The 144,179-nt window shown below is 46.0% G+C and overlaps 1 pseudogene; it reads right to left on the minus strand.

Moving 5' to 3' along the window:
* Window positions 1-20,288: 20,288 nt before the first annotated feature.
* LOC141171983 (phospholipase A2 inhibitor and Ly6/PLAUR domain-containing protein-like) lies at window positions 20,289-69,003 on the minus strand (annotated as a pseudogene).
* Between the last annotated feature and the right edge of the window lie 75,176 nt (window positions 69,004-144,179).

The raw sequence follows: 144,179 nt of genomic DNA on the forward strand, positions 1-144,179 counted from the left end.
AATCTGAATAAAACATGGTGTAGGTATGCCATAGATAACTTCAAAATCAGTCAAATAGCCAGATCAAATAACACACAATGTGTCACAAAATCATGTTACAGTCACTAATATACACACTCCTTTTGTAAATAAAGATCAAGTTTTTCCTATCTATCCCACAATTTATGCTGATAAGTATCATGCAGCTTCATATTGATGAATGTTTCCTTTAAAACTCCTGATTGTCGGATACATAGGAAAAATGTTATCTTTATCTATAGACGGAGTGTGTATATTAGTGACTGTGGCATGAAGTTTTGTCACATTGTGTCTTAACGGATCTGGCTATTTGACTGATTTTGATTTTTAGCACACTAAAAACTACACCATCACCTTGTCTGTCCAGTCTGTGACTGGGGTACAAAAGTTATTGAAGATCAAAGACTTGTTCATCTTGATGAAAGTCAGGCTGTCTACACTACACTCTGCTGGTGCATGGGCTGGTCTACAAAATGTTTGACCTGGTGGCCTCAGGAAAACCTCTCTCAAAATTGTCTTCAAGCTTGTTTTGATAATCCAGCATGAGTGCGTTCCTTTTCAGGGGGAAAAGCATCTGGCAAAATTTACTCTTGTACCGTGGATCGAACAGAGTGGCAACCCAGTAGTCAGCACTATTTCTAATCGTAACAATGCGGCCAACAATCATTTTTCAGATGGAGCAGCAAGAAGTTGTTCATGGGTCGATCTCTTCCTTGAGGTCCAAATCCATAGAGTGTTGGGTGCGAGATAACACTCAAGCTTGCTTCCTCCGTCTCCTCCCACCAACCACGGACAGCAAAGAGGGGATCATTATCCTTTTTATCCCCTAACTGTTGCGCACCCATCACCTCTTACTCCTCATCCTCTTCCATTTGTTCCTTGGCTCCTGCTCCTTCACTAACAGTTTGTCTGGTACCATGAGCCCCCCTTCATCACTGTAATCTACCCTCCCATTTCAACCGGCTGTGCGACGACAGTCCAGAACTTAGAGATATTGTTATCCTTCTGCATCCTCCTCTCCTTTCTCCTCTTCCTACTCTTCCGCTGGGACAATCACCTCCTCCCGCAGACTATTCAAAGTGCCCCAGCATGTATACAACCTGAATAGTGAAGGTGATGACGGCATCGTCAGCACTAACCATCTTAGTAGCCATTTCAAAAATGTGCAGAAGGGTGTAGAGGTCTTTCATCTGTGTCCACTCCGCAAGTGTGATTTGCACCACGTTTGTACTGTGTTGGCCCAGGTTATGCAAAATGACATACTGCACAAGGGCGCATCGCTGCTGCCTCAGTTGCTGCAATATGTGCAGAGTTGAATTATAGGATGTCGGCACATATCAACCAGTTAACTGGTAGTCCAAATCATCTCTATAGCAATGCAAGTTGATGACCCGTGGGTTACAAATGGCGTAAGTGAGCACACAGCGACCATGGTTTCTGCAGCAGCACGTCCAGGTCAGGATAGGGGCGGAGAAAGTGTTTTACCACCAGGTTAAGAATGTGAGCCATGCAAGGCATGTGTGTGAGGTTGCTCTGGTGTAGGGCCACCATCAAGTTCGCAATATTATTGCACACGGCCTTCCTTGGCTCCAGGTTCAGTGGAGATAGCCATTGCTTAAACTCGGCCTGGATTGCTGTCCACAACTCTTGAGCTGTATGACTGCGATCTCCAAAGCATATTAATTTAAACATTTTGAAATTAAAATTAAACATGATTGCGGTGAGCCCTGGCTGTGCAGTATGGAGATGGAGGAGATTCTCTCTAGACTGTTGAAATGTGTGTCTCATTAAGGCAGAGGTTGAGGGTGCAGGTGGAGGCCCTAGAGGGGGTGGAGGAAGTAGTGCTTTTCGTGGTTGCATCACTCAGTGTCTGTGCGGAAAGCCGCAACATAACTTCCTCGTCTTCCTCCTCCTCCACCTCCTCTGCTGAGCTACTCAGCTGCATGCCTCTGGATGCACACCAAGTGGGATCTACAACCTCATTGTCATCCTATCTGTTCTCCCACTCCTCGCCCTGAAAGGCACCCTCCTCTTCTTCATGCCCTGACAGCAGAGTACAGTCCACATGCACCTCTGGTATCTCAGTTTCATCACTATCACCAAAATGATCATCTTTCTACCATCTCATTCAGCCCCCCTGATTCAACGTGACTCTGATCTCTCCTTCAAGCCTAAGATCCAAGCCCTTTTCACTTCCTTCCAACTCCAACTCCAAAATGTCTTCGAGATCCACACATTTCTCAACTATCAATGTGCAAAAATACTAGTGCATGCCCTCATCAACTCCCGCCTCGACTACTGCAACCTTCTGCTCTGTACTCTCCCTTCTAACACTCTCACACCCCTCCAACCTATCCTAAACTCTGCTGGCCTACTAATCCAACTGTCACCCCGCTATTCCCCGGCTTCTTCCCTCTGTCAAACCTTGTACTGGTTCCTTGTTGCCCAGAGACTCCAGTTAAAAACCCTAACTTTGGCATACAAAGCCATCCAAAACCTGTCTCCTCCATACATCTGTGACCTAGTCTCCTGGTACTTACCTGTACGCAACCTCCGATCCTCACAAGAACTCCTTCTCTACTTCTGTCTGGAACTCCCTACCCCAACATATCAGACTCTTGCCTAACGTGGAAACTTTCAAAAGGAACCTGAAGACCCACCTCTCCGACAAGCATTCAACCTGCAGTAACCCTTGCTCCACCATATACCGCTGCATGACCAGCTCTACCTTCACCTATGGTATCCTCACCTATCCTTTGTAGATTGTTTGTGAGATGAAGAATAATGGCCCGACCCGTTCTTACTGGATGTAAGCACTACTGAGAACTTGTGGCTTTTCTGAAATGGAAGATTTGCAGTGAAGGAAAACACACCATCCTCTGATCAGTGTCTCTGACTGTGGTTGGTGCAGCCCAAAAAGTTGATCATCAATAGATTAAGAAACTGACAGACCCCATGGGTGAAAGGATTATGGCTTGTATTGAAAAGAAGGGTGGCCATATTACTATATTGTTGAAATGTTGTACATTTTGAGTTGTTTGGCTAATACTGAAATTTTAACATATGAAAATAAACAATTGAGATTAGAAAATGTTCATTTTTCATTTAGTTGCCTAATAATTCTGCACACATAGATATCATCCTAAGAAAGATAGAACCTCATTTTTACTTTCTTAAATATTCAGGTTTATTAACCTTATAGATTGACCAACAGCTATGGAGTTGATCAGTCATCAAAAATACAAAATGTCAAATATTTCTGCACACCGTGTAATAGCCTAATAGAATATTATCCTAGAATAATGCATCATATTTAGAAAAATGTCCAATCTTGACCAACTTTGTTTTTTCATTTAAATAGGTTGAGAAAGTTGTTAATTTCTTGATTGGGTTTTCTCGTTTTTCTATTATTGATGACTTATCAGTAGGTTATCCAGTCAATAATAGATCTAATAAAAATAATAATCATTTTTATAGCACAAAAATATTCCGCAGCACTTTACAAATTTTAAGGGGGACTTATGCAGACAATACAGAATAAGCATATCTCATATCGAAAGGAGTGAGGGCCCTGCTCGCAAGCTTACAATCTATGAGGAAATAGGGGAGACACAAAAGGTAAAATGTACATATATTGTATAATGCAGCCTTGATATACTATATAGGATAAATAATACATGGACTGGTCGCGAGCCAGTATGTGTACAGTCCTGACCGAGGCTATTGACCTTCTGGCGCTTAACCTTGGCTATTTCTTTGACGTTGTTTTTTCTTTTTGATTTTGTCTACTTTTCTGTCCCTTTTGGCCTTTATTTTATCATGCATTTTTCAGGATTGCTCCTCTGGCCAGCAGCTACTTTGTGAATGCAAACCATATTGTGACCTTACTCACACATACGCAGAATCATCCCAGGCTTCATCAGAGCCAGAAGTCCTCACAAAGTATGAAGAAGCCTGAAATTTCATCACTTGCAGGGAAAGGACCGGTCATCGTGGGAAATGGAGGGGCTTGAGAGGTGAGCAGTAAGTTGAGTATGTTACACACCTATCCTAGCTCCAGGCTCTGCTCACTTCACCTTGGTCCGCTGCCCTCTGTTGAGCTCCAAGTTGGACTTGCAATATCTTCTTTCTAGGCCTTTTAAGGCCCTTTATTACACACTTATGTCTTAGGAATTCTACTCTTCTCCTCTTGTGCACACCATCTTACTTATTTCTATCCCTGCTGCCCTGCTGACTTCGATGCATCCTTCTTTAGATTCCTGAGGGTATCTTGTCCTCACTCCCTATTTGTCATCCTGCCAGTTTCTCTGACGCTTGAGTCCTGTTTACTCACCCAGACCTAGGGCTTTGTGGGTCCATTTCACCAGGTGAACCCTACAGAGTATAGATACATATATTTTTTATTTACAACCTTTTAAAAGCCCTTTACGTTTCTGCAAAATTACGTCCACTCAGCCGCCATTCTTCTAAATCCGCATGAAGGGGAAGTGCAAAAAAATCTGCATTTTGGTGAATAAGGATTTCATAAAATTCAAGTAGAATTCAATTCCACTTGATTCAATTCTCGCATCTCTAATCATCATCATTATTATTGTGATAGACTCATTTGTCCTTTTGTAAACACAATTTTGAGCCTTAGTCTCTATGATAACTAGTGTTGAGCCACCCCCGTAGTGTTCGAGTTCGGTTCGTCGAACACCCGTGTGTTCGCCGAACTGTTCGTCGAACTGTTCGTCGAACACCTTCGAACACCGTTAAAACCAATGGCAGGCAAACAAAAACACATAGAAACACATAGAAAACACCTTCAAAGGTGTCCAAAAGCTGACAAACTGCTCAGAAGACACAACTAACACATGGAAAAGTGACAAGTACATATAGTCATGCGAAAAGAAAAGAGGTGGAGGAGTAAAAGGAGGGGGAGACACAGATATAGGCATGTCATGCCCTTCTAAAATCCAAAAAGTGAGAAGCCGACACGGCCAGTCCATTCCTGCCCGTGCCACCTCCGTGTCGCCGGGTTTGTGCCAGAGCCACGGTGAACCCTGACGGCCAGCCCCCCTCTCCCAATACTGGTGCCTGTCCGCTGGTGGGTCGAGCGAGCCCCCCTGTGGTGGAGGCAGCTCTAAGCTTTTTAATTTAAATTGTCTCTCTAATTTGAATGCATACACTTTAAATCCTTTTACAAGGATCTATTGGAGGGCAAGTCTCATGCCAGCAGCCGCGTAATTCCAGCTCCAGTAGCGTCCACTAAAGCTGCTGCAGTTAAAAAGCTTTTATAAGGATCGAGCTCGGCTGTCCACCGCAAGGCGTCCTACCACCAGTCAAAAACCCTTTTATAGCCAAAATCACGGCCCTGTATCACAATACGTCACCTAGGCTGAAGATAAATGGAACTGTAGCACCGAGGGCTCGGTTGCTACAGACGTATTGCACCTCACCCAGAGGTGTGATATCTCACTCTCAGATAAGGATGGAGTGTGGATCAGGACCCGACACCTGCATGCATTACACCACATTGCCGTGGGGCAGGGCGACCAATATGCCCCTGAGATGGGCACGACAGTCCCTGTCCCTGGCTGGAGTGGGGGGAGGGAACACTGAGGAAGGGGAACCCTGCAGTGCAGGAGCAGGGAGGAAGCAGTTCCTGGGTGCATTGAGAAGGGAGTATAAAAGGTGGGCACCATCTTAGTTCAGTGCAGAGAAGTCTGAGCAGAAGTGGCAGGGAGCAGGGGCTCTGCATGAGCTCTGCTCCGGAGGCGGGCCTAGTAACAGAGGCCCAGGCCTGCAAGAGGGAGAAGGAAGGAAGAGGAGCGGAGAAGGCTCCAGGAACGAGGAATGAAGGGATCCCAGGGGTGCGGACGGGCGAGTCGCCACCGCACGCCCGAATCCACCTGCGTGGAGGGGTCAGGCCAAAGGGGGAGACCGGTCCCCGAACTAGTGGAGGCAGGAAACGACCCTCAGCTAGAAACCGGAGGCTCTGACATTTTATGTGGCGCAGCCCCTTGCTCCACCCGCTAGGAAGGCACCACATAGGGTCAGGGAAACTGGCGCCAAGTTTACCAAGAGGAGGCCCGAGGCAGCCGGACAGAAGTGTTGGTAAGAAAGGCCAGATAAAGGACACACAAAGGGGGTCCTGTGAAGCGCTCCAAAGTTATCTGGGAGTTGTCTGAGCCCCTCACCTGGTGAGCACAGTACGACGTGGGCAGCCGTTACCTGCAGACGTGGTCTGGATAATAAGAACTGTGAGTAAAGGCCCTGAACTGCATCACTGACTCCGTGTCGTTACTGCTGCTGCCCTGCACCATCACCCCCATCCTCCGCATACACTGCCCTGAGGCTATACTCCTCCCGTGGGGAGTTATGCTACGCTCTGCTGCACCCACAACACCAGCCTTAGCGGTCTGCCCTGTAGCGGCGGTTCACTCTGACCGCAATCCACGGGTGGCGTAGTCGGACATTTAAACATCAAAACCACATAAATAGTTCCGCCACTGGTTTGACCGCCCTGAGCCACGGAACCGGATCGCCGCCACGAAGACTACAACCACCAGCATCCACCAAAAAGGGTCCGGCTCCGGGTGTCCCAAGGCCCAGGGGGTGCGTCAGAACATTTTCATCACCTTTCACAATCACCAATGGGACAAGGCAGGGATGTCCTCTGTCCCCTCTCTTATACATCCTAGTGACGGAGCACCTGCTCTCATCAATTCGCCATAACCCCAATATTAGGTGGATTGAGGTGGGAGGCACCGAGTACAAGTGCTCTCTATTTGCTGATGATGTCCTAGTATATATCACTCAATCACATATATCCATCCCTGCTGTTATGGCTGAAATAGATCACTTTGTTACATGGTAAAATTTTAAAATCAATGCAGCGAAGTCTGAGGCCCTCGATGTCTCCCTCCCTAAATCCATATAGGATTCCATCCAGTCCAACTTTCCCTTTGCCTGGCCCTCACAGGGTATCAAATACTTAGGAATTCCTATTCATAGAGACCTCTCCCATCTATGTTATCTTAATTTTGGGCCCTTTATTGAACAATTCCATACAGACCACGGTTGGCAAGTTAGAGCTGTAAGATTCACTACGTGAACCACTGGTGTTTTGTGGAAAAGCACATGTACACCGCGTTCCAAATCATTATGCAAAAAGTGTTTAGGAGTGATAAGGGAAGAATTTGTTTGTTTGTCAGTTAAACTCATTGATGGTGATGTGTGTCAGGGCTCTTTATATCACTGTAAGCAATTGCAGACACCTGTGCTAATTAGTTTGGCAGGTGTGTCCAATGAAAGGCAAGACTACTTAAGAAGGCTCTCTCACATTATTAAGCAGCCTACATTTTCTGCCAAAATGGGAAAGAAAAAGGATGTGTCGGCTGCTGAGAAGCAACAAATTGTGGAGTGTTTAGGTCAAGGCATGACTACAATCAACATTGTGCGATGATCAGGATGAAGTGTCTTGGCAATCAAGAAGTATGTAGCTGATTCACAGTACACACGTGTGCGTGCTGATAAGGGCAAATTGAGGACTCTTTCCTACAGGCAATTACGTCAGGTTGAAAGAGCAGCGGCAAAAAAACCTTGTCATAGCAGCAGACAAGTTTTTGAAGCTGCTTGTGCCTCCAACGTCCCCCGAACAACAAGATGCAGGGTCCTTCAGAGGTTTGCAGCTGTGCATACGCCATCCTGTCGACCTCCTCTATCCACTTCACACAAGCAGAAACGGCTCCAGTGGGCCAAACATTACATGAAGACTGATTTCAAAACTGTTTTGTTCACGGATGAGTGCCGTGCAGCGCTCGATGGTCCAGATGAATGGAGTGGAGGATGGCTGGTTGATGGACACCCCACGCAAACACGGCTACAGCGCCAACAAGGAGGAGGTGGAGTAATGTTTTGGGCTGGAATCATGGGGAGAGAGATTGTCGGCCCCTTTAGGATCCCTGAAGGCGCTAAAGATGAACTCCATAATGTATGTGGATTTTCTCAAACAGCACTTCCTGCCATGGTTCAAGAAGAAGAACCGTGTATTTCACAGCAAGATCATTTTTCTGCATGATAATGCACCATCTCATGCTGCACATAAAACATCTGCATCTCTGGCTGATATGGGCATAAAAGGGGACAAACTTATGGTGTGACCCCCATGCTCCCCTGACCTCTACCCCATTCAGAACCTTTGGAGCATCATTAAAAGGAGTGTCTATGATGGCGGGAGGCAGTTCACATCTAAGCAACAGCTCTGGGAGGGTATTCTGTCCTCATGCAAAACAATTGAAGCAGAAACCATCCAAAACCTGACAAATTCAATGGACGAGAGAGTTCAGAAGCTCCTTTCGAACAAGGGGTCCTATGTGAAAATGTAACATCACCTAGAATAAAGTTTTGAGTTGAAAACTGTTTGATTTCAGTTTCTAACAACCTGCTAATGCTTATAATTTCAAAAATGACCATTTTTTTGGTCTTTATTAAAATGAAAAGGTTGATCGAAAAGTTTGGGGGATCTAAGAGTGTGGCAACCCAGTAGTCATGATTACTTCGAATTCTGACAATATGAGGGTCATGCTGCAGGTAGTGCAGCAAGAAGGCACTTATGTGTCTTGCGCATCTCGGAGCCCCAAAATTATTTTCCGGGCTAGATGCAGCTAAAAATTATTTTTAATTTTAAATCTGGTGAAGCTTATTATAGATGGCCTAATAGGATCAGTGCTGCACACTGCTACAAAGCCCAAATTATTTTCCAGTCAAGATACAGATAAACATGATTAGTAATTTGAAAGTTTAAAACGGTTGGTAGGGTGATTTTAACCAATCATCAAGCTTTTACTCTCCCCAGGATGACACAGGGGTAGAAAAGTCGTTTCGGATCCATGATTTGTTCATCTTTATGAACGTGAGTCTGTCTACATTATCAGTGGAGAGCCGCGTGCGCTTATCTGTCAGCACACCACCAGCAGCGCTGAACACACGTTCAGACAGAACGCTGGCTGCGGGGCATGACAAGATCTCCAAGGCGTAAGTGGCTAGCTCCGGCCATTTATCCAGATTGGAAGCCCAAAAAGAGCAAGGGTCCAGTGACACAGTCGTGGCTTCAATGTTTACTTGGAGATACTCCTGTACCATCGTCTCTAGGCGTTGACTATGTGTCAGACTTCTTGTCTCCTGTGGCCTTGCAAAGGATGGGCTAAAAAAGTGGTGAAATGATTCCGCAAAATTGATGTTACCAGCAGATACTGTGGTTCTGTTACGGTTTGAGTGCTGAACACTTGACGGTCCCACGGTTGGCAAGTTGGAACTGTGAGATTCACTACGTGCACCACTGGTATTTTGTGTAAAAGCACATGTAAGATTCTGCAACAGTCTCTGCTGATACTCCTGCATGCGTGCATCCCTTTCTATGGCAGGAATAATTTCTGCAAATTTACTTTTGTACCGGGGATCTAACAGTGTGGCAACCCAGTAGTCAGGATTATTTCTAATTCTCACAATTCGAGGGTCATGTTGCAGGTAGTGCAGCAAGAAGGCACTCGTGTGTGTTGCGCATCCAGGAGCACCAAGTCCCTGTTGTGTTGGTGGCGAGGTAACAATCATGCTTCCTTCCTCTGTCCTCTCCCCCCAACCTCGCACAACAGAAATGTGATCAAGGTCTCCCTCATCTGATGAGTCTTCCATCAGTTCGTCCTCCACTTCTTCCTGGGCTCCTACCATGCGCCCTGGTTAAACCATCTCCCCCACCCTCACATGCCTGCCGCCTTGGTGCTGCCGACCGTCTGGACCTTGCAGATGTTAGCCCTTCCGCATACAACTCCTCCTCCTCTACTTCCTCCACCTCCTCTTGTGCCACCACCTGACTCCGAATTCTGTTTAACATGTGCTCCAGCATGTAAATCACCGGAATAGTCATGCTGATAATGGCATCGTCAGCACTAAACATCTTCGTCGCCATTTCAAAACTGTGCAGAAGGGTGCATAGGTCCCTGATCTGAGACCACTCCTCCAGCGTGATTTGCCCCACCTCTGAATCTCGTTGGCCCAGGCTATACGTCAGAACGTATTGCACCAGGGCTTGTCGGTGCTGCCACAGTCGCTGCAACATGTGCAGAGTTGAATTCCACCGGGTAGGCACATCGCATTTTAGCCGGTGAAGTGGCAAGCCCAACGACTCCTGTAGAGATGTAAGTCGCTGAGCTGCGGGATGCGAACGGCGGAAGTGAGCACACAGCGACCGTGCCCTCTGCAGAAGGCCATCTAGTCTGGGATAGTGGGCTAAAAATTGCTGGACAACCAGGTTCAACACGTGAGCCATACAAGGCACGTGTGTGACATTGCCCCGGCGAAGGGCCGCACCCAGGTTTGCAGCATTGTCGCACACGGCCTTCCCTGGTTTCAGGTCCAGTGGAGACAACCATTCATGAAATTGGTTCTCCAGAGCTGACCACAACTCCTCAGCTGTGTGACTCACATTTCCCAGACATTTCAATGTAAAAACCGCCTGATGACGTTGAGCCCTACTGCCAGCATAGTTAGGAGGTGTGCAGGATCCCTTCTGCGCAGTTAGAAAGCTTGTGGCATGACCAGACAGGCTTTGGGTGCAGGTGGAAGACCGAGAGGAGGTTGAGGAGGCAGAAGCAGTGGAGGAAAAATGACATAAAGAGGATTGACGCACAACTCGTGGGGACGGCAAGACTTGGACAGCAGCCCCTTGTCCTGCTGTCACCATAGTTACCCAGTGCCCAGTCAGCGACATGTAACGCCCCTGTCCATGCCTACTCGTCCAAGTGTCTGTGGTGAAATGCACCCTGTCACACACAGAGTTTCTCAAAGAAGCGGTGATGTTGTGTGCGACATGCTGGTGGAGCGCAGGCACACCTTTCTTTGAGAAGTAGTGCCGACTGGGCATCTGGTACTGGGGCACTGCGACGGACATAAGGTCTCGAAAATCCTCTGTGTCCACCAGGCGGAAAGGCAGCATTTCTGTAGCCAAGAGCTTGCAGATGGTGAAATTCAACCTCTTAGCTTTCTCATGGCTAGGAGGAAATGGTCTTTTACTTGTCCACATCTGAGGGACCGAGGGCTGGCTATTGTGCTTAGACGGGGTTGATAAGGGTGTCCCCGGCAAACTGCCGGTCTGTGAGGAAGATGCAGGCGGACATGTTAGGTTGCCTTGATCCAAAGGTGGTGCTATCGATGTCGGACAGCGCTCAAGACCAGCTGGTGTTACCACCTCCAAAGAAAATGATGACCTGCCAATCACGCTGGCTGTTGCGGGTAAAGAGGTGGCAGGTCTGCGCCCCAAAACAGGTGTGACTGCTGTCCCCCCAGTCACAGAGGATGAAGAGGCCGCGGATGCACAAGATATGGCAGACGGTGGTTGGCCCAGCCGGCTAGACCGCATTGTAGCACACTGAGATTCCCACTGCAACTTATGCTTCATGTCCATGTGCCGGTTCATGCATGAAGTACTCAAACTATGTATTTTTTGGCCTCTACTTAGCTTTTGCTGACAAATGTTACAGATAACACGAGTTGGGTCATCTTTATCGATCTGAAAAAATGCCCAGGCTATGCAAGGCTTAGCACCCATGCGATCTGAAGAGCCACCACGACTTGTGGTGAGAGGCAGAGTTGTGTTTGAGGATGCAGTTGTTGACGTGCTTCCAGTACTACGTCTCTGTCCAGGAAGGCGCAACCTGACCTCGTCGTCACTAGCATCTTCCTCCACCTCCTCTGCTGACCTCATCTCTTGGCTGACTGTGGGTTGACAGTAAGTGGGATCTCCGACCTCATCATCATCACCCTGTGCGTTATCACACCCGTCGTCCTCAGAGCCAACCTGTTCCTGCCCTGACAAAAAACTAAAGTTGTCGCTCCAATCAGGTATTTGAGTCTTATCATCGTCTTCCTCATTGTCTCCACCAACAGGAGTTACAGTTTGGGAATGAGGGTCTACATTATGGTCAGAACCTTCTGCGTCTGGTCCTGGATCCGACTCATAAAGATTCTGGGCATCAGTGCAGATCATTTCCTCGTCTGGATTCACAGAAGCGCTGGAGTCGACCTCTGATTCCCAGGCTATAGTATGAGTAAACAGCTCTGCAGACTCAACCATCTGTTCTACCTCATACTCAGACGGGCAGCTGGAGATTTGGGAGCTGTGAGGAAGCAAGTGCGATTTGGGTGACACCTTTGAGGACTGGAGTATTTGTGATGTTGAAGTTGATGTGGAGGAGAGCCCACTTAAAGGAGCACTTGATATCCGTTGAAGCACCTGCTGTTTTTGTGCCTCATCTGGAATTTGTAGCGATTGGCGTGGCCGTAAGAAAGGGATCTTATCACATTGTCCGCTAAAAGAAGTAGACATTTTAGTTTGGCTGGAAGATGGTCTTTCTTCTGCACCTACCCCACGGACACAACCTTTTTTCCCCTTCCCAACACGCCTATTCCCCTTTCCACCAGCAGCAGGCCTTTTTCCACTCATTTTGGTGGTTAACTAATTCACAACTCTGGAGTTGTTTGCACAAAAAAACAATGGATGGTAACCGAGCAGAGCTGAGTGGCCAAACTGTGGTATTAGGCCAAAACTATTGGCTGGGTTAGATGCAGAAAAAAATTATTTTTAATTTGCAACCTGATGGAGGTCAGTATAGATGGACTAATAGACCAAGTCCCACACACCGCTAGAAGCCCAAATATTTTTTCAGAGCTAGATGCAGAAAAAAATTATATTCAATTTGCAACCTGCTGGACGTCAGTATAGAAGGACTAATAGACCAAGTCCCACACACTGCTAGAAGCCCAAATATTTTTTCAGAGCTAGATGCAGAAAAAAATTATTTTTAATTTGCAACCTGATGGAGGTCAGTATAGATGGACTAATAGACCAAGTCCCACACACTGCTAGAAGCCCAAATATTTTTTCAGAGCTAGATGCAGAAAAAAATTATTTTTAATTTGCAACCTGATGGAGGTCAGTATAGATGGACTAATAGACCAAGTCCCACACACTGCTAGAAGCCCAAATATTTTTTCAGAGCTAGATGCAGAAAAAAATTATTTTTAATTTGCAACCTGATGGAGGTCAGTATAGATGGACTAATAGACCAAGTCCCACACACCGCTAGAAGCCCAAATATTTTTTCAGAGCTAGATGCAGAAAATTTTTTTATTCAATTTGCAACCTGATGGAGGTCAGTATAGATGGACTAATAGACCAAGTCCCACACACTGCTAGAAGCCCAAATATTTTTTCAGAGCTAGATGCAGAAAAAAATTATTTTTAATTTGCAACCTGATGGAGGTCAGTATAGATGGACTAATAGACCAAGTCCCACACACTGCTAGAAGCCCAAATATTTTTTCAGAGCTAGATGCAGAAAAAAATTATATTCAGTTTGCAACCTGATGGAGGTCAGTATAGATGGACTAATAGACCAAGTCCCACACACTGCTAGAAGCCCAAATATTTTTTCAGAGCTAGATGCAGAAAAAAATTATATTCAGTTTGCAACATGATGGAGGTCAGTATAGATGGACTAATAGAATGATGCTATGCCCAAAAGATTTTACTTCACTAGGTGCAGTAAAAAAATTGGTATTCTATACACAGGTGGTATATCTTGCAACACAGATAGGCTACTCCACTGACTAACACACTCTGCAATAGGCCAAAAAGGATTAGCTTTGCTAGATTCAGCCAAATGCTGTGAAAAAAACTTGCACAGCACTGGCACAGACCTGCCTGGCAAAAACTGATAGGAACTGATGTAACCTAGTCCTGAAAAGGACTCCAATTACAATTAGTCTTTACTCCCACAATCTATCTATTTAAGAGCACAGACCTGCCTGATAAAAGTCGTAGGAAATGCTGTAACCTAGTCCTTAAAAGGACTGCAATCACAACTATTCCCTACTCCCAAGCTATCTGTATATTTGTGCGAAAATTGGCTTGAAATTAACAAGGTATAGCGCACACAGCAACAGCGGTGCCGTCTAACACGCAGCTGCAGCAGTGAGAAAATGGTGGCGACGGGGAAAATGGCTTGGTCTTATAGGGCAAGGACATGTGACATACACTGCCAATCACACATGCCCTTGCTTGTGTGAAAAAAAGCACTTCGCTCCGTGTGTGCGCTGCTGATAGGCTGACAGATTGCACCTCCCCACTGTAAATGCGAGAAAGAGAAAAAAAAAATGGAGATCTTCATTGTTCCTGCAGAGATCCATCCCCTGCCCCTCCCCCCGCCCCGCTGTACACTCAAACTGCGTATTAACATTAATTTTCATCATTACTGAGAAAAAATCCAGTTATGATTTTGGTGCACGAACAGTTATCGAACATAACCTCGAACAGCCGAATTTTTCTCAAATTGTTCGTGTTCGCCGAACGGCTCGAACACCGCCCAAAACAGCTCGAATTTGAGATTGGCGAACAGTTCGAGTAGAACAACGCTCATCTCTAATGATAACAACAAAGAAACACATCATAGTATAACAAAGTGTTACTGGGGCGGAGGAAGGAAGATTGTTTTTCGATTATTTTTTTTACATTCTCACAATAGCTAAATTATTTAACTTTTAACAGTTTTATTGGAAGCTATTGAGCTAAAAAAATCTGTATCAATCATCTTGAAGGTTCCCGTAATGTTGGGGTTGCAGGTTCCAGTAAAGGTAATATTCATTTAAATAAAATCCTGTTTTTCTAGTATAACCAGTTTGCAGTGAGAATGTAAACTGTGCAGATTTTTATGGTTTTCTACTGGACTTTTTTCACTTAACTTGGAATGAGGAAATCCAAATGTTTGCTACAGTAGTTGCTGCAGTAATTGTACTTTGTACTAGTAGCATAGTGTGGTGATGGATGTTTAATGAACCTTAGAATAATTTGCAAATGTTTCTTCCTGGTCAGAGTTGTCCCTATGTCAACTTACATTCACTGTAAGCAAGTACAAGTAATGATACTAGGTAAAAATTCCTGGTATAATAAATATTGGATAAAATTCCAGGGAACTGTACAGGGTTTCATTATATGATTAAAACATAATAATAAGTATATCACAATAATCACAAAGAACATAACTAAATGGCGGACAGATTGGTACAGAACAAGAGGCATTAATGTACCAGTTGGAATAAAAAGTATTTAAAGAGGTTGTCCACTACCTTATCATTGATGAACTATCCATTGGATAGGACATTAATGTCTGATCGGTCAGGGTCCAATACCTGGCATCCCCGCCAATCAGCTGTTCTCGGTATCGGCGGCAGTCAGCTGGAAATGCTCAATTGCGGAACTGCGCCATCTTTTGATAGTGGCCGCGGCTGGGTAATACACATTCACCCCCTACTCAAGTCAATAAAGACATGTCATTAGTGTTGATCGAGTACTGAAATGCTCTAGTGATCGGTACTCGAATCGAGCATGTCAGACACTCGGATGTGCTCGACTCGAGTAGCGAGCATAATGGAAGTGAGTGGCAAACTCAAGTATTTTTCCTGATCTCTCTCTCTGTACCCCTTCCCCGGCTCAGATGATTCAAATGTGCTTCGTACGGGGTCCTGAGCACTCGAGCACCACACGATATTTGGCACTGCTCGATACTTGATCGAGCACCCCAATGCTCGATCGAGTATCAAGCAGTGCTGAGCTTGCTCGGTCATCAATGATAAAGTAGAGGACAACCTCACTAAGTCCCAATGAATTACTTAGATTTCTCCATTGCTAACTAACAAAATGTGGTCAGATTGTTATCTAAGTCATAGTAACAGACCAACACAATGTAGCAAAACTAATACTACTCAGATACACCATTCTTGAATCTTACCAAGCTCATTGACTAATCGTTCAACAGAGTGAGGACAAGTAGGTGAACTTTTAAGAGTTGTAATAAAAAATTCTCCAATAGTTAACAGGCAATTTGGGTTTGAGGATGTGGGTTTTGCAGGTGTATTGCCCATAAAATAAATGCACACAAAGCCTGGTTAAGGACGAAAACAGTTTTTCATGAGAAACATTAGTTAGTTTGAACCATGAAGTTAGAAGTAGTGATGAGCGAGTATGTTGTTAACACTTTTGGTGAGCATGCTCGGGAGCTCACCGAGTATCTTCACCATGCTCGGCCATTATATTTTAGTCACTTCATGCGCATGATTTGCGACTGTTTGACAGTTTTAATACATGTGAGGAATGCCTAAGAAACAGGCATTCCTCACATATACTAAAACTGTCAAACAGACGCAAATCATGCGCACGGTGTGCCTCAAACATGACACCCGAGCATGCTTAAGATACTAGGAAAACACCCGAGCATGCTCGTAAATCTCGAGTAACGAGCATGCTAGTTAGGAGGTCTCAGAAGATGTGCTGTAGTAGAGACGTATGAAGCTGCTAAATCCTACAAAAGTAGAGAAGAGCGAATCAATATGAGCTTAATTGAATTAATCTCGAATTTCACAAAAACTTGGATTTGTGTGAATTTGATTATTTGTGAGTCACAGCGTGAATTGAATTAGAAGGCATCTGACTGGTCACCATTTTGCTGGATTCAAAAGGGCAAGGAATAGGTTAAAAAAATTAAACAATATATACAGTATATATTCACTTATTTTGTCAAATCCTCCAGGTTCTGGTCCAGACTTCAGTCACAGCAGGTTTATGTCTTCTGCACAGGATGTGACTCAAGATGTCATAAGGTCTAGTCAATGCTGGAGGAACCAAAGACCAGATGGGACCTGAAAAGAAAACCAAAGATCTTCTGTGATTGAAATTAGAACTGGAACTATTGAGACTGTGTGATGATTAGGGCCAAGTAAGTATTACTATTATTTTATTTAAATTTTTAATATCCTATATTTATTAGGCTCTTAGGTCTGAAAAGACCCCAGAGTATAGTAATGAACATTCAATTTACATTAAGTAAATTATTTGCTAATCATATTTGTTGGATAAATTCAATGAATCTGTGAATTTGTATTTTTTGCAAATTCACTTCTGCATAAAAATTTCATTGTGCATCAATCCAAAAAGTGAGAAGGTTCAGGATTTTCACTGCTATTTCTAGGAACAGTCGTCCTGTAATGACAAAAGAGTAAAAGAGGAGAGGAAGAAATGAAAGAGTGACATTAAATACAAATGGAAAACTCTATTCATGTGTATGCTGAACAAGAATGGTGATCAATGGAGGACAACACAAAGACAACAACTACTGTCCCCCAAAAATATTTTTCTATTAAAAGTTTACCCACTTTGATCTTCCATGGTGTTACTCGGAGAATCTAGAATATAACCGGTGATGCGTCCCTCTGTCTGAAGCCTCGATAGACTGCGCATGTGCGACGTGCAGTCTGGCTCCAGACAGAAGCAGGCATCCAGCCGTTACAGGTAAGAGGAGGTGTATGGCGCCGGAGATCGCGGTATGCGTAGACACTACCTGACCGGGAGGAGTGTTGCCGTGGCGCCTCTCTTGTGGTCGGAGACCGGGGGCGGAGTGAGGCTTCGGATCGGCGTGTGTGCATAGCGCTATCCGTCGCCATTTTACTGAAGACACATTTACAGTGTGTCTTCAGCAAAATGGCGCCAGACAGCGCGGTGCTCCGGCGCCGCTCTCCTCCCCCGGCCTCCGGCAGAACGGGACGCTGCAGCTCTGGAGTATAGAGAAGAAAGGTGAGTATAACTGTTTATTTTTTTTTGTATGTGTGTACAGTGTGAAAGGGATGAGGGGGCCACACATACCAGGATTGTGGGGAGAGGGGACCATGCATATACCAGGATTGTGGGGTGAGGGGTACCACGCATACCAGGATTGTGGGGTGAGGGGTACCACGCATACCAGGATTGGGGAGTGAGGGGTACCATGCATACCAGGTTTGGGGATGAGGGGAGCCACGCATACCGGGATTGGGGATGAGGGGAGCCACGCATACCGGGATTGGGGATGAGGGGTGCCGCGCATACCGGGATTGGGGATGAGGGGTGCCGCGCATACCGGGATTGGGGATGAGGGGAGCCACGCATACCGAGATTGGGGATGAGGGGAGCCACGCATACCGGGATTGGGGATGAGGGGTGCCACGCACACTGGGATTGGGGATGAGGTGTGCCACGCATACCGGGATTGGAGATGAGGGGAGCCACACATAGCGGGATTGGGGATGAGGGGAGCCATGCATACCGGGATTGGGGTTTAGGGATGCCATGCATACCAGAATAGGGATGAGGGGTGCCATGCATACCAGGATAGGATGGTGGGGACAGGATGGGAGCAGCACAAATACCAGGAGGGGGGCAGCACATACCACACATACCAGCATGGGAGACCATATAACAATTAAAATGCTCGCCATCCGGGCATAGAACGGGTTCAATAGCTAGTGATATATGGTCATATAAGAAAAAAGTGGAACTTCTTAGCCCAAAGACAAAATACCATATTTAGAATTCTGCACACTAATGCTATATGCAAATTGTCTCTTCAGAAAGGAAGAGGACTTGAATTCTAGCACCACCTATTGGAAGCAGCGATCCTTAACGTCAATATCGACTTTTTAATGAGCCTTGTTAAGGAGTCGATATTGACTTTTAGGATTGCTGTTTCCAATAGGTAGTGCTAGATTTCTAGTCCTCTTTCTCTCTAAAGAGACAATTTGCATATTTAATTTCCCACAGGAGCATGCATGGCTTATATGTTTTCTCATTCTGACATGCCAGGCTCTAATGCCAAAATTTCATCTTAATTGTTAAGGATGGTGGAGGATCTTGATAATGGACATCGTGGTGGAAGGAGCATCATGGTAGATGATATTTCGTTGTCTCGGGACCTTGCTACCTAGTGATTATTAAAGGAACAATTGATGGAAAAGTGTATTTTCCAGTAGAATGTAAGGGCTGCAATCCTTGACTTTAAGCTAAATGGCCTTGAGTTACAAGACTAAAGGATGATAGGAAAAGATTTGACTTTTGAAGAGTACTAACCTAGAAGATGTTTAATTACTTTGGCATCATCTGAAGTGAGATATGCAGGCGAGGCACCCCAGAAATATTGATGAATTGACTACATTTGCAGGGATAAATGGTCCAAAATTCCACTTCATTGTTGAACAGATCTCTTTCTTAGATACAAAAAAATATATATGATCTAAGTGACATCAGCTAATAGAAATCTAAAATGAATTAAATGTAAGGGTTCACTTACTTTTTATCCCTGAGCTGTGGATGTGTACTCGTTAAAAGATAGGAACTGTACAACTGCCATTTTGTTATAAGTTTAGTTGGGTTGTTTTCATCTGTATTTGTGACTTGCTACTAGTTAGCAATTCAGGAAACTATGGAATTCCAAAGAGTTCACTCACTTTTCTTAGCATCTATTTATGCCTATTTGTGACCCCCTAGTGGTTGTAATTTAGATTACAACCTCCTTATGGATTCCGGTGGCATTTTATGATCATTGATTGAATTTCCTTCATTAGAATTGATTAATTGGAGTCGATGAAATTTTCTGCAAGCCAACTGAGACCACTTTTATATATTAGATGTGTTATGTTCATGGTCATATATGTTGATTCCAAGAATTATAACACTGAATGCAGTCTCTTTCTAATATTTTTTTCTGCCTGCTGCCTCTGTTGGTTCACCTTAGTGGCAGAGAACCTCCAGCTGTAGAAAACATTACTCCCTGATGGAGCCTTGGCTGTGGCGAAACACATTAATTATTAGATTTTAACCATGTATTTTAAATATAATCAAGAAATTGCAGGTAGGAACTACAGAATTATGTCTGAAGGTCTAAAATAACTAGTAATGTAATGTATAAAAGGAGGAATAAGGTTGGGGTTGCACAGTGATTTTGGTTTACACACAGGACAAAGGTCTCTGTATGCCGCTACTACACAGCAACATAATGCAGGGGAGTGGGGTGACATTGCAAATCCCAATGTACTACGATAAGCAAGGAACAAAAAACTCAAATGGTTCTGACTTTTTGCAACTTGTGTATTGCAATCGAGGTACCCTGAGGCCCATTCACATGCAATACGCTGCAATGGCAACTCGATCTGTGTGCCAGACAAAATCATAGTGTTTTACCTGAAAAACACCATTGACTATTAACACACCACTATAATATAGATGCAGTACTTTCTCCACTAAAAAAAACAAAACCATACACAGTGCCATTTATAAGTATCCATAACAGTGCCATCTATTGGAAATGTTTGTTATAAATGAAGCAGAATTATTAGGAAGTAAAACGTGCAAGACAGAAATCTCTCAGTGTCGTATGACTTTATTATTCTATTTATATAATGATTTATTACGGCCGGTTAAGCCAAAAAGTAGAGTGAATGGTCAATATAATGAATTTCCAATATAAGCAAAAGTAATAATACCAAATATAGTAAGAAGAAAAATATGCAAAACAAACAAATGTTACATTAATATCATACTTGGATATTTTCAGCCTAGGTTTATTAAAAAGAAAAATAAGGAGACAATATAAAAAAAATATATATTCCATCCCGTACACTTTTATCATTTTCTTTGGCCTCATTCATCCAAGGATATTTGTAACAGAACATCTGTTAGAAGAACAATTTCAGCAGTAGAAGACACACAATGGCCGGAGTCAGGACAACTTGGTGGACACTTATGCCTCCACTGGTGCAGATAAAGTTCACTTCTGTTGATAAGTCTCCGATGGTGTGAGACTGGCTGCCAAGATCACAGATTGATTTTGTTGAGCACCCTCGAATAGCTACGGAAGATGAGACTGGTCCTACAAATATACACATAAGAATTTGAATCCAGCATAAAATAAAATAAATGAACATGAAATTCAGCATTTTTAAACAAATAGAACAATTACGCTACTCTTAAAGAAAAGTTTTGTTTTTTTAATTTTAAGAAATGAGGTTTACTTAGCATATTTATAAATAATTATCGTATTTTTCGGACTATAAGACGCACAAGGCCATGAGATGCACCTAGGTTTTAGAGGAGGAAAATAGAGAAAAAATGTAAGCAAAAAATGTGATCACGATGCACTATTATGGGGGAAGGGGTCTGCTGCTGACATTGGTATAGGGGTAATGTCCCCCAATTGCATTAATATCCCCCATCCTGGTATATATGACCCCTCCTTCCTGTTATACGTGGTCCCCATCCCCATCCTGGTATGTTTGGCACCATCATCCTTCATCCTGGTATGCATGGCCCCCTCATCCCGCATCCTGGTATGCATGGCACCCCTCTTCCTGGTATGCATGGCACCCCTCTTCCTGGTATGCATGGCACCCTTCATCCCTCTTCCTGGTATGCATGGCACCCTTCATCCCTCTTCCTGGTATGCATGGCACCCTTCATCCCTCTTCCTGGTATGCATGGCACCCTTCATCCCTCTTCCTGGTATGCATGGGATCCTTCATCCTAGTATGCATGGCCCCCCTCATCCCTCATCCTGTTATGCATGGTACCCATCATTCCTCTCTTTCGTATGTTTGGTACCCCTCATCCTGGTATGCTTGACACCCCCATCCGGTTATGCATGGCACCTCCATCCCTTATCCTGGTATGCATGGCAACACTCCATCCTTCTTCCTGGTATGCATGGCAACACTCCATCCCTCTTCCTGGTACGCTTGGCAGCCCCATCCTCATCACGCTGTACACAAAAAAAATAAACAATTATAATCACCTTCCTTCACTCTGCTCCAGCGCTGAGTCCTGCACTGCTGCCAGCACTGATCTTACAGTGTGAGCCGAGCATGACGTCACTGCCATGCGCCCTAACACTGTAAGATGGTCTGCTGGAATGTCACTGCTCTCCACGCCGGGACGGTGGACGTTGGGAGCAGTGACCATTCATTCTCCTTAATAGTGTGCACACTGTACCCACATCGCGGCTCCTGTAACGGCCTGAGGTCACGTGTGCCCGCTATTAAAGTGCATGAATATTCACTATTCCCCACTTCCATGGGCGTGTGGAGTAGTGAATATTAATTTTCTTTAGTAGCGGGCAGAGTATAGGCTGCAGCAGGCGGCTCCTGCCTCCTGTGCTCTACTCCTCCATCACTGCCGCTCCCCCCCACACCCTCCACCACTCACAGCCACAGTATATATAGATATATTAGGATTATAAGACGCACTCCCCACTGTTCTCCAAAATTTTGGAAGAAAAAAAGTGCGTGTTGTTATAGTAAAAAAAAATACAGTACCCAAATTAAGACCTGACAAATAGCAATAAGCGAATTGATACAGCCAGAACATGTCCTTTGCATATTATATTGCGCTCCATTAGAGATATATATATCTCTGTTACGGAACATTAAAAGGGTTGTCCACTACTATTTAAAATATGCCAAAGCGTTTTTATGATGAAAAGCAACTTCTTTATAATTACCTCCCTCTGCCTTTTCTGCCTGCGAGCGACGATATTGGTGGAGGCTCACAGGCAGCACGTGACCCCCCGCTGATGTCCCGTCTATTGACGTGACTCAGCGCTGGGGTCCCCGCGGTGTCTGCTGAGTTGTGGGTGGGGTTACCCACCGTGTCACACCCAGCATCCACCGCGCGCTTTCCCAATGAATGGGAAGAGGGAGAGCGCGCGGTGCATGCTGGGTGTGATGTGGTGGATAACCCCGCCCGCAACCCAGCAGCCACCGCAGAACGCGGAAGAGAGAGACCCCCGGATGCAGCCTGGACTTGTCGTGATGTCAGCGGATGTCAGAGCCGGCTGCAGCCGGGGGTCACGTAATACCTATGAGATACCAGTGATAGCGCCGCTCACAGGCATAAAAGGCAGAGGGAGGTATTTAGAAAGAAGCTGCTTTTCATCATAAAAACGCTTCGGCATATTTTAAATAGTAGTAGACAACCCGTTTAAGGGACAGTAACTCATTTTCCTGGCACTTTAATGGGCACAAAATAGGACTGTTTAGTTCTACCTAGTTCTGTTTTGATAAGAAATTCTTTAGGATCTTTCAATCTTTTTCAATTGTTCCCTTTAACCCCTTAGTTCATTTTCATTTTTCTTTTTTTCTTTTAATTTTTCCTTTGACATAGCCATTTAAGAACTTGTTTTTATGTGTTGATGTTTCTGAGCTGTGCATTGTTGCTTCTGAACTGAGTATGTATTTCTAAGAAATACAAGAGGTCTAAGCCAATGTTAGGAGGCTTATTTGTCATGTAATGCTCCTCTGGAAATTTAACATGTGACTTAGGATAAAAGCCAAATCAGAACCTCAATTCGTAGACCCTGCAGACATTCTGATTTGGCTTTTATCCTAAGTCATATTGCAAGGCTCGTTAAAGAATCGATAGTAATACAGGAAAACATTTGAATTGTAATTCAATTGTGATTAGCATTAGTATAGTGGTGAGGACTAGGGTTCGAAAAGGGAATTAATTTATGCAATTGTTTTTTATAATATGTCTCCTCCCACTGGGAAGAACAGCATACAATGGGGGTTGGGTGGAGCTGATAACAGTGACTGGATGAAGCGATTGGCAGCGTGAAAATGCCTTCGCTCTTTTTTCTGTCTGTATTCGCCACTCTGTATGTAATTACTTTTAAGCAATAGGGTGAGTTCCACAGTTATTTCTCTGTTCCTATTTGGAATGGAGTGTGTGTTGATGTAAAAGAGCTGCGTGTGTTTTAATGTAGCTGAGCTATATTGGATTGATGTACCTGAGTTTTGTGTGTTGTATCTGAGCTGTGTGTGTTTATGTAGCTCGACTGTATGTGCTGATGTAGCTGAGCTGTATGTCTGTGTAGATGTAGCTTAGTGTGTGTGTTAATGTAGCTGAGCTATATGTTTATTGATGTAGCTGACCTTTTCATATGCTGATATTGCTGTGTTATTTGTGTGCTGTTGCAACTAAGCTGTGTGTGTTGATGTAATTGAGCCATGTACAATTGAAGCAAACCTGTGTGTGTATGTAGCAAAGCTGTGTTTGTGTATGTAGCAAAGCTGTGTTTGTGTATGTAGCAAAGCTGTGTTTGTGTATGTAGCAAAGCTGTGTTTGTGTATGCACAACTGTATGTATGTTGCAGAGATGTGGGTGGGTATGAAGTATAGCTACTAGTGAACATATGCAGCAGAGCTGAGAGTGCATGTACTGTGCATGGGGTATTGTGTAAATGTGTGCACTGCAGAGAGTGTAAATAATGTGTGTGCTGCAAAGCTTTATGTGTATTATACACATCCTACACAGAGCATTATTAATCAATTTATTACCTCCCTATTCTACTCTATGGCATGAAAATTAGGATATCAACCATGCAACTTTTGACACCACCAGGGAAGTTTTAATTAATAGGAATTATGTTTTACCTAGTTTCTATGGTCTAAACCTGGGGTGTAGCTTATAGTAGGATGCATACCATAGTGTAAAAAATAAATATTTATCTTTACATTTATATGTGTGCACTCAATCCGTGTACTGAGTAACATTGCAATGGATGGGAAATGCTTTTTAATTTATTTATTTTTTCATGCGTGCATATCACTAAAGAAACTGACACGTGGATGAAACTTGGATGAAAAACACTGGTGATGCTCAAACCGTTTTTTTGCAAATGAAACCTCATTGACACCTGAATGAGGCATTATAATATGTGATTGGGTATTGTTGCCACTAACATATCATATGTGAACCAGAGCTAAATATTAAACTCACATGTAGAGATGAGCGTTGTTCTACTCAAACTGTTCGCCAATCTCAAATTCGAGCTGTTTTGGGCGGTGTTCGAGCCGTTCGGCGAACACGAACAATTTGAGAAAAATTCGGCTGTTCGAGGTTATGTTCGATAACTGTTCGTGCACCAAAATCATAACTGGATTTTTTCTCAGTAATGATGAAAATTAATGTTAATACGCAGTTTGAGTGTACAGCGGGGTGGGGGGAGGGGCAGGGGATGGATCTCTGCAGGAACAATGAAGATCTCCATTTTTTTTTTCTCTTTCCCGCATTTACAGTGGGGAGGTGCAATCTGTCAGCCTATCAGCAGCGCACACACGGAGCGAAGTGCTTTTTTTCACACAAGCAAGGGCATGTGTCATTGGCAGTGTATGTCACATGTCCTTGCCCTATAAGACCAAGCCATTTTCCCCGTCGCCACCATTTTCTCACTGCTGCAGCTGCGTGTTAGACGGCACCGCTGTTGCTGTGTGCGCTATACCTTGTTAATTTCAAGCCAATTTTCGCACAAATCTACAGATAGCTTGGGAGTAGGGAATAGTTGTGATTGCAGTCCTTTTAAGGACTAGGTTACAGCATTTCCTACAACTTTTATCAGGCAGGTCTGTGCTCTTAAATAGATAGATTGTGGGAGTAAAGTCTAATTGTAATTGGAGTCCTTTTCAGGACTAGGTTACATCAGTTCCTATCAGTTTTTGCCAGGCAGGTCTGTGCCAGTGCTGTGCAAGTTTTTTTCACAGCATTTGGCTGAATCTAGCAAAGCTAATCCTTTTTGGCCTATTGCAGAGTGTGTTAGTCAGTGGAGTAGCCTATCTGTGTTGCAAGATATACCACCTGTGTATAGAATACCAATTTTTTTACTGCACCTAGTGAAGTAAAGTCTTTTGGGCATAGCATCATTCTATTAGTCCATCTATACTGACCTCCATCAGGTTGCAAATTGAATATAATTTTTTTCTGCATCTAGCTCTGAAAAAATATTGGGCTTCTAGCTGTGTGTGGGACTTGTTGTATTAGTCCATCTATACTGACCTCCATCAGGTTGCACACTGCATATATTTTTTTCTTCATCTACCTCTGAAAAAATATTGGGCTTCTAGCTGTGTGTGGGACTTGCTCTATTAATCCATCTATACAAACCTCCATCAGGTTGCAAACTGAATATAATTTTTTCTGCATCTACCTCTGAAAAAATATTGGGCTTCTAGCTGTGTGTGGGACTTGTTGTATTAGTCCATCTATACTGACCTCCATCAGGTTGCAAACTGAATATATTTTTTTCTGCATCTACCTCTGAAAAAATATTGGGCTTCTAGCTGTGTGTGGGACTTGTTCTATTAATCCATCTATACAGACCTCCATCAGGTTGCAAACTGAATATATTTTTTTCTGCATCTACCTCTGAAAAAATATTGGGCTTCTAGCTGTGTGTGGGACTTGTTGTATTAGTCCATCTATACTGACCTCTATCAGGTTGCAAACTGAATATATTTTTTTCTGCATCTACCTCTGAAAAAATATTGGGCTTCTAGCTGTGTGTGGGACTTGTTCTATTAATCCATCTATACAGACCTCCATCAGGTTGCAAACTGAATATATTTTTTTCTGCATCTAGCTCTGAAAAAATATTTGGCCTTCTAGCAGTGTGTGGGACTTTCTCTATTAGTCCATCTATACTGACCTCCATCAGGTTGCAAATTGAATATAATTTTTTTCTGCATCTAACCCAGCCAATAGTTTTGGCCTAATATCACAGTTTGGCCACTCAGCTCTGCTCGGTTCCCATCCATTGTTTTTTTGTGCAAACAACTCCAGAGTTGTTAATTAGTTAACCACCAAAATGAGTGGAAAAAGGCCTGCTGCTGGTGGAAAGGGGAATAGGCGTGTTGGGAAGGGGAAAAAAGGTTGTGTCCGTGGGGTAGGTGTTAAAGCAACAGTAACATCTGCAGAAGAAAGACCATCTTCCAGCCAAACTAAAATGTCTACTTCTTTTAGCGGACAATGTGATAAGATCCCTTTCTTACGGCCACGCCAATCGCTACAAATTCCAGATGAGGCACAAAAACAGCAGGTGCTTCAACAGATATCAAGTGCTCCTTTAAGTGGGCTCTCCTCCACATCACAAATACTCCAGTCCTCAAAGGTGTCACCCCAATCGCACTTGCTTCCTCACAGCTCCCAAATCTCCAGCTGCCCGTCTGAGTATGAGGTAGAACAGATGGTTGAGTCTGCAGAGCTGTTTACTCATACTATAGCCTGGGAATCAGAGGTCGACTCCAGCGCTTCTGTGAATGCAGACGAGGAAATGATCTGCACTGATGCCCAGAATCTTTATGAGTCGGATCCAGGACCAGACGCAGAAGGTCCTGACCATAATGTAGACCCTCATTCCCAAACTGTAACTCCTGTTGGTGGAGACAATGAGGAAGACGATGATAAGACTCAAATACCTGATTGGAGCGACAACTTTAGTTTTTTGTCAGGGCAGGAACAGGTTGGCTCTGAGGACGACGGGTGTGATAACGCACAGGGTGATGATGATGAGGTTGGAGATCCCACTTACTGTCAACCCACAGTCAGCCAAGAGATGAGGTCAGCAGAGGAGGTGGAGGAAGATGCTAGTGACGACGAGGTCAGGTTGCGCCTTCCTGTACAGAGACGTAGTACTGGAAGCACGTCAACAACTGCATCCTCAAACACAACTCTGCCTCTCACCACAAGTCGTGGTGGCTCTTCAGGTCGCATGGGTGCTAAGCCTTGCATAGCCTGGGCATTTTTTCAGATCGATAAAGATGACCCAACTCGTGTTATCTGTAACATTTGTCAGCAAAAGCTAAGTAGAGGCCAAAAAATACATAGTTTGAGTACTTCATGCATGAACCGGCACATGGACATGAAGCATAAGTTGCAGTGGGAAGCTCAGTGTGCCAACCACCGTCTGCCATATCTTGTGCATCCGCGGCCTCTTCATCCTCTGTGACTGGGGGGACAGCAGTCACACCTGTTTTGGGGCGCAGACCTGCCACCTCTTTACCCGCAACAGCCAGCGTGATTGACAGGTCATCATTTTCTTTGGAGGTGGTAACACCAGCTGATGTTGAGCGCTGTCCGACATCGATAGCACCACCTTTGGATCAAGGCAACCTAACATGTCCGCCTGCATCTTCCTCACAGACCGGCAGTTTGCCGGGGACACCCTTATCAACCCCGTCTAAGCACAATAGCCAGCCCTCGGTCCCTCAGATGTGGACAATAAAAGACCATTTCCTCCTAGCCATGAGAAAGCTAAGAGGTTGAATTTCACCATCTGCAAGTTCTTGGCTACAGAAATGCTGCCTTTCCGCCTGGTGGACACAGAGGATTTTTGAGACCTTATGTCCGTCGCAGTGCCCCAGTACCAGATGCCCAGTCGGCACTACTTCTCAAAGAAAGGTGTGCCTGCGCTCCACCAGCATGTCGCACACAACATCACCGCTACTTTGAGAAACTCTGTGTGTGACAGGGTGCATTTCACCACAGACACTTGGACGAGTAGGCATGGACAGGGGAGTTACATGTCGCTGACTGGGCACTGGGTAACTATGGTGACAGCAGGACAAGGGGCTGCTGTCCAAGTCTTGCCGTCCCCACGAGTTGTGCGTCAATCCTCTTTATGTCAAAGTTCCTCCACTGCTTCTGCCTCCTCAACCTCCTCTCGGTCTTCCACCTGCACCCAAAGCCTGTCTGGTCATGCCACAAGCTTTCTAACTGCGCAGAAGGGATCCTGCACACCTCCTTACTATGCTGGCAGTAGGGCTCAACGTCATCAGGCGGTTTTTACATTGAAATGTCTGGGAAATGTGAGTCACACAGCTGAGGAGTTGTGGTCAGCTCTGGAGAACCAATTTCATGAATGGTTGTCTCCACTGGACCTGAAACCAGGGAAGGCCGTGTGCGACAATGCTGCAAACCTGGGTGCGGCCCTTCGCCGGGGCAATGTCACACACGTGCCTTGTATGGCTCACGTGTTGAACCTGGTTGTCCAGCAATTTTTAGCCCACTATCCCAGACTAGATGGCCTTCTGCAGAGGGCACGGTCGCTGTGTGCTCACTTTCGCCGTTCGCATCCCGCAGCTCAGCGACTTACATCTCTACAGAAGTCGTTGGGCCTGCCACTTCACCGGCTAAAATGCGATGTGCCTACCCGGTGGAATTCAACTCTGCACATGTTGCAGCGACTGTGGCAGCACCGACAAGCCCTGGTGCAATACGTTCTGACGTATAGCCTGGGCCAACGAGATCCAGAGGTGGGGCAAATCACGCTGGAGGAGTGGTCTCAGATCAGGGACCTATGCACCCTTCTGCACAGTTTTGAAATGGCGACGAAGATGTTTAGTGCTGACGATGCCATTATCAGCATGACTATTCCGGTGATTTACATGCTGGAGCACATGTTAAACAGAATTCGGAGTCAGGTGGTGGCACAAGTGGAGGTGGAGGAAGTAGAGGAGGAGGAGTTGTATGCGGAAGGGCTAACATCTGCAAGGTCCAGATGGTAGGCAGCACCAAGGCGGCAGGCATGTGAGGGTGGGGGAGATGGTTTTACCAGGGCGCATGGTAGCAGCCAAACTAGTGAGGAAGGTGCAGGAGCCCAGGAAGAAGTGGAGGACGAACTGATGGAAGACTCATCAGATGAGGGAGACCTTGATCACATTTCTGTTGTGCGAGGTTGGGGGGAGAGGACAGAGGAAGGAAGCATGATTGTTACCTCGCCACCAACACAACAGGGACTTGGTGCTCCTGGATGCGCAACACACATGAGTGCCTTCTTACTGCACTACCTGCAACATGACCCTCGAATTGTGAGAATTAGAAATAATCCTGACTACTGGGTTGCCACACTGTTAGATCCCCGGTACAAAAGTAAATTTGCAGAAATTATTCCTGCCATAGAAAGGGATGCACGCATGCAGGAGTATCAGCAGAGACTGTTGCAGAATCTTACATGTGCTTTTCCACAAAATACCAGTGGTGCACGTAGTGAATGTCACAGTTCCAACTTGCCAACCGTGGGACCGTCAAGTGTTCAGCACTCAAACCGTAACAGAACCACAGTATCTGCTGGTAACATCAATTTTGCGGAATCATTTCACCACTTTTTTAGCCCATCCTTTGCAAGGCCACAGGAGACAAGAAGTCTGACACATAGTCAATGCCTAGAGACGATGGTACAGGAGTATCTCCAAGTAAACATTGAAGCCACGACTGTGTCACTGGACCCTTGCTCTTTTTGGGCTTCCAATCTGGATAAATGGCCGGAGCTAGCCACTTACGCCTTGGAGATCTTGTCATGCCCCGCAGCCAGCGTTCTGTCTGAACGTGTGTTCAGCGCTGCTGGTGGTGTGCTGACAGATAAGCGCACGCGGCTCTCCACTGATAATGTAGACAGACTCACGTTCATAAAGATGAACAAATCATGGATCCGAAATGACTTTTCTACCCCTGTGTCATCCTGGGGAGAGTAAAAGCTTGATGATTCGTTAAAATCACCCTACCAACCGTTTTAAGCTTTCAAATTACTAATCATGTTTATCTGTATCTTGGCTGGAAAATAATTTGGGCTTTGTAGCAGTGTGCAGCACTGATCCTATTAGGCCATCTATACTAAAGCTTCACCAGATTTAAAATTAATAATAATTTTTAGCTGCATCTAGCCCGGAAAATAATTTTGGGGCTCCGAGATGCGCAAGACACATAAGTGCCTTCTTGCTGCACTACCTGCAGCATGACCCTCATATTGTCAGAATTCGAAGTAATCATGACTACTGGGTTGCCACACTCTTAGATCCCCCAAACTTTTCGATCAACGTTTTCATTTTAATAAAGACCAAAAAAATGGTCATTTTTTTAATTATAAGCATTAGCAGGTTGTTAGATACTGAAATCAAACAGTTTTCAACTGAAAACTTTATTCTAGGTGATGTTACATTTTCACATAGGACCCCTTGTTCGAAAGGAGCTTCTGAACTCTCTCGTCCATTGAATTTGTTAGGTTTTGGATGGTTTCTGCTTCAATTGTTTTGCATGAGGACAGAATACCCTCCCAGAGCTGTTGCTTAGATGTGAACTGCCTCCCGCCATCATAGACACTCCTTTTAATGATGCTCCAAAGGTTCTGAATGGGGTAGAGGTTAGGGGAGCATGGGGGTCACACCATAAGTTTGTCCCCTTTTATGCCCATATCAGCCAGAGATGCAGATGTTTTATGTGCAGCATGAGATGGTGCATTATCATGCAGAAAAATGATCTTGCTGTGAAATACACGGTTCTTCTTCTTGAACCATGGCAGGAAGTGCTGTTTGAGAAAATCCACATACATTATGGAGTTCATCTTTAGCGCCTTCAGGGATCCTAAAGGGGCTGACAATCTCTCTCCCCATGATTCCAGCCCAAAACATTACTCCACCTCCTCCTTGTTGGCGCTGTAGCCATGTTTGCGTGGGGTGTCCATCAACCAGCCATCCTCCATTCCATCCATCTGGACCATCGAGCGCTGCACGGCACTCATCCGTGAACAAAACAGTTTTGAAATCAGTCTTCATGTAATGTTTGGCCCACTGGAGCCGTTTCTGCTTGTGTGAAGTGGATAGAGGAGGTCGACAGGATGGCGTATGCACAGCTGCAAACCTCTGAAGGACCCTGCATCTTGTTGTTCGGGGGACGTTGGAGGCATAAGCAGCTTCAAAAACTTGTCTGCTGCTATGACAAGGCTTTTTTGCCACTGCTCTTTCAACCTGACGTAATTGCCTGTAGGAAAGAGTCCTCAATTTGCCCTTATCAGCACGCACACGTGTGTACTGTGAATCCGCTACATACTTCTTGATTGCCAAGACACTTCATCCTGATCATCGCACAATGTTGATTGTAGTCATGCCTTGACCTAAACACTCCACAATTTGTTGCTTCTCAGCAGCCGACACATCCTTTTTCTTTCCCATTTTGGCAGAAAATGTAGGCTGCTTAATAATGTGAGACAGCCTTCTTAAGTAGTCTTGCCTTTCATTGGACACACCTGCCAAACTCATTAGCACAGGTGTCTGCAATTGCTTACAGTGATATAAAGAGCCCTGACACACATCACCATCAATGAGTTTAACTGACAAACAAACAAATTCTTCCCTTATCACTCCTAAACACTTTTTGCATAATAATTTGGAACACAGTGTACATGTGCTTTTCCACAAAACACCAGTGGTTCACGTAGTGAATCTTACAGTTCTAACTTGCCAACCGTGGTCTGTATGGAGTTGTTCAATAAAGGGCCCAAAATTAAGATAACATAGATGGGAGAGGTCTCTATGAATAGGAATTCCTAAGTATTTGATACCCTGTGAGGGCCAGGCAAAGGGAAAGTTGGGCTGGATGGAATCCTATATGGATTTGGGGAGGGAGACATCGAGGGCCTCAGACTTCGCTGCATTGATTTTAAAATTTGACCATGTAACAAAGTGATCTATTTCAGCCATAACAGCATGGATGGATATATGTGATTGAGTGATATATACTAGGACATCATCAGCAAATAGAGAGCACTTGTACTCGGTGCCTCCCACCTCAATCCACCTAATATTGGGGTTATGGCGAATTGATGAGAGCAGGTGCTCCGTCACTAGGATGTATAAGAGAGGGGACAGAGAACATCCCTGCCTTGTCCCATTGGTGATTGTGAAAGGTGATGAAAATGTTCTGATGCGCCCCCTGGGCCTTGGGACACCCGGAGCCGGACCCTTTTTGGTGGATGCTGGTGGTTGTAGTCTTCGTGCGGTAACCCGGTTCCGTGGCTCAGGGCGGTCAAACCAGTGGCGGAACTATTTATGTGGTTTTGATGTTTAAATGTCCGACTACGCCACCCGTGGATTGCGGTCAGAGTGAACCGCCGCTCCAGAGCAGACCGCTGAGGCTGGTGTTGTGGGTGCAGCAGAGCGTAGCATAACTCCCCACGGGAGGAGTATAGCCTCAGGGCAGTGTATGCGGAGGATGGGGGTGATGGTGCAGGGCAGCAGCAGTAATGACACGGAGTCAGTGATGCAGTCCAGGGCCTTTACTCACAGTTCTTATTATCCAGACCACGTCTGCAGGTAACGGCTGCCCACGTCGTACTGTGCTCACCAGGTGAGGGGCTCAGACAACTCCCAGATAACTTTGGAGCGCTTCACAGGACCCCCTTTGTGTGTCCTTTGTCTGGCCTTTCTTACCAACCCTTCTGTCCGGCTGCCTCGGGCCTCCTCTTGGTAAACTTGGCGCCAGTTTCCCTGACCCTATGTGGTGCCTTCCTAGCGGGTGTAGCGAGGGGCTGCGCCACATAAAATGTCACAGCCTCCTGTTTCTAGCTGAGGGTCGTTTCCTGCCTCCACTAGTTTCGGGGACCGGTCTCCCCCTTTGGCCTGACCCCTCCACGCAGGTGGATTCGGGCGTGCGGTGGCGACTCGCCCGTCCGCACCCCTGAGATCCCTTCGTTCCTCGTTCCTGGAGCCTTCTCCGCTCCTCTTCCTTCCTTCTCTCTCTTCCAGGCCTGGGCCTCTGTTACTAGGCCCGCCTCCGGAGCAGAGCTCATGCAGAGCCCCTGCTCCCTGCCACTTCTGCTCAGACTTCTCTGCACTGAACTAAGATGGTGCCCACCTTTTATACTCCCTTCTCAATGCACCCAGGAACTGCTTCCTCCCTGCTCCTGCACTGCAGGGTTCCCCTTCCTCAGTGTTCGCTCCCCCCACTCCAGCCAGGGACAGGGACTGTCGTGCCCATCTCAGGGGCATATTGGTCGCCCTGCCCCACGGCAATGTGGTGTAATGCATGCAGGTGTCGGGTCCTGATCCACACTACATCCTTACCTGAGAGTGAGATATCACACCTCTGGGTGAGGTGCAATACCTCTGTAGCAACCGAGCCCTCAGGGTGCTACAGTTCCATTTATCTTCAGCCTAGGTGACGTATTGCGATACAGGGCCGTGATTTTGGCTATAAAAGGGTCCCCTAGACCCCTACCCCAAGCTTTTTAAGAGAATCATATATGGCGTGCCAGGAGACTCTATGGAATGCTTTCTCAGCATCCAACGAGAGTATCTAATTACAAATTTTTAACTGCATCTAGCCCAGGAAATACTTTGTGCCTAGTAGCAGGGTCTGCTAGTCAGCGGATTATCCCGGCTGTTAAGCAAGCTACACCACCTGTAGTTTGGACACTTCATTTTTTCATAGGAAATGCTTCGGGACCACGGGATACTCAGTGAAGAGCATCAGGAGGCACCCCAAGGCATAGGGGCTGGGACTGGCAGTAGGATGCCTTGCGGTGGACAGCCGAGCTCGATCCTTATAAAAGCTTTTTAACTGCAGCAGCTTTAGTGGACGCTACTGGAGCTGGAATTACGCGGCTGCTGGCATGAGACTTGCCCTCCAATAGATCCTTGTAAATGGATTTAAAGTGTATTCATTCAAATTAGAGAGACAATTTAAATTAAAAAGCTTAGAGCTGCCTCCACCACAGGGGGGCTCTCTCGACCCACCAGCGGACAGGCACCAGTATTGGGAGAGGGGGGCTGGCCATCAGGGTTCACCGCGGCTCTGGCACAAACCCGGCGACACGGAGGTGGCACGGGCAGGAGCGGACTGAACGTGTCGGCTTCTCACTTTTTGGATTTTAGAAGGGTATGACATGCCTATATCTGTGTCTCCCCCTCCTTTTACTCCTCCACCTCTTTTCTTTTCGCATGACTATATGTACTTGTCACTTTGGTTTTAACGGTGTTCGAAGGTGTTCGACGAACAGTTCGGCGAACACACGGGTGTTCGACGAACCGAACCGAACTCGAACACTACGGGGGTGGCTCAGCACTACTCACATGTTACTATTATGTCTCAATAATACAGTAATTAAATAGCAACATTTGGAAGTCCACGCTGGCATGATAACCTATCGGCACCCTCTGGATTGAGCAATTGAAATGCTGTTGTCAGAAACTGAGAGAAGCATTTAAAAAGTTAAACAGCAGTGATCGGAGCTAGGAATATTTCCTGTTGTTACGGTCTAGCTCCAGCTGTATAACACAGATGGAGCAGATTCATCTCCCGAGCTGGCTACATACACCCATATTATATATGATTTATGTGTCATAGAGTGGGAAGGGGCTGCAGTGAATTAAAGAATAAAAAAGAAACTATGCTTGAACCTCGAATTTTTGTTGTTTGGAGAAGACACATTCTCATCCGCGGTGCATTGTACAGTATCCGAAGTGTAACACCAAGTAGAGTCAGCAGATATGCAGGATCGACAGACGAGTCCATTGAGATTATGTCTTTGTTCTGTTACTAAAGTCAAACAGAAGAAGTTAAAAGATTTGTTTCAATTAATATTTACACAATAAAAATTTTCATGTATGATCTTGTGAAGAACTGTCATCATCCACCCTTCTTTTTGAAAGGATTTCCCTTCTGGAAAAGCCTATTAAAGTGGATTTCCTTACATTTGCTCTTGTATCAACATATCCTGAGATGTGTGGAACAATCCATAATTTCATTAAACTCTGTCCGGAGAGCGTTTATGCTATATGTGCCTTTATGTGGCCACTACATGGTTGTGATGTGCCCTTCAGTCTGTTGAGGGTTTTGCTAGCATGTTGTAAGAATTAATTCAAATTGTTTTGTGAGAAATTAAAGTTATTTACCAAACTCAAGAAAAAGTAAGGGTGGAAACATGTTTAGTAACAATTCGACAGCTAGATGCCCAAAAGAGTTTGGTGCCTCTACAAAGAAAAATTACCATCTCTTCACTGCTGGCACCCAGCTTTGACTAAGGTCTCGAAGCTGCACTAGTTGACATGTCGCTTACTAACTTGTTTTGCAAATCGTTCTAGAAATAATTATGGCTGCATAAACAGAAACCTTATTTTTCAATCAAAAATAATAGGACCATTGAGGTAGGGGTCTTCTGCATGAAATCAGCACCCAGGGCCGGCCTTTGGGGCGTGCCAGCTGTGCAACTGCACAGGGCGCCTCAAACTTGAGAGTGAAGGGGGGCGCTGCGCTGGCTCCCTCCCCGTCGGTATTTTTCTTATGGAAGAGCAGAGAGGGAGCGCCCAGCGTTTCTTCTGTGCTCAGGCGCCGGCGCCCCCTCTCTGCTCTGAAATGTCCGGCCGGGACCCGGGCGCGCTGCACTCTCTCCTCCTCACACACAGGGGCGGAACTACCGCCCGTGCAGCCGGTTCATTGAACGGGGGCCCCGAGGGAGAGGGGGCCCCTTCAGCCTCCAGCAGGGCCGCCATCAGGGCATGACTGCCCTGACTCCAGTATGGGGCCCGGCCGGTAGGGGCCCCCCTCTTGTGTGTCTCTCTCCTCATGGGGCCCCCGGCCCCATGCTAAGCGCCGGGGCCGGAACATCTCTGTCATGATTTCTCTGACTTCCGGTCATGTGACGGCACCGTCACATGACCGGAAGTCAGGAGAACCTGGTGTCATCGATTTGGACGAGGATTCTGCAGGGATCGCATGGGGGTAAGTATAACAAGTTTTTTTTTTTTTTTAAATACAATTTACTAGGAGTGGGGGGAATGGGAGGTGCACATGTGGGGGAGGGGAATGAGAGAGGTGCACATGTGGGGGAGGGGGATGAGAGAGGTGCACATGTGGGGGAGGGGGATGAGAGGTGTGCACATGTGGGGGAGGGGGATGAGAGAGGTGCACATGTGGGGGAGGGGGATGAGAGAGGTGCACATGTGGGGGAGGGGGATGAGAGATGTGCACATGGGGGGGATGAGAGAGGTGCACATGTGGGGGAGGGGGATGAGAGAGGTGCACATGTGGGGGAGGGGGATGAGAGAGGTGCACATGTGGGGGAGTGGGATGAGAGAGGTGCACATGTGGGGGAGGGGGATGAGAGAGGGGCACATGTGGGGGAGGGGGATGAGAGATGTGCACATGGGGGGGTGAGAGCTGCACATGGGGGAATTGGGAGAAAATGAGCTGCACATGGGGGAATTGGGAGTAGGGGGATAATGAGCTGCACATAATGAATGTGGGGTGGGGGACAGTAAATGATGATGGGGTGGGGAGAGCAGGACATGATATAATGAATTGGGGCAGGGGGTGCATGTAAATAATGAATGCGGGGAGCAGGAAGTATAGAGTAGGGGGCGTTGCGGATGCAGGAGTGTAACTGGTAACAAATTGGCGGAAAGAGTAGAGGTTCTAATTAAATTATATATTAAGTGCCTATTTACAGTTAATGGGGGCACCGTGGTGGATTACAATTTATATTTGGAATGGTAGGTTGTATAATAACTAACCATATATTGATGGTGGATACACGTCTGTATTCAGCTGCGTAATGTAGAAGTTGGGGAATGTGCTCTAGATAACTGTGTTATTTTATGCAGAGACGAGTCCTGGCTGGAAGACGTAATGGCGGTCTGTGCTGGATGAAGGAGAAAAGCGTAGCTGAAGGACTTCACCTAGAGACGTCACCAGTGAGTCAGTGTATTACATGTACACTTACACTATATACTATGTACCGGGCTCCTGTGTATAATGTCACTGGTGATCACTGTATTACCTGTACACTGACACTATATACAGAGCTCCTGTGTATAATGTCACTGATGATCACTGTATTACCTGTACACTGACACTATATACAGAGCTCCTGTGTATAATGTCACTGGTGATCACTAGATTACCTGGACACTTACATTATACATACCATGTATAGAGCTCCCGTGCATAATGACACTTATGGTAATATTAGTAATGTGGTGGTAATATTAGTAATGTGGTGGTAATATGTGGTCTGGTCATGGTGTGGCAGTTTTTCCCCCTTCTGTGTGGTATTATTCGGTCACTATGTTGTGGTAATATGTGGTCTGGTCATGGTGTGGCAGTATTCCCTGTATGTGGTATTATTGGTCATTTTTAAAAAAAAATGTATATGACACATTCCCTTAAAGAAAACTAAATAAAAATATATCTAAAAAGAGTATTGGATATTTTAAGAAAATTTTAATAGGTTAGAGTAGGGCCCTGCCAGAAGAGTCTACCTTATCGTGGTGGCGGCTTTAAAACTTTTCAACTTTTGTTGCTTGTTATTACTTGATCATTTGATTAATAAAAAATGCACTTGTTGTTTTCACCTACATGAGTTTAATTTTTTTTCTTTGGGGGGGGGCGCCAAGAGGGATTTCGCACAGGGCGCCATATACCCTAAGGCCGGCCCTGTCAGCACCTATACTGCTAGGCAACAGTGTAACACATCCTGTAAGGTTGAAAAAAACATGCCCATTCTGGTTAACCAGTTCCTCAAACATATGGATCCAGAGGAAGGGAAAAAAACTTCTAAATGCTCGTCTCACGCTAGAGAATAAAAATCTATCTTTAATACAAATATGGCAATCGGAATAAATATCAAGATAAATGACCCATTCCTAGTGATGGATGACTTACAATGAGGCATCGGAGGAGTACAGTAATCAGTGTTACAACATGCAGTCACCATCTTGATTTTCCCATATTCCGTGCTTATACTGCCCTTTTGGTTACATTCAGTTGAAGGTGTGCATGTCCTGACAAAAGATTTAATTCTTATTCCTTCTACAATAAGAAACATAAACAATTAGTCATAAGCAAATGTCATATTCAACAACTTCTCAGAATATTTCCCAAAAATTTCATCCACAGTAAAGTATTTAAAATGCCCTGAAAATATATAACACTCTAAGGTCACTTAGGATGGTATCCAATTTCAACTCTTTTCAAGCTCTTTAATGCAAACACAACCTTAGGCCCCCTTCACACGTCCGAGTCTCCAGGACATGTGGTCACAGTTTTCCCATGTACTGGAGACACTTACACACGTAGACCCATTCAAATCAATGGGTCTGCACACATATCAGTGTGCTTCCATAGACCATGTGTCCATGTGCAAAACAGGTAGACATGGCCGTTTTTTGCCGGCATCACTGTCTGCAATACATCCTGCACATTGATGACTCATGGATGATCATCCATGTGTCATCAGTATGACACCTACTGGCGTCTAGTAACAGCTTTACAGTTAGTACTGTTCTCAGGCTCCAGGTGCTTAATTCAACTATCATCATTGTCGCCCAAATACCTTGTGATCAGAGAGATCAGGTGATGCTGATGAGAGTCAGCAATCGCCGTCTGTGTATAGCGCATATTAAATAAACAAATAAAGATAAAAAACGCCATGGGGTCCCCCTTAATTTTCCTATTCAGCAGAAGGAAAGCTGACAGCTTGGGGCTGGTGTTAATATTCTGGGAAGGGGCCAATAACCATAAAGGTTCCCAGCCTATTATTAACAGCTCACAGCGGTTTGCTTAGCCATTACCAGTTAGCAAAGTGTGAACCTGAAAAAAAATGACACTGGTTCCCCCGTAATTTTACTAATCAGCTGCAAGCTGATATCAATAGGCTGGGAAGAGGCCATAGATATTGATCCCCTCCCAGACTAAGAACACCAGCCCTCAGATACCCCATTAGGTGCTCCAATTCTGGCACGTAGCCTCGGCTCTTCCCACTTGCCCTGGTGCGTTGGCAAATATCTGATATCGGTGTACACAGTATAGCACATACAGTATACAGGAGAATACATGACTGGTGTATGATATACTGTGACTACAGAACATCAGATATTACACTGGCAGCATATTATCCTGTATATGACACTGAATGTCTTTAATCACAGTAATAATAATAATAGTAATAATAATTTTTATTTATATAGCGCCAACATATTCCGCAGCACTTTACAATTAAGTGGGGACATGTACAAACAATAAATTCAATACAAGTTAAGACAGTTTAAACAGTTACATTAGGAGTGAGGTCCTAATGTATGTTATATAACAGTCATAAATTCTGCTGTATACTGGATATAATATACTGTAAGCACTGAGATCAGACGTTATATAGAGGATAATATGTGACTGTTGTAATATCTAATGTTCTGTAGTCTTGGTATATATTATACTATCACATACTATCATGTATATGACACAAGATGTCTGTGCACATAGTATAGCACATGCAGTATACAGATTAGTATATGATGTACTGTGACTGCACACAGACAGTATATAAAATGTGTATTATAGCATCTGATGCCTATATTACAGTATATCTTATACCAGTCATATACTGATCTATATACTAGATTTGCTATACTATGTGCATATACATGCATGTACAATGTTATATGCATTGGAGTGATCCCACCTGGACTTGTCTACAGGGCGTCACTTATTATAAGTTATTGCAGTCTATACGATATGTAACGTAAGATGACCTGGAGCCTGGACACAAACAAGAACAAAAATCAGGATCAGAAACTGTCAGAGAGCTCCCACCCCTTTCTGTAATAATGTCTCCCATCCTAGGCCCCTTCCTAGTATAATTTCCCCCATCCTGCTCCGTTTCCTATTATGTCCCCCATCCTGGGCCACTTCCTGTGATAATGTCCCTCTTCCTGGCCCTTTTCAGCAATAATGTCCCCCATCCTGGGCCCCATCCTATAACACTGTCCGCTATCCTGGACTCTTTTTTGAAATATTGTCCTCAACTCTGACCCCTTTTATTATGTCCCCATATTCAGACCCCTTCCAGTAATAATATCCTCCATTCTGGGCGCCTTTCTGCAATTATGTCCCCCATTCCTGACCCCTTCCTTTTATTAATTCCCCCATCCTAATCTCTTCCAGTAATAAAGTGCCCCATCCTGGTCCCTTTCCAGTATAATATCCAGCATGCTGAGCCCCTACCTGGTATAATGTTACCCATCCTTGGTGCCTTCATGCATAATATCCCCCATCCTGGGCCCCTTCCTGGTATCATGTCTGCAATCCTGGACCCTGTCCTGTATAAAAATTATTATTTTGTAAACCTGCCTAAAGAAGGAGCCTGTGTGCGCTGAAAGCTTGCAAATACATAGTTATATGAAAAAGTTTGGGCACCCCTATTAATCTTAAGCTTAATGTTTTATAAAAATTGGTGTTTTTGCAACAGCTATTTCAGTTTGATATATGTAATAACTGTTGGACACAGTAATGTTTCTGCCTTGAAATGAGGTTTATTGTACTAACAGAAAATGTGCAATCTGCATTCAAACAAAATTTGACAGGTGCATAAGTATGGGCACCCTTATCATTTTCTTGTTTTAAATACTCCTACCTACTTTTTACTGACTTACTAAAGCCATTTTTTTGGTTTTGTAACCTCATTGAGCTTTGAACTTCATACCCAGGTGTATGCAATCATGAGAAAAGCTACTTAAAGTGGCCACTTGCAAGTTGTTCTCCTGTTTGAATCTCCTCTGAAGAGTGGCATCATGGGCTCCTCAAAACAACTGTCAAATGATCTGAAAACAAAGATTATTCAACATAGTTGTTCAGGGGAAGGATACAAAAAGCTGTCTCAGCGATTTAACCTGTCAGTTTCCACTGTGAGGAACATAGTAAAGAAATGGAAGAACACAGGGACAGTTCTTGTTAAGGCCAGAAGTGGCAGGCCAAGAAAAACATCAGAAAGGCAGAGAAGAAGAATAGTGAGGTCAAGGACAATCCTCAGACCACCTCCAGAGAGCTGCAGCATCAACTTGCTGCAAATGGTGTCACTGTGCATCGGTCAACTATACAACGCACTTTGCACGAGGAGAAGCTGTATGGGAGAGTGATGCGAAAGAAGCCGTTTCTGCAAGCACGCCACAAACAGAGTTGGCTGAGGTATGCAAAAGCACATTTGGAGAAGCCAATTTCTTTTTGGAAGAATGTCCTGTGGACTGATGAAACCAAGATTGAGTTGTTTGGTCATACAAAAAGGCGTTATGCATGGCAACAAAAAAACACAGCATTCCAAGAAAAACACTTGCTACCCAAAGAAAAATTTGGTGGAGGTTCCATCATGCTTTGAGGCTGTGTGGCCAATACTGGCACCGGGAATCTTGTTAAAGTTGAGGGACGCATGGATTCCACTCAGTATCAGCAGATTCTTGACAATAATGTTCAAGAATCAGTGACAAAGTTGAAGTTACGCAGGGGATGGATCTTTCAGCAAGACAATGATCCAAAACACCGCTCCAAATCTACTCAGGCATTCATGCAGAGGAACAATTACAATGTTCTGGAATGGCCATCCCAGTCCCCAGACCTGAATATCATTGAACATCTGTGGGATCATTTGAAGAGGGCTGTCCATGCTCGGCGACCATCAAACTTTACTGAACTGGAATTGTTTTGTAAAGAGGAATGTTCAAAAATACCTTCATCCAGGATCTCATTAAAAGCTACAGGAAGCGACTAGAGGCTGTTATTTTTGCAAAAGGAGGATCTACTAAATATTAATGTCACTTTTCTGGTGAGGTGCCCATACTTATGCACCTGTCAAATTTAGTTTGAAAGCAGATTGCACATTTTCTGTTAGTACAATAAACCTCATTTCAAGTCAGAAACATTACTGTGTCCAACAGTTATTACATATATCAAACTGAAATAGCTGTTGCAAATACACCAATTTTTATAAAACATTAAGCTTAAGATTAATAGGGGTGCCCAAACTTTTTCATATAACTGTATATTTTTTTTCTGGTTAGCCAATGAAGGTATCACTCCGATACTTTTGTCATTTTTGGGTATAAAAACATTTACAAGTATATTATTGCAATTTTACTCCAGGACCTTTTGAGAACAGGGGCTGTTCCTCCTCTGATTTATACCGCTCCACTATTCTTCTATGTGTACAGTAAATACGTGCTCCCCTAATCAGTACATTGGAGCACTGACTGCTTAATGTACCTGTGTTGAATTAATAGTATATTCTAAAGAGCATTTTTCATTAAACCTATAAATGACATCCCCCTTAATGGTGCCCCAGCCAATGTCCTACTTCCTATTCGGCAACTGCAAAATAATAAACTTCGCCTCATCCATCTTCCATCTAAAAAGGAATGTAAAAGTATTGTGAAGAAATGAATAGAGATGAGCGTTGTTTGACTCGAATTGTTCGCCAATCTCAAATTCGAGCTGTTTTGGGCGGTGTTCGAGCCGTTCGGCGAACACGAACGATTTGAGAAAAATTCGGCTGTTCGAGGTTATGTTCGATAACTGTTCGTGCACCAAAGTCATAACTGGATTTTTTCTCCATAATGATGAAAATTAATGTTAATACGCAGTTTGAGTGTACAGCGGGGCGGGGGGAGGGGCAGGGGATGGATCTCTGCAGGAATAATGAAGATCTCCATTTTTTTTTCTCTTTCCCGCATTTACAGTGGGGAGGTGCAATCTGTCAGCCTATCAGCAGCGCACACACGGAGCGAAGTGCTTTTTTTCACACAAGCAAGGGCATGTGTCATTGGCAGTGTATGTCACATGTCCTTGACCTATAAGACCAAGCCATTTTCCCCGTCGCCACCATTTTCTCACTGCTGCAGCTGCGTGTTAGACGGCACCGCTGTTGCTGTGTGCGCTATACCTTGTTAACTTCAAGCCAATTTTCGCACAAATCTACAGATAGCTTGGGAGTAGGGAATAGTTGTGATTGCAGTCCTTTTAAGGACTAGGTTACAGCATTTCCAATGACTTTTATCAGGCAGGTCTGTGCTCTTAAATAGATAGATTGTGGGAGTAAAGACTAATTGTAATTGCAGTCCTTTTCAGGACTAGGTTACATCAGTTCCTATCAGTTTTTGCCAGGCAGGTCTGTGCCAGTGCTGTGCAAGTTTTTTTCACAGCATTTGGCTGAATCTAGCAAAGCTAATCCTTTTTGGCCTATTGCAGAGTGTGTTAGTCAGTGGAGTAGCCTATCTGTGTTGCAAGATATACCACCTGTGTATAGAATACCAATTTTTTTACTGCACCTAGTGAAGTAAAATCTTTTGGGGATAGCATCATTCTATTAGTCCATCTATACTGACCTCCATCAGGTTGCAAATTGAATATAATTTTTTTCTGCATCTAGCTCTGAAAAAATATTTGGATTTCTAGCAGTGTGTGGTACTTGGTCTATTAGTCCATCTATACTGACCTCCATCAGGTTGCAAACTGAATATATTTTTTTTCTGCATCTAGCTCTGAAAAAATATTTGGCCTTCTAGCAGTGTGTGGGACTTTCTCTATTAGTCCATCTATACTGACCTCCATCAGGTTGCAAATTAAAAATAATTTTTATCTGCATTTAGCTCTGAAAAAATATTTGGCCTTCTAGCAGTGTGAGGGACTTTCTCTATTAGTCCATCTATACTGACCTCCATCAGGTTGCAAATTAAAAATAATTTTTATCTGCATCTGACGCGCCCCTGGGCCTGTGTCGCGCTGCAATGCGCACGCGGGAGCTTACCCGGAGCCGGATCTCTTGAGGGTTGTAGTCTCGTGGCGGCGACCCGGTCCGTGCCCAGGGAGTCAAACTGAGCGGCGATGTACTAGCAGTAGATGGTTGGTGACTACGCCACCCGTTGAATGCAGCTATGGAGCTGCCACTGCAGGGCAGACCGCTGAGGCCGGTGGAAGGATGGTGCAGCGTGGATGGTATAACCCCCAACGGGAGGGGTATGGCCTCAGGGCAGCCGACGTGGATGATGGGGGTAGCAGGAACCACTCAGAGACGGTGCGGTGTAGTTCAGGGTCTTTACTGGTGACAAAGAAAGACCCTCCCGGAGTACTTGCTAGTGATAGGGGCCTGGTCAGTCCTTGAGCAGATGGGATTTCCCCTGGCCAGGCGGAGTTGTAGGCCTTCCCAACTAACTGTACTCTTCTGGCTACCTTGCTAGAGGCGGGAATAAGTAGCCCACGTCCCTGAGTGTACCGTGTGGTGCTCACCCGTATGGCCGGTGACTCGGGGCCTTCTAATGGCTTCCGCTCCACGATGGCGGTGCTGGTCCCACGCGTGTGACCGTGCCTTCGGGCTTCTGGGCCAGAGGACCTGAAATCCTCTGCCGGACGGTTTCTGCTGCTGGGTAGGAGTTAGTCCCCACAGCCTCGGACTCCGGGTCCGGTTAGAAATCTTCTCAGTCAGGGCGAGCTCTGCAGCTGCCAGCCCCTGACTCATTGTAACACTGCTCCCCACAGAGCTCCTGATGTTTCTTGCTATGCTGCTTCTCTTCTCTACTCTTGTTCTGTCTTCTTTCTCACTAACCCTGCCTCAGCCCCGGGTTTATATAGGGGAAGTCCTTCCCCTCCCAAGACTGGGCAGGAGGTGTGGCATGCACAGGATCCCTGACCAAAGGACCTCCCACCTGCTCTCAGACGTAATATCTCTATCACTGTGGCAACCAGACCCCTGGGGTGTCACATTCCCCCCTAGTGAAATTTAGTACTCCGGGACTAAACATATTTTTTTAGAAAAACATAACAAGGTATAACAATAGCAATACAATAAGAAAAACACATAAGATGGTTACGGCGTGTCCGCAACCGGGTGCAGTTTTGAAAAGCAAGGTGTCCATTTCACCAAAACAGGGAGACGTAACCAGGTAGGGGCCTGTCCTGCCCCGAGTCCTTAACAGTCTTTAGTCCATCCTGGGTTACGCTCCAACTATGTACAAGGATTCCCGGTAAATCCACCAAGGACTCCTAAAAAGAACTAGAAACACAAAATTATACACAAGCAACTATAAACAAGTAAACATATAAGATAGCTTAAACATTTAGATCCTCCAACGTGCGGGTAGCTGGCCTCTAGTGGCCCTAGTGGACCTACGGAGCTGACTGTCTGGCCCTGAACTACAGGGTGTAGGAGCTGTCAAGGGTAAACTGGGCAGCTGTCTATGGGCCCTCTGGCTCACTAGGGGTATGGCAGGCTCACTATAAGCAGAGGGTTGATTTTCCGGGTCTGCTTGTGTAGAGTCTTCTGCCTCCTGGACCGGCTGTTCTTCCAGCTCTACCGGTTGCTCCGTAGGTTCTTGGGATGATGGTTGGAGGAAGGTGAGTACGGGTACCACAACTGCACCATTGACTTGAGTCCAAGACCGAGGGAAGTCCCCGAGCACGGTACTAACCATATCTTCCCTTTCCTCTACGGGTCGATGGTCTTCTTGTTCCTCTTCAGGGTTCCTCAGTTGTTCGGGACACTTCTTCAGGTGGTCCCGGGATACAATGGCTGTGGTTTCCCCTCCGTCTTTACTGATGGTACAGACCTTCGGGTTTTCGTGGCTTGAGGGCAGTACGGTGTACGGGTCCTTCTCCCACTGGTCGTCCAACTTGTGGAGCCGTCTCTTCCTCTTCAAGACCTGCTCTCCGGGTACCAGGGGAACAGCGGGAGCATACTGGTTGTAAGTTTTCTCTTGTCTTTCCCTAGCCTGACAGAGACTTCGCTCCACGCTCTCCTGTACTCTCCGGTACTGCTGCTGCCTCTCTGTGTCCCAGTCTGTTTCTGGTGAAGTGTCCTCGGGTGCCAGGACTCCCATTTCCAGGTCAACAGGTAACTTACCAGGTCTTGCCCTCATTAGGTAAGCCGGGGTACAGTTGGTGGAACCTACTGGGATGTGGTTGTATAGGTCCACCAGATCGGGCAACTTTTCAGGCCACAGACTGCGTTCTTCCAGGGGCAACGTTTTTAGAAGATCCATTACCACTTGGTTCATTTTTTCACAAAGTCCATTAGTCTGCGGATGGTAGGGTGTCGTCCTTATCTTCCGGCAGCCATACAGATTGCAGAATTCCTGGAAGACCTCCGCTTCAAAGGCAGGTCCCTGGTCCGTCAGCACTTGGTCCGGGTACCCGTGTGGACGGCAAAAGTGCTGCTGGAAGGCTCTAGCTGCTGTTTGAGCCGTTAAGTCCTTGACGGGGACGACAACCAGAAACCGGGAGTAATGATCCACGATGGTTAACGCGTAGACGTAGCCACTTCTGCTTGGGGTCAGTTTTACATGATCCAAGGCTACCAGTTCCAACGGTTGCCGGGTGACGATGGACTGCAGGGGAGTCTTCTGGCTGGCGCGGTCCTTCCTTCTCAGGTTGCACGGGCCACAGTCTCTGCACCACTTCTCAATGGTTCCCCTCATGCCTACCCAGTGGAATCGCTCGCGCAGCAGGAACTCCAGCTTCTTCCACCCGAAGTGTCCAGCCCCGTCGTGGTATGCCTCCATCACCATGGCTGCGTCTCTTCGTGGCACCACTACTTGCCAGAGTAATTCATGCGTCCGGGAGTTAACCATTCTGCGGCACAACTTCCCTTTGTAAAGGAACAGTCGACTCTTCTCTGCCCATAGTTGTTTGGCTTCCTCCGGAGCGTCTGGTTCAAGGCGAGCCTCCGGCCGAGTCAGCATCTCCTTCACCAGTCGGACGGCAGGGTCGCTGTCTTGCGTTTCCGCCCAGTTGTAGTGAGGTAAGGGGTTCAACGTAGCAGCCTGCTTACTCCTTACCCGGTGGGAATACTGGATAGTCCCATGACGGTGGAACGCAGGGAGTTCAATCTCTTCCAGTCCCTCCGGATCTTCTCCTTCGTCCGGCAGGTTGGGCATCCTGGACAGGGCGTCCGCGTTAGTATTGGAGCGCCCTGCCCGGTATTTGATTATGAACTCGTAGTTGGACAGACGGGCCATCCACCTCTGCTCCAGGGCACCGAGTCTTGCCGTGTCCAGGTGTGTCAACGGGTTGTTATCCGTGTACACGGTGAACCGGGAAGAAGCAAGGTAATGCTTAAAGCGCTCAGTGACTGCCCATACCACGGCCAGGAACTCTAGCTTAAATGAGCTATAATTCTCGGGGTTCCTTTCGGTGGGTCGCAGTTTTCGGCTGGCGTAGGCGATTACTCGTTCTTTCCCCTGCTGGATCTGGGACAGTACGGCTCCTAGCCCGATGTTACTGGCGTCGGTGTAGAGGATGAAGGGCTGGCTATAATCCGGGTACGCCAAGATTTCATCCCCCGTGAGGGCCATCTTCAGCTGGCGGAAGGACTCTTCTTCTAGCTCTTCCCATTTGAAGGGCGGCTTCTGGTTCTTGGCCTTCCGGGACTGGCCTATCAGGAGGTCCTGCATAGGCGCTGCCTTTTTGGTGAAACCGGGAATAAACCTTCGGTAGTAGCCTACCAACCCGAGGAACTGCCGCACTTCTTTTACGCTGGAGGGGCTTGGCCATCCCTTAATTGCGGTGATCTTATCGGGGTCGGGAGCCACTCCATCAGCGCTCACCACGTGTCCCAGGTACTGCACCTTTGGTTTCAGGAGGTGACACTTGGAGGGTTTCACCTTTAGGCCGTAACTCGCCAGAGCTTCGAACACCTCCGCCAGGTGTTTCAGGTGGTCCTCATAAGTTTTGGAGTATACGATGACATCGTCCAGGTACAACAGGACCGTCTCGAAGTTTCTGTGGCCCAGACAGCACTCCATTAATCGTTGGAAGGTTCCTGGGGCGTTGCAGAGTCCGAACGGCATGCAGGTGAACTCTCTAAGTCCCATCGGGGTGGTGAATGCGGTCTTCTCCCGGTCCGCCTCTGCTACAGGAACCTGCCAGTACCCGCTAGTGAGATCCAAGGTAGAGAAGAAGTTAGCAGACCTTAAAGCAGCCAATGACTCCTCTATCCTTGATAAGGGGTACGCATCCTTGTGTGTGATACGGTTGATTTTCCGGTAATCTACACACATCCTCATGGTGTTGTCTTTCTTTTTGACTAAAACTAGTGGGGCTGCCCAGGGGCTACAGCTATCCCGGATTACCCCAGCCTCCTTCATGTCTCCAAGCATCCCCTTGGCGTGTTGGTAATGTGCAGGGGGTACGGGTCGATACCTCTCTTTTATGGGAGGATGATCTCCCGTGGGGATGCGGTGTTCTACCCCCTTGACTCGCCCGAAGTCTAACGGGTGTTTACTAAACACTCTCTCATACTCTTGAACCACCCGGTAGACTCCCTGTTTCTGGTGGGAGGGAGTGGAGTCAGTTCCCAAGTGTAGTTGCTGACACCAATCCTCCATTACTTTCTTAGAGCCGTTACCTTCCTCCGGGTGAGATGGAGGCAAGGGTTCCACAGACTGTATAGAGTTTTGGTTGATGGTATATAATTTTGCTAGCGTGGCATACCGGGGCAGGTACACTTCCCTCTCCCCGATATTGATTATGCGAACGGGCACCCTCCCATGGCGTACATTGACCACCCCCCGTGCTGTCAAAATGGTGGGCCTACTGTCTGAGTAAACTGGTTCTACCATTGCCTGGTAATCTCTACCTCTCAGACCAATAGCTGCCCGGCACCAAATCATCATTTCACTTTTTGGGGGCATGGCAATAGGGAAAGGGTCACACATTCTTACGCTACCAATCTCACCGCCGGAGAGTTCCACCTGTTGACGTCGCATCAGTGCCCGGATCTCTTTCTGGAGCACTCGCTGCTCGCCGGAGCTGGCGTTCTTGGCAACCTGCTGTAGAAGGAAAATCACCTCTGCAAGACAATTCTCAATTACATTAGTTCCTAGAGTTATTTTTGGGTGGCTCTCATGTTTGTCAATGTCTACAATGATCAGTCCCTGTGCTGCCAGTTCGACTCTACCGATTTTGATGGTCACCTCTTTAAATCCGATTTGTGGCACGGGCTGGCCATTGCTGGCGATGATACTCAAGTCGTCGTCAGGGTAGCGGGTAATATCCGAGTCATTCCAGTACTGCTTAAAGAGCACGCACGGGATGGTGGTGACCTGTGACCCGGTGTCCAGTAGGGCACTCATGGGAATGCCATCCAGTACCACAGGCAAGACTGGACGTCCTCCCACATATCTGTCGCGCCAGTTAGATGGCCCTGGTGATCTTTTTCCTGGGGGTTGGCCCTCTACCCCAGGTTGTGCCCGTTTAAAGAACAGTACCTTTCCATATGTCCGGGTTGATTGCAGCGGCGGCAGATGGGTCGTCCGTCCTCGCTGTATCGGTCACTAGGTCTTCCTCTGGCCGGTGGGGTCCTCCTTGGTCGACGCCACGGGATGTCCTCCGGTCCGGATGCCAGCTGGATCTTCCCTGGGGTGGAAACCTGTAAAGACTGCACAGTTCGGGTTAGCGCAGCAACGCTCTTAGCTAGCTCTTGGACCTGATGGCGTAGGTCTGGAGCCGGGTCATTGTCCAAAGCCTGCGCATCAGCTCCCACAGGCCCTGCCGACAAGGGCGCCGCCTCCTGGTGGTAAGTTATAGCTGGGCGCCTGTGGGTCACAACGCCACCCGGTGCCGGTTCTCGGAGCACCCGGATGGCTCTGTCCTTGAACTGTGCAAAGTCCAGATGGGGATCCTGTAAGGCCATTGCCCGCAACTGGGTTCGGTGGGCATTGCAATATAAACCCTCTATAAATTGTTCAGTCAACAGCCTGTCCTCGTTTCCCACCCCATCAGGGTCGGTCTGCTTTATGGCCCTCAGGGCCTCTTGTAGGTTTAGTGCATAGTCCCTTATACTCTCATGCGCTCGCTGCTTGCACCCGTAGAATCTAAGCTTAATCTCGGCTGAGGTGCGGGTATCAAAGGTGTCCTTCAGCCGGGTTAGTATCCCTGCGACAGTCTTCCTCCCAGGTGGCCAGGATTTTACTTCCCTTTTGGCTGCCCCGGTTAGTTGGGCCACCAGGATGCTCACTTTTTGCTCTTCTGTGAGGGGGTACACCTGGAAGAGGCTATCCAGCTTTTCTCTAAAGTCATGCAGGGTATGTGACTCCCCTGAGTACTGGGGTAGCCAAGCTGCTCCCGGGATATAGGGCATGGTGAAGGGCATAACTGCAGCAGCGGTGGCGCTGGCGGGGGTTGAGGCAGTGAAGCTCTCCTCCGTATCCGACATCTTCCTCCCCCCTAGTGGACCGTGGCCTACCTTGCGATGATCCTGTTCCGTAGGCCGCAGCTCCGCCGTGGATCGTCAGGGTTGAGGACCTTCCGTCGCGCTCCGGTGACGTCGGCGTCTGCTGGGCTCCTTCCAGGACCTTACGCAACGTCCGGACGTGAGGCGGGGCTTCAGTTCTCGCGCGCTTTCAGAGTCCACGCCCCTCTTCTTCCCGCGCGGCGTCCTCAAGATGGCGTCCAATGGCGGGAAAACTCCACGGATGGCGGGAAGAAGGTCGAAGATGGCGCCGGATGGCGGGAAAACTTCGCGGATGGCGGGAAGAAGGTAGAAGATGGCGCCGGATGGCGGGAAACCTCCACGGATAGCGGGAATCTTCACCACTGGTAAGTTTGAACAGTTTTTGCTTTTCAGGCACGCAGTACCCGGTGGTTGCGGGCACGAGATCCTGCCGACTACGCCAAAGTTGACGCGCCCCTGGGCCTGTGTCGCGCTGCGATGCGCACGCGGGAGCTTACCCGGAGCCGGATCTCTTGAGGGTTGTAGTCTCGTGGCGGCGACCCGGTCCGTGCCCAGGGAGTCAAACTGAGCGGCGATGTACTAGCAGTAGATGGTTGGTGACTACGCCACCCGTTGAATGCAGCTATGGAGCTGCCGCTGCAGGGCAGACCGCTGAGGCCGGTGGAAGGATGGTGCAGCGTGTATGGTATAACCCCCAACGGGAGGGGTATGGCCTCAGGGCAGCCGACGTGGATGATGGGGGTAGCAGGAACCACTCAGAGACGGTGCGGTGTAGTTCAGGGTCTTTACTGGTGACAAAGAAAGACCCTCCCGGAGTACTTGCTAGTGATAGGGGCCTGGTCAGTCCTTGAGCAGATGGGATTTCCCCTGGCCAGGCGGAGTTGTAGGCCTTCCCAACTAACTGTACTCTTCTGGCTACCTTGCTAGAGGCGGGAATAAGTAGCCCACGTCCCTGAGTGTACCGTGTGGTGCTCACCCGTATGGCCGGTGACTCGGGGCCTTCTAATGGCTTCCGCTCCACGATGGCGGTGCTGGTCCCACGCGTGTGACCGTGCCTTCGGGCTTCTGGGCCAGAGGACCTGAAATCCTCTGCCGGACGGTTTCTGCTGCTGGGTAGGAGTTAGTACCCACAGCCTCGGACTCCGGGTCCGGTTAGAAATCTTCTCAGTCAGGGCGAGCTCTGCAGCTGCCAGCCCCTGACTCGTTGTAACACTGCTCCCCACAGAGCTCCTGATGTTTCTTGCTATGCTGCTTCTCTTCTCTACTCTTGTTCTGTCTTCTTTCTCACTAACCCTGCCTCAGCCCCGGGTTTATATAGGGGAAGTCCTTCCCCTCCCAAGACTGGGCAGGAGGTGTGGCATGCACAGGATCCCTGACCAAAGGACCTCCCACCTGCTCTCAGACGTAATATCTCTATCACTGTGGCAACCAGACCCCTGGGGTGTCACACATCTACCTCTGAAAAAATATTTGGGCTTCTAACTGTGTGTGGGACTTGTTCTATTAGTCCATCTATACTGACCTCCATCAGGTTGCAAACTGAATATAATTTTTTTCTGCATCTACCTCTGAAAAAATATTTGGCCTTCTAGCAGTGTGTGGGACTTTCTCTATTAGTCCATCTATACTGACCTCCATCAGGATGCAAATTAAATATAATTTTTATCTGCATCTACCTCTGAAAAAATATTTGGGCTTCTAGCTGTGTGTGGGACTTGTTCTATTAGTCCATCTATACTGACCTCCATGAGATTGCAAATTGAATATATTTTTTTTCAGCATCTAACCCAGCCAATAGTTTTGGCCTAATACCACAGTTTGGCAACTCAGCTCTGCTCGGTTCCCATCCATTGTTTTTTTGTGCAAACAACTCCAGAGTTGTTAATTAGTTAACCACCAAAATGAGTGGAAAAAGGCCTGCTGCTGGTGGAAAGGGGAATAGGCGTGTTGGGAAGGGGAAAAAAGGTTGTGTCCGTGGGGTAGGTGTTAAAGCAACAGTAACATCTGCAGAAGAAAGACCATCTCCCAGCCAAACTAAAATGTCTACTTCTTTTAGCGGACAATGTGATAAGATCCCTTTCTTATGGCCACGCCAATCGCTACAAATTCCAGATGAGGCACAAAAACAGCAGGTGCGTCAACGGATATCAAGTGCTCCTTTAAGTGAGCTCTCCTCCACATCAACTTCAACATCACAAATACTCCAGTCCTCAAAGGTGTCACCCCAATCGCACTTGCTTCCTCACAGCTCCCAAATCTCCAGCTGCCCGTCTGAGTATGAGGTAGAACAGATGGTTGAGTCTGCAGAGCTGTTTACTCATACTATAGCTTGGGAATCAGAGGTCGACTCAAGCGCTTCTGTGAATCCAGACGAGGAAATGATCTGCACTGATGCCCAGAATCTTTGAGTCGGATCCAGGACCAGACGCAGAAGGTTCTGACCATAATGTAGACCCTCATTCCCAAACTGTAACTCCTGTTGGTGGAGACAATGAGGAAGACGATGATGAGACTCAAATACCTGATTTGAGCGACAACTTTAGTTTTTTGTCAGGGCAGGAACAGGTTGGCTCTGAGGACGACAGGTGTGATAACGCACAGGGTGATGATGATGAGGTTGGAGATCCCACTTACTGTCAACCCACAGTCAGCCAAGAGATGAGGTCAGCAGAGGAGGTGGAGGAAGATGCTAGTGACGACGAGGTCAGGTTGCGCCTTCCTGGACAGAGACGTAGTACTGGAAGCACGTCAACAACTGCATCCTCAAACACAACTCTGCCTCTCACCACAAGTCGTGGTGGCTCTTCAGGTCGCATGGGTGCTAAGCCTTGCATAGCCTGGGCATTTTTTCAAATCGATAAAGATAACACGAGTTGGGTCATCTGTAACATTTGTCAGCAAAAGCTAAGTAGAGGCCAAAAAATACATAGTTTGAGTACTTCATGCATGAACCGGCACATGGACATGAAGCACAAGTTGCAGTGGGAAGCTCAGTGTGCTACAATGCGGCCTAGCCGGCCGGGCCAACCACCGTCTGCCATATCTTGTGCATCCGCGGCCTCTTCATCCTCTGTGACTGGGGGGACAGCAGTCACACCTGTTTTGGGGCGCAGACCTGCCACCTCTTTACCCCCAACAGCCAGCGTGATTGGCAGGTCATCATTTTCTTTGGAGGTGGTAACACCAGCTGGTGTTGAGCGCTGTCCGACATCGATAGCACCACCTTTGGATCAAGGCAACCTAAGATGTCCGCCTGCATCTTCCTCACAGACCGGCAGTTTGCCGGGGACACCCTTATCAACCCCGTCTAAGCACAATAGCCAGCCCTCGGTCCCTCAGATGTGGACAAGTAAAAGACCATTTCCTCCTAGCCATGAGAAAGCTAAGAGGTTGAATTTCACCATCTGCAAGCTCTTGGCTACAGAAATGCTGCCTTTCCGCCTGGTGGACACAGAGGATTTTCGAGACCTTATGTCCGTCGCAGTGCCCCAGTACCAGATGCCCAGTCGGCACTACTTCTCAAAGAAAGGTGTGCCTGCGCTCCACCAGCATGTCGCACACAACATCACCGCTTCTTTGAGAAACTCTGTGTGTGACAGGGTGCATTTCACCACAGACACTTGGACGAGTAGGCATGGACAGGGGCGTTACATGTCGCTGACTGGGCACTGGGTAACTATGGTGACAGCAGGACAAGGGGCTGCTGTCCAAGTCTTGCCGTCCCCACGAGTTGTGCGTCAATCCTCTTTATGTCAAAGTTCCTCCACTGCTTCTGCCTCCTCAACCTCCTCTCGGTCTTCCACCTGCACCCAAAGCCTGTCTGGTCATGCCACAAGCTTTCTAACTGTGCAGAAGGGATCCTGCACACCTCCTTACTATGCTGGCAGCAGGGCTCAACGTCATCAGGCGGTTTTTACTTTGAAATGTCTGGGAAATGTGAGTCACACAGCTGAGGAGTTGTGGTCAGCTCTGGAGAACCAATTTCATGAATGGTTGTCTCCACTGGACCTGAAACCAGGGAAGGCCGTGTGCGACAATGCTGCAAACCTGGGTGCGGCCCTTCGCCGGGGCAATGTCACACACGTGCCTTGTATGGCTCACGTGTTGAACCTGGTTGTCCAGCAATTTTCAGCCCACTATCCCAGACTAGATGGCCTTCTGCAGAGGGCACGGTCTCTGTGTGCTCACTTCCGCCGTTCGCATCCCGCAGCTCAGCGACTTACATCTCTACAGAAGTCGTTGGGCCTGCCACTTCACCGGCTAAAATGTGATGTGCCTACCCGGTGGAATTCAACTCTGCACATGTTGCAGCGACTGTGGCAGCACCGACAAGCCCTGGTGCAATACGCTCTGACGTATAGCCTGGGCCAATGAGATCCAGAGGTGGGGCAAATCATGCTGGAGGAGTGGTCTCAGATTAGGGACCTATGCACCCTTCTGCACAGTTTTGAAATGGCGACGAAGATGTTTAGTGCTGACGATGCCATTATCAGCATGACTATTCCGGTGATTTACATGATGGAGCACATGTTAAACAGAATTCGGAGTCAGGTGGTGGCACAAGAGGAGGTGGAGGAAGTAGAGGAGGAGGAGTTGTATGCGGAAGGGCTAACATCTGAAAGGTCTAGACGGTCGGCAGCACCAAGGCGGCAGGCATGTGAGGGTGGGGGAGATGGTTTTACCAGGGCGCATTGTAGCAGCCAAACTAGTGAGGAAGGTGCAGTAGCCCAGGAAGAAGTGGAGGACAAACTGATGGAAGACTCATCAGATGAGGGAGACCTTGATCACATTTCTGTTGTGCGAGGTTGGGGGGAGAGGACAGAGGAAGGAAGCATGATTGTTACCTCGCCACCAACACAACAGGGACTTGGTGCTCCTGGATGCGCAACACACATGAGTGCCTTCTTGCTGCACTACCTGCAACATGACCCTCGAATTGTGAGAATTAGAAATAATCCTGACAACTGGGTTGCCACACTGTTAGATCCCCGGTACAAAAGTAAATTTGCCGAAATTATTCCTGCCATAGAAAGGGATGCACGCATGCAGGAGTATCAGCAGAGACTGTTGCAGAATCTTACATGTGCTTTTACACAAAACACCAGTGGTGCATGTAGTTAATCTCACAGTTCCAACTTGCCAACCGTGGGACCGTCAAGTGTTCAGCACTCAAACCATAACAGAACAACAGTATCTGCTGGTAACATCAATTTTGCGGAATCATTTCACCACTTTTTTAGCCCATCCTTTGCAAGGCCACAGGAGACAAGAAGTCTGACACATAGTCAACGCCTAGAGACGATGGTACAGGAGTATCTCCAAGTAAACATTGAAGCGATGACTGTGTCACTGGACCCTTGCTCTTTTTGGGCTTCCAATCTGGATAAATGGCCGGAGCTAGCCACTTACGCCTTGGAGATCTTGTCATGCCCCGCAGCCAGCGTTCTGTCTGAACGTGTGTTCAGCGCTGCTGGTGGTGTGCTGACAGATAAGCGCACGCGGCTCTCCACTGATAATGTAGACAGACTCACGTTCCTAAAGATGAACAAATCATGGATCCGAAACGACTTTTCTACCCCTGTGTCATCCTGGGAAGAGTAAAAGCTTGATGATTGGTTAAAATCACCCTACCAATCGTTTTAAGCTTTCAAATTACTAATCATGTTTATCTGTATCTTGGCTGGAAAATAATTTGGGCTTTGTAGCAGTGTGCAGCACTGATTCTATTAGGCCATCTATAATAAGCTCCACCAGATTTAAAATTACTAATCATGTTTATCTGTATCTTGGCTGGAAAATAATTTGGGCTTTGTAGCAGTGTGCAGCACTGATTCTATTAGGCCATCTATAATAAGCTCCACCAGATTTAAAATTACTAATCATGTTTATCTGTATCTTGGCTGGAAAATAATTTGGGCTTTGTAGCAGTGTGCAGCACTGATTCTATTAGGCCATGTATACTAAGCTCCACCTGATTTAAAATTAATAATAATTTTTAGCTGCATCTAGCCCGGAAAATAATTTTGGGGCTCCGAGATGCGCAAGACACATAAGTGCCTTCTTGCTGCATTACCTGCAACATGACCCTCATAATGTCAGAATTCGAAGTAATCATGACTACTGGGTTGCCACACTCTTAGATCCCCCAAACTTTTCGATCAACCTTTTCATTTTAATAAAGAACCAAAAAATTGTCATTTTTGAAATTATAAGCATTAGCAGGTTATTAGAAACTGAAATCAAACCGTTTTCAACTCAAAACTTTATTCTAGGTGATGTTACATTTTCACATAGGACCCCTTGTTCGAAAGGAGCTTCTGAACTCTCTCGTCCATTGAATTTGTCAGGTTTTGGATGGTTTCTGCTTCAATTGTTTTGCATGAGGACAGAATACCCTCCCAGAGCTGTTGCTTAGATGTGAATTGCCTCCCGCCATCATAGAAACTCCTTTTGATGATGCTCCAGAGGTTCTGAATGGGGTAGAGTTCAGGGGAGCATGGGGGTCACACCATAAGTTTGTCCCCTTTTATGCCCATATCAGCCAGAGATGCAGATGTTTTATGTGCAGCATGAGATGGTGCATTATCATGCAAAAAAATGATCTTGCTATGAAATACACGGTTCTTCTTCTTGAACCATGGCAGGAAGTGCTGTTTGAGAAAATCCACATACATTATGGAGTTCATCTTTAGCGCCTTCAGGGATCCTAAAGGGGCCGACAATCTCTCTCCCCATGATTCCAGCCCAAAACATTACTCCACCTCCTCCTTGTTGGCGCTGTAGCCGTGTTTGCGTGGGGTGTCCATCAACCAGCCATCCTCTACTCCATCCATCTGGACCATCGAGCGCTGCACGGCACTCATCCGTGAACAAAACAGTTTTGAAATCAGTCTTCATGTAATGTTTAGCCCACTGGAGCCGTTTCTGCTTGTGTGCAGTGGATAGAGGAGGTCGACAGGATGGCGTATGTACAGCTGAAAACCTCTGAAGGACCCTGCATCTTGTTGTTCGGGGGACGTTGGAGGCACCAGCAGCTTCAAAAACTTGTCTGCTGTTATGACGAGGCTTTTTTGCCGCTGCTCTTTTAACCTGACGTAATTGCCTGTAGGAAAGAGTCCTCAATTTGCCCTTATCAGCACGCACACGTGTGTACTGTGAATCAGCTACATACCTCTTGATTGAAAAGACACTTCATCCTGATCATCGCACAATGTTGATTGTAGTCATGCCTTGACCTAAACACTCCACAATTTGTTGCTTCTCAGCAGCCGACACATCCTTTTTCTTTCCCATTTTGGCAGAAAATGTAGGCTGCTTACTAATGTGAGACAGCCTTCTTAAGTAGTCTTGCCTTTCATTGGACACACCTGCCAAACTAATTAGCACAGGTGTCTGCAAATGCTTACAGTGATATAAAGAGCCCTGACACACATCACCATCAATGAGTTTAACTGACAAACAAACAAATTCTTCCCTTATCACTCCTAAACACTTTTTGCATAATAATTTGGAACACAGTGTACATGTGCTTTTCCACAAAACACCAGTGGTTCACTTAGTGAATCTAACAGTTCTAACTTGCCAACCGTTGTCTGTATGGAGTTGTTCAATAAAGGGCCCAAAATTAAGATAACATAGATGGGAGAGGTCTCTATGAATAGGAATTCCTAAGTATTTGATACCCTGTGAGGGCCAGGCAAAGGGAAAGTTGGACTGGATGGAATCCTATATGGATTTGGGGAGGGAGACATCGAGGGCCTCAGACTTCGCTGCATTGATTTTAAAATTTGACCATGTAACAAAGTGATCTATTTCAGCCATAACAGCATGGATGGATATATGTGATTGATTGATATATACTAGGACATCATCAGCAAATAGAGAGCACTTGTACTTGGTGCCTCCCACCTCAATCCACCTAATATTGGGGTTATGGTGAATTGATGAGAGCAGGTGCTCCGTCACTAGGATGTATAAGAGAGGGGACAGAGGACATCCCTGCCTTGTCCCATTGGTGATTGTGAAAGGTGATGAAAATGTTCTGATGCACCCCCTGGGCCTTGGGACACCAGGAACCGAACCCTTTTTGGTGGATGCTGGTGGTTGTAGTCTTCGTGGCGGCGACCCGGTTCCGTGGCTCAGGGTGGTCAAACCAGTGGCGGAACTATTTATGTGGTTTTGATGTTTAAATGTCCGACTACGCCACCCGTGGATTGCGGTCAGAGTGAACCGCCGCTCCAGGGCAGACCGCTGAGGCTGGTGTTGTGGGTGCAGCAGAGCGTAGCATAACTCCCCACGGGAGGAGTATAGCCTCAGGGCAGTGTATGCGGAGGATGGGGGTGATGATGCAGGGCAGCAGCAGTAACGACACGCAGTCAGTGATGCAGTTCATGGCCTTTACTCACAGTTCTTATTATCCAGACCACGTCTGAAGGTAACGGCTGCCCACGTCGTACTGTGCTCACCAGGTGAGGGGCTCAGACAACTCCCAGATAACTTTGGAGCGCTTCACAGGACCCCCTTTGTGTGTCCTTTGTCTGGCCTTTCTTACCAACCCTTCTGTCCGGCTGCCTCGGGCCTCCTCTTGGTAAACTTGGCGCCAGTTTCCCTGACCCTATGTGGTGCCTTCCTAGCGGGTGTAGCGAGGGGCTGCACCACATAAAATGTCACAGCCTCCGGTTTCTTGCTGAGGGTCGTTTTCTGCCTCCACTGGTTTCGGGGACCGGTCTCCCCCTTTGGCCTGACCCCTCCACGCAGGTGGATTCGGGCGTGCAGTGGCGACTCGCCCGTCCGCACCCCTGGGATCCCTTCATTCCTCGTTCCTGGAGCCTTCTCCGCTCCTCTTCCTTCCTTCTCCCTCTTCCAGGCCTAAGCCTCTGTTACTAGGCCCGCCTCCGGAGCAGAGCTCATGCAGAGCCCCTGCTCCCTGCCACTTCTGCTCAGACTTCTCTGCACTGAACTAAGATGGTGCCCACCTTTTATACTCCCTTCTCAATGCACCCAGGAACTGCTTCCTCCCTGCTCCTGCACTACAGGGTTCCCCTTCCTCAGTGTTCCCTCCCCCCACTCCAGCCAGGGACAGGGACTGTCGTGCCCATCTCAGAGGCATATTGGTCGCCCTGCCCCACGGCAATGTGGTGTAATGCATGCAGGTGTCGGGTCCTGATCCACACTCCATCCTTACCTGAGAGTGAGATATCACACCTCTGGGTGAGGTGCAATACCTCTGTAGCAACCGAGCCCTCAGGGTGCTACAGTTCCATTTATCTTCAGCCTAGGTGACGTATTGTGATACAGGGCCGTGATTTTGGCCATAAAAGGGTCCCCTAGACCCCTACCCCAAGCTTTTTAAGAGAATCATATATGGCGTGCCAGGAGACTCTATGGAATGCTTTCTCAACATCCAACGAGAGTATTAAATTACAAATTTTTAACTGCATCTAGCCCAGGAAATACTTTGTGCCTAGTAGCAGTGTCTGCTAGTCAGCGGATTATCCCGGCTGTTAAGCAAGCTACACCACCTGTAGTTTGGACACTTAATTTTTTCAAAGGAAATGCTTCAGGACCACGGGATACTCAGTGAAGAGCATCAGGAGGCACCCCAAGGCATAGGGGCTGGGACTGGCAGTAGGATGCCTTGCGGTGGACAGCCGAGCTCGATCCTTATAAAAGCTTTTTAACTGCAGCAGCTTTAGTGGACGCTACTGGAGCTGGAATTACGCGGCTGCTGGCATGAGACTTGCCCTCCAATAGATCCTTGTAAATGGATTTAAAGTGTATTCATTCAAATTAGAGAGACAATTTAAATTAAAAAGCTTAGAGCTGCCTCCACCACAGGGGGGCTCGCTCGACCCACCAGCGGACAGGCACCAGTATTGGGAGAGGGGGGCTGGCCGTCAGGGTTCACCGCGGCTCTGGCACAAACCCGGCGACACGGAGGTGGCACGGGCAGGAGCGGACTGAACGTGTCGGCTTCTCACTTTTTGGATTTTAGAAGGGCATGACATGCCTATATCTGTGTCTCCCCCTCCTTTTACTCCTCCACCTCTTTTCTTTTCGCATGACTATATGTACTTGTCACTTTTCCATGTGTTAGTTGTGTCTTCTGAGCAGTTTGTCAGCTTTTGGACACCTTTGAAGGTGTTTTCTATGTGTTTCTATGTGTTTTTGTTTGCCTGCCATTGGTTTTAACGGTGTTCGAAGGTGTTCGACGAACAGTTCGACGAACACACGGGTGTTCGACGAACCGAACCGAACTCGAACACTACGGGGGTGGCTCAACACTAGAAATGAATACTGCTGCTTTTCTTCAAAACCAGTGGCAGAAAACAAATCATGAATGTGTATCAGTGTAGATTATCCTTTTATGCTATTGCTCATTTACACATCAGTATTTTGTACCAGTATTTGTATGCCTAAACCAGGAGTGGACCTTGCAAAGAAAAAAATATAATTGAAAGATTGACACCTGTTCTGTATTTAGGAGACACTCCTGGTATTGGCATACAATTACTGATGTGTAAATACTGATGAAGTATTGATCAAAGTACTGATGTGTGAATGAGCCCTTAACCCTTAGCAGAAATATTTCTCCTGTCCTGATACTTTGCCACAATGTATCAGTGTACACACAGTTAGGTCACTGTCACTCTAGTAGGTGTGGACCCACTGCACCAAGAACTGGGCTTAACCTTGAAGGGTGTAACTAAGCGGCTACCCAGTCTTCACTAGAGCCTCTAATGGTGAAGTTAGGCTTGAGCTGCAGGTAGCCACCAGGTACCACTCCAGGGCAGTCCACAGTACTGCAGCAGCTGACCCCAAGGGTCAGGGATGTAGATACAGACTTGGAGAGTCAGGCAGGACAGGGTCTGTATACCAGTAGTATGGACACTAATGTTGTTCAGATGGACCGATTTCTGGTGCAGGTTCTAAAAAGACTGGTTCGATATCAGGTTCGGGTACAAACTGTATGGGTTCAGGGTCTGGTTATCAGGATGAGTTCTGGAGCATGGGATAGACTCAGGTGCAGGATGATCGCTGGACGGGTGCAAGAATACAAGACAGATTCTGGTATGGTGTCACAGGATGAAAACACAGGTACCCAACAACAGATTAGTAGGCTAAGGACACACTAGGCAATGAAGTTGCTCAGGCACCTCCCTACAGGGGAGGGTGCCTTAAATACCTAATGCCTCCCAGCTATAGGCTGGGGGTATTTCTGGAGTGCATGCGCTACCCATGTAAGAATTGGGGAGTGTGCACGGGTGCACCCTAAGCGCGTTGCTGGGGAGCTTTCGTGATGTGCTCGAGCCCTGGACACAGGAAGCCGCAGAGGAAGCCGGAGCAGGAGAAGCCACAGAGCGGCAGTGGCAGTGAGCATGTTTTCATCCCTGCTGGGAGGAGGGAGAGAAACCATGCAGGGATGCCAGCGTTACAGTCACATTCACACATTTAGTATTTGGTCAGTATTTTACATCAGTATTTGTAAGACAAAATCAGGAGTGAAAGAATCAGACGAAAAATATAATAGAAACACTTCACCACTTCTGTATTTTTCACCCACTCCTGGTTTTGGCTTACAAATACTGATGTAAAATACTGACCAAATAGTGAATGTGTGAACATGGCTTATTGCAACATTGACACCTGTTTTGTGTTGTGGAGACACTCCTGGTTGTGGCTTACAAATACTGATGTAATATTGATCAAAAATACTGATGTGTGAATAAAGCATTATAGCAAGTCTTATTTTCATCTGGGCAAAGCTTTCGTTTACAATAGTGATGAGCAAGCATGCTCGTTACTCGAAATTTACAAGCATGCTCGGTTGTTTTCCGTGTATCTTCGGCGTGCTCGGGTGTTATGTTTGAGTCACTCCGTGCACATGATTTGTGACTGTTTGAAAGCTTTAATACATGTGAGGAATGCCTGTTTCTTAGTCATTCTTCACATTTATTAAAGCTGTCAAACAGTCGCAAATCATGCACACGGAGTGACTCGAACAAAACACCCGAGCACGCCGAATATACTCGGCAAGCACCCGAGCATGCTCGCCGAAAGAGTTAGCAGAACATGCTCACTCATCACTAGCTTACAATCTTAGCTCTGTATCCAATTGCACTGGAAAATAAAGTGCCCCCATAGACACTCAGCACCTGAGGCACATGCTATGGTTGCCTACATCCCATAAATATGCCACATAAACACATGTTGCACTCTAAACTGTTAACCCCATGGAAGATGGGGCCGTAAACTTCATACAATTATTGCATTTTAATTGCTAATAAGAGGATCCTTTCAAGGCACAAAAGATTACAGTTTGTCATGTAACTTACGAGTCTCGTTTCCGTATATGCAGATCCACACACAAAGCCTGATGGACAAGTCATACTGCTGCCGGAGCATGAGGAGGATGCAGCAGTGCACTGCGTACATGAGAGAGAGCTACCTAAAGAGAAGTCACACAGACAGCACATTAATCACTCACTACACTCTGTGCCAACACATTCAACTTCTCTGCAATGTCACTGAGATCAGAGGCAAATAAGATAAATGTTTACAGCTGAATATTAACACAACTTGTCTTGGGTACATACTGGGTGAAGCAAAATTATATAATAATATTAATAATAATATAAAATTATTACTATCACTTTTTGTTAGTACTAATATTTTTATTACTAATATTATTACTACTATTATTATTATTACTATTACTACTATAAATTTTACTATTACTACTATTATTACTATTATTTCTACTAATATTACTATCATTATTACTATTCCTAATATTGTTAATATTATTATTATTATTATTATTATTATTATTATTATTATTATTGTTACTACTACTATTATTACTATTATTCTTACTAATATTAACCCCTTTACAACCCAAGGTGGTTTGCACGTTAATGACCAGGCCAATTTTTACAATTCTGACCACTGTCACTTTATGAGGTAATTACTCTGGAACGCTTCCACAGATCCCCCTGTTTCTGAGTATGTTTTTTCGTGACACATTGTACTTCATGATTGTGGTAAAATTTCTTCGATATCTCTTGCATTTATTTGTGAAAAAAATGGAAATTTGGCGAAAATTTTTAAAATTTTGAAATTTTCAAAATTTGAATTTTTATGCCCTTAAATCAGAAAGATATGTCACAAAAAATAGTTAATAAATAACATTTCCCACATGTCTACTTTACATCAGCACAATTTTGGAACCAAATTTTTTTTTTATTGGGGAGCTATAAGGGTTAAAAGTTGACCAGCGATTTCTCATTTTTCCAACAAAATTTACAAAACCATTTCTTTAGAGACCACATCATATTTAAAGTCACTTTTAGGGGTCTTTATGACAGAAAATGCCCAAAAGTGACACCATTCTAAAAACTGCACCCCTCAAGGTGCTCAAAACCACATTCAATAACTTTATTAACCCTTCAAGTGCTTCACAGGAATTTTTGGAATGTGGAAGAAAAAAATTAACATTTAACTTTTTTCACAAAAACGTTACTTTAGACCCAATTTTTTTATTTTTGCAGGGGTAACAGGAAAAAATGGACCACCAAATTTATTGTTCAATTTCTCCTGAGTAAGCAGATACCCCATATGTGGGGAAAACCACTGTTTGAGTGCACGGCAGGGTTCAAAAGGGAAGGAGCGCCATTTGACTTTTTGATTGTAAAATTTGATTGAATAATTAGCTGACGCCATGTTGCAATTGGGGAGCCCCTGATGTGCCTAAACAGTGGAAACTCCCCACAATTGACACCATTTTGGAAACTAAACCCCTCAGGGAACTTACCTAGATGTGTGGTGAGCACCTTGAACCCCCAGGTGCTTCACAGAAGTTTATAACATTAGGCGGTAAAAATAAAATTTTCACATTTTTTCCCACAAAAATGTTTTTCAGCCCCCACTTTTGCATTTTCATAAGGGTAACATGAGAAATTGCACCATGCAGTTTGTTGAACAATTTCTCCTGAGTTAGCAGATACCCCATATGTGGGGGAAAACCACTGTTTGGGCATGCGGCAGGGTTCGGAAGGGAAGGAGCGCCATTTGACTTTTTGATTGTAAAATTTGCTTGAATAATTAGCGGATGTGCCCCTGATGTGCCTAAACAAGTGACACCATTTTGGAAACTAGACCCCTCAGGGAACTTATCCAGATGTGTGGTGAGCACCTTGAACCCCCAAGTCCTTTACAGAAGTTTATAACATGGAGCCGTGAAAATAAAAAAATCACACTTTTTACACAACAATGATGTTTTAGCCCCAATGTCTTTATTTTCACAAGGGTAAGAGGAGAAAATGGACCCCAAAAACTTTTGTGCAATTTTTCCTGAGTACGCCAATACCCCATATGTGGGGAAAATACAGTGTTTGGGTGCACGGCAGAGATCAGAAGGGAAGGAGCACTGTGTGACATTTTGAACGCAAAATTGGCTGGAATCGAGAGTGGACGCCATGTCGCGTTTGAAGAGCGCCTGATGTGCCTAAATAGTGGAAACCCCCCACAAGTGACCCCATTTTGGAAACTACAACCCTCAAGGATTTTATCAAGGGGTATAGTGAACATTTTGAACCCAGAGGTATGACACAGAATTTGATAACATTAGGTCATCATATTGAATAAGTTGTCATTAGTCTTGAGCGCAAGTGCTCGCTACTTGAGTTTGCATCGGGTACTCAGGTATGCACCATGTATCACGGGTGCTCAAGTGAAATGCTCGAGTCCCCGCCCGCGTGTTTCATGGTTATTTGACACCCCAAAAAAAACATGCGGGGATCGCTCGTGCATGGCAGGCAATCCCCACAAGGTTTTTTTGGCCGCGAAGCATACGGGGTGGAGACTCGAGCACCCGCGATACTCAATGCATACCTGAGCACCCGATGCAAACTTAAGTAGTGAGCACTTGCATTCAACACTAGTTGCCATATCGTCATTTTTTTTTTTTTTTTTTTACTTTTGAAAAAAAACAGCCCTAACCCCAACCCTGAACCCAACCCTAACATTAGCACAACCCTAACCCCAACCCCAGCCATAGCATTTATTTTTTACGCCATTCCAAGTGCGGTATAAGTGATTAAGATTACCTTATTCTTCGGTCGGTGCGACTACAGAGATACCAGAATCATATCGGGTTTTTATGATTGACAGCTGTTACACACTAAAGGACACATATATTTTTTAAAATCTAGTTTTTGCATCGCCATATTCTGAGAGCTATAATTTTTCCATATTTTGGCCGACAGAGTCATGCGATGGCTTGTTTTTTTGCGGGAGAAGTTGACGTTTTTATTGGTGCCATTTTCAGGCACGTGACATTTTTGATCGCTTTCTATTCCAGCTTTTGGGAGGCAGAATAAACAAAAAACAACAATTCAGGAATTGTTTTTTTTTTACATTTTTTTATTCTACTCTGCGTGTGGTAAATTGATAAGGTAGCTTTATTCTTTGGGTCAGTATGTTTATAGCGGTACCACATTTATATAATTTTTCTATGTTTTGGCGCTTTTATACAAAAAAAGCTATTTTATAGAAAAAATTATTTTTTTGCATTGCTTTATTCTGAGAGCTATAACTTTTTGATTTTTTGGATGATGGAGCTGTATGGTGGCTTGCTTTTTGCGGGACAAGATGGCGTTTTCAGCGGTACCATTATTATTTATAGTTGTCTTTTTGATCGTGTGTTATTCCATTTTTTGTTTGGCGGTATGATGATAAAGCATTGTTTTTTGCTTAGTTTTTCTTTTTTTTTTTTTTACCGTGTTCACTGAAGGGGTTAACTAGTGGGACAGTTTTATAGGTCAGGTCGTTCCGGACGCGGCGTTACCAAATATATGTACTTTTATTGTTTTTTTTGTTTTTTGTTCATAATAATATTTATTGATGGGTACATTATATTTTTATTTTAGGTGGATTATTATTATTTTTTTTTTTTTCCACTTTCTGACAGTTTTTACACTTTTTTACTCTGTCCCACTCTAGGACTTTCACTTTTTTTATTCTAATCACCTGCATAGCATAGGGATGGAGCACCATCCCTGTGCTATGCAGGCAGTCAGTGCTGCACAGTGAGACGATTGTTTGGTCATGCACTGCGCATGACCAAACAATCTTCCTGCTGTCTGGTGACCCGGATGTTGTCATGACAACATCGGGTCGTCATGGCAACACCCGGGAAGCCGCGGCAGACAGCACTGGAGGCCAGGAACGGAGGTGAGTATTGCGATCACCTCCCCTTAGCCATCGCAATGCTGAGATCGACTTTGATCGCAGCATTGCAGGGGTTAATGTGCTGGGAGCGGTGTGGGAATAGCCTGTGTGCGCGCGCGCGCGATCGGGATGACGTACTAATACGGGTCAGGCTCTTAAGTCCCAGGGCACAGACGCATATTAGTCATGGGCTTTAAAGGGGTTAAAATTACTATTATTACTGCAGTCTTGCAGCAATGGGGTCCTGGGTTCAAATCTCACCAAGGACACCATCTGCAAGGAGTTTTGTATGTTCTCCCCGTGTTTGCATGGGTTTCCTTCTGGTTCTCCGGTTTCCTCCCACACTCCAAAGACACACTAATAGGGAATGTAGATTGTGAGCCCCAATTGGGACAGAGCACATAATGTCTATAAAGCGCTATGGAATTATTGGTGCTATATAAGTGAGTAAAATAAATAAATAAGTAAATTATCATTACTATTAGTGATGAGAGCGCATGCTCGCCACTGCTCATTACTCGCCCGAGCATCTCAGTACTGTGCGATGCTCGGGCGGGAGCTCGGGTCCCCTCCCTGCATGTTTGGCGCTATTTAGAGTGCCACTCAACATGAAGGGATTGCCTGCCATTCATTGTAATGCCGCAGCCATGTTGGTTGTGGCATTACAGTGATAGCCCAAATTGATGGGAACAGTGCTCAGAGAAACATGAAAAGCCGGCAATTCATCAGCAGCATACACCGATACCTGACAATTTAGAACAGAAAGAATAGAGCATCACACATAGATTAGATAGATAGAAACATGTCAGTCACATATATAAGAAGTACAGTGACAGTGTTGCTTAATGTACTTGTCATTTAGTGTTAAAATAAAGGATTTATTAAAAAAAAATTGGTGTGGGATCCCCCGTAATTTTAGTCTCTAGCGGAGGTTAAGCAGATGGCTGGGGCAGATGTTTGAAGCCTGGGAAGGGGGTAATACCCATGGAGCGTCCCAGGCTACTAAAATCAGCCCCCAGCTGAATACTTAGCCTTTACTAGCTATTAAAATGGGGGATCCCAAAAAAAATGACGTGGGGTCCCCCTATTTTAATAGCTAGCAAAGGCTAGGCAGGCAACTGGGGGCTGATATTAATAGCCCAGGAAGGGTGCCATGAATATTGGCCCCCTCCCAGGCTAGAAACACCAGCCCTCAGCCGCCCCAGAAATGGTGCATCCATTGGATGTTATAACTGTATGCGGCTGCTGAATTGCCGGCTTTTTTAAAGAGGCGGGTGCGTGAAAATTGGAGGGCACTAGTGTGTTCCAAGTGCCCTGCTATGTTTTTCATGCACCCTCCTATATACCCTGCCTGCCTGTCTGCCTATATATTCTGCCTGCCCGTCTGACATGGTTCATTGAGCACTGTTCCCATCGATTTGGGCAATTTTTTACCTTCTGGGGGGGACCGCCGGGGGGGACCGCCAGAAAAATGCTCGATTTTTCCATAGACTTATTTGGACTCATTGCTCGGGTCGAGCAGCCAAGTATTCCAATGTGCTCGACCCGAGCTTCGAGCACCCGAGCATTTTAGTGCTTGCTCATCTCTAATTACTATCATTACTACTATTATTACTGCTATTAATCTTACTATTGTTATTAATATTATGAATACTTATTTTTCTATTACTGTTATTAGTACTATTATTACTAATTCTATTATTATTACTATTATTACTATTAATATTATTATTACTAATGTTACAGCTATTATTACTAATTATATTATTACTATTATTATTATTATTACGATTACTACTATGAATACTATTATTATTACTACTATTACTACTATTATTATTATTATTATTACTATAAATACTATTATTACTACTATTAATATTATTATTACTAATATCACTATTATTATTACTATTATTATTACTACTACTATTATTATTATTATTATTATTATTATTATTATTACTACTATGAATACTATTATTACTGTTGTTACAATTCTAAACTGAACAAAAATTAAAACATAAACACTGCATGTGTTTTTCAGAAAACTTACTTGTTGCTGCAAAAGCCAAAAGGAGGCTCAAAATTTCAATCAGGGAACTCATCGTTCTGCTCTTGAAAACACGTCCAATTGTGAAATGGAAACTTTGGCTGAAGAATCTAATATATTTCTTTTTTAGGGGGTGAGGTTTCATAATTTCTCAGAAATTGATCCCCCTTCCTTAAGAAACAAAAGTTACAGCTTACACCCTTCCACTCTCTGTTACTTGGCAATAATAGAATTGGTTATATAAATCTGGCTTATATTATGTAAACAGAATGTTAAAACGGACTAAAGGGTTAACCTCTGGATTGCAATATTTGTTCAGAGTTCTGATAAAAATCCATGGAGTTGCAGGGAATGATGGAGTTCAAGGACTTGCATGATTTCAGAAGAAATAAATGTTTATCAAAAGTAAAAGAAAAATACTTCTTGGCTTCAGATCATAAAGTAAACTGTAGCAGGTTGTGATGTGAAGGAGCTTTTTTCCAATTTTTTTTTTTTCCAGAAACCTCATATACTCTGTTTCCATTTGGTTTCTTCTTTTTACAGATACTAAACTCAAACCATAATAGTGGTGAGGGCAATTCGGACATGTTCATGGTTGCAAATACAAACTCTTGAGTGCCTTTTCGATGTCAGTCCTTATCTCTGGTCAGGGTTTGACATGAATCACTTTCTTTGCAGACATCCATCTCAGATTGTCGATTTTGGGTGGCTCCTTTGAACAATTTAACAAGCACTTACCAAAATGGAATTGAAAGACTTAAGATGCCCATATATGCAAGTGCTTTTCACTAAATTAGAATATCATCAAAAAGTTAATTTATTTCAGTTCTTCGATACAAAAAGTGAAGCTCATATATTATATAGAGTCATTACAAACAGAGTGATCTCTTTCAAGTGTTTATTTCTGTTAATGTTGATGATTACGGCTTACAGCCAATTAAATCAAAAGTCATTATCTCAGTAAATTAGAATAGTTAACAAAAACACCTGCAAAGGCTTCCTAAGAGTTTTTAAAGGTCCCTTAGTCTGTTTCAGTAGGCTCCACAATCATGATGAAGACTGCTGACTTGACAGATGTCCAGAAGGCAGTCATTTATATGATGTAAAACTCGGCACTCAAGGTAAATTTTCAAAGATTTAATAAGCCAGTGAATCAAGAGTGTTTAAACAGCAATGTTTCTGTCATATTGACCTTCATCAGTATACTCTACAATAATAGAATCAAAAGAAAGCAAAATAAAAATATATACGAAAATTACATTTCAGTCATGCATATTTGAGCATTTCAATATGCATGACTGAAATGTAATTTTCGTATATATATATATATATATATATATATATATATACGGTATATATTGTTTTTTTTATTCTATTATTGTAGAGTGTACTGATGAAGGTCTATATGACCAAAACGTTGCTACTGGCGTTGGACCTTGCTTGAGCACCACGTATAGGAAGTGCAGTGATATATTACTTTATTAGAAGGCAGTCATTGACACACTCCACAAGGAGGGTAAGTCACAAAAGGTCATTGCTAAAGAAGCTGGCTGTTCACAGAGTGCTGTATCCAAGCATATTAATGGAAAGTTGAGTGGAAGGAAAAAGTGTAGTAGAAAAAGGTGCACAAGCAACCGGTATAACCGCACCCTTGAAAGGATTGGTAAGAAAAGGCTAATCAAAAATTTGGGGGAGATTCACAAGGAGTGGACTGCTTCTGGAGTCATTGCTTCAAGAGCCACCACACACAGACGTATCCAGGACATGGGCTACAAGTGTCACATTCCTTGTGTCGAGCCACTCATGACCAATAGACAACGCCAGAAGCATCTTACCTGGGCAAGGAGAAAAAGACCTGGACTGATGCTCAGTGGTCCAGGGGGTTATTTTCAGATTAAAGTAAATTTTGCATTTCATTTGGAAATCAAGGTCCCAGAGTCTGGAGGAAGAGTGGAGAGGCCACAATCCAAGCTGCTTGAGGTCTAGTGTGAAGTTTCCACAATCAGTGATGGTTTGGGGAGCCATGTCATCTGCTGGTGTAGGTCCACTGTGTTTTATCAAGACCAAAGTCAGCGTAGACATCTACCAGGAAATTTTAGAGCACTTCATGCTTTTCTCTGCCGACAAGCTTTTTGTAGATGGAAATGTCATTCTCCAGCAGGACTTGGTACCAGTCCACACTGCCAAAAGTAACAATACCTGGTTTACAAACAACAGTATCACTGTGCTTGATTGGCCAGCAAACTTGCCTGACCTTTACCCCACAGAGAATCTATGGGGTATTGTCAAGAGGAAGATGAGAGACATCAGACCCAACAATGCATTTGAGTTGATTTCTGCTATCAAAGCCACCTGGGCTTCCATAACACCTCAGCAGTGCCACAGGCTGATCGCCTCCAAGTCACATTGTGGCATTGATGCAGTATTGAGGGCATTTACTGAACATGCATTTCAGTAGGCCAACATTTCAGATTTTAAAAACATTTTTCAAGCTGTTGGTATAAAGTATTCTAATTTACTGAGATAATGACTTTTGTGTTTTCATTGGCTGTAAGCCATAATCATCAACATTAACAGAAATAAACACTTGAAATAGATCACTCTGTGTGTAATGACTCTATATAATGTGAGTTTCACTTTTTGTAGTGAAGAACTGAAATAAATGAACTTTTTGATGATATTCTAATTTAGAGAGAAGCACTTGTATTTGATAAACATTACAAGCACTAGTCATTTTCAGCGTATTCCATTGACCAACTAATTTTCATAGAGAGTTGCTCAGCTTACTCCTGAGAGAAGATGTTGGGACAAAGAATGCCTAATTCTTGTATCAGAATGTGGTTGTCCTGAGGAAGAAGTTTGTACACTTCACAATGCATTGACTAATAAACCACTTATATTCGGATTGGCATCAATCATCCCTTCTACACGGCAGCGCAGAATTAACCCATGTGTTTCTCCATTACCTTCATTTTCATCCCCTCATGGGTCTGCAGCTGCCTAAGCGTTATCAGTGGATGTGTGCACATAACCAGACCAGGTGAGCAATGTTAAGCTATTCTCTCAACATGGTTACTCAGATAAGACCCTATTTTTGCACTTTGTGTCTTTCCAGTCCTCCCTTTATTAATGTCTTGTATTAGTAATAATAATAATATTTATAATTATTTATTATTATAGCGCCATTTATTCCATTGCTCTTTACATTTGAAAAAGGGGGTATACATAGAAAAAAAAACTTACAATAATCTTAACGAAACGAGTCAGAGACTAGTACAGGAGGAGAGAGGACACTGTCCGCGAGGACTCAATCTACAAGGGATGGGTGAGGATACAGTAGTTGAGGGTAGAGCTCGTCGTGCAGTGATATGGTGGAGCGGTGGTTACTGCAGGTTGTAGGTTTGTCAGAAGAGGTGGGTCTTCAGGTTTCTTTTGAAGGTTTCCCTGGTAGGCGAGAGCCTGATGTGTTGGGGTAGAGAGTTCCAGAGTAGGGCGGATGCATGGGAGAAATCTTGTATGCGATTGTGGGAAGAGGAGATAAGAGGGAAGTAGAGAAGGAGATCTTGTGAGGATCAGAGGTTGTGTGCAGGCAAGTACCGGGAGACTACATCACAGATGTATGGGGGAGACAGGTTGTGGATGGTTTTGTATGCCAGGGTTAGGGTTTTGAACTGGAGTCTCTTGGCAATGGGGAGCCAGTGAAGTGATTGACAGAGAGGAGAGGCCGGGGAATAGCGGGGGGACAGGTGGATTAGTTGGGCAGCAGAGTTTAGGATAGATTGGAGCGGTGTGAGAGTGGTAGAGGGGAGGCCACAGAGCAGGAGGTTGCAGTAGTCGAGGCGGGAGATGATGAGGGCATGCACTAGTGTTTTTGCAGAGTCTTTGCTGAGGAATGTGCGGATGTGGGAGATATTTTTGAGTTGGAGTCGGCAGGAAGTGGAAAGGGTTTAGATATGTGGTTTGAAGGAGAGATCACAGTCCAGGGTTATCCCGCGACAGCGAGCTTGTTGGACTGGGGAGAGCAGCCAAGCCATTAACTTTGATGAATAGGTCAGATGGGGGGCTTGAGTGAGGTGGAGGAAAGATGATGAAATCAGTTTTTCCCATGTTAAGTTACATAGTAACATAGAAACATAGTTTATAAAGCCGAATAAAGACTTGCGTCCATCAAGTTTGACCTGTTAGTTCTGTAATTGTTAAAGTTGATCCAGAGGAGGGCAAAAACCCCAAATGATTTAGCCAATCTTCACCTGAGGAAAAATTCCCTCCCGACTCTGAAAGCAGCAGTCAGAAAAAATCCCTGTATCAACCTACTATTTTATTTTATTTTTAAGTATATGCTGAAATCTGCCTGGTATCTAGAAATGCATCCAGTCACCGCTTGAACTGGTTTAGTGAATCCGACAATACCGTCTCCTCACTCAGTGAATTCCATATTCTCACTGCTCTTACCGTAAAGAACCCCTTCCTATGCTGGTGCTGAAACCTTTTCTCTTCCAGTCTTAGTGAATGCCCTCTTGTTACCGTAATATCCCTCCTTTTGAATAAATCCCGGGCAAGGTCACTATACTGTCCCCTAACATATTTGTACACATTTATTATGTCCCCCCTCAACCTTCTCTTTTCCCAGCTGAATAGTCCTAGTTTTGCCAACCTCTCTGGGTATTGCAGTCCCTCCATTCCCCTTATTAATTTTGTTGCCCTCCTTTGTACCTTTTCAAGCTCATTTATATCCTTTCTATATATTGGGGCCCATAACTGAGCACAGTATTCCAAGTGTGGTCTGACCAGTGCTTTGTACAGTGAAAGAACAATGTTCTCATCCTTTGCAGCTATACCTCTTCTGATACATCCCATTACCCTGTTTGCCCTTACAGCGGCGGCCTGACTTTGGGCACTCCAATTTAGTTTACTATCAATCAAGATGCCCAAGTCCTTCTCCATCTCTGAATTCCCCAATGATTTCCCATTCAGTGAGTACTGGTGGCTTCCATTTTTCCTTCCCATATGTATGACCTTACATTTCTCCTCATTAAACCTCATTTGCCATTTAATGCTCCACCTACCCAGCTTATCCAAGTCCCTCTGTAGGTCTGCACTATCCTCTTTTGTATTAATTGTTTTACATAACTTTGTGTCATCTGCAAATATTGATATTTTACTATTTATCCCGTTGACTATGTCGTTAATAAAGATATTAAATAACATTGGGCCTAGTACAGACCCCTGTGGTACCCCACTAGTGACGCCTACCCAATCTGAGTATATTCCATTTATAACTACCCTCTGCCTTCTATCCCTTAGCCAGTTAGCTACCCACTTGCAAATGTTTTCCCTCAGCCCCATCATTCTCATTTTGTATACCAACCTATTATGTGGCACGCTATCGAACGCTTTTGAGAAGTCGAGATACACGACATCCACTGGTTCCCCCAGATCTAATCAAGAGCTAACCTCCTCATAGAAGTCAATCAGGTTTGTTTGGCAGGAGCGATTCCTCATGAATCCATGTTGGTTCGGGGTTAAAAGATTATTAGCATCAAGATGCTTTGTAATTGCCTCTTTAATGAAGCTTTCAAAAATTTTACCCACAACGGACGTCAGACTCACCGGCCGATAGTTTCCGGCGTCACTTTTTGCTCCCTTTTTGAATATTGGCACTACATTCGCCTGTCGCCAATCTAGTGGTACAGACCCAGTCTCAATAGAGTCCTTAAATATAAGATATAACAGTCTGTCTATCACATTACTAAGTTCCCTTAGTACCCGTGGGTGTATGCCATCAGGTCCTGGTGATTTGTTTATTTTAATGTTACTGAGGCGTTTCTGTACCCCAACTTGGGTTAGATTTGTCATACTTAGTGGAGGATTAAGCTTGTCACTTCTCATTTCGCCTGTTATTTCTATTTCCTTTGTGAAAGTTGTCGAAAAAAAATTATTTAATAGGTTAGCTTTATCCTCATCTTTCTCTATGATTTTGCCTTCATCACTTTTTATCGGTCCAATATTATCCGATTTAATCCTTTTACTATTTATATACGTAAAGAACAGTTAGGGATTTGATCTACTTTCCCTAGCAATACGTCTCTCTGTTTCCTCCTTCACTATTTTTATTTGTTTTTTACAGGTTCTCGTTTTTTCCTTGTAACACATTAGTGCCTCCTTGATGTTTTCCTGTTTTAATCTCTTGAATGCCTCTTTTTTGCTACTTAACGCCCCATTTACGTTCTTGTTTAACCATATTGGTTTCCTCTTATTTCTGGCCCTTTTATTCCCATACGGTATATACCTCTCGCACTGAGTATTCAGAATTCTTTGGAAGGTTTCCCATTTACTATTCGTATTGCTTTGATTAAGAACTTTGTCCCAGTCAATAAGTAGTGTTGAGCCACCCCCGTAGTGTTCGAGTTCGGTTCGGTTCGTCGAACACCCGTGTGTTCGCCAAACAGTTCGTCGAACACCTTCGAACACCGTTAAAACCAATGGCAGGCAAACAAAAACACATAGAAACACATAGAAAACACCTTCAAAGGTGTCCAAAAGCTGACAAACTGCTCTGAAGACACAACTAACACATGGAGAAGTGACAAGTACATATAGTCATGCGAAAAGAAAAGAGGTGGAGGAGTAAAAGGAGGGGGAGACACAGATATAGGCATGTCATGCCCTTCTAAAATCCAAAAAGTGAGAAGCCGACACGTTCAGTCCGCTCCTGCCCGTGCCACCTCCGTGTCGCCGGGTTTGTGCCAGAGCCGCGGTGAACCCTGACGGCCAGCCCCCCTCTCCCAATACTGGTGCCTGTCCGCTGGTGGGTCGAGCGAGCCCCCCTGTGGTGGAGGCAGCTCTAAGCTTTTTAATTTAAATTGTCTCTCTAATTTGAATGAATACACTTTAAATCCATTTACAAGGATCTATTGGAGGGCAAGTCTCATGCCAGCAGCCGCGTAATTCCAGCTCCAGTAGCGTCCACTAAAGCTGCTGCAGTTAAAAAGCTTTTATAAGGATCGAGCTCGGCTGTCCACCGCAAGGCGTCCTACCACCAGTCAAAACCCCTATGCCTTGGGGTGCCTCCTGATGCTCTTCACTGAGTATCCCGTGGTCCCGAAGCATTTCCTTTGAAAAAATTAAGTGTCCAAACTACAGGTGGTGTAGCTTGCTTAACAGCCGGGATAATCCGCTGACTAGCAGACACTGCTACTAGGCACAAAGTATTTCCTGGGCTAGATGCAGTTAAAAATTTGTAATTAGATACTCTCGTTGGATGCTGAGAAAGCATTCCATAGAGTCTCCTGGCACGCCATATATGATTCTCTTAAAAAGCTTTGGGTAGGGGTCTAGGGGACCCTTTTATAGCCAAAATCACGGCCCTGTATCGCAATACGTCACCTAGGCTGAAGATAAATGGAACTGTATTACCCTGAGGGCTCGGTTGCTACAGAGGTATTGCACCTCACCCAGAGGTGTGATATCTCACTCTCAGGTAAGGATGGAGTGTGGATCAGGACCCGACACCTGCATGCATTACACCACATTGCCGTGGGGCAGGGCGACCAATATGCCCCTGAGATGGGCACGACAGTCCCTGTCCCTGGCTGGAGTGGGGGGAGGGAACACTGAGGAAGGTGAACCCTGTAGTGCAGGAGCAGGGAGGAAGCAGTCCCTGGGTGCATTGAGAAGGGAGTATAAAAGGTGGGCACCATCTTAGTTCAGTGCAGAGAAGTCTGAGCAGAAGTGGCAGGGAGCAGGGACTCTGCATGAGCTCTGCTCCGGAGGCGGGCCTAGTAACAGAGGCCCAGGCCTGGAAGAGGGAGAAGGAAGGAAGAGGAGCGGAGAAGGCTCCAGGAATGAGGAACGAAGGGAACTCAGGGGTGCGGACGGGCGAGTCGCCACCGCACGCCCGAATCCACCTGCGTGGAGGGGTCAGGCCAAAGGGGGAGACCGGTCCCCGAAACTAGTGGAGGCAGGAAACGACCCTCAGCTAGAAACAGGAGGCTGTGACATTTTATGTGGCGCAGCCCCTCTCTACACCCGCTAGGAAGGCACCACATAGGGTCAGGGAAACTGGCGCCAAGTTTACCAAGAGGAGGCCCGAGGCAGCCGGACAGAAGGGTTGGTAAGAAAGGCCAGACAAAGGACACACAAAGAGGGTCCTGTGAAGCGCTCCAAAGTTATCTGGGAGTTGTCTGAGCCCCTCACCTGGTGAGCACAGTACGACGTGGGCAGCCGTTATCTGCAGACATGGTCTGGATAATAAGAACTGTGAGTAAAGGCCATGGACTGCATCACTGACTCCGTGTCGTTACTGCTGCTGCCCTGCACCATCACCCCCATCCTCCGCATACACTGCCCTGAGGCTATACTCCTCCCGTGGGGAGTTATGCTACGCTCTGCTGCACCCACAACACCAGCCTCAGCGGTCTGCCCTGGAGCGGCGGTTCACTCTGACCGCAATCCATGGGTGGCGTAGTCGGACATTTAAACATCAAAACCACATAAATAGTTCCGCCACTGGTTTGACCGCCCTGAACCACGGAACCGGGTCGCCGCCACGGAGACTACAACCACCAGCATCCACCAAAAAGGGTCCGGCTCTGGGTGTCCCAAGGCCCAGGGGGCGCGTCAGAACATTTTCATCACCTTTCACAATCACCAATGGGACAAGGCAGGGATGTCCTCTGTCCCCTCTCTTATACATTCTAGTGACGGAGCACCTGCTCTCATCAATTCGCCATAACCCCAATATTAGGTGGATTGAGGTGGGAGGCACCGAGTACAAGTGCTCTCTATTTGCTGATGATGTCCTAGTATATATCACTCAATCACATATATCCATCCATGCTATTATGGCTGAAATAGATCACTTTGTTACATGGTCAAATTTTAAAATCAATGCAGCGAAGTCTGAGGCCCTCGATGTCTCCCTCCCCAAATCCATATAGGATTCCATCCAGTCCAACTTTCCCTTTGCCTGGCCCTCACAGGGTATCAAATACTTAGGAATTCCTATTCATAGAGACCTCTCCCATCTATGTTATCTTAATTGTGGGCCCTTTATTGAACAACTCCATACAGACCACGGTTGGCAAGTTAGAACTGTAAGATTCACTACGTGAACCACTGGTGTTTTGTGGAAAAGCACATGTACACTGTGTTCCAAATTATTATGCAAAAAGTGTTTAGGAGTGATAAGGGAAGAATTTGTTTGTTTGTCAGTTAAACTCATTGATGGTGATGTGTGTCAGGGCTCTTTATATCACTGTAAGCAATTGCAGACACCTGTGCTAATTAGTTTGGCAGGTGTGTCCAATGAAAGGCAAGACTACTTAAGAAGGCTGTCTCACATTATTAAGCAGCCTACATTTTCTGCCAAAATGGGAAAGAAAAAGGATGTGTCGGCTGCTGAGAAGCAACAAATTGTGGAGTGTTTAGGTCAAGGCATGACTACAATCAACATTGTGCGATGATCAGGATGAAGTGTCTTGGCAATCAAGAAGTATGTAGCTGATTCACAGTACACACGTGTGCGTGCTGATAAGGGCAAATTGAGGACTCTTTCCTACAGGCAATTACGTCAGGTTAAAAGAGCAGCGGCAAAAAAGCCTTGTCATAGCAGCAGACAAGTTTTTGAAGCTGCTGGTGCCTCCAACGTCCCCCGAACAACAAGATGCAGGGTCCTTCAGAGGTTTGCAGCTGTGCATACGCCATCCTGTCGACCTCCTCTATCCACTTCACACAAGCAGAAACGGCTCCAGTGGGCCAAACATTACATGAAGACTGATTTCAAAACTGTTTTGTTTACGGATGAGTGCCGTGCAGCGCTCGATGGTCCAGATGGATGGAGTGGAGGATGGCTGGTTGATGGACACCCCACGCAAACACGGCTACAGCGCAATCAAGGAGGAGGTGGAGTAATGTTTTGGGCTGGAATCATGGGGAGAGAGATTGTCGGCCCCTTTAGGATCCCTGAAGGCGCTAAAGATGAACTCCATAATTTATCTAGATTTTCTCAAACAGCACTTCCTGCCATGGTTCAAGAAGAAGAACCATGTATTTCACAGCAAGATAATTTTTTGCATGATAATGCACCATCTCATGCTGCACATAAAACATCTGCATCTCTGGCTGATATGGGCATAAAAGAGGACAAACTTATGGTGTGACCCCCATGCTCCCCTGACCTCTACCCCATTCAGAACCTCTGGAGCATCATCAAAAGGAGTGTCTATGATGGCGGGAGGCAGTTCACATCTAAGCAACAGCTCTGGGAGGGTATTCTGTCCTCATGCAAAACAATTGAAGCAGAAACCATCCAAAACCTGACAAATCCAATGGACGAGAGAGATCAGAAGCTCCTTTCGAACAAGGGGTCCTATGTGAAAATGTAACATCACCTAGAATAAAGTTTTGAGTTGAAAACTGTTTGATTTCAGTTTCTAATAACCTGCTAATGCTTATAATTTCAAAAATGACTATTTTTTTGGTCTTTATTAAAATGAAAAGGTTGATCGAAAAGTTTGGGGGATCTAAGAGTGTGGCAACCCAGTAGTCATGATTACTTCGAATTCTGACAATATGAGGGTCATGTTGCAGGTAGTGCAGCAAGAAGGCACTTATGTGTCTTGCGCATCTCGGAGCCCCAAAATTATTTTCCGGGCTAGATGCAGCTAAAAATTAATATTAATTTTAAATCTGGTGGAGCTTAGTATAGATGGCCTAATAGAATCAGTGCTGCACACTGCTACAAAGCCCAAATTATTTTCCAGCCAAGATACAGATAAACATGATTAGTAATTTTAAATCTGGTGGAGCTTATTATAGATGGCCTAATAGAATCAGTGCTGCACACTGCTACAAAGCCCAAATTATTTTCCAGCCAAGATACAGATAAACATGATTAGTAATTTTAAATCTGGTGGAGCTTATTATAGATGGCCTAATAGAATCAGTGCTGCACACTGCTACAAAGCCCAAATTATTTTCCAGCCAAGATACAGATAAACATGATTAGTAATTTGAAAGCTTAAAACGGTTGGTAGGGTGATTTTAACCAATCATCAAGCTTTTACTCTCCCCAGGATGACACCGGGGTAGAAAAGTCGTTTCGGATCCATGATTTGTTCATCTTTATGAACGTGAGTCTGTCTGCATTATCAGTGGAGAGCCGCGTGCGCTTATCTGTCAGCACACCACCAGCAGAGCTGAACACAAGTTCAGACAGAACGCTGGCTGCGGGGCATGACAAGATCTCCAAGGCGTAAGTGGCTAGCTCCGGCCATTTATCCAGATTGGAAGCCCAAAAAGAGCAAGGGTCCAGTGACACAGTCATGGCTTCAATGTTTACTTGGAGATACTCCTGTACCATCGTCTCTAGGCGTTGACTATGTGTCAGACTTCTTGTCTCCTGTGGCCTTGCAAAGGATGGGCTAAAAAAGTGGTGAAATGATTCCGCAAAATTGATGTTACCAGCAGATACTGTGGTTCTGTTATAGTTTGAGTGCTGAACACTTGATGGTCCCACGGTTGGCAAGTTGGAACTATGAGATTCACTACGTGCACCACTGGTGTTTTGTGGAAAAGCACATGTAAGATTCTGCAACAGTCTCTGCTGATACTCCTGCATGCGTGCATCCCTTTCTATGGAAGGAATAATTTCTGCAAATTTACTTTTGTACCGGGGATCTAACAGTGTGGCAACCCAGTAGTCAGGATTATTTCTAATTCTCACAATTCGAGGGTCATGTTGCAGGTAGTGCAGCAAGAAGGCACTCATGTGTGTTGCGCATCCAGGAGCACCAAGTCCCTGTTGTGTTGGTGGCGAGGTAACAATCATGCTTCCTTCTCTGTCCTCTCCCCCCAACCTCGCACAACAGAAATGTGATCAAGGTCTCCCTCATCTGATGAGTCTTCCATCAGTTCGTCCTCCACTTCTTCCTGGGCTCCTGCACCTTCCTCACTAGTTTGGCTGCTACCATGCGCCCTGGTAAAACCATCTCCCCCACCCTCACATGCCTGCCGCCTTGGTGCTGCCGACCGTCTGGACCTTGCAGATGTTAGCCCTTCCGCATACAACTCCTCCTCCTCTACTTCCTCCACCTCCTCTTGTGCCACCACCTGACTCCGAATTCTGTTTAACATGTGCTCCAGCATGTAAATCACCGGAATAGTCATGCTGATAATGGCATCGTCAGCACTAAACATCTTCGTCGCCATTTCAAAACTGTGCAGAAGGGTGCATAGGTCCCTGATCTGAGACCACTCCTCCAGCGTGATTTGCCCCACGTCTGGATCTCGTTGGCCCAGGCTATACGTCAGAACGTATTGCACCAGGGCTTGTCGGTGCTGCCACAGTCGCTGCAACATGTGCAGAGTTGAATTCCACCGGGTAGGCACATCGCATTTTAGCCGGTGAAGTGGCACCCACACGACTTCTGTAGAGATGTAAGTCGCTGAGCTGCGGGATGCGAACGGCGAAAGTGAGCACACAGCGACCGTGCCCTCTGCAGAAGGCCATCTAGTCTGGGATAGTGGGCTAAAAATTGCTGGACAACCAGGTTCAACACGTGAGCCATACAAGGCACATGTGTGACATTGCCCCGGTGAAGGGCCGCACCCAGGTTTGCAGCATTGTCGCACACGACCTTCCCTGGTTTCAGGTCCAGTGGAGACAACCATTCATGAAATTGGTTCTCCAGAGCTGACCACAACTCCTCAGCTGTGTAACTCACATTTCCCAGACATTTCAAAGCAAAAACCGCCTGATGACGTTGAGCCCTACTGCCAGCATAGTAAGGAGGTGTGCAGGATCCCTTCTGCGCAGTTAGAAAGCTTGTGGCATGACCAGACAGGCTTTGGGTGCAGGTGGAAGACTGAGAGGAGGTTGAGGAGGCAGAAGCAGTGGAGGAACTTTGACATAAAGAGGATTGACGCACAACTCGTGGGGACGGCAAGACTTGGACAGCAGCCCCTTGTCCTGCTGTCACCATAGTTACCCAGTGCCCAGTCAGCGACATGTAACGCCCCTGTCCATGCCTACTCGTCCAAGTGTCTTTGGTGAAATGCACCCTGTCACACACAGAGTTTCTCAAAGAAGCGGTGATGTTGTGTGCGACATGCTGGTGGAGCGCAGGCATACCTTTCTTTGAGAAGTAGTGCCGACTGGGCATCTGGTACTGGGGCACTGCGACGGACATAAGGTCTCGAAAATCCTCTGTGTCCACCAGGCGGAAAGGCAGCATTTCTGTAGCCAAGAGCTTGCAGATGGTGAAATTCAACCTCTTAGCTTTCTCATGGCTAGGAGGAAATGGTCTTTTACTTGTCCACATCTGAGGGACCGAGGGCTGGCTATTGTGCTTAGACGGGGTTGATAAGGGTGTCCCCGGCAAACTGCCGGTCTGTGAGGAAGATGCAGGCGGACATGTTAGGTTGCCTTCATCCAAAGGTGGTGCTATCGATGTCGGACAGCGCTCAACACCAGCTGGTGTTACCACCTCCAAAGAAAATGATGACCTGCCAATCACGCTGGCTGTGGCGGGTAAAGCAGTGGCAGGTCTGCGCCCCAAAACAGGTGTGACTGCTGTCCCCCCAGTCACAGAGGATGAAGAGGCCGCGGATGCACAAGATATGGCAGATGGTGGTTGGCCCGGCCGGCTAGGCCGCATTGTAGCACACTGAGCTTCCCACTGCAACTTATGCTTCATGTCCATGTGCCGGTTCATGCATGAAGTACTCAAACTATGTATTTTTTGGCCTCTACTTAGCTTTTGTTGACAAATGTTACAGATAACACGAGTTGGGTCATCTTTATCGATCTGAAAAAGTGCCCAGGCTATGCAAGGCTTAGCACCCATGCGACCTGAAGAGCCACCACGACTTGTGGTGAGAGGCAGAGTTGTGTTTGAGGATGCAGTTGTTGACGTGCTTCCAGTACTACGTCTCTGTCCAGGAAGGCGCAACCTGACCTCGTCGTCACTAGCATCTTCCTCCACCTCCTCTGCTGACCTCATCTCTTGGCTGACTGTGGGTTGACAGTAAGTGGGATCTCCAACCTCATCATCATCACCCTGTGCGTTATCACACCCGTCGTCCTCAGAGCCAACCTGTTCCTGCCCTGACAAAAAACTAAAGTTGTCGCTCCAATCAGGTATTTGAGTCTCATCATCGTCTTCCTCATTGTCTCCACCAACAGGAGTTACAGTTTGGGAATGAGGGTCTACATTATGGTCAGAACCTTCTGCGTCTGGTCCTGCATCCGACTCATAAAGATTCTGGGCATCAGTGCAGATCATTTCCTCGTCTGGATTCACAGAAGCGCTGGAGTCGACCTCTGATTCCCAGGCTATAGTATGAGTAAACAGCTCTGCAGACTCAACCATCTGTTCTACCTCATACTCAGACGGGCAGCTGGAGATTTGGGAGCTGTGAGGAAGCAAGTGCGATTGGGGTGACACGTTTGAGGACTGGAGTATTTGTGATGTTGAATTTGATGTGGAGGAGAGCTCACTTAAAGGAGCACTTGATATCCGTTGAAGCACCTGCTGTTTCTGTGCCTCATCTGGAATTTGTAGCGATTGGCGTGGCCGTAAGAAAGGGATCTTATCACATTGTCCGCTAAAAGAAGTAGACATTTTAGTTTGGCTGGAAGATGGTCTTTCTTCTGCAGATGTTACTGTTGCTTTAACACCTACCACACGGACACAACCTTTTTTCCCCTTCCCAACACGCCTATTCCCCTTTCCACCAGCAGCAGTCCTTTTTCCACTCATTTTGGTAGTTAACTAATTCACGACTCTGGAGTTGTTTGCACAAAAAAACAATGGATGGGAACCGAGCAGAGCTGAGTGCCAAACTGTGTTATTAGGCCAAAACTATTGGCTGGGTTAGATGCAGAAAAAAATTATATTCAGTTTGCAACCTGATGGAGGTCTGTATAGATGGATTAATAGAACAAGTCCCACACACAGCTACAAGCCCAATATTTTTTCAGAGGTAGATGCAGAAAAAAATTATATTCAGTTTGAAACCTGATGGAGGTCAGTATAGATGGACTAATAGAACAAGTCCCACACACAGCTAGAAGCCCATATATTTTTTTCAGAGGTAGATGCAGATAAAAATTATTTTTAATTTGCAACCTGATGGAGGTCAGTATAGATGGACTAATAGAGAAAGTCCCACACACTGCTAGAAGGCCAAATATTTTTTCAGAGCTCGATGCAGACAAAAAATTATTTTGAATTTGCAGCGTGATGGAGGTCAGTATAGATGGACTAATAGAACAAGTCCCACACACTGCTAGAAGGCCAAATATTTTTTCAGAGCTAGATGAAGAAAAAAATTATATTCAGTTTGCAACCTGATGGAGGTCTGTATAGATGGATTAATAGAACAAGTCCCACACACTGCTAGAAGGCCAAATATTTTTTCAGAGCTAGATGCAGACAAAAAATTATTTTGAATTTGCAGCGTGATGGAGGTCAGTATAGATGGACTAATAGAACAAGTCCCACACACTGCTAGAAGGCCAAATATTTTTTTCAGAGGTAGATGCAGATAAAAATTATTTTTAATTTGCAACCTGATGGAGGTCAGTATAGATGGACTAATAGAGAAAGTCCCACACACTGCTAGAAGGCCAAATATTTTTTCAGAGCTCGATGCAGACAAAAAATTATTTTGAATTTGCAGCGTGATGGAGGTCAGTATAGATGGACTAATAGAACAAGTCCCACACACTGCTAGAAGGCCAAATATTTTTTCAGAGCTAGATGAAGAAAAAAATTATATTCAGTTTGCAACCTGATGGAGGTCTGTATAGATGGATTAATAGAACAAGTCCCACACACTGCTAGAAGGCCAAATATTTTTTCAGAGCTAGATGAAGAAAAAAATTATATTCAGTTTGCAACCTGATGGAGGTCTGTATAGATGGATTAATAGAACAAGTCCCACACACTGCTAGAAGGCCAAATATTTTTTCAGAGCTAGATGCAGACAAAAAATTATTTTGAATTTGCAGCGTGATGGAGGTCAGTATAGATGGACTAATAGAACAAGTCCCACACACTGCTAGAAGGCCAAATATTTTTTCAGAGCTAGATGAAGAAAAAAATTATATTCAGTTTGCAACCTGATGGAGGTCTGTATAGATGGATTAATAGAACAAGTCCCACACACAGCTAGAAGCCCAATATTTTTTCAGAGGTAGATGCAGAAAAAAATATATTCAGTTTGCAACCTGATGGAGGTCAGTATAGATCGACTAATACAACAAGTCCCACACACAGCTAGAAGCCCAATATTTTTTCAGAGCTAGATGCAGAAAAAAATTATATTCAATTTGCAACCTGATGGAGGTCAGTATAGATGCAGTAATAGAACAAGTCCCACACACAGCTTGAAGCCCAAATATTTTTTCAGAGGTAGATCTAGAAAAAAATTATATTCAGTTTGCAACCTGATGGTCTGTATAGATGGATTAATAGAACAAGTCCCACACACAGCTAGAAGCCCAAATATTTTTTCAGAGGTAGATGCAGAAAAAAATTATATTCAGTTTGCAACCTGATGGAGGTCAGTATAGATGGACTAATAGAGAAATTTCCACACACTGCTAGAAGCCCAAATATTTTTTCAGAGCTAGATGCAGAAAAAAATTATATTCAATTTTCAACCTGATGGAGGTCAGTATAGATGGACTAATAGAATGATGCTATGCCCAAAAGATTTTACTTCACTAGGTGCAGTAAAAAAATTGGTATTCTATACACAGGTGGTATATCTTGCAACACAGATAGGCTACTCCACTGACTAACACACTCTGCAATAGGCCAAAAAGGATTAGCTTTGCTAGATTCAGCCAAATGCTGTGAGAAAAACTTGCACAGCACTGGCACAGACCTGCCTGGCAAAAACTGATAGGAACTGATGTAACCTAGTCCTGAAAAGGACTCCAATTACAATTAGTCTTTACTCCCACAACCTATCTATTTAAGAGCACAGACCTGCCTGATAAAAGTCGTAGGAAATGCTGTAACCTAGTCCTTAAAAGGACTGCAATCACAACTATTCCCTACTCCCAAGCTATCTGTAGATTTGTGCGAAAATTGGCTTGAAATTAACAAGGTATAGCGCACACAGCAACAGCGGTGCCGTCTAACACGCAGCTGCAGCAGTGAGAAAATGGTGGCGACGGGGAAAATGGCTTGGTCTTATAGGGCAAGGACATGTGACATACACTGCCAATGACACATGCCCTTGCTTGTGTGAAAAAAAGCACTTCGCTCCGTGTGTGCGCTGCTGATAGGCTGACAGATTGCACCTCCCCACTGTAAATGCGGGAAAGAGAAAAAAAAATGGAGATCTTCATTATTCCTGCAGAGATCCATCCCCTGCCCCTCCCCCCACCCCGCTGTACACTCAAACTGCATATTAACATTAATTTTCATCATTACTGAGAAAAAATCCAGTTATGATTTTGGTGCACGAACAGTTATCGAACATAACCTAGAACAGCCGAATTTTTCTCAAATCGTTCGTGTTCGCCGAACGGCTCGAACACCGCCCAAAATAGCTCGAATTTGAGATTGGCGAACAGTTCGAGTAGAACAACGCTCATCTCTATCAATAAGTTGAAGGTTTTCTTTCAGCTGATTAAACTTCGCCCTCCTAAAGTTTAATGTTTTTGTAGTTCTTTTATTGACAACCCTACTGAAGGGCATTTTGAAATCGATAATATTATGATCGCTATTACCTAGGTGCCCCCCTATCTGTACTTCAGTTATTCTATCAGGCCTATTAGTCAATATTAAGTCCAACACGGCCTTCCCTCTCGTTGGTTCCTGCACTAGTTGGGTGAGATAATTATCCTTAATATTTGTCAAGAACCTTTTTCATTTCTGTGATATACAGGTTTCTGTTTCCCAGTCAATATCTGGGTAGTTGAAATCCCCCATTACAATCACTTCATTATGTTTTGCTACTTTGTCTATTTGTCCTAATAGCAGATTCTCATTCTCCTCTGTTATATTTGGTGGCTTATAGCAGACCCCCAGTAATATTTTATTATTATTTTTTGCCCCCTCTATCTCTACCCACATGGACTCGACCCCCTCTTCTCCCTCCCCTATATCTTCCCTTAGTCTGGGCTTTAGACATGACTTTACATATAAGCAGACTCCTCCGCCTTTCCCCTGTTTCCGGTCCCTTCTAAATAAACTATAATCTAATAAATTTACTGCCCAGTCGTAGCTATCGTCTAGCCAAGTCTCTGTTATACCTACGATGTCATACCTCTCCTCCGATATAAGTGCCCGCAGCTCATCCGCCTTATTGGTCAGGCTTCTAGCGTTGGTCAGCATGCAAGATAAAATTTTGGGGTTATTTAGCATCCTATTCTTCTCTAACGATCTAACTGTACTATCCCCACCCCCCTCTCCACCCTCATTATATTCACTTCTCCCCTTCCCCCTTGCTTGCCTCACATCCCATCTATTTCCTTGGTTCCCCCCCCCCGTCTCTAGTTTAAATACTCCTCCAACCTATTAGCCATCTTTTTCCCCAGCACCGCTGCACCCTCCCCATTGAGGTGCAGCCCGTCCCTACGGTAGAGCCTGTAGCCGACCGCGAAGTCGGCCCAGTTCTCCATGAACCCAAACCCTTCTGCCTTGCACCAACTCTTTAGCCACTTATTCACCTCCCTAACTTCCCGTTGGCGCTCCTGTGTGGCTCGCGGGATTGGTAGTATTTCTGAGTAAACTACCTTGGATGTCCTTGCCCTAAGCTTCCTACCTAGGTCCCTGAAATCATTTTTAAGGACCCTCCATCTACCACTCACTTTGTCATTGGTGCCGATGTGGACCATGACCGCTGGGTCTTCACCAGCCCCACCCAGTAACCTGTCAACCCTATCCGCGATGTGCTGGACTCGAGCGCCAGGGAGGCAGCACACCGTTCGGCGATCCCGGTCTTTGTGACAGATTGCCCAGTCCGTCCCCCTATTAATAGAGTCACCCACTACCAGGACCTGTCTAGCCTGCCCTACACTTCCCCCCTCCCCCTCATTACTGGAGCATACACTCACCCGGCGGTCAGATGACCTGTCGTGCTCCAATAATGCCGGTTCTGAACCAGCCTTCCTATACTTCTTCCCTCTATCCCTCCTAACTGTTATCCAGCTCCCTGCCTGTTCAGCCTGCACTTCCCCACTATGCTCCACCCCCAGTGTTGACCCATTGAGTGTCTGCTCGGTGAGCAGCAAACTCCGTTCCATGTTGTCGATGCTCCTCAGTATTGCTATCTGAGCGCTTAGATCCAGGATTTGGGCTTCCAAGTGCACGATATGCACACATCTCTCGCAGCAGTATGGATCCTTGAGCGGTAGCTCACGGAATGCATACATTGTGCAAGATGTACACTGCACGGCTCCGGCCAACATGGCCGCTATTCTAAATATGGGGATACAATCAGTATATATATACAAGTACAAAACACAATTATTTATATATAGGTGTATGGACGGGGATCAATTAGGGATGTGCAAGTGTATTGATTAGATATCAGTGCGGGATCAGTTAAGTATGGACGGGGGATCAATTAAGTATCAATTAAGTATCAATTAAGTATGGACGGGGGAATCAGCCGAGTGGGTCAGGTGGATTAATTAAGTATGGACGGTGTGTCAATTAACTATGGACTGGGGATCAATAAATATGGACTGGGGAAATAATTAATTGTGGACTGGGGAATCAATAAATTAATTATGGACAGGGGGTTAATTAAATATGGATGGGGGATAAGGCAAATAAATAGGTATGGACGGTGTGTCAATTAAGTATGGACTGGGGATCAATAAATATGGACTGGGGAAATAATTAATTGTGGACTGGGGAATCAATCAATTAATTATGGACAGGGGGTTAATTAAATATGGATGGGGGATAAGGCAAATAAATAGGGACTGGGGGATCAGTAAAAGTGGACAGGGGGAATCTATTAAATAGGACAAGGGGGATCAATTGATTATGGGCTGGGGGGGGTCAATCAGTTAAATGTGGTCAGGGGGATCACTTTAATATGGACGGGGGGAGGTCGGGGATCAATTAAATGAGGACGGGGGGGTCAATTTAAATGTGGTCAGGGGGATCAGTTAAATATGGACGGGGGGTGATCAGGGGGATCAATTTAAATATGGACGGGGGGTGATCAATTAAATATGGACGGGGGGTGATCAATTAAATATGGACTTGGGGGATACAAATACAAATACAATTATAATACAATACAAATACAGTACAGTACACACTCGGGTTCAGTAGGGCCGCGTATCGCGGCCTCCTGCCCCTCACTCACCTCCTCTAGGGACGCTGCACGCTGCATGCTATCACAGTGCGTTCGTCCCTCCGGTCGCCTCTTACCGGTCCTCCTGGTCACCTCCTGGTCACCACCACCTGGCGCCCTCCGCCGGCCGGCGCTGCACGCTATCACAGCGCTCTCTTGCGCTCGTCCCCCCGGTCGCCTCCTTCCGATCCTCCCGGTCCACTCGGTCATCTCCGCCTGGCTCCCTCGCCGGAGGGCCGCGAGCCGAGTGGACCACGCCGCACTCCTCACACCGCTCACCACAGCCACAACACATCCCACTTGCTCACACCCCGCGCGCGATCTCACTTCCGGTCACGCGCTCTCACTTAGAAATCTAGCAGAAAAGGATGAAATAGCAGACAGATATTGTGGGATTATGGTTACTAAAGAGTTGATATCAGGTCCAGAGAGGTAGATCTGTGTGTCGTCAGCATAGAGGTGGTACAGAAAGACGTGAGACTTTATGAGCTGTCCCAAGCCAAAAGTGTAGATGGAAAAGAGCAGGGGTCCTAGGACCGAGCTTTGGGGGATGCCGACAGAAAGAGGCTGAGATGAGGAGGTGGTGTGTGAGTGAGAGATGCTAAATATCCGGTCTGTTAGGTATGAAGAGATCCAAGATAGGGCAATGTCTGTGATGCCAAGAGATGAGAGAGTCTGTAGATTGAGGGATTGGTCGACTGTGTTGTAGGCAGATGGCAGGTCCAGGAGGTGGAGGACGGATTAGTGTCACTTGGATTTGGCAGTTAGTAGGTCATTGGTGACTTAAGTCAGGGCGGTTTCAGTGGAGTGATGTGGTCCGAAGCCAGATTGTAAGCGGTCGAAGAGGGAACATGAGAGGTGGGAGGACATTTCAAGGTGGATGTGTTGTTCCAGTAGTTTTGAGGCATAGGGGAGAAGTGATATGGAGCGATAGCTAGTCGGAGAGGATGGGTCAAGGGAGGGCTTTTTGAGGATGGGTGTGATTGAGGTGTGTTTGAAACATGAGGGGAAGACAACAGTTGTTAGTGACAAGTTGAAGAGGTGGGTTAGGGTTGGGTAGAAGACTGTAGTAAAGTTAGGGATGAGGTGGGATGGGAAGGGGTCAAGTTCGCGGGTGTTTAGGTGTGATTTGGAGAGTAAAGAGGAGACTTGATCTTCTGTTTTAGCGGAGAAGTTCGGTTTGGAGGAGGAAGATTGAGTACATATAAGGAGGGGCTGTGGGTACTTTAAGCAAAAGCTTTGTCAGATGTTGCCAATTTTCTGCTTGAAGAATGAGGCAAACTCTTCAGCTGAGATGAGAGAAGAGGGAGGAGGCACAGGGGGACGGAGTAGAGAATTGAAGGTGTTGAATAGCTGTTTAGGGTTGTGAGACAGGGAGGATATGAGAGATGAGAAGTAGGTGTGTTTTGCTGCTGTAAGTGTGGACTCAAAAATAGTGAGGGATTGTTTGAATGCGATGAAGTGCTCGTTAGAGTGGGACCTTTTCCATCTCCCCTCAACAACCCTGGAGGCCCGTCACAGTTCTTTAGTCAGGTTAGTGTGCCAGGGATGGCTATTGAATGTGCAAGCTTTGGTATGTGTGAGAGGGGCGACCAAGTCTAGAGCTGCAGCTGTTGTGGTGTTATATAAAGCAGCAGCAACATCTGTGTTGTGTAAGGAATTTGTTTGTAAGAGGGAGGAAGAATTCAGAATGTGAGTGTAGGTCAAGATGTTTGAAGTTTCTTTGAGGGTGTGCAAGTTTGTGAAGTGGGGATTGTGGTGCTATCGATGTCGGACAGCGCTCAACACCAGCTGGTGTTACCACCTCCAAAGAAAATGATGACCTGCCAATCACGCTGGCTGTGGCGGGTAAAGCAGTGGCAGGTCTGCGCCCCAAAACAGGTGTGACTGCTGTCCCCCCAGTCACAGAGGATGAAGAGGCCGCGGATGCACAAGATATGGCAGACGGTGGTTGGCCCGGCCGGCTAGGCCGCATTGTAGCACACTGAGCTTCCCACTGCAACTTATGCTTCATGTCCATGTGCCGGTTCATGCATGAAGTACTCAAACTATGTATTTTTTGGCCTCTACTTAGCTTTTGTTGACAAATGTTACAGATAACACGAGTTGGGTCATCTTTATCGATCTGAAAAAGTGCCCAGGCTATGCAAGGCTTAGCACCCATGCGACCTGAAGAGCCACCACGACTTGTGGTGAGAGGCAGAGTTGTGTTTGAGGATGCAGTTGTTGACGTGCTTCCAGTACTACGTCTCTGTCCAGGAAGGCGCAACCTGACCTCGTCGTCACTAGCATCTTCCTCCACCTCCTCTGCTGACCTCATCTCTTGGCTGACTGTGGGTTGACAGTAAGTGGGATCTCCAACCTCATCATCATCACCCTGTGCGTTATCACACCCGTCGTCCTCAGAGCCAACCTGTTCCTGCCCTGACAAAAAACTAAAGTTGTCGCTCCAATCAGGTATTTGAGTCTCATCATCGTCTTCCTCATTGTCTCCACCAACAGGAGTTACAGTTTGGGAATGAGGGTCTACATTATGGTCAGAACCTTCTGCGTCTGGTCCTGCATCCGACTCATAAAGATTCTGGGCATCAGTGCAGATCATTTCCTCGTCTGGATTCACAGAAGCGCTGGAGTCGACCTCTGATTCCCAGGCTATAGTATGAGTAAACAGCTCTGCAGACTCAACCATCTGTTCTACCTCATACTCAGACGGGCAGCTGGAGATTTGGGAGCTGTGAGGAAGCAAGTGCGATTGGGGTGACACGTTTGAGGACTGGAGTATTTGTGATGTTGAATTTGATGTGGAGGAGAGCTCACTTAAAGGAGCACTTGATATCCGTTGAAGCACCTGCTGTTTCTGTGCCTCATCTGGAATTTGTAGCGATTGGCGTGGCCGTAAGAAAGGGATCTTATCACATTGTCCGCTAAAAGAAGTAGACATTTTAGTTTGGCTGGAAGATGGTCTTTCTTCTGCAGATGTTACTGTTGCTTTAACACCTACCACACGGACACAACCTTTTTTCCCCTTCCCAACACGCCTATTCCCCTTTCCACCAGCAGCAGTCCTTTTTCCACTCATTTTGGTGGTTAACTAATTCACGACTCTGGAGTTGTTTGCACAAAAAAACAATGGATGGGAACCGAGCAGAGCTGAGTGCCAAACTGTGTTATTAGGCCAAAACTATTGGCTGGGTTAGATGCAGAAAAAAATTATATTCAGTTTGCAACCTGATGGAGGTCTGTATAGATGGATTAATAGAACAAGTCCCACACACAGCTACAAGCCCAATATTTTTTCAGAGGTAGATGCAGAAAAAAATTATATTCAGTTTGAAACCTGATGGAGGTCAGTATAGATGGACTAATAGAACAAGTCCCACACACAGCTAGAAGCCCATATATTTTTTTCAGAGGTAGATGCAGATAAAAATTATTTTGAATTTGCAGCGTGATGGAGGTCAGTATAGATGGACTAATAGAACAAGTCCCACACACTGCTAGAAGGCCAAATATTTTTTTCAGAGGTAGATGCAGATAAAAATTATTTTTAATTTGCAACCTGATGGAGGTCAGTATAGATGGACTAATAGAGAAAGTCCCACACACTGCTAGAAGGCCAAATATTTTTTCAGAGCTCGATGCAGACAAAAAATTATTTTGAATTTGCAGCGTGATGGAGATCAGTATAGATGGACTAATAGAACAAGTCCCACACACTGCTAGAAGGCCAAATATTTTTTCAGAGCTAGATGAAGAAAAAAATTATATTCAGTTTGCAACCTGATGGAGGTCTGTATAGATGGATTAATAGAACAAGTCCCACACACTGCTAGAAGGCCAAAATTTTTTCAGAGCTAGATGAAGAAAAAAATTATATTCAGTTTGCAACCTGATGGAGGTCTGTATAGATGGATTAATAGAACAAGTCCCACACACAGCTAGAAGCCCAATATTTTTTCAGAGGTAGATGCAGAAAAAAATATATTCAGTTTGCAACCTGATGGAGGTCAGTATAGATCGACTAATACAACAAGTCCCACACACAGCTAGAAGCCCAATATTTTTTCAGAGCTAGATGCAGAAAAAAATTATATTCAATTTGCAACCTGATGGAGGTCAGTATAGATGCAGTAATAGAACAAGTCCCACACACAGCTTGAAGCCCAAATATTTTTTCAGAGGTAGATCTAGAAAAAAATTATATTCAGTTTGCAACCTGATGGTCTGTATAGATGGATTAATAGAACAAGTCCCACACACAGCTAGAAGCCCAAATATTTTTTCAGAGGTAGATGCAGAAAAAAATTATATTCAGTTTGCAACCTGATGGAGGTCAGTATAGATGGACTAATAGAGAAATTTCCACACACTGCTAGAAGCCCAAATATTTTTTCAGAGCTAGATGCAGAAAAAAATTATATTCAATTTTCAACCTGATGGAGGTCAGTATAGATGGACTAATAGAATGATGCTATGCCCAAAAGATTTTACTTCACTAGGTGCAGTAAAAAAATTGGTATTCTATACACAGGTGGTATATCTTGCAACACAGATAGGCTACTCCACTGACTAACACACTCTGCAATAGGCCAAAAAGGATTAGCTTTGCTAGATTCAGCCAAATGCTGTGAGAAAAACTTGCACAGCACTGGCACAGACCTGCCTGGCAAAAACTGATAGGAACTGATGTAACCTAGTCCTGAAAAGGACTCCAATTACAATTAGTCTTTACTCCCACAACCTATCTATTTAAGAGCACAGACCTGCCTGATAAAAGTCGTAGGAAATGCTGTAACCTAGTCCTTAAAAGGACTGCAATCACAACTATTCCCTACTCCCAAGCTATCTGTAGATTTGTGCGAAAATTGGCTTGAAATTAACAAGGTATAGCGCACACAGCAACAGCGGTGCCGTCTAACACGCAGCTGCAGCAGTGAGAAAATGGTGGCGACGGGGAAAATGGCTTGGTCTTATAGGGCAAGGACATGTGACATACACTGCCAATGACACATGCCCTTGCTTGTGTGAAAAAAAGCACTTCGCTCCGTGTGTGCGCTGCTGATAGGCTGACAGATTGCACCTCCCCACTGTAAATGCGGGAAAGAGAAAAAAAAATGGAGATCTTCATTATTCCTGCAGAGATCCATCCCCTGCCCCTCCCCCCACCCCGCTGTACACTCAAACTGCATATTAACATTAATTTTCATCATTACTGAGAAAAAATCCAGTTATGATTTTGGTGCACGAACAGTTATCGAACATAACCTAGAACAGCCGAATTTTTCTCAAATCGTTCGTGTTCGCCGAACGGCTCGAACACCGCCCAAAACAGCTCGAATTTGAGATTGGCGAACAGTTCGAGTAGAACAACGCTCATCTCTATCAATAAGTTGAAGGTTTTCTTTCAGCTGATTAAACTTCGCCCTCCTAAAGTTTAATGTTTTTGTAGTTCTTTTATTGACAACCCTACTGAAGGGCATTTTGAAATCGATAATATTATGATCGCTATTACCTAGGTGCCCCCCTATCTGTACTTCAGTTATTCTATCAGGCCTATTAGTCAATATTAAGTCCAACACGGCCTTCCCTCTCGTTGGTTCCTGCACTAGTTGGGTGAGATAATTATCCTTAATATTTGTCAAGAACCTTTTTCATTTCTGTGATATACAGGTTTCTGTTTCCCAGTCAATATCTGGGTAGTTGAAATCCCCCATTACAATCACTTCATTATGTTTTGCTACTTTGTCTATTTGTCCTAATAGCAGATTCTCATTCTCCTCTGTTATATTTGGTGGCTTATAGCAGACCCCCAGTAATATTTTATTATTATTTTTTGCCCCCTCTATCTCTACCCACATGGACTCGACCCCCTCTTCTCCCTCCCCTATATCTTCCCTTAGTCTGGGCTTTAGACATGACTTTACATATAAGCAGACTCCTCCGCCTTTCCCCTGTTTCCGGTCCCTTCTAAATAAACTATAATCTAATAAATTTACTGCCCAGTCGTAGCTATCGTCTAGCCAAGTCTCTGTTATACCTACGATGTCATACCTCTCCTCCGATATAAGTGCCCGCAGCTCATCCGCCTTATTGGTCAGGCTTCTAGCGTTGGTCAGCATGCAAGATAAAATTTTGGGGTTATTTAGCATCCTATTCTTCTCTAACTATCTAACTGTACTATCCCCACCCCCCTCTCCACCCTCATTATATTCACTTCTCCCCTTCCCCCTTGCTTGCCTCACATCCCATCTATTTCCTTGGTTCCCCCCCCCCGTCTCTAGTTTAAATACTCCTCCAACCTATTAGCCATCTTTTTCCCCAGCACCGCTGCACCCTCCCCATTGAGGTGCAGCCCGTCCCTACGGTAGAGCCTGTAGCCGACCGCGAAGTCGGCCCAGTTCTCCATGAACCCAAACCCTTCTGCCTTGCACCAACTCTTTAGCCACTTATTCACCTCCCTAACTTCCCGTTGGCGCTCCTGTGTGGCTCGCGGGATTGGTAGTATTTCTGAGTAAACTACCTTGGATGTCCTTGCCCTAAGCTTCCTACCTAGGTCCCTGAAATCATTTTTAAGGACCCTCCATCTACCACTCACTTTGTCATTGGTGCCGATGTGGACCATGACCGCTGGGTCTTCACCAGCCCCACCCAGTAACCTGTCAACCCTATCCGCGATGTGCCGGACTCGAGCGCCAGGGAGGCAGCACACCGTTCGGCGATCCCGGTCTTTGTGACAGATTGCCCAGTCCGTCCCCCTATTAATAGAGTCACCCACTACCAGGACCTGTCTAGCCTGCCCTACACTTCCCCCCTCCCCCTCATTACTGGAGCATACACTCACCCGGCGGTCAGATGACCTGTCGTGCTCCAATAATGCCGGTTCTGAACCAGCCTTCCTATACTTCTTCCCTCTATCCCTCCTAACTGTTATCCAGCTCCCTGCCTGTTCAGCCTGCACTTCCCCACTATGCTCCACCCCCAGTGTTGACCCATTGAGTGTCTGCTCGGTGAGCAGCAAACTCCGTTCCATGTTGTCGATGCTCCTCAGTATTGCTATCTGAGCGCTTAGATCCAGGATTTGGGCTTCCAAGTGCACGATATGCACACATCTCTCGCAGCAGTATGGATCCTTGAGCGGTAGCTCACGGAATGCATACATTGTGCAAGATGTACACTGCACGGCTCCGGCCAACATGGCCGCTATTCTAAATATGGGGATACAATCAGTATATATATACAAGTACAAAACACAATTATTTATATATAGGTGTATGGACGGGGATCAATTAGGGATGTGCAAGTGTATTGATTAGATATCAGTGCGGGATCAGTTAAGTATGGACGGGGGATCAATTAAGTATCAATTAAGTATCAATTAAGTATGGACGGGGGAATCAGCCGAGTGGGTCAGGTGGATTAATTAAGTATGGACGGTGTGTCAATTAACTATGGACTGGGGATCAATAAATATGGACTGGGGAAATAATTAATTGTGGACTGGGGAATCAATAAATTAATTATGGACAGGGGGTTAATTAAATATGGATGGGGGATAAGGCAAATAAATAGGTATGGACGGTGTGTCAATTAAGTATGGACTGGGGATCAATAAATATGGACTGGGGAAATAATTAATTGTGGACTGGGGAATCAATCAATTAATTATGGACAGGGGGTTAATTAAATATGGATGGGGGATAAGGCAAATAAATAGGGACTGGGGGATCAGTAAAAGTGGACAGGGGGAATCTATTAAATAGGACAAGGGGGATCAATTGATTATGGGCTGGGGGGGGTCAATCAGTTAAATGTGGTCAGGGGGATCACTTTAATATGGACGGGGGGAGGTCGGGGATCAATTAAATGAGGACGCGGGGGTCAATTTAAATGTGGTCAGGGGGATCAGTTAAATATGGACGGGGGGTGATCAGGGGGATCAATTTAAATATGGACGGGGGGTGATCAATTAAATATGGACGGGGGGTGATCAATTAAATATGGACTTGGGGGATACAAATACAATTATAATACAATACAAATACAGTACAGTACACACTCGGGTTCAGTAGGGCCGCGTATCGCGGCCTCCTGCCCCTCACTCACCTCCTCTAGGGACGCTGCACGCTGCATGCTATCACAGTGCGTTCGTCCCTCCGGTCGCCTCTTACCGGTCCTCCTGGTCACCTCCTGGTCACCACCACCTGGCGCCCTCCGCCGGCCGGCGCTGCACGCTATCACAGCGCTCTCTTGCGCTCGTCCCCCCGGTCGCCTCCTTCCGATCCTCCCGGTCCACTCGGTCATCTCCGCCTGGCTCCCTCGCCGGAGGGCCGCGAGCCGAGTGGACCACGCCGCACTCCTCACACCGCCCACCACAGCCACAACACATCCCACTTGCTCACACCCCGCGCGCGATCTCACTTCCGGTCACGCGCTCTCACTTAGAAATCTAGCAGAAAAGGATGAAATAGCAGACAGATATTGTGGGATTATGGTTACTAAAGAGTTGATATCAGGTCCAGAGAGGTAGATCTGTGTGTCGTCAGCATAGAGGTGGTACAGAAAGCCGTGAGACTTTATGAGCTGTCCCAAGCCAAAAGTGTAGATGGAAAAGAGCAGGGGTCCTAGGACCGAGCTTTGGGGGATGCCGACAGAAAGAGGCTGAGATGAGGAGGTGGTGTGTGAGTGAGAGATGCTAAATATCCGGTCTGTTAGGTATGAAGAGATCCAAGATAGGGCAATGTCTGTGATGCCAAGAGATGAGAGAGTCTGTAGATTGAGGGATTGGTCGACTGTGTTGTAGGCAGATGGCAGGTCCAGGAGGTGGAGGACGGATTAGTGTCACTTGGATTTGGCAGTTAGTAGGTCATTGGTGACTTAAGTCAGGGCGGTTTCAGTGGAGTGATGTGGTCCGAAGCCAGATTGTAAGCGGTCGAAGAGGGAACATGAGAGGTGGGAGGACATTTCAAGGTGGATGTGTTGTTCCAGTAGTTTTGAGGCATAGGGGAGAAGTGATATGGAGCGATAGCTAGTCGGAGAGGATGGGTCAAGGGAGGGCTTTTTGAGGATGGGTGTGATTGAGGTGTGTTTGAAACATGAGGGGAAGACAACAGTTGTTAGTGACAAGTTGAAGAGGTGGGTTAGGGTTGGGTAGAAGACTGTAGTAAAGTTAGGGATGAGGTGGGATGGGAAGGGGTCAAGTTCGCGGGTGTTTAGGTGTGATTTGGAGAGTAAAGAGGAGACTTGATCTTCTGTTTTAGCGGAGAAGTTCGGTTTGGAGGAGGAAGATTGAGTACATATAAGGAGGGGCTGTGGGTACTTTAAGCAAAAGCTTTGTCAGATGTTGCCAATTTTCTGCTTGAAGAATGAGGCAAACTCTTCAGCTGAGATGAGAGAAGAGGGAGGAGGCACAGGGGGACGGAGTAGAGAATTGAAGGTGTTGAATAGCTGTTTAGGGTTGTGAGACAGGGAGGATATGAGAGATGAGAAGTAGGTGTGTTTTGCTGCTGTAAGTGTGGACTCAAAAATAGTGAGGGATTGTTTGAATGCGATGAAGTGCTCGTTAGAGTGGGACCTTTTCCATCTCCCCTCAACAACCCTGGAGGCCCGTCACAGTTCTTTAGTCAGGTTAGTGTGCCAGGGATGGCTATTGAATGTGCAAGCTTTGGTATGTGTGAGAGGGGCGACCAAGTCTAGAGCTGCAGCTGTTGTGGTGTTATATAAAGCAGCAGCAACATCTGTGTTGTGTAAGGAATTTGTTTGTAAGAGGGAGGAAGAATTCAGAATGTGAGTGTAGGTCAAGATGTTTGAAGTTTCTTTGAGGGTGTGCAAGTTTGTGAAGTGGGGATTGTGGACCTGGAGAGGATATGGCAGAGAATGTAAGTTGGTTGTGGTCAGAGAGAGGGAGAGAAGAGTTAGAGAGGTTAGATAGGGACCAGAGGCGGATGAAGATGAGGTCTAGTGTGTGGCCATCTTTATGAGTGGCTGCAGCAGACCATTGAGCAAGGCCGAAGGAGGAAGTGAGGGGAAGGAGCTTAGAGACAGATGAGTGGAATGTGTCAATGGGGATGTTGAAGTCGCCCATGATAATAGTGGGGATGTCAGTGCAAAGGAAGTGAAGCAGCCAGGTGACGAAGTGGTCGAATAAAGTGGTGGCTGGTCCTGGGGGGGTGGTAAATGACAGTCAGTTGGAGGTTGGAGGGGGAGTAGATGCGCACCCAATGCACCTCAAAAGAAGGGAGAGTGAAGGAGGGTGGTACTGGGATTTGGGTGAAGGCGCAGGTATCTGACAGGAGAAAACCTACGCCTCCACCATGTTTCCTGCTGGGACAGGGGATGTGGGAAAGGTGGAATCTGTCATACGAAAGTGCAGCTGGGGAGGCTGTGTCAGTGGCGGTGAGCCAGGTTTTGGTCATGGCGAGGAAGGAAAGTTTGTTTGTAATGAAAAGGTCATGGATGTAGGAAAGTTTGTTGCAGACGGAGCGATCGTTCAATAGAGTTCCTGCTAGTGCAACTGGGGAAGCGGGGATTAGGTGGATAGTGGTTGTATCTTAACATGTACAATTCTTTGCAATTTCCAGTTGTAGCTTACAGCTTCCAGCAGAATCATCCGTATTCAGAAATTCAGACATTGTGGAAGAATGAACTGTTTGACATGGGTCACACAATAACCATTTTCTTCATCATCACAATATGGAAGATTAAATGGAATAACTAAGACAAACATCTCTCCTTTACTTGTATATACACGTTAAAGAATAGAAACCAAGAAGAATTAGAAAAAGGAATCTAAAGTAAGTTGAAGTAAGTACTAGCAGATGGAGCATCTTACCCAAATTAGATTTAAAAGGGACCAAAAAAATAAAACCTGCATGGTCAAACACAATAGTGCAAACAGCATGTTAGGAGGAACAAGTACAGAAGTGGAGAAGCACGTCTAATTCTTCTTGGTACCTACTTTTTAATGTGTTTTCACCCACATAACATCTGTGAGTTCCACTTCTTCCTTGTATTTCACCACTATTTCTTATATTTTGTTTTTGATTTTCATCTTTGGTTGTATTATTTACTGATTATTTTGATGCATGCAGTATTACTGAAGAAAGTCCATGTTAGGACTGAAACATCTCTTTTGGATTGCCTGCACAAATAAATGTCAACTGTTTTCACATCCAAATGCCAAATATACTTTGCATCAGGGCCGGCTCCAGGTTTTTGTGGGCCCTGGGCGAAAGAGTCTCAGTGGGCCCCTTTAACACATACCACGATTCATGATGCACAGATACCGCAGAGAAATATATATATATTATATATATATATATATATATATATATATATATATATATATATATACATACATATATACAGTACAGACCAAAAGTTTGGACACACCTTCTCATTTTAAAGATTTTTCTGTATTTTCATGACTATGAAAATTGTACATTCACACTGAAGGCATCAAAACTATGAATTAACACATGTGGAATTATATACTTAACAAAAAAGTGTGAAACAACTGAAAATATGTCTTATATTCTAGGTTCTTCAAAGTAGCCACCTTTTGCTTTGATGACTGCTTTGCACACTCTTGGCATTCTCTTGATGAGCTTCAAGAGGTAGTCACTGGAAATGGCTTTCACTTCACAGGTGTGCCCTGTCAGGTTTAATAAGTGGGATTTCTTGCCTTATAAATGGGGTTGAGACCATCAGTTGTGTTGTGCAGAAGTCTGGTGGATACACAGCTGATAGTCCTACTGAATAGACTGTTAGAATTTGCATTATGGCAAGAAAAAAGCAGCTAAGTAAAGAAAAACGAGTGGCCATCATTATTTTAAGAGATGAAGGTCAGTCAGTCCGAAAAATTGGGAAAACTTTGAAAGTGTCCCCAAGTGCAGTTGCAAAAACCATCAAGCGTTACAAAGAAACTGTCTCACATGAGGACCACCCCAGGAAAGGAAGACCAAGAGTCACCTCTGCTTCTGAGGATAAGTTTATGTGAGTCACCAGTCTCAGAAATCGCAGGTTATCAGCAGCTCAGATTAGAGACCAGGTCAATGCCACACAGAGTTCTAGCAGCAGACACATCTCTACAACAACTGTTAAGAGGAGACTTTGTGCAGCAGGCCTTCATGGTAAAATAGCTGCTAGGAAACCACTGCTAAGGACAGGCAACAAGCAGAAGAGACTTGTTTGGGCTAAAGAACACAAGGAATGGACATTAGACCAGTGGAAATCTGTGCTTTGGTCTGATGAGTCCAAATTTGAGATCTTTGGTTCCAACCACCGTGTCTATGTGAGATGCAGAAAAGGTGAACGGATGGACTCTACATGCCTGGTTCCCACCGTGAAGCATGGAGGAGGAGGTGTGATTGTGTGTGGGGGGGGGGGCTTTGCTGGTGACACTGTTGGGGATTTATTCAAAATTGAAGGCATACTGAACCAGCATGGCTACCACAGCATCTTGCAGCAGCATGCTATTCCATCCGGTTTGCATTTAGCTGGACCATCATTTATTTTTCAACAGGACGATGACCCCAAACACACCTCCAGGCTGTGTAAGGGCTATTTGACCAAGAAGGAGAGTGATGGGGTGCTACTCCAGATGACCTGGCCTCCACAGTCACCAGAACTGAACCCAATCGAGATGGTTTGGGGTGAGCTGGACCGCAGAGTGAAGGCAAAAGGGCCAACAAGTGCTAAGCATCTCTGGGAACTCCTTCAAGATTGTTGGAAGACCATTTCCGGTGACTACCTCTTGAAGCTCATCAAGAGAATGCCAAGAGTGTGCAAAGCAGTCATCAAAGCAAAAGGTGGCTACTTTGAAGACCCTAGAATATAAGACATATTTTCAGTTGTTTCACACTTTTTTGTTAAGTATATAATTTCACATGTGTTAATTCATAGTTTTGATGCCTTCAGTGTGAATGTACAATTTTCAAAGTCATGAAAATACAGAAAAATCTTTAAATGAGAAGGTGTGTCCAAACTTTTGGTCTGTACTGTATATATATAGTACAATGCCACAGATTTCACTTCATACATTACATGAGCGATATTTATAGTAAATTCTACAAAAGCTCAGAAACCAGTTAGTCCTTGCAGCGCACAGTGCAGACTGGACAGTATAGTCCTCCATACAGTATTATAGGCCCCATATAACGCTCCATGCAGAATATTGGCCCCCATATAACGCTCCATGCAGAATACTGGGCCCCATATAACGCTCCATGCAGAATACTGGCCCCCATATAATGCTCCATACAGCATACTGGCCCTCATATAACGCTCCATACAGGATACTGGCCCCCATATAGCGCTCCATGCAGAATACTGGCCCTCATATAATGCTCCATACAGCATACTGGCCCTCATATAACGCTCCATACAGTATTATGGGCCCCATATAACGCTCCATGAAGAATACTGGCCCCCATATAATGCTCCATATAGCATACTGGCCCTCATATAACGCTCCATACAGGATACTGGCCCCATATAGCGCTCCATGCAGAATACTAGCCCTCATATAATGCTCCATACAGCATACTGGCCCTCATATAACGCTCCATACAGGATACTGGCCCCCATATAACGCTCCATGCAGAATACTGGCCCCCATATAATGCTCCATACAGCATACTGGCCCTCATATAACGCTCCATACAGGATACTGGCCCCCATATAGCGCTCCATGCAGAATACTGGCCCTCATATAATGCTCCATACAGCATACTGGCCCTCATATAACGCTCCATGCAGAATACTGGCCCCCATATAAAGCTCCATACAGCATACTGGCCCTCATATAACGCTCCATACAGGATACTGGCCCCCATATAGCGCTCCATGCAGAATACTGGCCCTCATATAACGCTCCATACAGGATACTGGCCCCCATATAGCGCTCCATGCAGGCTGTGCCCCCCTTCACCTAATGCCCCATGCAGGCTGTCCGCCCGACACACACAATGCCCCTGCAGGATGTCACTTCCCTCCCCCACATAATGCCCCATGCAGGAAGTCACTCCTCCCCCCCCATATAATGCCCCATGCAGGCTGTCCCCCCCACACACACACATAATGCCCCAAGAAGGCTGTCCCCCCCCACATAATGCCCCATGCAGCAGCCACACATAGATACGCACACGGCACACCATTAAGTATAGCCCTCCAGTCCCCTCCTATAGCAGCTGCAGAGCAGACAGACTAGGCATGCCTAGGAGGGGACTGGAGGGCTATACTTAATGGTGTGCCGTGTGCGTATCTATGTGTGGCTGCACTGGCCGTTCCCTTCTTCTGGCATGGTCTGACCATGACCCACTGGTGCCATTCCATTTCCACTATGTGGAGACTGTCACTGGGTGAATTACTGCCATTGCTCCTCCTGTCAGCACACTGCAGTATAAACAGGAAGCCCTGTCTGTGAGAAATGGCAGAGAAGGAATGGAACAGGTAGGGATGTTGGTGATGGTGAGTCAGTCAGACCATTAAGTATAGACCTCCAGTCCCCTCCTATAGCAGCTGCAGAGCAGCCAGGCACCCTCATGCGGCATGCCTACCTCTGCCCTTCCTGCTGCCCCTTCCTTCTCTGCTATTCCAAACAGTCAGACAGGATTTCCTCAGATACTGCAGACAGTGCTGTGCTTAGTAGAATTGTGTGTGCTGTTGTGCTTAGTAGTATTGTGTGTGCTGCTGTGCTTAGTAGCAGTGTGTGTGCTGCTGTGCTTAGTAGCAGTGTGTGTGCTGCTGTGCTTAGTAGTATTGTGTGTGCTGCTGTGCTTAGTAGTAGTGTGTGCGCTGATGTGCTTAGTAGTAGTGTGTGTGCTGCTGTGCTTAGTAGCAGTGTGTGTGCTGCTGTGCTTAGTAGCAGTGTGTGTGCTGCTGTGCTTAGTAGTAGTGTGTGTGCTGCTGTGCTTAGTAGTAGTGTGTGTGCTGCTGTGCTTAGTAGTAGTGTGTGTGTGCTGCTGTGCTTAGTAGCAGTGTGTGTGTGCTGCTGTGCTTAGTAGCAGTGTGTGTGCTGCTGTGCTTAGTAGCAGTGTGTGTGCTGCTGTGCTTAGTAGCAGTGTGTGTGCTGCTGTGCTTAGTAGCAGTGTGTGTGCTGCTGTGCTTAGTAGCAGTGTGTGTGCTGCTGTGCTTAGTAGCAGTGTGTGTGCTGCTGTGCTTAGTAGCAGTGTGTGTGCTGCTGTGCTTAGTAGCAGTGTGTGTGCTGCTGTGCTTAGTAGTAGTGTGTGTGCTGCTGTGCTTAGTAGTAGTGTGTGTGCTGCTGTGCTTAGTAGTAGTGTGTGTGCTGCTGTGCTTAGTAGTAGTGTGTGTGCTGCTGTGCTTAGTAGTAGTGTGTGCGCTGCTGTGCTTAGCAGTAGTGTGTATGTGTAGCACCCTGAGGACTCGGCTGCTACAGGGGTATTACACCTCAAGCCAGAGGTGTGGTATTCCACTCCCGGGTAAGGATGGAGTGTGGAACTGAGCTAGTAGGCTGCATGCACTACATACATCCCATTTCCGGGGGACAGATCAACGGTACTCCCACCAGTTTATGTGCAGGTATGACAGCGTCTGTCCCTGGCTGGAGTGGGAGGGGGGTGGAACATCCCAGTAGTGTAGGGGCAGATAGGGGGAGTAGTCTGGGTAAAGATAGGAGCTCATTGGGTGCTGGTCACCTGAGCTCACACATAGAGGGAGTATATAAGGTGGGCACCATCTTAGAACAGGGTCAGTCAGTGAGAGTTTAACCTGAGGAGCAGAGCAGAGGAGTTCAGCCAGGAGGGCTGACAGGGAGCTGTGGCTCCGGCTGGGCCCAGCTCCAGAGCAGAGCCTGCTGAGAGAGAGAGAGAGGAGTGAGAAGGACCTAGAGAGGAAACAAGAAGGAACCCCAAGATCCCAGAATAAGGACAGAAGGGTGAGGGGTTGGCGAACAAAGGGTACCGGATCCCAAGCTGGCAGAGGCCAAAACGAACCTTAACCAGGAACCGGAGGTTGTGGGCAGGATCTGCCACGACCCTCACCAAATCCACTAGAAAGGCACACCGAGCATAGGGTCAGGGAGCCCAGAGGAGGCTTGACCACCAAGAGACCCGAGGGAGCCGGCCAAAAGTGGATCCCTGGTGGGAACGGCCAGAGGAAGGGAGAGTCAGAAAGGAGCTCAGGACCACGCTCCAGAATTGCCTGGGGGTTGGCCGAGTCCAGGACCTGGTGAACGCAGCACGGCTCGGGTGGTCACTCAAGGCCAGAGTGACCAAAAGAACATCAGTAAGTAAAAACCCTGAACTGCACCTCCTGACTCTGAGTCTCCTTGCTGCACCTTCACAACCACCATCCTCCACGTCTGACCCCCTGAGGCTATACCCCTCCCGTTGGGGGTTATACTACCACAGCTGCACACACACCACCAGCCTCAGCGGATCATCCTGCAGCGGCGGCCTTTTGACCGCAAATCAACGGGTGGCGTAGTCGACACTAAGAACATCTGCAAGGACTGCCGCACACTGAGTTTGACACCCTGGGCACGGACCGGGTCACAGCCACTCGGAGACTACAACCCCCATCTGATCCAGCTCCGGGTATCCCTAACAACATGGCCCAGGGGGCGCGTCATATGCTGCTGTGCTTAGTAGCAGTGTGTGTGCTGCTGTGCTTAGTAGTAGTGTGTGCGCTGCTGTGCTTAGTAGTAGTGTGTGTGCTGCTGTGCTTAGTAGCAGTGTGTGTGCTGCTGTGCTTAGTAGTAGTGTGTGCGCTGCTGTGCTTAGTAGTAGTGTGTGTGCTGCTGTGCTTAGTAGCAGTGTGTGTGCTGCTGTGCTTAGTAGTAGTGTGTGTGCTGCTGTGCTTAGTAGTAGTGTGTGCGCTGCTGTGCTTAGTAGTAGTGTGTGTGCTGCTGTGCTTAGTAGCAGTGTGTGTGCTGCTGTGCTTAGTAGTAGTGTGTGCGCTGCTGTGCTTAGTAGTAGTGTGTGTGCTGCTGTGCTTAGTAGCAGTGTGTGTGCTGCTGTGCTTAGTAGTAGTGTGTATGCTGCTGTGCTTAGTAGCAGTGTGTATGCTGCTGTGCTTAGTAGCAGTGTGTGTGCTGCTGTGCTTAGTAGTAGTGTGTGCACTGCTGTGCTTAGTAGTATTGTGTGTGCTGCTGTGCTTAGTAGTAGTGTGTGCGCTGCTGTGCTTAGTAGTAGTGTGTGTGCTGCTGTGCTTAGTAGCAGTGTGTGTGCTGCTGTGCTTAGTAGTAGTGTGTGTGCTGCTGTGCTTAGTAGTAGTGTGTGTGCTGCTGTGCTTAGTAGCAGTGTGTGTGCTGCTGTGCTGAGTTGACTTAGACAGATATATAGTATAGTCAAGTTATGTCTTTCTATTTATAGATTATAGATCCATGATGATGCATGTGACTATCACTGTGACATCATGTATCCATAGATAGAAAGACATTGATAAGAGTAAGACGTGCACAGAGAAAGTTACCTGCGGTTGGTGGCAGTGTGTGCTGGCTGTGGCTGGCTGGCTGTGGCTGGCTGGCTGTGGCTGGCTGGCTGTGGCTGGCTGGCTGTGGCTGGCTGGCTGGCTGGTTGTGGCTGGCTGGCTGTGGCTGGCTGGCTGGCTGTGGCTGGCTGGCTGTGGCTGGCTGGCTGTGGCTGGCTCTTGGTTTCTGAGGAGCACGAGCTCGGAGGAGGGACCCAGTCAGAAGGCAGTGCAGCTGCGGTAAGAATAGATGGTGCACAGCACTGCCACCATCTGGCTGGATGTCTGCAGCGCTGAGCACTCAATAGCCGGAGGAGAGAGGAAGCTAAGGATGCATCTGCCTGCCGGCGGTAACCCAGGACGCTGCGGGCAGCGCTCACATAGCAACCGAGGTGAGTGCGGGCCCCCCCGCTGTCCAGAAGAGGATCTGCCGGCCGGCAGTAGCCAAGGACGCTGCGGGCATTACCGCAGCGCCTCTCACACACATGACACATAGTGATAGATTAGCAAGCAGCCCAGATGAGTGGGCCCCCCTTTCTGTCCAAGGCCCCGGCACTTGCCCGGGTGCGCCGGGTGGTGACGCCGGCCCTGCTTTGCATATTGTGGGGGAAAAACTGTTTGACATGGGACTCACAATAACCATAATCTTCATCATCGTGGGAAATATGGCAACTATTATCTTCATCATCATATCGTGGAGGCTTACAGGGACAAACTGCTGACACAAACTAAAGAGTAGAGATGAGCGAATATGCTTGAAAAACGATGGCCAATTTCAAATTCGGCACAAATTTAGCACATTCGGATTCGTGATCGAACACATGAGCATCTTTTCTTAAAATCTGAAAAATTCAGTAAAAAGTCAGTAAAAGTGCAGGAAATTATTGCATTGCCACTACAGTATTTTTATCACTTTTGCTAGGATAGTGGTGGTGTAAATGAGCTGGGGGGACGTGTTTGATGAGGGAAGGGGGTGGGGAGAGGTTAGAGCAGTGGCGTGCTTGTAATCATTTTTTTTTTTGGAACTTTATGTGTGCAAATTGTAGCTAGCCAATCAGGGCACAGAAACCATCCACAATGTCCAGACACAAGAGCTTGTGCCACTGGCTGCTGAAATCACATGTCCCAGTCTATATAAAGAGCAGACATGTTGTTTTAGCACCATTTTGATCAGTATAACGGCACAGAGAGGATTCTCCTGATGCTGCTCAAGGATACTGAGAGATTTTAGCTAGTTAGCTAGGCGGTTGCTTCTAAGTCAGATAGTTTAGATAGCTAATGTCATGTGTGTCTGTGGAATTGACCTTCCAGCAGATTTTTTTTTTCTTGTGCCATTTGTGAGATACAGAAAAAGACAGCAGGGCTCATTTCATAGAGGTCTGTTGTGCACTGCGTATATTGTACTCCACGCACAAGTACACCTTTAAAACTCTGTTTTTTTCTGTGACTAATGTGATGCAGCATGCCATATCTCAGTTTGTCATTTTGTGGCGGTGAAATTCAGCTGTATGCAGAGCTCATGCACAGTAAAAAAATCTATTTCTTCTGCGAGTAACTTTATACATCAGGGGAGATCTCAATTTGAAATTATTTGGAAAATATATTCTATGTTATACAGGCCTCATCCACAGTAAAAGAAAAAAATTTCTTCTGCTAGTAACTTCATACAGCAGGCGAGATGTCAGTTTAAAATTTTTGGGTGCTCATACTGTTCTTCACACAGGGGTACACATGATAAAATAGAAATTGGTTTTCTTACTACCGTGGTGTATAAAGCAGCCTAAATTTCATCTTTTAATTCTTTGGTGCAGATATTCTTCTCCATACAGGGGTTGACGTGATAAAAGATAAATTTGTTATTTTACTACTGTGCTACAAAAAGTGGGCCACATCTGAGGTTGCAATTCTTTTGAGCTGAGATTCTGCTGTATCCAAGGCTCGTCCACAGTAAAAAAATCTATTTTTTTTTGGTTACTACCGTCCTACATAAAGCAGGCCACATTTTATCTTTTAATTATTTTGTGCTAGTATTGTGCTCCAGCCAGGAGTCTACATTTCACAATATAAATTATTTGTGCTAATAGTGTGATCCTGAACCATGCCACATTTCAGCATTGGATACAGCTTAGAGCAGTATTTCTTCCTTAAAGTTTGATCAGTAATTGGTGGATGAGTGACAGGTGTACACATGGTGCTCTGAAAGCTCTGCCAAATTCAGGCAACAAAAATGAAGGAGACCCAATTTGAAGACCAAACATTTTCAATACTTATGGGTAGATACCACTAAAGTGGCATCAATTTCTATTCATTTATTTATTTTACTCATTTATATAGAGCCATTAATTACACATAACTTTACAGACATTTTCAGACATTAGTGGCACTGTCCTCATTGGGTCTCACAATCTAAATTTCATTTGGAATGTGGGAAGAAAAATGAGTAATCAGAGGAAACCCTTGCAAACACGGGGAGAACATACAAACACCTTGCAGATGTTGTCCTTGGTGGGGTTTGAACCCAGGACCCATTGCTGGAAGGCTGCTAATGTTTTTGCATTGACGACTCAACGTTCCCGGGGTTGGAAGTCTATCTCTGCAATGCACACTGTGTGCCTCTTGCTGTCTTTTGGAAAACCACTCTCAAAACTGTCTTAAAGCATGTTTTGTTACTGCAGCATGGGCACGTCCCTTTCCAGGGGGGGGACGAAACTGGCAAAATGTAGTTTTGTACCATGGATCAAACAGACTGGCAACCCAGTAGTCAGCACTATTTCGAATCATAACAATACGGGCAACAATCATGTTGCAGACAGTGCTGCAAGAAGGTGCTCATGGGTCGGTCTCTTTCATGAGGTCCAAGTCCATGGTGTGTTGGTGGTGGAATAAGACTCAACCTTGCTTCCTCCATCCCATCCTGGCAACCACAGACAACAGAAAGGGAATCATTATTCCCTTCATCTCCTAACTGTTGCGCGTCCATCACCTCTTCCTCCTCATCCTTCTCCATTTGTTCTTCCCATGGCAACCGCCTATGAGGTGACAGACCAGAACTTAGAGATTTTGTTAATCCTATTGGACCAAAAAATCAAGGGCTCTCCCATTGATCAAAATATCTTACAAAAACAAGGGAGCAGTAGCCAAAGTAGCATAAAAAGATATATTTTTTATTGGTACAATGAACATATACTGTGTGGGCAGCCAAGGGTCTTCCCTTGGCTACCTACACAATCTGTATTTACCTCAAACCATTTGTCATCTATTTATTATTGATTTTTACCCCTGGTATATTTCCTCATTATTAATATTTTTATCTATTTAATGTTCACATCCTTGTAATGTTTTTTTTTCTGTGCAGTCTTTCTAATTTTTTGCTATATAAGATAAATGAGTAGGATTTATATCCACTTGAATGCATTTACTCTGTTGATAGTATGCACCACATATTCTATCTGTACACTCTGTATACCATAGGGGTTGACCTGTGTTTTGTAGCCCTTTCTGATTTTCTCATTTTATCCTTGATTTTATTGTATGTTCATTGTACCAATAAAAAATATCTGTTTATGCTACTTTGGCTATGGCTCCCTTGTTTTTGTTGTATATTTTGGAACTTAGAGATATTGTTAACCCTTCCATATCCTCCTCTGCTTACTCCTCTTCCTCCTCTTCCCCTGGGACCACCACCAACTTCTCCTGCAGACTATTCAAAGTGTGCTCCAGCATGTAGATAACCAGAATAGTGATGCTGATGACGGCATCGTCAGCGCTAACTAATAATAATAATAATAGCGCTAACCATCTTAATAGCCATTTAGAAAATGTAAAGAAGGGTGAAGAGGTAGTGATGAGCAAGCATGCTCGCCCACGCTCTGTACTCACCCGAGCATCTAAGCGCATGGGCTAAAAAACATTGACATGAGGGGGGAATACATATATAATATATGAAGTTAGAGGTAGGCCTCTAAAAACAGTTCCTAAGCGCATCATAAACACCCTTAAAAAATTATGTGAGCACTGCATGATGGTGATCTAGTGATATGGTGGTGGAGGATGAGGAGAAAGAGGAGGGCGACATAAAATATAAGAATTAATAAATAAAGTATTTTTCTGTTTCTATAAAATAGAAGAAATACTGAAGTGTATACCCATGTCTGGGTGTGAAGTGGTGGATGGGATTAGACCCCCCAAAAAATAAACACTGGATTTGAGTTTATGTTACACTGCCATCATCTGGTGGTATTGAGAAGTCTGGCCCAATCCAGCCCTTGTTCATTTTGATAAGTCAGCCTTTCAGCATTTTCAGTTGACAGGCAGATGCGCCCATCAGTTATAATTCCACCAGCAATATTAAAAAACATCTCTGACAAAACGCTAGTAGTCGTGACTTCAAAGGTGTAGAGAGACAGTTCATGTCACGTGTCCAGCTTGGAGACCCAACAATTGTAAGGTACAGAGGAATCCTGAAGGACGCTGGTACGGATGCCAAGGTAGTCCATCAGCATCTTCCAAAACTTTTCCCTCCTTGCCAGAATACCCCACTTATCAGGGCCTTGATGCTGGGAGGGTCTAAGAAAACTGTCCCAGATCTTTGATAGTGTCCCCCTTCCTCGCCTGTACTCCTTGGTTGTCCAATGAACTGGTACTTCTGCCGCCAGTGTTGTCAGATGGGAATTTTTTTAACAATTCTTCAACAAGAGCTTGAAACTGAATCTCTCTAAAACTGAACTCACTGTGTTTCCTCCTTTTACTAACCTACCTATACCTGACTTTGCAATTTTCTTGGGTGGTCTTGGAGTCATATTTGACACACAACTTTCCTTTTTTCTCCATGTACGATCACTCACTTGCTAATGTCATCTGCACCTTAAAAACATCTCCAGAATCCGACCTATTCTCACCTTTGATACTGCAAAAACTCTTACTATCACTCTTATTCACTACTGAAACTCTCTTCTAATCTGTCTCCCTCTAAACAAACTGTCTCCAATACATTCTGAATTCAGCAGCCAGGGTCATACTTCTATCAAGCCGCTTAAGTGACGCCTCTACCCTGTGCTAGTCATTGCACTGGTTACCCATTCACTGCAGAATACAATACAAATGCATCTCTTTCACCCACAAAGCTCTCCACATTTATGCACTGACCTATATCTCATCCCTCATTTCTGTCTATCATCCCTCCTGTGCCCACTGTTCTGCAACTGATCTCATCCTCCTTAATCCGAGCCTCACTCCTCTGTCTCCAAGACTTCTCACATGCCATGCCAGTTTTCTGTAATGCACTACTCCAAACGATGCGACTTATATATCTAACCCCCATGTTTTTAAATGTGCTTTAAAAATGCATCTGTTTAGACAAGCCTATCACCTCAACTCACTAACTCAACTCTCCCCTGTTCTCTCCTAAATGTTAATGTTAACCTGCTCATACCTATTCATCTGTCTCCACACCCTCCATGCAAGCAAGAACACATGGTAACTGCATTTAGACAGATACTGGCTGATGACCGTGTTCTACCTATTGTATCCGCCTATTTCCATATAGATTGTAAGCTTGTGGTATAGTCTCATTGCTACTGAGACTGGACCGTGTGGATGACAGGGTGGTGGTGGTTGCAAACTGACTGCAAGCATTATTATTTATCTGCTATCCAACCAATAACCTTTTCACACTGCTCCAGCTTCAAGAGTGGTATTCTGCGGCCCCCTAGAAAGTGGGACATGAAGCTAGGTCGACATGATGTGGATGCTTGTTGTGCTCCCTCAGCAGGCAGAGTTTCATGTAGCCCACTGCCTTGGCCTCTGCATGCACCATCATCATCACCATAACATCCACATCCCCATTGTTATGATCTGCAACATAAACTAAGGAAAGATAGGGAAAGCTGTCCCTACAGTAAGACTAAGCTGAATCCCTACGATGAAGCGGGCTGCCTGTTCCTTGTGAACAGACCCGCCTTCATCCTCGGCTAGTCTGAACGGAGACCTATAGAATAAAGTGAGGGGTCCCTAAAAGAACTAAGGACTGGGACAAAAATGGGACACCTCCTAACAGAAGTTGTTGCAGAGCAAAAAGACAAACAGACAAAAAGTACTAGAGATCCCAGAGGACCAAGCAAACTGACAGAGATAGTCACCGAAGCACCAGGCTAGAAAGGCTGTCTAGAAAACACTGAAGTCGAGCAAAGTCAGAAGGGTGGAGCTGGAATATACAGGCAGCTGGTCATGTGACCGCAAAACACAAGATAGCAAAAACTAACAGGAGGGTTCTAACAGTACCCCCTCTTCTATGAGGATCCTCCGGATCCTCCAGGCCCAGGCCTATCAGGAAACCTCCTGTGGAAAGCTTTAACAAGCCTAGTAGCAGAGACATCATCCGTCCTTAACCAGGAGTTGTCTTCGGGAAACCCTTCCAGGAGACAAGATACTGTAATTTCCCTTTTTCCACAGCAGACCATTACAACATTTATCATAGCAATTCGGACTCCAAGACTTAATCACATTGGTAGACCAGTCCAACAAAGGATTGTGCAGTTTTAACCAAGGCAATCCTAGAACAACTGGAGAGGGCAAATTATCCAAAACAACCAAGTCCAACATTTCTTGGTGAGCACCATTGATAGTGAGAGGAAATGCAGCAGTCTTGTGAGTAATACATTTCAAAGGAGTGTTATCAATTGCATCCATAGAAATAGGTGATGACAAAGGTTTAGATTTCAATTTAAGTTTTTCCAAAAACCCTTTATCAATCACATTAAGTGTTGAACCACAATCCACAAATACCTGAAATTCAATCAAATCTCCCTGCAGAGTAGTACACCCAGAAAGAAACACTCCTGCAGAGCATAAACAAGCTATACGGGCGTAACTGACCTTTTTTTTATTTTACTTAAATGACGCTCCCAATACTTAATCAAATGATCAGCTTTACCACAATAAAGACACAAACCTTCGGCGAATCTCCGATATCTTTCTTGAGAGCGGATTGACGTCGCCCCAACCTCCATTGGTTCTCCGCTGTCAGAGCAGATTTTCTGGAAACTAGGACCTGAAGTTACAGGAGTTTTTACATCATTGACCCTGGACCTTATTCTCCTGTCCACACGAACAGCTAACTGCATAGCTTCCTGCAGAGTCTCAGGTGCAGGGAATGCAATTAGCAAATCCTTAACCCTTTCACTCAGACCAGCAAGAAATAAACTTTTTAGCGCTGAATCATTCCATTTAACTTCCGAGGCCCATCTCCTAAAGTGTGTGCAATAAATTTCAACATCATCTGACCCCTGATTCAAACGTCTAAATTCTGATTCAGCAGATAAGATTCGATCAGGATCGTCATATAATAGCCCCATAGCAGAAAAAAATTCTTCAACAGAACTTAAACACGGATCATTGGGTTGGAGAGAAAATGCCCACCCCTGTGGTTCTTTGCGCAAAAGTGACATAACAAAACCAATGCGATGCGATTCATTCCCAGAGGACCTCTGTCTCAAACAAAAATATAACAAACAAGCATTTTTAAAGGAAAAAAAATCTTGCTGTTTACCATAAAAAATATCAGGCAGTCCTACTTTGGGTTCGACAAAATGCGCTCCAGGACAGCTACTCACGTGTTGCTGAAGCTCGGCCACCTCCAGAGACAATCCCTGCAGGCGTTGAGCCAACTCCTGGATGGAAACCATACTGATCCCCAAATTTCTTTCCTTTTAGTTTTTTTTTTTGGGCTGGACTTACTGTTATGATCTGCAACATAAACTAAGGAAAGATAGGGAAAGCTGTCCCTACATTAAGACTGAGCTGAATCCCTACGATGTAGCGGGCTGCCTGTTCCTTGTGAACAGACCCGCCTTTGTCCTCGGCTAGTCTGAACGGAGACCTATAGAATAAAGTGAGGGGTCCCTAAAAGAAGGACTTGGACAAAAATGGGACACCTCCTAACAGAAGTTGTTGCAGAGCAAAAAGACAAGCAGACAAAAAGTACTAGAGATCCCAGGGGACCAAGCAAACTGACAGAGATAGGCACCGAAGCACCTGTCTAGAAAGACAGTCTAGAAAATATTGAAGTCCAGCAAAGCCAGAAGGGCGGAGCTGGAATATATAGGCAGCTGGTCACGTGACCGCAAAACACAAGATAGCAAAAACTAACAGGATGGTTCTAACACCCGTCCCTTGCCATGTGCCTTGCCCATTTTAAATTGAGTTTAATATTTGTCACGTTGCCAAAAATGTATGTATTTTTGCTGAGTAATATAGGATCACGTCTGATGACCACGGTTTTAGGCAGTGACCTGGGATGCAGAGATGCTTCCAGAGGTCTTCCCCATGCTGTTCCCATGTCATTTCAGCACTGTATAAATATGTCTGATCATGTCTCACACACCACATCACCAGATAAGGTAGTAGAACGTTAAAATTACATTTACTGGTGAATATATTTTTCACCGTTGAAAGCAATGCTAAAGTGCAAAAAAGCATCAAAAACGCTACGTGTGAATATAGCACAAGGTGTAGAGGAGCATTTTTGTTTTTGGTTATTTATTTTGCCTTATATAAAGGTCATTACCCTGGAGAGAATGTTCCTTAACATTTTTTAGAGGAAAATCCATTTTGGCTTTTTTTTTTGTGTGTTTTATTGTGAATCCATAAAAGTGGCATAATACTCTGACAACATTGTTGACAGCAGTGACCTGGGAGTCAGAAATTCTTCTAGGGGTCTTCCTCATGCTGTTCTCATGTCATTTTACCACTGTTCGCATCAATTTGCCCAATTTTTAGGCCCCCTCCAGACCTCTGGAGGGGCCACCGGAAAAATTCTTGAGTTTCCACATTGGGCTCATTGCTCGGTTCGAGCACAAGAGCATTATGAATTGTTCGAGCTGAGCAATGAGCACCTGAGCATTTTAATGCTCACTCATCACTATGCAGAGGTCCTTCATCTGTGTCTACTCTGCAAGTGTGATTGATACCACATTCATATTGCGTTTGCCCAGGCTATACGACATGAGATACTACATCAGGACTCGTCGTTGCTGCCACAGTCACTGCAACATGTGTAGAGTTTAATCACACCATGTCGGCACATCGCATATCAACCGGTTAACCGGTAGGCTAGAAGATCTCTGTAATGACGCAAGTTTGTTGTGAATGGCTAAAGTGAGCACACAGAGACCGTGGTTTCCTCAGCAGCGCATCCAGGCCGGGATAGTGGCAGAGAAATTGCTGCACTGTTATCACACATGGCCTTCCCTTGCACCAGTTCAGTGAAAACAGCCATTGTTCAAACTCAGCATGAATAGCTGTCCACAACTCTTGATCAGTTTGACTGCCATATTCAAGGCATATAAATTGAAACACTACCTGATTGCAGTGAGCCCTGGCTGCGCAGTAAAGAGGTGGGGGGATTCTATCTGCACTGTTGGAATGTATGTCTCATTAAGGCAGAAGTTGAGGTTTCAGGTGGAGGCCCTAGTGGAAGTGGAGGAGGCAGAAGCACTGGAGAAAGTGTTAGATACAGAGGTATGTCCCGCAAGCCTTGGGGATTCCAAGACTTGGTGTCTAGTGAAGCCTTGGTGTCTAGTGGTTTAGTTCTCCATCCCCTGGTGTGTAGTAATTCAGTTCTACAACCCTAGCTGTTTAGTAGTGTAGTTCTCCAACTCCTGTTGTCATATATATTACATAGTTACATAGTTTATAAGGCCGAAAAAGACAAGCGTCCATCCAGTTCAGCCTATTTCTTGTGCACTGCAGCTATTCCGCAGCGTTGATCCAGGGGAAGGCAACGAAAAAACCATGCGGTATAGGCCAATTTACATCATTGAGGAAAAATTCACTTCCCGACACCAATCTGGCAGTCAGATTAAATCCCTGGATTAATTAACTAAGCATAAGATGTAATTTTATTGTTCTCATGAAAGGCGTCCAGGCCTCTCTTGAACTCTTTAAGTGAGTTGGACATCACCACTTCCTCTCCCAGAGAGTTCCAGAGTCTCACGGCTCTGACCGTAAAGAATCCCCTTCTATGCTGGTGCAGGAACCTCCTTTCCTCCAGACGCATAGTGTGCCCCCTCGTCTTTGTCACCATCCTTGGTATAAACAGGTCATGGGAGAGATCTCTGTACTGCCCCCTGATGTATTTATACATGTTTATGAGGTCTCCCCTAAGCCTTCTCTTTTCCAATGTAAATAGGCCTAATTTTGACAACCTCTCTGGGTATTCTAGTCCCTCCATTCCCATTATTACCTTAGTCGCCCTCCTTTGTACCCTCTCTAGCTCCAATATGTCTTTCCTGACCACCGGAGCCCAGAACTGTGCACAATATTCTAAGTGCGGCCTTACCAGCGCTTTATACAGAGGAAGAACAATGTTCTCATCATATGCCCCTATTCCTCTTCTGATGCATGCCATGACTCTATTTGCCTTCGCAGCTGCTGCCTGACACTGGGCACTCCAATTTAATTTGCTATTAACCAAGACGCCCAGGTCCTTCTCCATGTCAGATTTCCCCAACGGTTTCCCATTTAATATGTATGGGTGACTGCTGTTTTTCTTTCCCATGTGCATGACCTTACATTTATCGGCATTGAACCCCATTTGCCATTTTTTGGCCCAACTCCCCAATTTATCTAAATCCTCCTGTAGCTGTGCCCTATCCTCATCTGTATTAACTACTTTACAAAGTTTAGTATCATCTGCAAATATTGCTATTTTACTATGCAACCCTTCCACTAGATCATTAATAAATATATTAAATAATATAGGGCCCAAGACAGACCCTTGAGGCACCCCGCTAGTAACCCTGACACACCCGGAGCTTACTCCATTGATAACCATCCTCTGCTTTCTATTACTCAGCCAGCTATTTACCCACTTGCACACATTATCCCCCCGACCAAGCATTCTCATTTTATATACCAACCTTTCGTGTGGCACGGTATCAAACGCTTTGGAAAAGTCAAGGTATACAACATCCACTGACTCTCCCCGGTCCAGCTGTGAGCTCACCTCCTCGTAGAAGGCCATCAGGTTTGTTTGGCAGGAGCGATCCCTCATGAATCCATGTTGATATGGAGTTAGACAGTTATTATCATTAAGATATTCTACAATAGCATCTCTAAGAAATCCTTCAAACAATTTACCCACAACAGACGTTAAGCTTACTGGTCTATAGTTCCCAGGGTCACTTTTAGACCCCTTTTTGAATATTGGTACCACATTTGCTTGGCGCCAGTCTAGTGGGACAGTCCCTGTCCATAAAGAGTGCTTGAATATAAGATACAGTGGTCAGTCTATCACATTACTTAATTCTTTTAGTACCCGGGGGTGTATGCCATCTGGGCCTGGTGACTTGTCTATTTTGATATTATTTAGGTGTTTCTGAACTTCCTCCTGGGTTAGGTGGGTGATATTTAGCGGAGGGTTTACTTTATCACTCTGCATTTCCTCCGATAAATTGTTTTCTTTTGTGAAAACAGTGGAGAAGAAGCTATTGAGTAGGTTTGCTTTACCCTCATCGCCCTCTATGATTTTACCCAGGTTATTTTTCAATGGGCCAACTCCATCAGTTTTAATCCTTTTACTGTTTATATAGTTAAAGAACAGTTTGGGATTCGTTTTACTTTCCTTGGCAATTAGTCTCTCTGTCTCCTCTTTTGCTATTCTTATTTGTTTCTTACAGATTTTGTTTTTTTCCCTATAAGATATTAGCGCTTCCTCGCTGCCTTCTTGTTTAAGTTTACCGAAAGCCCTTTTTTTGTTTTTCATTGCCCTCTTGACTTCCTTATTTAGCCACATTGGCTTCCTCCTATTCCTAGCCCTTTTATTCCCATAAGGTATGTTCCTTCTACAGTGACTATGTAGGACTGTTTTGAAAATTTCCCATTTTCTATCCGTGCTCCTATTACTAAAGATACTATCCCAGTCTATAAGGTGAAGGGCATCTCTTAGCTGATCAAACTTTGCCCTCCTGAAGTTCAGTGTTTTTGTGACTCCTTTGCTGGGCACCCTACTGAAGCACATGTGGAATTGTATAATGTTGTGGTCACTATTTCCCAGGTGCCCCCCGACCTGCACCTCCGTTATTCTGTCTGGCCTGTTAGTTAATATTAAGTCTAAAAGGGCCGTCCCTCTAGTTGGTTCCTGCACAAGTTGTGACAAATAATTGTCTTTGATAATTGACAGAAACCTGTTTCCTTTCTGAGATCTACAGCTTTCGGTTTCCCAGTCTATATCGGGGTAGTTGAAGTCCCCCATAATAATCACCTCGTTATTTTTTGCTACTTCGTCTATTTGTGTCATTAATAGACTTTCCGTGGCTTCTGCTATATTTGGTGGTTTATAACAGACTCCTATGATAATTTTATTATTGTTTTTTGCCCCATGTATCTCCACCCATAAGGACTCGACCTCCTCATTTCCCTCCCATACATCCTCCCGTATTGTAGGCTTTAGAAACGTCTTTACATATAGACAGACTACACCCCCTTTCCAACTTCTTCGATCCCTTCTAAACAGACTGTAGCCCTTTAAGTTAACTGCCCAGTCATAGCTTTCATCTAACCATGTCTCGGTTATTCCCACTATGTCATAGTTACCTGTAGATATTTCTGCTTCCAGTTCATCCATCTTGTTTGTCAGGCTTCTGGAATTTGCTAGCACGCAGTTTACACGATTTTGTTTTGTTCCAATCTTCTCCCTGTGGATTGTATTAGAAATTTTCTTACCTCCCTTCCAAGTATCTTGTCTTGGACCTTCTTTGTCACACTTCATATCTTTCATTAGTATGTTCTCTGGTTGCATGTTCGTGTCCGGCGTTTTTCTTCCCATCCCCTCTTCTTCTAGTTTAACGCCCTCCTGATGAGTGTTGCGAGTCTCCTGGCGAATGTGTGTTTCCCGGGTTTGTTGAGGTGTAGTCCGTCTCTGGCAAGGAGTCCGTCATAGAGGTAATTCACACCGTGGTCCAGGAATCCAAATCCTTGTTGTCTGCACCATCGTCTCAGCCAGTTGTTCACATCAAGGATCCTGTTCCATCTCCTGACGCCATGCCCGTCTACTGGAAGGATAGAAGAAAAAACTTCCTGCGCATCCAGTTCTTTTACTTTCATCCCCAATGCTTCAAAGTCCTTGCAGATTGTCGGTAGATCCTTCTTTGCCGTGTCATTGGTGCCAACATGTATCAGAAGAAATGGGTGGACATCCTTGGAACTGATGAGCTTCGGTATCCTATCGGTAACATCCTTGATCTTCGACCCTGGGAGGCAGCATACTTCTCTTGCGGTTATGTCCGGTCTGCAGATAGCCGCTTCTGTTCTTCTCAGTAGTGAGTAGTGTTGAGCCACCCCCGTAGTGTTCGAGTTCGGTTCGGTTCGTCGAACACCCGTGTGTTCGCCGAACTGTTCGTCGAACTGTTCGTCGAACACCTTCGAACACCGTTAAAACCAATGGCAGGCAAACAAAAACACATAGAAACACATAGAAAACACCTTCAAAGGTGTCCAAAAGCTGACAAACTGCTCAGAAGACATAACTAACACATGGAAAAGTGACAAGTACATATAGTCATGCGAAAATAAAAGAGGTGGAGGAGTAAAAGGAGGGAGAGACACAGATATAGGCATGTCATGCCCTTCTAAAATCCAAAAAGTGAGAAGCCGACACGGCCAGTCCGCTCCTGCCCGTGCCACCTCCGTGTCGCAGGGTTTGTGCCAGAGCCGCGGTGAACCCTGACGGCCAGCCCCCCTCTCCCAATACTGGTGCCTGTCCGCTGGTGGGTCGAGCGAGCCCCCCTGTGGTGGAGGCAGCTCTAAGCTTTTTAATTTAAATTGTCTCTCTAATTTGAATGAATACACTTTAAATCCATTTACAAGGATCTATTGGAGGGCAAGTCTCATGCCAGCAGCCGCGGTAATTCCAGCTCCAGTAGCGTCCACTAAAGCTGCTGCAGTTAAAAAGCTTTTATAAGGATCGAGCTCGGCTGTCCACCGCAAGGCATCCTACTGCCAGTCCCAGCCCCTATGCCTTGGGGTGCCTCCTGATGCTCTTCACTAAGTATCCCATGGTCCCGAAGCATTTCCTTTGAAAAAATTAAGTGTCTAAACTACAGGTGGTGCAGCTTGCTTAACAGCCGGGATAATCCGCTCACTAGCAGACACTGCTACTAGGCACAAAGTATTTCCTGGGCTAGATGCAGTTAAAAATTTGTAATTAGATACTCTCGTTGGATGCTGAGAAAGCATTCCATAGAGTCTCCTGGCACGCCATATATGATTCTCTTAAAAAGCTTGGGGTAGGGGTCTAGGGGACCCTTTTATAGCCAAAATCACGGCCCTGTATCGCAATACGTCACCTAGGCTGAAGATAAATGGAACTGTAGTACCCTGAGGGCTCGGTTGCTACAGACGTATTGCACCTCACCCAGAGGTGTGATATCTCACTCTCAGGTAAGGATGGAGTGTGGATCAGGACCCGACACCTGCATGCATTACACCACATTGCCGTGGGGCAGGGCGACCAATATGCCCCTGAGATGGGCACGACAGTCCCTGTCCCTGGCTGGAGTGGGGGGAGGGAACACTGAGGAAGGGGAACCCTGTAGTGCAGGAGCAGGGAGGAAGCAGTTCCTGGGTGCATTGAGAAGGGAGTATAAAAGGTGGGCACCATCTTAGTTCAGTGCAGAGAAGTCTGAGCAGAAGTGGCAGGGAGCTGGGGCTCTGCATGAGCTCTGCTCCGGAGGCGGGCCTAGTAACAGAGGCCCAGGCCTGGAAGAGGGAGAAGGAAGGAAGAGGAGCGGAGAAGGCTCCAGGAACGAGGAATGAAGGGATCCCAGGGGTGCGGACGGGCGAGTCGCCACCGCACGCCCGAATCCACCTGCGTGGAGGGGTCAGGCCAAAGGGGGAGACCGGTCCCCGAACTAGTGGAGGCAGGAAACGACCCTCAGCTAGAAGCCGGAGGCTCTGACATTTTATGTGGCGCAGCCCCTCGCTACACCCGCTAGGAAGGCACCAGATAGGGTTAGGGAAACTGGCGCCAAGTTTACCAAGAGGAGGCCGGGGCAGCCGGACAGAGGTGTTGGTAAGAAAGGCCAGACAAAGGACACACAAAGGGGGTCCTGTGAAGTGCTCCAAAGTTATCTGGGAGTTGTCTGAGCCCCTCACCTGGTGAGCACAGTACGACGTGGGCAGCCGTTACCTGCAGACGTGGTCTGGATAATAAGAACTGTGAGTAAAAGCCCTGAACTGCATCACTGACTCCGTGTCGTTACTGCTGCTGCCCTGCACCATCACCCCCATCCTCCGCATACACTGCCCTGAGGCTATACTCCTCCCGTGGGGAGTTATGCTACGCTCTGCTGCACCCACAACACCAGCCTCAGTGGTCTGCCCTGTAGCGGCGGTTCACTCTGACCGCAATCCACGGGTGGCGTAGTCGGACATTTAAACATGAAAACCACATAAATAGTTCCGCCACTGGTTTGACCGCCCTGAGCCACGGAACTGGGTCGCCGCCACGAAGACTCCAACCACCAGCATCCACCAAAAAGGGTCCGGCTCCGGGTGTCCCAAGGCCCAGGGGGTGCGTCAGAACATTTTCATCACCTTTCACAATCACCAATGGGACAAGGCAGTGATGTCCTCTGTCCCCTCTCTTATACGTCCTAGTGACGGAGCACCTGCTCTCATCAATTCGCCATAACCCCAATATTAGGTGGATTGAGGTGGGAGGCACCGAGTACAAGTGCTCTCTATTTGCTGATGATGTCCTAGTATATATCACTCAATCACATATATCCATCCATGCTGTTATGGCTGAAATAGATCACTTTGTTACATGGTAAAATTTTAAAATCAATGCAGCGAAGTCTGAGGCCCTCGATGTCTCCCTCCCCAAATCCATATAGGATTCCATCCAGTCCAACTTTCCCTTTGCCTGGCCCTCACAGGGTATCAAATACTTAGGAATTCCTATTCATAGAGACATCTCCCATCTATGTTATCTTAATTTTGGGCCCTTTATTGAACAACTCCATACAGACCACGGTTGGCAAGTTAGAACTGTAAGATTCACTACGTGAACCACTGGTGTTTTGTGGAAAAGCACATGTACACTGCGTTCCAAATTATTATACAAAAAGTGTTTAGGAGTGATAAGGGAAGAATTTGTTTGTTTGTCAGTTAAACTCATTGATGGTGATGTGTGTCAGGGCTCTTTATATCACTGTAAGCAATTGCAGACACCTGTGCTAATTAGTTTGGCAGGTGTGTCCAATGAAAGGCAAGACTACTTAAGAAGGCTCTCTCACATTATTAAGCAGCCTACATTTTCTGCCAAAATGGGAAAGAAAAAGGATGCGTCGGCTGCTGAGAAGCAACAAATTGTGGAGTGTTTAGGTCAAGGCATGACTACAATCAACATTGTGCGATGATCAGGATGAAGTGTCTTGGCAATCAAGAAGTATGTAGCTGATTCACAGTACACACGTGTGCGTGCTGATAAGGGCAAATTGAGGACTCTTTCCTACAGGCAATTACGTCAGGTTAAAAGAGCAGCGGCAAAAAAGCCTTGTCATAGCAGCAGACAAGTTTTTGAAGCTGCTTGTGCCTCCAACGTCCCCCGAACAACAAGATGCAGGGTCCTTCAGAGGTTTGCAGCTGTGCATGCGCCATCCTGTCGACCTCCTCTATCCACTTCACACAAGCAGAAACGGCTCCAGTGGGCCAAACATTACATGAAGACTGATTTCAAAACTGTTTTGTTCACGGATGAGTGCCGTGCAGCGCTCGATGGTCCAGATGGATGGAGTGGAGGATGGCTGGTTGATGGACACCCCACGCAAACACGGCTACAGCGCCAACAAGGAGGAGGTGGAGTAATGTTTTGGGCTGGAATCATGGGGAGAGAGATTGTCGGCCCCTTTAGGATCCCTGAAGGCGCTAAAGATGAACTCCATAATGTATGTGGATTTTCTCAAACAGCACTTCCTGCCATGGTTAAAGAAGAAGAACAGTGTATTTCACAGCAAGATCATTTTTCTGCATGATAATGCACCATCTCATGCTGCACATAAAACATCTGCATCTCTGGCTGATATGGGCATAAAAGGGGACAAACTTATGGTGTGACCCCCATGCTCCCCTGACCTCTACCCCATTCAGAACCTTTGGAGCATCATTAAAAGGAGTGTCTATGATGGCGGGAGGCAGTTCACATCTAAGCAACAGCTCTGGGAGGGTATTCTGTCCTCATGCAAAACAATTGAAGCAGAAACCATCCAAAACCTGACAAATTCAATGGACGAGAGAGTTCAGAAGCTCCTTTCGAACAAGGGGTCCTATGTGAAAATGTAACATCACCTAGAATAAAGTTTTGAGTTGAAAACTGTTTGATTTCAGTTTCTAACAACCTGCTAATGCTTATAATTTCAAAAATGACCATTTTTTTGGTCTTTATTAAAATGAAAAGGTTGATCGAAAAGTTTGGGGGATCTAAGAGTGTGGCAACCCAGTAGTCATGATTACTTCGAATTCTGACAATATGAGGGTCATGCTGCAGGTAGTGCAGCAAGAAGGCACTTATGTGCCTTGCGCATCTCGGAGCCCCAAAATTATTTTCCGGGCTAGATGCAGCTAAAAATTATTTTTAATTTTAAATCTGGTGAAGCTTTAGTATAGATGGCCTAATAGGATCAGTGCTGCACACTGCTACAAAGCCCAAATTATTTTCCAGTCAAGATACAGATAAACATGATTAGTAATTTGAAAGCTTAAAATGGTTGGTAGGGTGATTTTAACCAATCATCAAGCTTTTACTCTCCCCAGGATGACACAGGGGTAGAAAAGTCGTTTCGGATCCATGATTTGTTCATCTTTATGAACGTGAGTCTGTCTACATTATCAGTGGAGAGCCGCGTGCGCTTATCTGTCAGCACACCACCAGCAGCTCTGAACACACGTTCAGACAGAACGCTGGCTGCGGGGCATGACAAGATCTCCAAGGCGTAAGTGGCTAGCTCCGGCCATTTATCCAGATTGGAAGCCCAAAAAGAGCAAGGGTCCAGTGACACAGTCGTGGCTTCAATGTTTACTTGGAGATACTCCTGTACCATCGTCTCTAGGCGTTGACTATGTGTCAGACTTCTTGTCTCCTGTGGCCTTGCAAAGGATGGGCTAAAAAAGTGGTGAAATGATTCCGCAAAATTGATGTTACCAGCAGATACTGTGGTTCTGTTACGGTTTGAGTGCTGAACACTTGACGGTCCCACGGTTGGCAAGTTGGAACTGTGAGATTCACTACGTGCACCACTGGTATTTTGTGGAAAAGCACATGTAAGATTCTGCAACAGTCTCTGCTGATACTCCTGCATGCGTGCATCCCTTTCTATGGCAGGAATAATTTCTGCAAATTTACTTTTGTACCGGGGATCTAACAGTGTGGCAACCCAGTAGTCAGGATTATTTCTAATTCTCACAATTCGAGGGTCATGTTGCAGGTAGTGCAGCAAGAAGGCACTCATGTGTGTTGCGCATCCAGGAGTACCAAGTCCCTGTTGTGTTGGTGGCGAGGTAACAATCATGCTTCCTTCCTCTGTCCTCTCCCCCCAACCTCGCACAACAGAAATGTGATCAAGGTCTCCCTCATCTGATGAGTCTTCCATCAGTTCGTCCTCCACTTCTTCCTGGGCTCCTGCACCTTCCTCACTAGTTTGGCTGCTACCATGAGCCCTGGTAAAACCATCTTCCCCACCCTCACATGCCTGCCGCCTTGGTGCTGCCGACCGTCTGGACCTTGCAGATGTTAGCCCTTCCGCATACAACTCCTCCTCCTCTACTTCCTCCACCTCCTCTTGTGCCACCACCTGACTCCGAATTCTGTTTAACATGTGCTCCAGCATGTAAATCACCGGAATAGTCATGCTGATAATGGCATCGTCAGCACTAAACATCTTCGTCGCCATTTCAAAACTGTGCAGAAGGGTGCATAGGTCCCTGATCTGAGACCACTCCTCCAGCGTGATTTGCCCCACCTCTGAATCTCGTTGGCCCAGGCTATACGTCAGAACGTATTGCACCAGGGCTTGTCGGTGCTGCCACAGTCGCTGCAACATGTGCAGAGTTGAATTCCACCGGGTAGGCACATCGCATTTTAGCCGGTGAAGTGGCAGGCCCAACGACTTCTGTAGAGATGTAAGTCGCTGAGCTGCGGGATGCGAACGGCGGAAGTGAGCACACAGCGACCGTGCCCTCTGCAGAAGGCCATCTAGTCTGGGATAGTGGGCTAAAAATTGCTGGACAACCAGGTTCAACACGTGAGCCATACAAGGCACGTGTGTGACATTGCCCCGGCGAAGGGCCGCACCCAGGTTTGCAGCATTGTCGCACACGGCCTTCCCTGGTTTCAGGTCCAGTGGAGACAACCATTCATGAAATTGGTTCTCCAGAGCTGACCACAACTCCTCAGCTGTGTGACTCACATTTCCCAGACATTTCAATGTAAAAACCGCCTGATGACGTTGAGCCCTACTGCCAGCATAGTAAGGAGGTGTGCAGGATCCCTTCTGCGCAGTTAGAAAGCTTGTGGCATGACCAGACAGGCTTTGGGTGCAGGTGGAAGACCGAGAGGAGGTTGAGGAGGCAGAAGCAGTGGAGGAACTTTGACATAAAGAGGATTGACGCACAACTCGTGGGGACGGCAAGACTTGGACAGCAGCCCCTTGTCCTGCTGTCACCATAGTTACCCAGTGCCCAGTCAGCGACATGTAACGCCCCTGTCCATGCCTACTCGTCCAAGTGTCTGTGGTGAAATGCACCCTGTCACACACAGAGTTTCTCAAAGAAGCGGTGATGTTGTGTGCGACATGCTGGTGGAGCGCAGGCACACCTTTCTTTGAGAAGTAGTGCCGACTGGGCATCTGGTACTGGGGCACTGCGACGGACATAAGGTCTCGAAAATCCTCTGTGTCCACCAGGCGGAAAGGCAGCATTTCTGTAGCCAAGAGCTTGCAGATGGTGAAATTCAACCTCTTAGCTTTCTCATGGCTAGGAGGAAATGGTCTTTTACTTGTCCACATCTGAGGGACCGAGGGCTGGCTATTGTGCTTAGACGGGGTTGATAAGGGTGTCCCCGGCAAACTGCCGGTCTGTGAGGAAGATGCAGGCGGACATGTTAGGTTGCCTTGATCCAAAGGTGGTGCTATCGATGTCGGACAGCGCTCAAGACCAGCTGGTGTTACCACCTCCAAACAAAATGATGACCTGCCAATCACGCTGGCTGTTGCGGGTAAAGAGGTGGCAGGTCTGCGCCCCAAAACAGGTGTGACTGCTGTCCCCCCAGTCACAGAGGATGAAGAGGCCGCGGATGCACAAGATATGGCAGACGGTGGTTGGCCCGGCCGGCTAGACCGCATTGTAGCACACTGAGCTTCCCACTGCAACTTATGCTTCATGTCCATGTGCCGGTTCATGCATGAAGTACTCAAACTATGTATTTTTTGGCCTCTACTTAGCTTTTGCTGACAAATGTTACAGATAACACGAGTTGGGTCATCTTTATCGATCTGAAAAAATGCCCAGGCTATGCAAGGCTTAGCACCCATGCGACCTGAAGAGCCACCACGACTTGTGGTGAGAGGCAGAGTTGTGTTTGAGGATGCAGTTGTTGACGTGCTTCCAGTACTACGTCTCTGTCCAGGAAGGCGCAACCTGACCTCGTCGTCACTAGCATCTTCCTCCACCTCCTCTGCTGACCTCATCTCTTGGCTGACTGTGGGTTGACAGTAAGTGGGATCTCCGACCTCATCATCATCACCCTGTGCGTTATCACACCCGTCGTCCTCAGAGCCAACCTGTTCCTGCCCTGACAAAAAACTAAAGTTGTCGCTCCAATCAGGTATTTGAGCCTTATCATCGTCTTCCTCATTGTCTCCACCAACAGGAGTTACAGTTTGGGAATGAGGGTCTACATTATGGTCAGAACCTTCTGCGTCTGGTCCTGGATCCGACTCATAAAGATTCTGGGCATCAGTGCAGATCATTTCCTCGTCTGGATTCACAGAAGTGCTGGAGTCGACCTCTGATTCCCAGGCTATAGTATGAGTAAACAGCTCTGCAGACTCAACCATCTGTTCTACCTCATACTCAGACGGGCAGCTGGAGATTTGGGAGCTGTGAGGAAGCAAGTGCGATTGGGGTGACACCTTTGAGGACTGGAGTATTTGTGATGTGGAGGAGAGCCCACTTAAAGGAGCACTTGATATCCGTTGAAGCACCTGCTGTTTTTGTGCCTCATCTTGAATTTGTAGCGATTGGCGTGGCCGTAAGAAAGGGATCTTATCACATTGTCCGCTAAAAGAAGTAGACATTTTAGTTTGGCTGGAAGATGGTCTTTCTTCTGCAGATGTTACTGTTGCTTTAACACCTACCCCACGGACACAACCTTTTTTCCCCTTCCCAACACGCCTATTCCCCTTTCCACCAGCAGCAGGCCTTTTTCCACTCATTTTGGTGGTTAACTAATTCACAACTCTGGAGTTGTTTGCACAAAAAAACAATGGATGGTAACCGAGCAGAGCTGAGTGGCCAAACTGTGGTATTAGGCCAAAACTATTGGCTGGGTTAGATGCAGAAAAAAATTATTTTGAATTTGCAACCTGATGGAGGTCAGTATAGATGGACTAATACAAATAGTCCCACACACTGCTAGAAGCCCAAATATTTTTTCAGAGGTACTGTAGATGCAGATAAAAATTATTTTTAATTTGCAACCTGATGGAGGTCAGTATAGATGGACTAATAGACCAAGTCCCACACACTGCTAGAAGCCCAAATATTTTTTCAGAGCTAGATGCAGAAAAAAATTATTTTTAATTTGCAACCTGATGGAGGTCAGTATAGATGGACTAATAGACCAAGTCCCACACACCGCTAGAAGCCCAACTATTTTTTCAGAGCTAGATGCAGAAAAAAATTATATTCAATTTGCAACCTGCTGGAGGTCAGTATAGAAGGACTAATAGAACAAGTCCCACACACTGCTAGAAGCCCAAATATTTTTTCAGAGCTAAATGAAGAAAAAAAATATTTTTAATTTGCAACCTGATGGAGGTCAGTATAGATGGACTAATAGACCAAGTCCCACACACTGCTAGAAGCCCAAATATTTTTTCAGAGCTAGATGCAGAAAAAAATTATTTTTAATTTGCAACCTGATGGAGGTCAGTATAGATGGACTAATAGACCAAGTCCCACACACTGCTAGAAGCCCAAATATTTTTTCAGAGCTAGATGCAGAAAAAAATTATTTTTAATTTGCAACCTGATGGAGGTCAGTATAGATGGACTAATAGACCAAGTCCCACACACTGCTAGAAGCCCAAATATTTTTTCAGAGCTAGATGCAGAAAAAAATTATTTTTAATTTGCAACCTGATGGAGGTCAGTATAGATGGACTAATAGACCAAGTCCCACACACCGCTAGAAGCCCAACTATTTTTTCAGAGCTAGATGCAGAAAAAAATTATATTCAATTTGCAACCTGCTGGAGGTCAGTATAGAAGGACTAATAGAACAAGTCCCACACACTGCTAGAAGCCCAAATATTTTTTCAGAGCTAAATGAAGAAAAAAAATATTTTTAATTTGCAACCTGATGGAGGTCAGTATAGATGGACTAATAGACCAAGTCCCACACACTGCTAGAAGCCCAAATATTTTTTCAGAGCTAGATGCAGAAAAAAATTATATTCAGTTTGCAACCTGATGGAGGTCAGTATAGATGGACTAATAGAATGATGCTATGCCCAAAAGATTTTACTTCACTAGGTGCAGTAAAAAAATTGGTATTCTATACACAGGTGTTATATCTTGCAACACAGATAGGCTACTCCACTGACTAACACACTCTGCAATAGGCCAAAAAGGATTAGCTTTGCTAGATTCAGCCAAATGCTGTGAAAAAAACTTGCACAGCACTGGCACAGACCTGCCTGGCAAAAACTGATAGGAACTGATGTAACCTAGTCCTGAAAAGGACTCCAATTACAATTAGTCTTTACTCCCACAACCTATCTATTTAAGAGCACAGACCTCCCTGATAAAAGTCGTAGGAAATGCTGTAACCTAGTCCTTAAAAGGACTGCAATCACAACTATTCCCTACTCCCAAGCTATCTGTATATTTGTGCGAAAATTGGCTTGAAATTAACAAGGTATAGCGCACACAGCAACAGCGGTGCCGTCTAACATGCAGCTGCAGCAGTGAGAAAATGGTGGCGACGGGGAAAATGGCTTGGTCTTATAGGGCAAGGACATGTGACATACACTGCCAATGACACATGCCCTTGCTTGTGTGAAAAAAAGCACTTCGCTCCGTGTGTGCGCTGCTGATAGGCTGACAGATTGCACCTCCCCACTGCAAATGCGGGAAAGAGAAAAAAAAATGGAGATCTTCATTGTTCCTGCAGAGATCCATCCCCTGCCCCTCCCCCCACCCCGCTGTACACTCAAACTGCGTATTAACATTAATTTTCATCATTACTGAGAAAAAATCCAGTTATGATTTTGGTGCACGAACAGTTATCGAACATAACCTCGAACAGCCGAATTTTTCTCAAATTGTTCGTGTTCGCCGAACGGCTCGAACACCGCCCAAAACAGCTCGAATTTGAGATTGGCGAACAGTTCGAGTAGAACAACGCTCATCTCTAGTAGTGAGTCTCCCACTAGTATCTTAGTTCTCCATCTTCTGTTGGGTAGTGGTTTAGTTCTCCATCCTCACATGCCCCGCAAGCCATGGGGTTTCCCAGACATATGGAGCAGAAAAGTCATCACCTGCCCCACAGCCACCAGAGTCACCCAGTGCCCAGTCAGCAAGATGTAATGCCAGTGGCCATGCTTGCTAGTCCAGGTGTCAGTGGTGAAATGCACCCTCCCAGACCTAGTTTTTTTTAGAGGAACAGTTGATGTTTAGTGATGAGCAGGCACTAAAATGCTCGAGTACTCGTTGTTCAGGTCGAGTAAATTGGAATACTCGGGTGCTCGACCTGAGCGATGAGCCCAATAGTCTATGGGAAACTCGAGCATTTTTCAGGCGGCTCCCCCCGACGGTCTGCAGAGGGCCTAAAAATTGCCCAAATCGATGGGAACGGTGCTCAAATGACATGGGAACAGCATGGGGAAGACCCCTGAAGGCATCTCTGACTCCCAAGTCACTGATGTCAGCAACGTGGTCAGAGTATTAAGCCACTTTTACGGACTCACAATAAAACATACAAAATGGATTTTCCTGGGAAATATGTTAACGAACATCATTTCCAGGGTAATGACTTGTATAGAAGGCAAAATAAATAACCAAAAACAAAAATACTCCTCCACAAACTGGGCTATGTTCAAACGTAGCGTTTTGATGCGTTTTTGCACTTTTGTATTGCTTTCAACGGTGACAAATGCATTCACCGGGAAATGTCATTTTAACATTTTACAAATTAAACTGGCCTTGTGGTGTGCGACACATCATCAGACACATGCATATAGTACTGAAAAGACATGGGAACAGCATGGGGAATACCTCTGGAAGCATCTCTGACTCCCAGGTCACTGCCTAAAAGTGTGCCCATCATAAGTGATCCTTGGCGCATGCGAAGATGCCTCCCGCCATGCGCCTGTCATTGCAGACTTGCAATAATCACCGCCCACGTCCTTGTCCCACTGCAGCGTTCAGTTGTCCCTACCCCATTCCTTGGAATGCAAGAGCAAGTATGCAGGCAACCACCCACCCACCCACAGGCTAAAAATACTATACTGCCAAATTTTTGACAGCTGTTTGCACTTGAAATGTGGCCTTTTAGGCTCGTGGAGGTGGAAGCTTTTCATAACCTCATGCCGGAGGCGGCCGGGTGTCCATTCTCGGTCCCCAGCTGCCACTATATTTATCGCTATCGCCTCCGCCTTCCACAAGCACGGGTCCCACAACATTACCCGTGCCCTCCCCAGTGCACTCACTGGGAAGGACCGCCTAACCACAAACACATGGACAGGTGAATGTGGCCAGGGACGGTACGGAGCCAGTCCACAACTTTTTTTGCTGAGAGTTGTATATAGCTCAGTGAAAGGACTGGCATAGAGTGAAACCGTATCGACCCTGTGTGTCATTTCTCTCAGGAAGTCGTGTAATTGAGCTTGTTGCAGAAGCAATGGCAGCCCGTCCAACATCAACTCGCACTTGTCGGTGGTGCTTTGACACACTCACATCTTTCTTTGCTCATCCAATGTCTTGAATACAGAGTTGGACAATGCCGTGATCTGTAATGCGTTTTGAGAAATAACATGCATAAGCATGGCCGATCCACATTAATAAAGCAGCCATAGAGTGTCCGGGAACCTTCCCCCACACTTTTCTTAGCCAGGGCTGCTTTTTGTTAGGGTTGGACGGGCCCACCAGAGAACCGGAGACTCCTCCGGCGGGCCCTGGCTTCTCCTTCAGGAGAGTTCATAGTGCCGAGGTGAGGCCATGATGATGATAGAGGCCACCATCTGCTTAGTTTTTGGTTACTTAGAATGCAAGTGCAAGTATGCAGCCCACCACCCACCCACAGACGGCAACACTAAACTGCTAGATTTCTGGACAGCTCTTTGCACTTGAAATATGGCCTTTTAAGCTCGTGGAGGCGGAAGCTTTTCACAACCTCATGCCAGCGGTGGCCAGGTGTCCATACTTGGACACCAGCCGCCACTATATTTCCCGGTATCGCCTCCACCTTCCACAAGCACGGGTCCCACAACATTACCCGTGCCCTCCCCAATGCACTTACTGGGAAGGACCGTCTAACCACAAACACGTGGACAGGTGAATGTGGCCAGGGATGGTACGGAGCCAGTCCACAACTTTTTTTGCTGAGATTTGCATTTAGCTCGGTGAAAGGACTGGCATAGAGGGAAACCCTATCTACCCTGCATGTCATTTCTCCCAGGAAGTGTCACGCTGTCTCTGTATACTGGAGGTAGGGGGCCTAAGCTGACCCTAAGCTGGGGCCCTGACTAATCCCTCAACCTGGAGGTACTGTTAAAGGTACAGAGGTCCAGGCCGCCAGCGTAACCCCTACCTCCTGAGGATCCCTGCACCTAAGTAATCTAGTCCTGAGAAGGACCCCGATCACAACAAAAGGGGACAAGTAATAATATGCCCACACACAGTACTTAGACGAACGAGACAGTACAAGGGAAAAACCAAAACCACCTTGCATACAAAAACTACACAACTACAACAGAGGGAACACCAACGGGAAAGGAGATAAATGATAAAGCGAGGAAGGGAAAAAACACTCCAAATACACTTATCTCTGAAACTCCAAATACCACGATCTGCTCTGTTAGTCTGCATGAAATGCTTTCACCGACACTTCCCTAACAGACCAGCAGGCATTTGAAGGAGTCTCACTACAGCAGCATTGATTGCAGCTGGGCGAGGCTAGACCTCGTCTAGCACAGAGAGAGAGAGAATTAACTCCCTCACTGCCGAAAAACACAAAGCACCAAAAAGTCAGCTGCGAGAAGTCAGGCTGTGTAATCGTGACGATCTTCGTGGCGACACACCCGTGACAGTACCCCCCCTTCTACGAGGGGCCTCCGGACCCTCAGGGCCAGGTTTATCCGGGTGAGTTGTGTGGAAGGCCCGAACTAATCGGTCTGCGTTAATATCCGACGCAGGAACCCACATCCTCTCCTCAGGACCATACCCTTTCCAATGAACCAGGTACTGAAGGGACCGGCGATTAAAGCGTGAATCGATGACCCTCGATACCTGGAACTCCAAGTTACCCTTGACCACCACTGGAGGGGGAGGTAAAGGTGACGGTACCACCGGCGCCACATACCTCTTAAGCAATGATCTGTGGAACACGTTGTGAATTTTAAACGTAGGGGGGAGGTCAAGACGGAATGCCACCGGATTAATAATAGAACTGATTCTGTACGGCCCGATGAACCTGGGACCCAGTTTCCAGGTGGGAACCTTAAGTTTTATATTCCTGGTAGACAACCATACCCGATCGTTCACACTTAGGTCCGGACCAGACACTCTCCTCCTATCAGCCATACGTTTGTATCGGTTCCCCATAGTATTCAGATTCTTCAGCACCCCTCTCCATACTGAAGCGAGTGATGAGGAAAATCGTTCCTCCTCAGGAACCCCCGAAGAGCCCCCCCTACTGAAAGTACAAAACTGGGGGTGAAAACCATATGCCCCCAAAAACGGGGACTTACCAGTGGACTCGCTCCGCCTATTATTAAGAGCAAACTCTGCCAGAGGTAAGAAAGAAGCCCAGTCCTCCTGGTTCTCTGACACAAAACACCGGAGATATGTCTCCAAGCTATGGTTCATACGTTCCGTCTGACCATTGGTCTGAGGATGAAAAGCCGATGAGAACGACAAATGCATCCCCCGCCGTGCACAAAACGCCTTCCAGAACTTGGACACAAACTGAGACCCCCGATCAGACACCACCTCGGAGGGTACCCCGTGAAGCCTCACAATCTCCCCAATGAACACCTGCGCAAGAGTTTTAGCTTTAGGGAGAGCCGGAAGAGCGATAAAATGTGCCATCTTGCTGAACCTGTCCACTACAACGAGTATGACCGTTTTACCCGAAGACGGAGGGAGGTCCGTAATAAAGTCCATAGACAGATGAGTCCAAGGACGCTCCGGGATCTTCAAAGGTAAGAGGGCCCCAGACGGATGGGTATGTGAGGTCTTAGAGCGCGCACAAACCCCACAGGACGCAACAAAAGTTACCACCTCCTTATGTAAGTTAGGCCACCAAAACCGACGCGAGAGGAGATCCACAGTTGCTCTACTCCCCGGGTGTCCTGCAAAAACTGAGTTATGGTGTGCCTCGATCACCTTTTGTCGCAACTGATCTGGAACAAACAGTCTCCCCGGAGGTCCAACAGGGGCGTCCCCCTGAGCCTCCAATACCTCCTCCTCCAGCTCAGAGCATACTGCCGAAACCACCACCCCCTCCTGAAGGATAGGAATCGGGTCGTCCGTATTCCCGGCCCCAGGGAAACTACGAGATAAGGCATCCGCCTTTACATTTTTTGACCCAGGACGATATGTAACGACAAAATTAAACCTGGTAAAAAACAATGACCACCTAGCTTGTCTGGGATTCAGACGTTTCGCGGACTCCAGATATAGCAGGTTCTTGTGATCGGTGATGACGGTGACCGGATGGACTGCCCCCTCCAAAAAATGGTGCCACTCCTCAAAAGCTAACTTAATGGCCAAGAGTTCCCTATTGCCAACATCGTAATTCCTCTCAGCGGACGACAATTTTTTAGAGAAAAAGGCGCACGGATGCCACTTACCAGGGGACGAACCTTGTGACAATACTGCTCCCACCCCTACCTCGGAAGCGTCTACCTCTACAATGAATGGCTGTGACGCATCAGGTTGAATGAGTATGGGTGCCGAGGCAAAACATTTTTTCAAGGAGGAGAATGCTTGACAAGCCTTGTCAGACCACCTAGAAAAATCCGTCCCCTTTTTAGTCATGTCTGTGAGAGGCTTAACCATGGACGAGAAATTACGAATGAACTTCCGGTAATAATTAGCAAACCCCAGGAAACGTTGTAGTGCCTTAAGATTCTCAGGCCGATCCCACTCAAGAACTGCCCGCACTTTCCCAGGGTCCATACGAAAACCGGACGCTGAAACCAGGAAGCCTAAAAACTGGAGTTCCTGTACGGCGAACACACACTTTTCCCATTTGGCATACAGTTTATTATCCCGCAAGATCTGTAATACCTGCCTAACGTGCTCCTGATGAGACACCAGATCCGGCGAGTAAATTAAGATATCATCCAGATATATGACAACAAACTGTCCCACCAGGCGGCGAAAAATGTCATTAACAAAGTGTTGGAACACCGCCGGGGCATTAGTCAGACCGAATGGCATGACAAGGTTCTCATAATGCCCCTCCGGAGTGTTAAACGCCGTCTTCCACTCATCCCCCTCCTTCATCCTAATCAGATTGTACGCCCCCCTGAGATCCAACTTAGAGAACCATTTGGCGCCCACGATCTGATTAAAGAGATCGGGAAAAAGTGGGAGCGGATACGGATCTCGGACCGTAATCCGATTAAGTTCACGGAAATCCAGGCAAGGGCGTAGGCCTCCATCTTTCTTCTTAACAAAGAAGAACCCCGCAGCCACCGGTGAAGATGAAGGTCTAATATGCCCCTTAGCCAGACTTTCTGAAATATAATCCTTCATGGCCTGCCTCTCAGGACCAGAAAGGTTATACAACCTAGCTTTAGGTAACTTGGCCTCAGGGAGCAGTTTTACAGAACAGTCATACTTGCGATGAGGAGGTAGTTCCTGGCACCCTTTCTCCGAGAATACATCCTCAAAGTCCGCCAGAAATGGAGGTAAGACCCAAGAAGTAACCGCACCGATGACCGTGTTCATGCAGTTTTTATTACAGAATTTACTCCATTGGCTTATCTCTCTGGTTTGCCAATTAATAACCGGGTTATGCTTAGTTAACCAAGGAAGGCCCAACACTATAGGAGTGGGAAGACCCTCCAACACGTAGCAAGACAACAGTTCTTTATGTATCGCCCCCACTTGAAGTTTTACGTCATGCACAGCTTGCAAAAAACTTCCCTGACCGAGAGGCCTGGCATCGATCGAGAATATGGGGATGGGTTTAGCCAACTCACTCAATCGCATACCTTGAACCCGGGCAAACCGAGCATCAACCAGATTAGCCCCGGCCCCACTATCCAGAAGAACAGATATCCTCTCAGTTCTCGTACCCACCACCACCTCCGCCGGTACGAGAAACTGAGACGAACCTAGGGACGAAATACCTACTCCCAGATTGCCGTCCACCACACAACCTGGGATCAACAGTTTTCCGACGACTCTTCACTCTGCAAGGGACGGGATGGACACCCCCCAATAAAATGTCCCTTTCTCCCGCAGAAGAAACACCTTCCTGTCTTATGGTGCACCACCGGTCTCCTCCCCCGAAATGATGTCCCTCCTAATTGCATAGGCTCCTCTGGACTGACCAGGGGAACCACCATATGAGGGGACCTTGTAGGAGGTGGAGTCATCACAGGGGGTAGAGTTATCCCGCACCTCTCCCGAAGCAGTCTGTCAACGTGAATAGCAAGGGCCATAGCGGCTTCCAGTGACGCGGGAGAGTCATACTGTGCCAACACATCCTGTAATTTGTCAGATAAACCTTGACAAAACTGGCTCCTAAGAGCCGGGTCATTCCACTGGGTGTCCGTGGCCCACCTACGGAACTCCGAACAGAATTCCTCCGCCGGACGATCTCCCTGCTGGATCCTACGTAACTTAGACTCAGCAAAGGAGATCCGATCTGGGTCATCATATACGAGTCCCAGAGCAGTGAAAAACCTATCCACTGACTGGAGAGCCGGGGAGCCCGGGGGAAGAGAGAATGCCCAAGATTGTGGGTCCCCTTGTAGGAGCGAGATGACAATTCCCACCCTTTGTTCTTCACTCCCCGATGACCGAGGCCGCAGCCGAAAGTACAACTTACATGCCTCCCGGAAAACAAAAAACTTGTCCCGCCCCCCAGTGAACCTGTCAGGGAGAGCTACTTTAGGTTCTGGTCCGGCTTGCTCCTGAGGATACAAAACCTTGGACCTAACGTCCGCCAGCTCCATGGACAAACTCTGCAACTGCCGAGCTAGACCGGCTACTGGATCCATGGTAGCTGGAGAAAAACTAAGTGGTCAGTGAAAATGTCACGCTGTCTCTGTATACTGAAGGTAGGGGGCCTAAGCTGACCCTAAGCTGGGGCCCTGACTAATCCCTCAACCTGGAGGTACTGTTAAAGGTACAGAGGTCCAGGCCGCCAGCGTAACCCCTACCTCCTGAGGATCCCTGCACCTAAGTAATCTAGTCCTGAGAAGGACCCCGATCACAACAAAAGGGGACAAGTAATAATATGCCCACACACAGTACTTAGACGAACGAGACAGTACAAGGGAAAAACCAAAACCACCTTGCATACAAAAACTACACAACTACAACAGAGGGAACACCAACGGGAAAGGAGATAAATGATAAAGCGAGGAAGGGAAAAAACACTCCAAATACACTTATCTCTGAAACTCCAAATACCACGATCCGCTCTGTTAGTCTGCATGAAATGCTTTCACCGACACTTCCCTAACAGACCAGCAGGCATTTGAAGGAGTCTCACTACAGCAGCATTGATTGCAGCTGGGCGAGGCTGGACCTCGTCTAGCACAGAGAGAGAGAGAATTAACTCCCTCACTGCCGAAAAACACAAAGCACCAAAAAGTCAGCTGCGAGAAGTCAGGCTGTGTAATCGTGACGATCTTCGTGGCGACACACCCGTGACAGGAAGTCTGCGAATGCAGCTTGTTGCAGAAGCAATGGCAGCCCGTCCAACATCAACTCGCACTTGTTGATGGTGCTTTGACACACACACATCTTTCTTTACGTTTTTAATTTCTTGAATACCGAGTTGAACAATGGCCTGATCTGTAACGCGGTTTAAGAAATAACATGCATAAGCATGACCGACCCACATTAAAAAAGCAGCCATAAGTTGTCCGAGAACCTTCCTGCACAATTTTCTTAGCCAGGGCTGCTTCTCGGCAGGGTTGGACAGGCTCACCAGAGAACTAGAGACTCCTCCGGCGGGCCCTGGCTTCTCCTTCAGGAGAGTTCATAGTGCCGAGGTGAGGCCATGATGATGATAGAGGCCACCATCTGCTTAGTTTTCTGTTACTTGGAATGCAAGTGCAAGTATGCAGCCAGCCACCCACCCACCCACAGGCCGCAACAATAAACTGCCAGATTTCTGGGCAGCTCTTTGCATTTGAAATATGGCCATTTAAGCTTGTGGAGGCGGAAGCTTTTCACAACCTCATGCCGGCAGCGGCCGGGTGTCCATACTCGGTTCCCAGCTGCCACTATATTTCCCGGTATCTCCTCCACCTTCCACAAGCACGGGTCCCACGGGGAGGACCGTCTAACCACAAACACGTGGACAGGTGAATGTGGCCAGGGACGGTACGGAGCTAGTCCACAACTTTTCTTGCTGAGAGTTGTGTTTAGCTTGGTGAAAGGACTGGCATAGAGGGAAACCGTATCTACCCTGCATATAATTTCTCCCAGGAAGTCCTGTAATTGAGCTTTTTGCAGAAGCAATGGCAGCCCGTCCAACATCAACTCACACTTGTCGGGGGTGCTTTGACACACACACACACATCTTTCTTTGCGCATTTAATGTCTTGAATACAGAGTTGGACAATGGCCTGATCTATAATGCGTTTTGAGAAATAACATGCATAAGCATGGCCTATCCACATTAAAAAAGCAGCCATAGAGTGTCCGGGAACCTTCCCCCACACTTTTCTTAGCCAGGACTGCTTTTTGTTAGGGTTGGACGGGCCCACCAGAGAACCGGAGACTCCTCCGGCGGGCCCTGGCTTCTCCTTCAGGAGAGTTCATAGTGCCGAGGTGAGGCCATGATGATGATAGAGGCCACCATCTGATTAGTTTTTGGTTACTTGGAATGCAAGTGCAAGTTTGCAGCCAACCACCCACCCACAGGCGGTAACACTAAACTGCTAGATTTCTGGACAGCTCTTTGCACTTGAAATATGGCCTTTTAAGCTCGTGGAGGCGGAAGCTTTTCACAACCTCATGCCAGCGGCGGCCAGGTGTCCATACTCGGACCCCAGCCGCCACTATACTTCCCGGTTTCGCCGAAGCCTTCCACAAGCAAGGGTTCCACAACATTACCCATGCCCTCCCCAGTGCACTTACTGAGAAGGACCGCCTAACCACAAACACGTGGACAGGTGAATGTGGCCAGGGACGGGACGGAGCCAGTCCACAACTTTTTTTGCTGAGAGTTGCATTTTGCTTGGTGAAAGGACTGGCATAGAGGGAAACCGTATCTACCCTGAGTGCTATTTCTTCCATGAAGTCTTCTAAAGCTGCTTGCACTTGAAATGTGGCCTGAACATTACTGCTGGTACTTTTCTGTGGGAATTTGCTTGCCTCCTACCAGACTGGAATATTTCCAGCAAACTATGGTACAACGCAATGGTATTAGCACTGCCCCCAGTGCCAGCAGCATAGCCATCCCAAATTTCCTTTTATTTGGTAGACTGAGTTGCTGCCCAAATACATTTTCTGACAAAGGAGCTGAAGATAGGGTGGCAGTAGGTGCAACTTTCTCCAGCCTATTAGATATTAGAGGGTGAACGGCAGCACATTGGATCAGTGGTTAGCACTGAAGTCTTGCAGCACTGGGTTCCCAGCAAGGACAACATCTGCAAGGACTTTGTATGTTCTCACCGTGTTTGCGTGTGTTTCCTTCTCAGTAAAAATAGTGTCCGGGAACCTTGCCACACACTTTTCTTTGCAAGGACTGCTTCTCGGCAGGGTTGAACGGTCCCACCAGAGAATCCTCTGATGTGCCCTTGCTTCTACATCAGGAGACTTCATGATAGCGCTAACTTTGCTGCTGCTAAGGGGCTCTTGAGCGGGGGAGAAAGGTGAGCCCTCAGAATCAAATCCTCTGGTGGGCACAATGTTTTTCAATCTGAAACAGCTTCTCAGTGGGAGTTGTATTTCACCACAGCCATATTCTTTAGCTCGGTGAAAGGACTGGCATAGAGGTAAACCGTATCCACTCCGGCTGTCATTTCTCCGTCACCAGGTTCCGCCCATTGTCACACACGACCATGCCTGGCTGTATCTTCAGCGGTGAGAGCCACAGATCAAGCTGCTGTGTTATAGCTTTCAACAACTCTGCATCACTGGGCGGTTTGTCACTTAAGCATTAAGCATGTTATCTTCAGCACAGCCTGTTGTCACTTGGCCAAGGCAGTGCTGCAGTGCTTTCAGTTTGTGACTGATGCGGTCATTTCAGAGATGGAGGAGGAGGTGCAGGAGCTGAACAATGTGATTACATTGAGGTTACATTGGCGACTCTGTTTTTATACTAAAGAAAGATCCTACTGTTTTTTTTTAATGTTATTTTTTAAGGCAAATGCATTCTCCGGGAAATGTCATTTTAACATTTTACAACCTTATCTGGCAAAGTTGTGTGTGACACAACATCAGACACATCCTGTTTCATTAATGATGGAGGGACTCTGAAAGACACATAGAGCAGAGCCACAGTAACAAGTACGACATCATCCCATTATAAAGGAGAGGGTCTGCTATACAGTTATAGGGTATGCAGTGAGTCCAACGACTGACCAAATTTAGGAAAAACCCCACTATGAAATTAAAGACACATAGAGCAGGGCCACAGTAATGACAAATTACCATTAGAAAGGAGAGAGTCTGTTATAGTGTTGGCCGATGCAGTGAATACAAGGGCTGCTAAAAATTTGGAGGCGCTTCAATGCCCCTTGGAAGAGACATGGAGGTCAGAGGTAGTGTTGAGCCACCCCCGTAGTGTTCGGGTACGGTTCGGTTCGTCGAACACCGGGATGTTCGAGGAACTGTTTGTCGAACTGTTCGTCGAACACCTTAGAACACCGTCGAACACGGTTAAAACCAATGGCAGGCAAACAAAAACACATAGAAACACATAGAAAACACCTTCAAAGGTGTCCAAAAGCTGACAAACTGCTCAGAAGACACTCTCTTTAAAAAAGCCGGCCGGCAAATTCAGCAGCGGCATACACCCGTACCCGACAATTTAGACAAGAAGGAATAGAGCATCACACATAGATTAGATAGATAGAAACATGTCAGTCACACATATAAGAAGCACAGTGACAGTGTTGGTTACTGTACTTGTCATTTAGTGTAAAGGATTTATTAAAAAAAATATTAGTGTTTTCATGCACCGTCTCTTTAAAAAAGCCGGCCAGCAATTCAGCAGCGGTACCCGACAATTTAGAACAGAAAGAATAGAGCTTCACACATAGATTAGATAGATAGAAACATGTCAGTCACATATATAATAAGTACAGTGACAGTGTTGCTTACTGTACTTGTCATTTAGTGTAAAGGATTTATTTAAAAATATAAGTGTTTTCATGCACCGTCTCTTTAAAAAAGCCGGCCGGCATTTAGTGTTAAAATAAAGGATTTATTAAAAAAAAAATTGGGGTGCGGTTCCCCGTAATTTTAGTCTCTAGCGGAGGTTAAGCAGACGGCTGGGGCAGATGTTTGAAGCCTGGGAAGAGGGTAATACCCATGGAGCTTCCCAGGCTACTAATATCAGCCCCCAGCTGAATACCTAGCCTTTACTAGCTATTAAAATGGGGGACCCCCCCAAAAAAAATGACGTGGGGTCCCCCCTATTTTAATAGCTAGCAAAGGCTAGGCAGACAGCTGGGGGCTGATATTAATAGCTCAGGAAGGGTGCCATGAATATTGGCCCCCTCCCAGGCTAGAAACACCAGCCGTCAGCCGCCCCAGAAATGGCGCATCCATAGGATGTGCCAATTCTGGCACTTAGCCTCGCTCTTCCCACTGCCCTGTAGCAGTGGCAGTGGGGTAATAGGGTTGGGGTTGATGTCAGCTTATAATGCCAGCTGACATCAAGCCCAGGTTAGCAAAGGAGAGGCGTCTATAAGACACCCCCATTACTAACCCCATAGTGAAAGTTAAAAAAAACACAAACACCCAGAATAAAATCCTTTAATTGAAATAAACACACAATTCTTTATTGTTCTAAATTAAACCATACTTACCATCACGCCCATTCCAGCTGAAGCCAACAATCTCCTGCAATAAAAGTAAAATAATAAAGCAACATCATTCTTACCTTTCCATGGTTCCCAGGACGGCTCCAGCTCTGCTACATCGAGATGACAGGCTGGACCGCAGCAGAACGCTGCCATCCAGCCTGTCATCCCGCAGACACTGAGAAGCGCGGGCTTGCTTGCACTCCTCAGTGTCAGGCTGTGACGGCATCCAGGTGAGCCGAGGTCATGTCCAATGAACTCGGCGCACCTCATCACTGAGAGCGTGGGAAAATTCTCCTGCACTCAGCGCTTCAGCGTGAGAATTCTCCCACTCTGTCAGTGACGTGCATGAGGTAAGGTCATGTCCAATGAACTCAGCTCACCTCATGTACGTCACTGACAGCGTGGGAGAATTCTCACGCTGAAGCGCTGAGTGCAGGAGAATTTTCCCACGCTGTCAGTGACGTGCCTGAGGTGAGCCGAGTTCATTGGACATGACCTCGGCTCATCTGGATGCCCTCACAGCAAGACACTGAGGAGTGCAAGCATGCCTGCGCTTCCCAGTGTCTGCGGGATGACAGGCTGGATGGCAGCGTTCTGCTGCAGTCCAGCCTGTCATCTCGATGTAGCAGAGCTGAAGCTGTCGTGGGAACCATGGAAAGGTAAGGATGATGTTGGTTTATTATTTTTCTTTTATTGCAGGAGAACGTTGGCTTCAGCGGAATGGGCGTGATGGTAAGTATGGTTTAATTTAGAACAATAAAGAATTGTGTGTTTATTTCAATTAAAGGACTTTATTCTGGGTGTTGTGTTTTTTTGAAATACTTTACTAGAAATTCATGGCAGTCATGTCTAATATTGGCGTGACCCCATGAATTTCGGGCTTAGGACCAGCTGATAATACCAAGCTGGCCCTAACCCCTTTATTACCCAGTGAGCCACCGCACCAGGGCCATGAGTTGGGTACAGCGCCAGAAGATGGCGCTTCTATGAACGCGCCATTTTCCGGGGTGGCTGCAGACTGCAATTTGCAGCGGGGGGGGGGGGGCAGATAGCTTAGGCCTCCCTGCGCTGCAGATTCCAGCCCCCAGCTGCTCAGTTGTACCTGGCTGGACACAAAAATAGGGCAAAGCCCCACGCATTTTTTTTTTTATTATTGGATGCGCCATTTCTGGGGTGGCTGACGGCTGGTGTTTCTAGCCTGGGAGGGGGCCAATATTCATGGCACCCTTCCTGGGCTATTAATATCAGCCCCCAGCTGTCTGCCTAGCCTTTGCTAGCTATTAAAATAGGGGGGACCCCATGTCAATTTTTTGGTGGGTCCCCCATTTTAATAGCTAGTAAAGGCTAGGCATTCAGCTGGGGGCTGATATTAGTAGCCTGGGAAGCTCCGTGGGTATTACCCCTTCCCAGGCTTCAAACATCTGCCCCAGCTGTCTGCTTAACCTCCGCTAGAGCCTAAAATTATGGGGAACCCCACGCCAATTTTTTTTTAAATAAATCCTTTATTTTAACACTAAATGACAAGTACAGTAATCAACACTGTCACTGTACTTCTTATATATGTGACTGACATGTTTCTATCTATCTAATCTATGTGTGATTCTCTATTCCTTCTATTCTAAATTGTCGGGTACCGCTGCTGAATTGCCGGCCGGCTTTTTTAAAGATACGGTGCATGAAAACACTAATATTTTTTTTAATAAATCCTTTACACTAAATGACAAGTACAGTAATCAACACTGTCACTGTACTTCTTATATATGTGACTGACATGTTTCTATCTATCTAATCTCTGTATGAAGCTCTATTCTTTTGGTTCTAAATTGTTGGGTACCGGTGAATGCCGCTGCTGAATTGCCGGCTTTTCATGTTTCACTGTGAGCACTGTTCCCATCGATTTGGGCAATCACT

The sequence above is a fragment of the Phyllobates terribilis genome, unplaced genomic scaffold (genome assembly GCF_046119375.1).
Source record: "Phyllobates terribilis strain yellow unplaced genomic scaffold, ASM4611937v1 Scaffold_12__6_contigs__length_324123572, whole genome shotgun sequence".
NCBI lineage: Eukaryota > Metazoa > Chordata > Amphibia > Anura > Dendrobatidae > Phyllobates > Phyllobates terribilis.